Source organism: Elgaria multicarinata, chromosome 8, assembly GCF_023053635.1.
Source record: "Elgaria multicarinata webbii isolate HBS135686 ecotype San Diego chromosome 8, rElgMul1.1.pri, whole genome shotgun sequence".
Lineage (NCBI taxonomy): Eukaryota > Metazoa > Chordata > Lepidosauria > Squamata > Anguidae > Elgaria > Elgaria multicarinata.
Genome location: NC_086178.1, coordinates 109,266,206 through 109,369,087, shown reverse-complemented (window position 1 = coordinate 109,369,087; position 102,882 = coordinate 109,266,206). Strand labels below are relative to the sequence as shown.

The 102,882-nt window shown below is 42.7% G+C and overlaps 1 protein-coding gene across 1 annotated transcript; it reads right to left on the bottom strand.

The window, feature by feature from the left end:
- Window positions 1-24,533: 24,533 nt before the first annotated feature.
- On the bottom strand, window positions 24,534-100,339 carry POLR3A (RNA polymerase III subunit A). The gene is made up of 31 exons (XM_063133173.1): window positions 100,252-100,339; window positions 97,913-98,048; window positions 95,424-95,561; window positions 93,945-94,116; window positions 92,298-92,452; window positions 91,265-91,504; window positions 90,783-90,945; window positions 89,023-89,159; window positions 88,107-88,210; window positions 86,657-86,798; window positions 78,225-78,365; window positions 77,759-77,828; window positions 76,621-76,748; window positions 73,829-73,967; window positions 68,076-68,240; window positions 66,634-66,806; window positions 64,756-64,867; window positions 63,647-63,765; window positions 61,089-61,226; window positions 59,783-59,953; window positions 59,282-59,395; window positions 52,212-52,298; window positions 50,851-50,933; window positions 43,385-43,555; window positions 41,021-41,114; window positions 40,805-40,897; window positions 38,373-38,537; window positions 36,033-36,197; window positions 35,428-35,559; window positions 27,220-27,352; window positions 24,534-26,324 (listed from the first exon to the last, which is right to left on the bottom strand). The coding sequence occupies exons 1-31, from the start codon at window positions 100,293-100,295 to the stop codon at window positions 26,176-26,178; spliced, it is 4,173 nt and encodes a 1,390-aa protein (XP_062989243.1). The 5' UTR covers window positions 100,296-100,339; the 3' UTR covers window positions 24,534-26,175.
- Between the last annotated feature and the right edge of the window lie 2,543 nt (window positions 100,340-102,882).

The window sequence follows — 102,882 nt, the reverse complement described above, 5'->3', positions numbered from 1 at the left end:
CACGGAATAACGGGCTGAAGTTAAAGGAAGCCAGATTCCAGCTGGACATCAGGAAAAACTTCCTGACTGTTAGAGTAGTACGACAATGGGATCAGTTACCTAGAGAAGTTGTGGGCTCTCCCACACTAGAGGCCTTCAAGAGGCAGCTGGACAACCCCTCTGTCAGGGATGCTTTAGGGTGTATTCCTGCACTGAGCAGGGGGTTGGACTCAATGGCCTTGTAGGCCCCTTCCAACTCCGCTATTCTATGATTCTATGATCTTCTCCACTTTATCCTCACAACAACAATCCTGTGAGGTGATTTGGGCTGAGAGTCTGTGAGCTTCGTCACACCAGCTCACACCACACATACTGTGCAATCACTGCGAATTGCATGCAAAGGACTCAGAAGTTTTCCACCTTATAATCTTCTTTGATTGTGAAGTGCTCCCATGCATCCTGCCTTAATTGTGGAATAAAGCCAAAAGATTTGCCGTATTTAGCCCCTACTTTTTGAGCGTGTCTTCCGAGCCGTCGCTGGGGTGCAGGAGCAAGATTTTAAAGAAATGCTTACATCTGCGTAAATTTTAAAGATAAGGAATTCAAAATTGGCACAGTAATAGATATTAGGGAGAACTTTAAGCATACCAAATTTGAATTGGATTGGGTCATCCGTTGATTTTTTAATGATTTTTTACATTTCCCCCCTTAAACTCACTTCCTGGTATGCAAAGGATCACTGTCGCCTGGTAGCAAAACCAACAACATCCGCAAAAGCTTAGCGCTATGAGGATAATCCAAGGGAATCAGGTATGTGGGATTAAGCTTTGTGATGGTTCCAAAGTCACCCAGTGGGTTTCCATGGCCAAGTGGGGCTAGAACCCGGATCTCCTGACTCCCAGTCCAACGCTTTAGCCACTACACCACACCCAATACCTGTCCTTAACTTGGTGCACCTTTTTAAACTTTTATCCTGGTTGTGCTTTTTATACTGTATTTTGTATTTGTGCTTTTAACCTGTTGGTTGTTTTATTATGGTTTTAATTTTTGTGAACTGCCCATAGAGCTTCGGCTATTGGGCGGTATAAAAATGTAATAAATAAATAAATACCTTGAGTTAAACTCTGCTATTATTATTATTATATTTATTTGTATCCCGCCTTTTGCCCAATGCTGGGCCTCAAGGCGGCCTTACAAAGTTTAAAACATACATTGGGGGGGGGGAACAAAACCATAAACGTTTAAAATACACAACAAAATTATAAGACATTAACATAGATGGAGGGCCAGATTATTCTCCAAAGGCCTGCTGGAACAAAAACGTTTTAGCCTGCTTCCGAAAACCCATCAAGGAGGGAGCCAGCCTAGCTTCCCCAGGAAGAGAGTTCCGGAGCACCGGAGCAGCCACCGAGGAGGCCCTCTCCCATGTTCCCACCAAGTGCACCTGTGAAGATGGTGGGACTGAAAGAAGTGCTTCTCCGGAAGATCTTAAAGCACGGGCAGGCTCATAAAGGAGAAAATAGTATTAGTGCCACCCAAAGGTGGGGTAAGTAATACTTACCATTTATATAGTGCTTTCAAATGTTCAAAGCATCTCACATACCTTATTTTGTATTATCAGGTCAGTATTATCCCCATTTTACCAATGAAGGGTTGAGGCTGAAAGAGAGTGGTTTGTCTAAGGCAGCCTTCCCCCACAATGTGCCCTCCATATGTTTTGGACTGCAATTCCCATTATCCCTGATCAATGGCCATGGTGGCTGGGTTAATGGTAGTCCAAACAAGCACATGTATCGAATGTCTCTTTCTGGCAACACAGCAATACTCCAGTCCTATGCATGCTTAATCAAGGCCAGTTGGTGCTATATGGGCTTAATGGTGTTCAGGTCTCCATTGTCTATTGGCCGATGAAGTGATTTAATTAACACTGTAAGAACCCTTACGGGAAGGGTGATTCTGCACTCAAGTCCTGCTCGTTGGTTTCCCATGGCAACAGGTTGGCCATTGCGTGAACAGAATGCTGCTCTGCTCTACATGGACCCTTGGTCTGATCCAGCATCAGGGCTCTTCTTATGTTCTTCACCCTGCTGAAACACATCAAAAGTAAATCTGTCTTAGCATCCTGTTTCCAACAGTGGCTGATCCAAATGCTTCCAGGAAGCCAGCATAAAACCCAACAACCCTTCTCGGTTGTCCCCTAGAAACAGTTACGTTGCCACTGAACCAGGTTCCAGTTATCTATCATGGCTAATGTCTGTTGATAGATCTATCCCCCGTCTCTAATCCAAATCCCCTTTAAAGCAAGCTAAGCCAATGGCCATAACCACATCTTGGGACAGAGATCTCTGTAAGTTAATTATACTACATTGTGTGGAGAAATACATTCTTTTTTAAAAAAACATACACCATTACAATTAAAAGAAAAACAACATACTACATAAATGTTGAATTACATTAATATCATATCTATATAACATAATCATACTTAACATATAAGTGCACCCCCCACCTCGGGATCTCATTCCTGATTCCAAAATCTCATACTTTCTTCTGCTGGTGGTTTCCCACTTCCCTTAGAAAACACAAATATTAGGAATTGTTTCCAGATTCCTTCAAAATCATTCGTTTTTGCTATACCTCTCCTCACTTTAATATTACATGTCAATTTGTCATTAATAGCTATATCCCATACTTCTTTATACCATTCTTCAGTACAATAATCCCCTTGAATCTTCCAGTTCCTAGCTACAATCAGCCATGCTACAGTCAGCAAATTCGTTATCAATTCCTTACATTTTTACATTTTAAGTCCAAATAGTGACAGTAATGCAACTCTTGGTGTTCGTTCTATCTTCATTCCCACAATTTCTTCAATCTCCAAGAACACCATCTTCCACAATTTTTGTACATATTTGCATTCCCACCACATATGTAAATACGTTCCTTTCCCCCCACAACCTCTCCAACAATTTGCTGAATGTTGATTATTTATCTTGTTTAATCTAACCGGGGTTAGGTACCACCTCCATATAATTTTATAATAATTCTCTTTTATTCTCACTGACATATTTCTCAACACTCTTTGTCTCCATAATCCATCCCAACTCTGTTGTCCTATCTGTACCTTCAAATCTGTCTCCCAAACCACTTTCCCTGAACTATCCATCAACCCTTTCTCAAGCAATATTCTATATATTTCGCTCATTAATCCTTTTGTCACTATATTTTTTCCTTTATCAGTTTCTTTTTTGACGAACTTCGACAACTCTCTACAATCTCCATTTTCTCTTACCCAATTTTTAGTCCATTGTTCTAGTTGCCAATAATTTAACCAAGTTAATTTTTTCTTTTAAGACCTCTTCCAAGTCCTCTCTTGTATTCATCCCTCTTAACCATTCCCTTAATTTCATTTTATTTTTATTAAAACTTTACTTAATCTACTCTTTAAGTCCTCAGGGAAATTCTTTAACATTATTACCAGTGATAAAGGGGAGCCGCTCGAAAGCAACTCCCTTTTATATTTACTCCAAATTTCCCAGTGAAACTTCAAGAGCGGATTACCTATACTTTCACCCCATTTTTTTCCTCCTTCCCTAAAAAATACATTTTCCAACTTCACCTCTATATTACTTGTAGTTTTATCCTCCATCCAATTTAAATCTCCTACTCCTATAATTGCTTCCACAATATGTCTTAACCTATTAGCTACATACATAGGTTAATATTTGGGAGACCCAATCCTCCCTTTTTTTGGCTTAAATACCATTTATTCTTATTTACCCTCGCTTTCTTATCCCCATTACAATAATTATTTATGATATTTTGCCAACTTTTTAACTCTAATTCTGAAATTTTTATTGGTAGCATCCTAAACACAAAATTGATCTTTGCTAAAATCTTCATTTTTATTAATGCTATTCTTCCAAACCATGATAAATTTAATCTTTTATATTTTTCCATTTTTACTAAACTCTCCTTTTTAAAAACTATTTAAATTCTCCTTCTCTAAACTCTCTAATTTTTTTGTAATTCTAATTCCCAAATATCTAATCTGTTCTTTAACTCTCATTTCTATTCCCTTTCCTTCCCACTCCTCTTCCTTTTTAGTATAATTAAATAACATTATCTCTGATTTGGACCAATTTATTCTTAACCCAGTAATTTCCTCAAACTCTCTCAATTGCCGTTTAATTCTTTCCATCTTTCTTATTGGATTTTTAATAGTTAGCAAAGTATAATCCACAAACATATTCAATTTTATTTTTTTAATACCACCTATTCCTTCTATCTCCCCATCATCTCTTATTACGTTTGCCAATAATTCCATAACCATTACAAACAGGACAGGCGAGAGTGGACATCCTTGTCTTGTCCTTCTGGCTAGTCGTATCTTATCCATAACTCCATCATTCACTACCACTACGGCTGTATTTTGAGAGTATAACTGTTCTATTATAGCTTTAAATTTATTTCCAAATCCCATTTTATTTAAAACCATCTTTAATGCCTGCCAGCTCACACAATCGAAAGCCTTAAAAATATCCAATGCCAAAATTCCCGCTTTAGTCTTAGACTTTTTTATCACCTGTATTACATTTAAAACTCTTCCCACTAAATTATACATTTGTCTACCTGCTACAAATCCACATTGGTCTTCCCCTATATATTCAGCTATAAATTTATTTAACCGTTTTGCTAAAATAGTTGAGAAAATTTTAGCATCTTGATTTATTAACGAGATAGGTCTATATGAATCAGGGACAGTCAAATCCTTATCTGGTTTTGGAATTAAAATTATCAATGAATGTTCCCATGATTCTGGTATCCTCTCTCCTTCCAATATGGCATTATATAACTTCAATAATTTTGGTACTAAAAACGTTTTAAAACTTTATAATATTCCGGTCCTAAACCATCTACCCCAGGTGATTTACCCACTTTCAAATTCTCAATAACCTCTTCAGTTTCTCTTTGAGATATTATCCTCTCCATTAGCTCTTTATATTCTATTTCCATTCCCTTCTTTATATACTTTTCTATATAAACTTCCATCTTCTTTTTTTGAGTATCCTTTTCCTTATATAATTCTTGATAAAATTCTTGAAAATTTTTTATTTGACCCTTCATTATATGACAATAATTCCCTTGTTTATGTTTCAATATTCCTATCCCATTCCTAGCTTTTTCCTTTTGTGTGAGTCTAGCTAGCAATCTAGAATTTTTATTACTATTTTCAAAGTACTCTCTTTTCATATAAATTAATTTTTTCTGAACTTCCTCTAAATTTATATTCTCTAATTCTTTTTTCTTTGCTTGTATTTCTATTAATTTATGTTTATTTTTAAATTGCCAATAATCTTTCTCCAAATTCCTAATCTCTTCCTCTAACTTTTCCTGCAATGCCACTTGTTGCCTCTTTAAATTACACATTTCTCTAATACAAATCCCTCTTGTTACCGCCTTCATGGTATCCCAAACAACTGCCCTTGCCGTTCCTCCCTTTTCATTAATTTCCCAAGTCTCTGACAATTCCCTTTGCATTTTTTCTACCGCTTTATTATGTTTCAATATCTTTGTATTCATTTTCCACCTAAACGCTTCTCTATAATCCTTCCTAACTGTAAATTCTAAACTTAGCAATGCGTGATCTGTTACTTTAATTACCCCCAATTCCATTTTACAAACCTTAGTTGCAAACTCTTTTGAAACAAAAATGTGATCTATCCTGGAATACGTATGATAAACTGGAGAATAATATGAAAAACCAGGGTCCGCCCCCCTAAGTAAATGCCAACAGTCCACAAAATCTTTTTCTTTTACCAATTTATTCAATATAGTAATATTATTTCTCTTTTCAGCACTAGTGGGGTTTGACCTATCCAATCTATTATCCATAACCATATTAAAATCTCCAGCTAAAATAACATATCCCTCCTTAAATTCTTCTATTTCTTTAAATAATTCTTTATAAAACTCTCTATGTCTCTCATTAGGGGCATAAACATTAACCAACGTATACTCTTTACCTTCAGTTTGACCCTTTATCATAAGATATCTGCCATTGCTATCCTTTTTTATATTATCTAAAATAAATCCACTTCTTTTTGAAATCAATACAGCCACTCCATTTTTTTTGAAGTCCCCAATGACTTTTCATAGTAGACTGACCATTTCATACGTATTTCATTTACCCCATCCCTTACTTGGTGCGTTTCTTGCAGGAAAATACTATCAGATCCTTCTCTATTTAGCATTTGTTCAATTCTCCTCCTTTTCATGACTGCCCCCAGACCTTTAACATTAAGCGTTGATATCTTTATTTTCTTATCCATATTCAGCCTTTTGATAATCCTTCTGATCCCTTGTGCTCTGCAAATCAAATTCACATACATAAAAACATAAAACCCCTTCAAACCCCTCCCTCCCACCCAACCATAACTCTCCCCCCCACCCTCCCACCCACCTCTTTCCCCTCTAAATCCCCGTAAGTCTATCACTCCGGCCATAATCTTACCCTTGTGGGAGGAGAGACAGCCCACAGCCCTGAACCAGTAAGCCCTCTATTTTAAAAACAAACAAACTTCTATACTATTATCTCATTATCAATTTATCAAAAGTATCACATCCTGGATGCTCCAGCTTCACTTTCTCCCCCACCTACTTTTTTTGGACTTGCGCCATCATGCAACCCCAGACTCTTCAACAACTCCTTGCCCTGATCCAAAGAGGTTACTCTGTATTGCTTCCCACCATGCGTAAACCTTAGAAAAACAGGGTAACCCCAGGAATACATTATTACATTCTTCCTTAATATTTCAGTTATTGGTTTGATGCTGCATCTCCAGTTAAGTGTTTGCTGACAAAGATTGTTGTAAATTTGCACTGAAGTGCCTTGAAATTGTATCAGAGCCAAAAACCTCAATTTCTTCATAACTTGCTCTTTTTTATAATAGTTGCCAAATTTCATCAGGATATCTCTTGTTGCACCTCTGAATTTTAATCCTCCCACCCTGTGAACTCTGTCCACTTTACAATCCTTTATTTCCAAATCAGGCATCATTTCTTTAAACCAACGCAAAATTACTTTTCTCAAATCCTCTCCTGATATTTCAACAAAAAAATTAATCCGAAGCGTAGATCGTCGATTCTGGTCTTCTAATTGGATCAATCTTTTCTAATGGGCATCAAACTCCAAGTTACTTTTTTTTTTTTTTTGAGAAATACATTCTTTTCCTGTCCTGAATCTTTTGCCAATCAACTTCATTGGATGCCTCCAGATTCTAGAATAAAGTGTATGAGGAAGGGGGGGAAGGAATTACGTATATCTACTTTCTCCGTACCATCCATAATTGTATAGCAAAGACATCTCTCCTTGCAACTTAATCATGCTCTTTTCTTATTGAACTCAGTGGATCTTTTGCAATAAATATGGATTAATATATCTGTCATTTCTTTTCCATTTCTGAACTTACATTAAATCAGAAGCTATATTTGAAATCTGAAGGTTGTAAATTATAAATTATTAAAAGATTGGGTGAGTAAGGATCAAACTAGACTAGATGTGACAGCAAGAGCAGTCAATGGCACCATTAGGCATGGACTTTGGGGCAGAGAGTTGTGGCACTGCAGCCTGTGCCCTCACCCCCAAATGACACCAGAGTGAGCAGCAAATGATGGGGGCGGCAGCTGCAGTGCATTGGGAGCGAGAGTGGTGTCGGGAGGGCAGCTGCAGGAGGAGGGAGAAGAGCAAAGCAGTTAGGGGGTCAGGAAGTGGGGTAGCCAGGGCAGTGTAGAGGGTCCAGGGCATCGTGGAGGAGACCTGGCCCAGGGCCCCCTCAAACCTGGCAGCTGTTCCATGTGGTTAAACATGGAACCACACTGGTCACATAGAAGAAGGGCTCAGGGGTCTGATTTTGACAGCAAATGGGTACATGGGTAATTCAAAGTGCTGGTTATGACCTATAAAGCCCTATATGGCTCGGGTCCAAGTTATCTGAAAGACCATATTCTCCTTTATGAGCCTGCCCGTGCTTTGAAATCTTCTGGAGAAGCCCTTCTTTCAGTTCTACCATCTTCACAGGCGCGCTTGGTGGGAACATGGGAGAGGGCCTTCTCGGTGGCTGCTCCAGTGCTTTGGAACTCTCTTCCTGGGGAAGCTAGGGTGGCTCCCTCCTTGATGAAGCAGGCAAAAACTTGTTTGTACCAGCAGGCCTTTGGGGAATAATCTGGTCCTCCGTCTATGTTAAGGACTTGTAAAATTGTCATGTATTTTAAACGTTTAATGTTTTAACATTGTAATTTTTAAAAAAATTGTACATTTCTTTTCCTAGGTTTAAAATGTATATGTTTAAAATTTTGTAAGGCCGCCTTGAGGCCCAGTATTGGGCAAAAGGCGGGATACAAATAAATAGTATAAATAATAATAATAATAATAATAATAATAATAATAATAATAGGGTGAGGGGGGGTACTGAACCCTCCTTTCACTTTCCACCATACAGTTCCTTCCCCCAAGTGCTTTCCTCTCAGTTGAAGTCATTTCTGGTGTCAGAGCTCAGCTATAGAGAAAAGAGACAAGAAAAGTGAAGTGGGAAAACTCCAAAATAATCTGAGGGGGTGTCTTGACAGTGGCGGTGTTTTGGGGTTGTTGGTTTTTAAACGTTTCTAACTGTGAAGCTGCATAAGGTGCGGAGAGAGGTGCGGAGACGGGCAGCCATCTCCCCACTGTCCTGGTGTGCCGGTGCGCCATTTGCATTTGTATTTTTTACTCTTTATATATGCAAAGTCCCACAAGGTCTGTGGAGGCGGTCCAGCAGCCATTCAGCAGTACCCTCTTCCCCCGGCCCGCCCAGTGACCAATCACGGTTCGCCATGGGTGGGGGGACATGCCTCCAGTGGAAAGCTGGAGGACGGTGACAGACGGGAGATGCGGTTCTGCGCGTCCCTGGCATGAAAAAGGCCTCTGGAAGTTCCCGACTTTTTAAAACTGGAGCTTCGGGGCTTTGCCTCTGGATGGCTTTGCGATGGCGGCTGCATCATATAGAGGACCAGCCACCACTGTGGATCCACCCCAGGGCAAACCCCTCATCAAGACAGGCTGGTCTGAACTCTACTTGCTCAGACCAGGTAATATGCCCTAAACTCAGAGCAGAGAGTACTTTCTGACTTGCAGGGCCGTCTCCAGGCCTGATGAAGCCCTCAACACAATAGCCTCTGGTGGTGCCCCTCTTACATTGGTGGGTTTACCTAGCAGCAAGAGTGGGAAACAACCAGCCCCTATTTTAATTTCCCCACAATTCCCTAATGTAACATAACTTCAGGGTATTGTAGGTCTGCAGCTTGCAGGCACAGGGCAATCTGTGCCACTGGGACCCTGGCACCTGACTGTGGATGCTAGATGCTGAGAACCTGCTCTGGTTTATTGTTGGTAGGCATAACCTACCTTTTTAATTTTTGAAGAGGCCGTTTTTAAAAATTATTTTCCATGGGGCACAGGGCTCTCTGGAAGTCCGCCCCCTTCCCTGTCCAGCCCATGGTGACCAATCAAGGGGCGCCATGGGCTGTGACAAGCCTCCGGGTTAAGTGCCCAACTTTTTTTCAGCTGAGTTTCTGGGGTTTGCCCCGGGATGGCTTCGCAATGGCGGCTGCAAAGCCACCCTGGGGCAAACACTTCATGTAGACAAGCCCATGGTCTTGACACCTGAAAGCCTGCTTCATGCAAGGCAGAGCTACATACTGAAAGTGATGGCATTGTCACCTTGGCCAGGTTGGCTGGGACTGATGAGAGTTGTATTCCAAAACATCTGGAAGGCGATAAGTTGGGAAAGGCTGTTATAAAATTTGACAGCCCCATAATCGTATTTCCCCCTCTGTGACATGTGGAGCAATTTATCTTCCATTGAGATGGCACATTACGTTACACTGTGCATTTTCCTGTCTCTGCTTCCAGCATCATTGGCTAAAGCTGACAGGGAGGGGAAATGACCACTGCAATTATGTCACAGCCATGGGCCATGTTTTAATACATGGTAATAGAGGAGAGAGGGATATTGACACAAGTCTGCCATTTTCAGTGGCAGCCTCAGATTTATTGTAACATACAGCTTTACCTTAGTTTTAAAAGATAAATGACAGAAAGTTCGTATGTCACTTATTTATTTATTACATGTGTATCCCGGCTTTTTTCTCCAAGGAACTAAAGGCGGCGTACGTTATCCTTTTCCTCTCCATGTTATCCTCACAACAACAACCCTGTGAGGTAGGTTGGGCTGAGAGTCTGTGACTGGCCCAAAGTCACCCAGTGAGATTCATGGCCAAGTGGGGATTAGAACCCGGATCTCCCAACTCCCAGTCTAACCACTACACCACACTGGCTCTTATGTATAAATCATTGACATTTGCTGGAAACTCTATGCCATTCTTGCTTCTAAGTAGTGTAATTTAATTTCATTATTTAACCTGCTAATCCTACTTGTATTACATATTCATTATAGCATGGGTTCTCAACAAGGGGGGAATTCCACCCCCGGAGGGGAATTTTAGGATTCCAGGGGGGGAATTCAGACCACTATTCAGCAAAGTATGATGTCCTGTAGATTGTGTTAGGGTGACCACATGACCGGATTTGCCTGGATTTGTCCGGGGTTTTGATGACAAATCTGGGAGGGGGGGGAATCCGGATTTTCTTTCAAAGAACAGCTCTAATGGGAATTTTAAAAAATGCTTATAACTCCGTCATTTTTTAAGATAAAGACATGAAACTTGGCACAATGGTAGCTCTTATGAAGGGATTTAGTCATACCAAATTTGAAACAGATCCATTCATCCATTGATTTTTTAAGATTTTTTTAAAAAATTGAGGTTTTAAAATTATTATTTTTAAATTTTCATTTTTAAAGATCAAGAGATGAAACTTTGTACCATGATATGATTTAGGTAGAGCTTTAGCCACACCAAATTTGAAACAGATCTGTTCATCCATTGATTTTTTAGGAATTTTTTTAAAAAATGAGGTTTTAAAATTATTTTTAAAATCGTCATTTTTAAAGATAAAGAGCTGAAAGTTGGCACCATGATAGCTTTTAGGTAGAGCTTTAGCTGTACCAAATTTGAAACAGATCTGGGGTCAGTAGCAAACCCTGTTAACAACAACAGCAGCTTGCAATGAGTGAAGATACAGTCAGAAAAGATATTTGAGGGAAGGGGAGAATGTAACACAGAGAGTATAGCAAAAGCTTCAAAGTACAGCAAAACCTACAAAAGTAGGAGTGAGTGAAGTTAATTTCAGATACATTGAATCTCTCACTTGTTCTTTATTTCAGTGATTTTAACTTTAAGATGTTATGTAGAACAGATTTGTCTTAAATGTGTGCTGTAAAATCAGACATGTGACCAAGGCTATGTTCGGGTGGGCACACCCCCTTGGTACTGGACACGCCCCCTTGGGGGCGACCATGTTGTCCTCCTTTTTGGTTTCCAAAACATGGTCACCCTAGATTGTGCCTTCCTACACATGTTATTAAAAACGTCCCAGACAAGCGTCATGTTGTCTGCAAAAGCCAAGCCTTTGCTCTCTTTTCCCTCCCTCCCTTGCAATCCCAGAAGTTTCAAGCTTCCCATTTAAAGGGGCAATGCAAAGTATGGGAGCTGAGAATGTAAAAGGGCAATGCTTTGCATTGCCCCTTTAAATGGGACTAATATAGAAAAAAATAAAAGATTTTACATATTATATGCATATTATTTGGAATGCACCTTTTGAGTTATACTATCTTGGGCAGGGGGAATTATATTCTGAACAATGGTGAAAGGGGGGAATGGAGCAAAAAAGGTTGAGAACCACTGCATTACAGAGATAGACATCATTATTTCCAAAGAATTATCATAACTCATCAGTGGTATTTCTTTGTTATCAGCAATAGTAGTTTGAACAAACACCTAAAAAATATTTGGCAGTGCTGAACTGCAAACATCAGGTGGAATCAACTGCAGCCGACTTGCTGCTGCTGTTGCACAAATTATCCTGGAGCTTTGTAATATGACGTTCTCCTTTCTTAGGGTGACCATATGGAAAGGAGGACTGTGCTCCTGTATCTTTAACAGTTGTATTGAAAGGAAATTTCAGCAGGTGTCATTTGTATATATGGGGAACCTGATGAAATTTCCTCTTCATCACAACAGTTAAAGCTGCAGGTGCCCTGCCCCCTTTTAAATCTGGTCACTTTAGTGTAGCTCCTGCAGCTTTAACTGTTGTGATGAAGACGAAGTTTCACCAGGTTCTATATATATACAAATGACACCTGCTGAAATTCCCTTTTCTATGAAACTGTTAAAGATACAGGAGACCTGTCCTCCTTTTCATATGGTCACCTTACCTTTCTACCCTGGTCTCCTTTAAAATTCCTAACATTAGCTTGCACACCTTCCTAGGTCACAAATCCTTGGCATACTAACGCTGCACGCATAGAGTATATAACCCAATTCAGATGAGTCACCAGCCGCATGGAATGCCAGGCTACAAAGGTAAGTGTTGATTATACACCTGGCATCGTGCTTAACTCAGATCTCAGAATGTTTATTTATTATTAATTATTTACTGCATTATTTATCCCACTTTTCAAGAGGGAGTCTCTCCGTTGCAACGGGAAACCCTACCTTTCCAGGAACTGACCCTGGGCCATTACCCCAAACTGGTCACAACTTGAGGTAATAGGGATGGACATAGTGAAGGCCACAAATGCTTCCATGCCACTCTGTGAAACCCAGCGCAATCAGGGGTAGGTATCTTGTCCGGGGCTCCAAAATAACCTAGCAGCCCAGGGCTGGAAAGGCTGGGCAGAGAACCCTACTTAAACACATGCCTGACCATTGAATTATCTCCCCATCCTGCAAATGACATTTGAATGACTACCAAATAGGGTGACCATATGGAAAAGAGGACAGGGCTCCTATATCTTTAACAGTTGCATAGACAAGGGAATTTCAGCAGGGGTCATTTGTATATTTGGAGAACCTGATGAAATTCCCTCTTCATCACAACAGTTAAAGCTGCAGGAGCTATACTAGAGTGACCAGATTTAAAAGAGGGCAGGGCACCTGCAGCTTTAACTGTTGTGATGTAGAGGAAATTTCACCAGGTTCCCCATATATACAAATGACACCTGCTGAAATTTCCTTTTCAATGCATCCTGTTAAAGATACAGGAGCCCTGTCCTCCTTTTCATATGGTCACCCTACTACCACACACACTATGCACTCTCATCCTGTTCCACTTGCATTAGCTGACAGAAGTATGACTAGAAACAGTTCCCTTTTTTAGCTCTTCTTCTGGAAAATAACTTTGGGTGTGTGTGGAGGAAATAAAGGAGTTTCAAGGTTGTAATTCTGAAATCATTCCAGATAGATAGGGAGATGGTAACATTTTCAGTACATAGATAGTTCAAACACAGAAAACTTTTCTCATGTCGCACCATGCACAATGTATCATATCACTGTTTTCTTCTTTTGATCGCCTAGATCAGCGTTCCCCAACCTGGTGTCCTTCAGATGTTCTGGACTACAACCCCTAGGATTTCTGGCCATTGGTGGGGCAGATAGGAGTTGAAGTCCTGTCTGGAAGTCACCAAGTTGGGGAAGTCTGACTTCAAACCAGAGCACTCATTACAGCTGCTGTCATGATGCTTTCAAAACACAGTATTCCTTCAGACGTAACACTGAGAATACAGGCATGTAGGCAACCCACTGGCAGGTCAATCTGGTTCCCCTGTCTAACCCAAGGACTTCTCTTATTATTGGTGAAGTGCAAGCCCCCTGAGAAACTTTGCTAGTCTTACTGAAACTTTCCTGACTCTGCTGAAAATACCTCAAATATTTCTTCTGAAGAGAGCTTTCAATATTCACTTTTAACTTTGCTTTAAGTGACATTTTGAGAATAACATAAATAAATAAAATAATAATGTATGGAGTACTTTCCGTGTTCAAAGCATTTCACAAGTATTATCCCGATAATCCTGTACTACATTTTCCTTACATTTTTATTACTATCCCTATATTAATTATCGCCAACTGAGACAGAAAAGTCAGTGAATTGTAGGGAAGACACACACAGCTGTAAAATCTGGACCTGCATCCTTCTGGACCACAGCTCATTCTTAGCCATGGCGCTACACTAGGTCCTAATCTACACCTACAGCCCTTTCGCAACCAAGGAGAAATCATAGAATCGTAGAACAGTAGAGTTGGAAGGGGCCTAAAAGGCCATCGAGTCCAACCCCCTGCTCAATGCAGGAATCCACTCTACAGCATCCCTGGCAGATGGTTGTCCAGCTGCCTCTTGAAGGCCTCTAGTGTGGGAGAGCCCACAACCTCCCTAGGTAACTGGTTCCATTGTCGTACTGCTCTAACAGTCAGGAATAATTGCGATGGTTCCCAGCTTCTGTGATTGGCGCTCAAGGGACACACGCCCCTGAAGTTTCCCGCAAGTTAAGGAGAGACGTTGCGGGAGAATGTGTGCCCCATGACGGTGGTTCCGAATGCGTATCGACAGAAGTGGGTGGGCCTATGCAGATGGGTACAGGGCATGGATTTTTTTTAATAACTCCTGAGAGATGCGCACCAGTGCAGACACACAGCAACACAAGGGGAGATAGGTATTATGTCGAAAATGCGCTGCTGCGCAGATATATTTGGGTTTTTCTTATAAAAAAAACTGGCAATGAAACTTGCCAATGCCCATGTACATGCCCCTGACAGCTGATTGGCTGTTCGTTGAGCCAGGAGCTCACGCAGAACAGCAACAGCTTCGCGAGGGGGTGGGGGTGGGCGCACCAGCCGCGGACTTTGGGATTGTAGTGAGAGAGCCAAAAACAAAAAAAAACACATGGCAAAAGCAGTCAGCGATATTCCTGGATAACTGAGGGGTCGACTTGAGATCACAGTGGTATCAGCTGTGCATCATGTGGCCTGTTAGGGATGACTTCGATATTATCCTGGAATAAATGGCTGGTGTAGACACGGCCTAGCACTTTTATCCTTTTATCTGCTTGCAATGGATGGAAAGGTAAGATATTAAAAGAAGAGCACTTGGGGTGAATATTCAAAATCATTTAATATGTATTAGGCAATCACAATGGCAGGGCAAGCGAGAAACGCCCTCCCCCAATCACCTGTCCTCAGCATCAGGGAACCAAGCATTTGCCTCTGCGCATATCTAGAGGGCATGCTGCTGACGATGGCGTTTGGGAGGTGTGTAAGATCTTATGCTTCCTATTTTACTCTGAATGTATTTTCTGTCTTGAACTCACAGGGTAAATAAGCTAAACCTGCTTCACCTATCACAGCAATTCCTGGATTGTTTAACCAAGGAATTGGTGGGGCAAAAGTAAGCATGCTGGCTCCTGCGTGCTGGTCGCTTTCACTTTCAATCAGCTGTAATGAACAAGCCAGGAGCATTCTGTTTCGAGAAGCCTTCCTCAACTGACTAGCCACTGTTTTTCTGGTTTCTTTATTTTTAAATTGAACAATTTTAACTTGCTTTTAAAATATTTTCCCCTTTTACTGTTTATACCTATGTTCACCGCTCTGGAATCTGTGTGAGATAATTGAGTGGTATATACATATTGTAAATATAATAATAATAATAATAATAATAATAATAATAATAATAATAATAATAATAATATAATCCCATTCCTGGGTCATTGTGACTTCTGGATCCAGAACTATGGCTTGTTTAAGGGTTAAACAGCCCTGAATTAACCCAACAATTCCCCATGGTTTTGTTACTGAGTTAACTCTGGATTATTTAACCCCAGACTATTTTACCGCTAAACAATCCAGACTTCGAGGTTTGGATGTCATCATAACCCAGGAATGGGGTGTCCTTTACAACTGATTGAAAACAGAAATGATGAGCACGCAGTAGGCAGGACACTCGTTTGGCCACAATTAACTATGGATTAAACAAGCCATAGTTAGCTATTACATGCCAACCAGTCAATAAAATAGGAAAGAAAGAATGCATAATTAAGACATAATTTGGTGAGCATAGAATGCTACCCTTGAAGCCAGTCACTACCCGGTCACTACGTTCAACATCTAAGGTCCTCCTCCGGGTGCCTACTCCGAGAGAGGCTCGGAGTGTGGCAAAGAGGGACAGGGCCTTTTCGGTGGTGGCCCCCAGACTATGGAATGATCTCCCTGACAAGGCTCGCCTGGCACCAACGCTGCTATCTTTCCAGCGCCGGGTTAAGACTTTCCTCTTTACCCAGGCATATGGCGACACATCTTAATCACCCACATGTTTAGTTTTTTAACGGGTTTTAATGCTTTATGTGTGTATGTTCTGTGTTTTAGAATTTTAAATTTTGTATACTCGTTTTTATCTTAATTTTAGAATTTCTGTAAACTGCCCAGAGAGCCCTGGCTATGGGAGTGGTATATAAGTGCAATAACATAAATAAATAAATAAGCCCCCATCCGCCTATCATAGGTGCAGCTTGTCTGATGGCTTCTGAATGAGTGGGTTGGTGCTTTGGGAAAGAGAGGTTTAGAAGCCCTGCTAATGCACAGAATTCACTGTCCACCCTCTGGATTGTGTTGTGCAGGTGTGTCTGTGGTGCTTTCCCTGGACCAACATAATTTAGGCAGTAAGCTCCTTCCGAAAGGGACCTGTCATTTTTGCCTGTGTGACTCTGCAGAACACCATTTTAATTGTTATAAAACGTAAACAAACACATATTTTACAAGTTTAGGACAGCCGATATGCAAATAAATCAGAGCAGGGATGGGTGAATGGGTGGTATATTCACTCTTCTTCCAGTGCCCCTTTGGCACATAGCAGAATGCCAGCGTGCTTAAGTGACAGTCATCTATCAAAGCAAGACCGTAATTCCAATGTGCATATATAAATATTGCAGGAACTGTTGGCAGTCAACACATGCAACGCCTTTGGGTCAATATATTAATTTGAAGCAAGGCCCCCATCTTTAAGAGTCATGCTAATGTATTCAAAATTATCTACGAGCAGCTGTGCCTGCAATATAAATCATTGCTGCTCTCAAAAGTTATGTAAAAATCTTTCTGCATTTACATACGGTTCACATCTTTATCATGTCCAGTCTCTATAGCTTAGAGTGATTTAAAATATGTTCAAAACCAAACAATATAAAGTGAAACATAATAAACAAGAGAATTCTGGTTGCAAAGTCCCAGCAAACAGCACCCCAATATTAGTTACATAGGATTGCTGAGCTGCCATTATTTTATTGCAGTAAACTAGGGTGACCCTATGAAAAGGAGGACAGGGCTCCTGTATCTTTAACAGTTGTATTGAAAAGGGAATTTCAGCAGGTGTCCTTTGTATATATGGGGAACGTGGGGAAATTCCCTCTTCATCACACCAGTTAAAGCTGCCCTCTTTTAAATCTGGTCACTCTAGTATAGCTCCTGCACCTTTAACTGTTGTGATGAAGAGGGGATTTCACCAGGTTCTCCATATATACAAATGACACCTGCTGAAATTCCCTTTTCTATGCAACTGTTAAAGATACAGGAGCCCTGTCCTCCTTTTCATAGGGTCACCCTAAGTAAACCTCAGAGTCGGTCTAACAAGTATTTCTTCGTATCGCCCCTCCACCCACACATTCGACGCCATGTCTGTCCTGCCCCAAACATCCAGGTCATGAATGACACCACAATACATGTATCCGTCTTCTCTGCCTAGTTTTGCCAGTAGAGTGTATGCAGTATTATGATATGGAGGAGGAAGACGTTGTGAGAAGAACAGGTCTGCTCCTATCTTGTCACACATAAGCATAAGCTCACTTCCCCAGCACAGTAGGTCGTTTCCAGCCAGAAGTCACTCAAGTCTAAAGTCATAGCTGTGATGGCAATCAAATTCCAGCTCACAATACAGGAAGAATCTGCTTCCTTGAGTGGTTCAATTGCCCTGAAGGGAAAGAGTTCAGCGTGAACCTGCATGGCTGAATTAAAGTCAGCCAGTGGCACAATATGGTTGATGTAGCTCTGCTCTGGGGAAGTGTTGTCTCTACCAGTGACAGCCACTGTGGGGCCAGAGGGTGGAGAAGTTCTTTGTGAGTAATAAGGCTGGCGGGGCAGGCGCTATATATAACAGGGATGGGCTTTAGATAGAAATATCACATCAAGAATGGATTATACAAGCAGGAGCAGGAGAGGCAGGACCAAAAAGCATCACTAAGGAGTAAGGCAGAGGACCAAAAGGTTTGTGCACTGATGCACCAGAAAATTAAGGGATGTAGAAGGGATACACAATTTCAGCCATATGTCTCAATATAGAATAGAACCAATTCATTTCAAGCCCAACTGAGCAGCTGGTTTAAAACAGCATTTGTGTTAGGCCTCAGTGCCTTCACAAAAGCAAAGCACCAATATTGTTTTGCTGAAACACTGGCAGTGAATTGGTGTTTGATCAGAGGAAGTATGGGTAGGAACCAGTCAGGGCTGGTGTCAAAGTTAGGCATGGTTGGGCACCTGCCTACGGACTGTACCCCAGCAGGGACCCATTGACAAGAGCCCACTGGACTTGCTCCTCTCCACTGCTGGAACCTGCCTTTCGCTCTGGCCCAGACAACAGTGGTGGTGGGAAGGAGGAGCAGTAGATACCACCATGACACCTCACCCTGTGGAAGTGAGAGGTCTACGGCTGGAATTGCCAGCCCACTGCCACCACTTGGAAGTATTTCTCTTCCGTTACCTTGTACCCTCAAGTATACCAGGGCAACTATGCTGCTACTGTATAAATTGCCAGCTCCAGTTCACGTGGGTATTGACCTCCATTAAGTCACACGCAACAACTAACAGTGTTACATCTCTCATGTAGCTGCTGTGAAGACACTGGGCCAGGAATCTCTTTCAAAGTGCTGGTATTAACATTCAAAGCCCTAAATGGTTTTGGGCCAGGTTATTTGGAGGAACGCCTCCTCCCATATGTGCCTGCCTGGACCTTAAGATCATCCACAGGGGTCCTTCTCCATGAGCTCCTGCCAAAGGAAGTGAGGCAGGTGGCTACTAGGAGGAGGGCCTTCTCTGCTGTGGCACCCCGGCTGTGGAACGAGCTCCCCAGAGAGGTCCGCCTGGCGTCTACACTGTACTCCTTTCGTCGCCAGCTGAAGACCTTTTTATTCTCTCAGTATTTTAACAGTTAATTTTAACTTAAATTTAAATTTTACTGTTCTAATTCTGTATTTTAATCTTATCTCAATTTCTGCTGCGTGTTTTTATCCTGGTTGTGCTTTTTATACTGTATTTTGTATTTGTGTTTTTAGACTATTGGTTGATTTATTATGGTTTTAATTTTTGTGAACTGCCCAGAGAGCTTTGGCTATTGGGTGGTATAAAAATGTAATAAATAATAAAAAAATAATAATAAAAATAAACCCCAAACCAGGCAACATCCGGCAGCACCAAGTCAAAATGTAGGGACATGACAAAAGTAGAAATGAAAATTCATTTCAAAATCATTTAGTTTTCTATTATTTTTATTTATAGACATTATTAAGAACCAGGGGTCTTAATTTCTAGAAAGAGAGTTCATTTTCTGCACTACTTTATCTCTCTGTGTGGGGAATGGGGACCCAGTCAAGTGCGGGCAGCTATTCTAAGAAAAGCCTGACGGGAAGAACCTTTGAATTGTTCATACAGGGTGCAATCACATCAGATGATGACTTACCACTGAATATGTGAACTAATTCTCTCGAAAAACATTGCATTTGAGGTAAAGCTAATGTTCAAGTTTGGATGATGATCCCATGTTGACTCATTCAGACATGCATGACACCATTTGGATGTTTTAATAATGTATACTATGTTTTTAATCAATTTTATGTATTTATTCTTATGGTTGTTCCCCGCCTTGACCCAAATGGAGAGGTGGGTAAGAAATAAATTTATTTATTTATTTATTTATTTATTTATTTGACATTGCCGCAATCAAATGGGTGCTTTTATGGGTGGTCCGGTCCTTAGATGCCTAGAAAAGGATCAGAGTATTTCCGTGTGATCTAGGGGCATTTTATGCTTTGCCCAATACATCCACAAACTCTAGAAGAAGCTCCACTGAATGGACGGGAGCCAGCATCACCGAGGGGAGGGTGTGACAGTGACACGCAGGCTGGCCATAACAAATGCCCGTTTAATGAGCAAAAACCCCAACAGCGCATGAAGGCCCTCACGAAACAGGCAGTATTGGTTGGCTAACAATGCAACTTGTGCCACAAAAGATGTGGTCTTGGGTTTGCTGAATTGATTTTCCATTAGTTGGCCATTAGACAACCCATACAAGTGGTAGTCTCAAGTGGCCTCAATGTAATGAGGCAGCATAATGAAGGGAATGTGTTTAAGGTTTACTAATGCCCCCTAATGGAGACGTCCTACTTTCAGCTTCCATTAAGACAGTATTAGCATTGCTTTCATTTGGACATTTCCCAGCAAACAAAGGCTAAACATACTCAAACATGAAGCATGCAAGATGACATTTTGTGGTGGAGGTGGGGGCGGTGGCAGTGGGGAGTGGAAAGCGACTGCCTCCTGTTCAAGCAGAAGCTGAACAACCTCGGAGGCAGCCACACAAACTCATTCTAACATTTGTGTCATAAGTGGCAAATACAAAACAGTTGCTGACCGGAGCCGGGGCTAACTCAGACAACTGGTAGATAGATGCTCCCTGTAGGTAGAGGCTCCCTGGGCCAGCCAGTGCTCAAAACTTGGGGACAATTCAGTTGCAGAGTGCGCTGAAATCTTTACCTCCTTCCCACCCCTCAGCTATTGTGCAGCACCATACTTAGGAAAGCCATTCCTACTTCTGTGAAGATGTGGGATGCGATAGAGTCTAGGAATCCTTCCGACCCCCACACTTAAGACTGTTTTATTGAAAGTAACAAGTGAGATAGTAGCATAGCAAGCGAGTGAAGAGCTAGGAAGCCAGCTCCCAGGCGTGAAGTCGCTGAGTGCCCTTCGACAACTCCCTCGTCTCAACACTCCCCCGCTCCCCAATTAATGTAATTATAATGGCTTGTCTCACAAGGTTGTTGGAAGGATTACCAAGATAACCTATGTGAATTACTTCGAAAGCTTATTATCTATGTACCTTTCTTTTTTTTTTAAAAAAAAGAATTATTTATTATAATGCCTGATTTGATCTTTTCCCGAGATCATATAATTGGGATAACAATATCGATCTGTCAGTAACTTAATTCTTTTAAAGTGGATTTAAAGAGCGTTTTAATTGGCTCAGGGTGCAATTCTATGCATGTTTAGATAGAAAAATGTCCAACAACATTGGCTGACTGGGGAATGCTGGGCATTTTAGGACTTTTTTCTGTCTAAACACTAATAGGATTGTACCCTTAATTAACCATAAACCTAGTGACATGATGAAAAGTTCAGGGCAGTATCCAATAGGACACTTTTATTAAGAAAAATGACATTGCACTAGCTGGGAAACCCATCACATCAACAAATGCTATTGACATTGCAGCAGAAGCTGTTTACACTAGCGCAGTATAATTTACATTCATGGTAGCTAGCGTTGCATTGGATACGGTACATAATATATTCAGACAATAATTACAGAGTTGCTGAGTTTACTTTTAAGTAGTTTTGTTTTTAATGATTTTATGAGCAAGCCAAGTTCTACATAATAAATTTTATGTTCCTAAAGAAACAAGTGACTTTATATCAATAAAGACTGCTAAAAAAAGTATTGTATGTTGTCCTATTTCCCCCCAGATTCCCGTTTTCTGCCTGTAAAAGACACAAGCCATTTTTTCAACATTTCTGGAAGTTTTACTCTTCTTCTCTGAAATCACTTTATGGGCTACATTGTGGGGGAGGAGATAGGGTGATGGGAATGGAGTGTAAGCTGGTGGATCAGGCAATCAGCATGTGTTCTTCCTTCTGGTCTTCTCTCAACTTTGGGTTTCTGGGGTGCCCTAGCATCCTCTCACCCACATAGCAGCTGATATTGGTTAGTGACAGGTGTTTAAAAGAAGACTTAGTCTTGGACAAGAAGACTGAGATCTGGCTGGCGAAAGCAGTAGGTCCTGCTTTGGCCTAACTAATCTTAACAGTTTACTCAGTCCTACTGAGTTCACTGGGATTTATTTCCCTTGTGCGTTTGGAACCACAGCCTAATATGTTGAAGTTTACAAGCTATTTGGAAAATGTGGCAGAAGGCCAAGACATAAGTAGTATCCAATATTGCCTGAGTGCAAGTGCTAATGCTTGCACAATGTAAGTAGCTAGGGTGACCATACCACCCAGAGAAGTCTGGAGACCTCCGGGGAAATAAGGCCCACCGGAGCAACCGGAGCTGAGGGCCAACTTATTGGCAAAACTGGGGTGCCCAGCCTGGAGGTTGTGGTAGGCCTTCATTTCCTCAGTGGCCTGGCCTTCTATCTCAGTAAACAGGAAATCTCGCGAGACTTCCCAGGCTCAGCCGAGATCTCACGCAATTCAGAAAGCACGCCAAAGAGATCCTGATTGGGCTGGTGCTGGCTGATCTGAGCAGAAGCAGCAGCCAACGTGGACGGCAGCAAGGGGAACCGAAGGCAGCAGGAGAAGCAGCAGTGGGCGGCAGAGAGAGGTAGACGTTGGACAATGACGATGACCTGGCAGGACCAGGACCAGTGGAAGGAGCGGTGGAGGTAGACTGGCTGGGTGGCCAACAAGCAGCAGCAGCAGACTGGGTGGCGGCTGAAGCAAAGGCAAGGAGGAAGAAAAAGATGACGACGAGCAGCGCACAAGAAGTGGAGGTGGACCAGGCAGCAGGAGGTGGGACTTGCTCAATGGGAGTCCTACCGCTGAGATTCACAGGAAGTAAAGTCTGGCTGAGCCAGTCCGCATTTCACTGTGCCGTGATCGAGCCAGCTGAGAGTTAGCTCAGTCGTTGCCATTGACAACAGGCCCAGAGCTGCACCCTCCTTCCCTCCAGTTCCCAATGGTACCTAGCAACTGATGCAGCCAGCCCCAGGCGCTCTCCCTTCCAGCCCAGGATGGCAAGCCAATTCCAGATGATAGCTGCCAAAGCCCAATCAGTCTTCCCTCCCACCCAAGACATGCTGGGAATTGTAGGCATAAGCTTAAGTCCCTGAATAACATGTTAATCTTTGAACACTGTCTGAGGTGTGGTGGGAGACAACTGGAGAGCGGGCCTTCTTAGTTGTGGCACCCTGCTTATGGATTTCTCTTTCCCAGACAGGCTGGCCCAGTGACTACATTAATGGCTTTCCAGTGCTAAATTAATTTTTATTTTATTTTCCAAGGCCTTTTAACTTGATGAGATTTTTTTATACTGCATTTTTTCTCTGTCATAACTAAACCACAACATTCCAAGACAGATGCAGGAATTACTCAATAAAGTTTGATTTTTATGTAAAAGCCTGACTATACCATTGAAACGAAAAGTGCATGGAGGAATGACTGATAGCTGAGGCCAGAATGCAATGGTGGGCAGGGTGAGTGACAGTTAGAGAAAGTCAGGTAAAAGGAGAACTAAGAGAGTTAATGAGAGATCAAGAAAGTGGGGGCTGAGTTAGGACTGATAGTGACGTGGTTTGCACATACTGACCTGCTTTATTTTAAATCATCCACTCTATAGGCCAGTATTACACCTCCCAGCATGCCTTTGGCGGCCCCCGGGTGCCCATGTCCTGAGAGGTGTTCCCTCCTCTTATTGCTGCTGCTGCTTGATAGAGCAGCAAGGAGTAGCATCACCAAGGAGGGGAGGTAAGCGGCTGTCAGTGGACGTGACCAGCTCCGACAAAGTCCTGCTGGGATTGTCTTGGCCTGCGCTTCTTGTCCACCAGGTGCTCCATCAGGAACCTGTACTGAAGGGGCCGGGCACTTGGCCCCCTTCATTGGGCCTGTTTCTGGGCATGAACAGAGTGCCTTCCTTTCCTCCCTTCAGGGTGAAGGCTGTGTATGCATTTTCCCCAGATTCTGAGAAAACAGCAATATCAGGATGGGGTATCTTTGAGCATGTTCAGAGTTCGGCCTCTCAAAGTCATGTTGTCATATCTAGTTATGATTTTAAAACCACACACGGCAGGTGGATGCAGCCCATTTATGTGTGTTGTTTTCTTTTATGTGGAATTGGGTTGTCTGCTCGAGACCGACCTTAGGAGTCTGGGTTGTGAAAGGCATGTTGCTGTCACCTGCCCATTCACTCACAATGTCCACCAAAGCTCGGTAAATCTGGCTTCCCGCCCAAGGCATCATGGGAGTTCTAGCCATAAACCTAGCGGTTTTTTTAAATTAAATTCTTTAAAAATTACTTAAAACCCCCAAAATATGTGTTTTTAGATTTTTCTGGTACATTGTATAGCCAGACCTGCCAGCTTGCCAAATTCCAAGTTTCTAACTCATCTGGAAGTGAGTAAACATTTCTGGACATACATCCCCCACACATACTTTCGGCTTTATGGGAAGAGATTTATTAAGGATATTTACAGCAGTTTTAAATGGAGACTTACATCAGTAAAAGAACCCAAACATGCATCTTGGGGGAAAAAAGTCTTTATTCACATCTACAGTATAAAGAAAGCAAGTTTTCCCCATGCTATATAACACTTGTCTTAAATTTTAGAAGAGGAAAAATAAATACCCTTATTTTTGGATTCAGGAACTACCTTGTATAACATATCCACAAAATTGAGAAGATGAAAAAAGAATCTCCAAACTGCCAGACGGGAAGCAGAAACTGCAGCAACCATACTGCCCCTTACCCCAGTCTTCCCATGGCCACCCCAAAACAGATTAGCATCTAACACGTTTACAAAATAAGTCATTTACACCCACAAATTCGTGCTTTGTGCCTTAATTTTGACGATGATTCACAAGCTTCAGGTTTGCCTGGAATCATAACAGCCCAGCACAGCTTTTCTATCAGTTTGTTAAACTATAACAGCAGATGTTTGGTAGTGCACATTTAGATCTGCATTGCATTCTGGTCTAACTTCTGGTTTACTTCAGTCTGGTTTGAGCTAGTTGTCTTTGGGTCATTGTAAGCCGCCACTTGCACAAGTCAGTCGCTTAAACAGGGCTTTGCCATTTGCTCACTGTTAACAAGATTGGAGTGTGTTAATTAGTATCTGGATGCTTGGAACTTGCCTGATGAGATCATTCTCTGAAACTTTTTGTAATAAATAAAATCAGCACTGCCCATGATCCACTAGTGCAGAGGTGGGCAACACACAATCTGTGGGCTGCACGTGGCCCCCGCTGTGGCCCTCACCACCTTCCTGCTGTCCCCCCCCCAATATATATATATATATATATATATATCAATGGTTTACCACCACAGCCCAGTAAATAGGTCACCACTGAAGCTCGGTGGCAAATCACCAATATCATTTGCCGCTGCCACCCAGAATTCTGCAGGACAGTGGAAGCGTGCTGTGGTGATGCAAACACGGCCCTTGCCCTCCCAAAAATGTCCACCCCTACTCTAGTGGTAGCTACTGAGAAATCTTTGTTGTGATGAATGGCAATTTTTTATGCTCCAAAAAGCTAATTAGAGTTCTCTTCTCAAGTTACCACCATTAAGGGCCAATTTGGTTTTTCAGTGTGCTTTAAAAAAAAATCACTCTGATGGATTTATGTTGAACTGGGTTATATGAGGTAGCACCATGAGAAAATCAATTCTTGGATCACCATGTTTTAGGAAAGCTGAGCAAAAAAAATGCTGAGACACATTTAACACAAAAAAGTAACGTGTTACATAAAGCAGCAGTAGGCTATCCCCTTTCTGTCCTACATTGATCAGATCACAAATTACTTTGAATGCTCTGACAGATGTTTGTCGCAGCTGCTAGAGGCATGAAGTAAATGTTCCTATCGCTATAGCTGGAGCTTCCGTCACAAATCCAAGTAACTACGTTAAGTCCATTCCCTTTCATAGGGATTTGAGGTTCCACAATCCATGTTACAGCTTTTCAGTGTAGCAGAGGAAATTCTTGATTTTTAAAACAAATGCCACCAGTTGAATTTCACTCTGCACAAAAGATAAAACGCCTGCATCAGTGGCGGATCAGTTGTGCACACCAGGAGCTCTCACATATATCCAGCTTCCAAACCCTCTTTAGAGAGGCATATAGGACATATACTCCATTTAAAACAAACCAAATGCCCCACATCTGCTTGCTGTTTAGCGGTATCCAGATGCTACGTAGTGAGGGAAATATGGAAATCAGGGTTATCAAAAATTAAGGGCCTTCTTGGGGGGCTTGCTTCTTTATCCGCTTTATGCAACAGCTTGAAAAGTCCAGTCCCAATGTTCATTGGAATACCCATAATGATACACTCAGAAACACCTAGAGAAGGTCAAGAAAAAATAATTATAAAAGTTCCGTTTCCCACATTTTCTTCAGTGTTGTCCTAAACATGCAGAGGCCCTAGCTGTTCGATGGACTACCTAGAAGAAATTGTAGAGACCGACCTAAAGCATCTGCAAGCCCACTATGACAGTGTGCGTGGGTGGGGCGGGTGGGGATCTTTATGCTTTCATCCCAATTACAGAACATTATTCTGGTAGAGTTTCAACAAAACCCAGTCCAAAGAAGGGTTCTGAAAGTGCTATTGAAAACTGGGGGTTAGACTCGACGCCCTTATAGGACCCTTCCAACTCTACTATTCTATGATTCTATGAAGCTGCCCTGTTCTCTCTACTGGTTCATCCAGCCCAATATTGTCTCCTCTGTCTGGCAGTGGCTCTCCAAAGTCTCTGGTGAGGGTTTCCCCCAGCCCTGATCCCAGAGATCCTTTTGACTGGGGGATGCAATGTGTTGACTGCAACTGGATTCATGCAAACCATGTATTTCACCTCTGAGCTGAAGCTCCTTTCTGAGGCTGGAGGCAACTAAAACAATACTATATTTAAAAACTTCAACAATTTCATAAAAACCACTATCAAGCAAATTACAACACTATAGCATAGATATAATATTAATCAGCATCTAGTTTTTTTTTTTAATTTAAAGCCTTGTTACTGTACTTTTTAAAAAAGCTCGGGCTGTGTACCTCTTCCAGGGAGACCATTTTGTATTTTGGGACAACAGCAAATAAAGGTCTTGTTCCATTTTTCTTAATCCATCCTGGGATTTCTACTGAATTTACATGTGCGACATACAACTGTGATTCATTTATAGAGCTGTGCTTAGTGACAAATGCACATCTTGAGTCAGCTACAAGCAAACCCAGGATACTTACCACACACTGAATCCTTCTGCCCAAAGTAGGCAGCATCAAAGAGGTGGTCTGCTGTCTTTTCAAATGAAGCAAGCATCAATACACTCTCCTTCATTTTTGCAAGGCCAAACCTAGTAATCCCCAGAACTTCACCCTAGTCCGAAAAACCAAAGACAGTGAGAAAGCTAAGGCTAATAATAGCTCAAATTTCCCCAGAGAATGGACAGAGGGGTGTTTGGTAAGACATACAGGGTAGGTATCCAACTGTGCCCCAGCACTGGTGCTAATGAAGTTGTGCTTAATGTAAATCAGGGCTTGCTCAATGCAAGTAGTGCTTGCTAGGACAAAAGCATCAATTTGGCACTAAATGTCAGTATAATGCGTAATGTTACGGAGATGGAAAAGCCCCATGGCCAGGGCCAGCATCTGCCCCATATAGGTAAATGCAGGTTGCTTACCTGTAACTGTAGTTCTTCGAGTGGTCATCTATGCATTCACACATATGGGCTTTGCGCCTGCGCAGAGACCAGACCGGAACCTACTATAGCTGAGTGGAACGTTTTTGGCGGGCACCCCTCCCCCCACGCTACCGCGCATGTCCATGGGGTTCCCGCCCTTACCTCAGTTTACAGGAGTCCGACATTGTGCCCCCATAAACATGAGTGTAAATAAAGTAAAGTACATTCCACAATAAAACAGTGTCATTTATAAGTCTCACACCACCAAGTGGGGATGGTGGGTGGGTTGTGTGAATGCATAGATGACCACTCGAAGAACTACAGTTACAGGTAAGCAACCTGCATTTCTTCTTCGTGGTCTCTATGCATCACACATATGGGCGAGTAGCAAGCTGACATACCTTTGGAGGTGGGTTGGTGCATCATCTGAAGATCTCTGAAAGCACTGTCCTCCCAAATGAGCAGTCCTGCCTCGCACGGGTGTCCAAACTGTAGTGCTTGACAAACGTGGATGGAGTGGACCACGTTGCGGCTCTACAGACTTCTGCCAGTGGGACACCTCTGGTGAAGGCCACCGATGTTGAGACAGCTCTGGTGGAATGAGCTGTCACCGGTTTCACTAACTCTAATTTAGAGATAGAGTAGGCCAATTCAATTGTCTCCACTATCCAACGTGACAGTCGTTGGCAGGAGACAGGAAGTCCCTTAGAAGGCTCCCCATAACAAATAAACAATTGTTTTGTCTTTCTAAAATTGTCCGTTCTGTCTTTGTAAAAAGCAAGAGCCCTTCTTACATCGAGAGTATGCAAGGAAGACTCAAGAGGTGTAGTTGGGTTAGGAAAGAAAGCAGGTAAAGTAATGTGCTGGGACAGATGAAAAGTTGACACTACCTTAGGTAGGAAGGCTGGGTCTGTGCGTAGCACAACCTTGTCCTTATGAAAAATAGTGTACGGGACATCTATCCTAAGAGCTTTAAGCTCACTTGCACGTCTTGCCGATGTGATGGCTACTAAAAAGACAGTCTTTAAAGTAAGCAGCCTAAGGTCTGTCGACGCCATGGGCTCAAAGGGCTTGCGTGTCAGTGCTTGCAGCACAACTGACAGGCTCCATGGCGGCACGATACTTTTCACAGTCGGTATCGTGTTCTTCAGACCTCTTAGAAATTTCTTCGTTGTTGGATGGGTAAAAGGTGTAAACCCATCTATACCTTGGTGAAAAGATGTAATCGCAGCAAGGTGAACCCTGATGGATGCGAGCTTAAGTCCCTGCTGGAAAAGTGTCAATAAATAATTGAGGATGAAAGATAAGTGGCAAGATTCTGGTGTTTGATCTTGTTCTGAAGCAAAGTCCTGAAATCTTTGCCACTTTGCTGCATAAGTTTTCCTTGTGGAAGGCTTTAGTGCTGCCAATATAATGTGGTCCACAGTCAAAGTTCTGGTACCGAAGGAGGAGTAGTTGCTATCCTCCATGCAGTCATCTTGAGGGTCGACAGATCTGCGTGTCGAACCTTGCCCCGGTGTCGAGACAGTAGCTTCGGTGTCGACGGGAGCCTGATGTAATCCCCTCTCGATAACCGAAGGGCGTGAGAGAACCACGTCTGTCGAGGCCACCACGGTGTGATCAGGATGCAATTGGAGTTGTCCATCTGGATCTTGGCTATCACTCTTGTCAATAGTGGAAAGGGAGGAAACATGTACAGGAGGTTTCCTCTCCAAGTCCTGGTGAAAGCGTCTCCTAGAGAGCGCTTTCCTTTTCCTGCTCTGCTGCAAAACTTGGTACAGACTGCGTTGTCCTCGGTAGCGAAGACATCGACAGCAGGGCGGCCCCAGTACCGAAAAAGACTTTCTCGAACTTCGACATCGAGCTCCCACTCGTGGTCGACATGGAAGGACCTGCTGAGAGAGTCCGCAATGATGTTCTCCTTGCCGGCTACATGGATTGCAGTCAGGTAAGTCCTTCTCTTTATGCACCAGTTCCATATCCTGAGTGCAGAACGGTTCAGGGGGTGAGATCTTGTTCCACCCTGCCTGTTGATGTAAGCCACTACGGTAGTATTGTCCGTCGCGATCAAGACATTCTGGCCCTCGATCAACTGTGCAAATGCTTTTATCGCATTTTCTACTGCCAGGAGTTCGAGGTGATTGATGTGCTGTTCTCTCTGTGATCGAGGCCAACGACCTTGAGCGGTAAGGGAGTTGCAATGGGCTCCCCATCCTTCTAAAGATGCATCCGTTGTGATCGTTACCGAAGGCGCCTGTTGTTGAAACGGAACGCCTTCGAGAAGAGTCGACATCGAGAACCACCATTTCAGCGATGCCCTCACTTGCTTCGGTATCGAAAGGTAAGTTCGTCGAGCATTGTGCCTGAGATCGAAAGTCCTCAGAAACCAGGCCTGCAATACCCTCATTCTGAGTCTTGAAAACCTGATGACTGCCGTAGTAGCTGCCATCAGACCCAACAATCTTTGAACTGTCCATGCCGAAACTTTTCGGCGGCTCTCGGTATCGATGGCTAACTGCTGCAAGGTGTTTGCCCTGGTTGAAGGTAAGTATGCTCTCCCGTCCTGAGAGGATAGGGTTACCCCTATGAAGTCCAATCTCTGCTGTGGAGTCAAAACGGACTTTTCGCGGTTGACCCACAGTCCTAACGAGTCCAAGAGGTTGAGGGTGGTTCGTATGTCCGACTGGAGTGTATTTCTGTTGTCTGCTACGAGGAGCCAATCGTCCAGGTATGGGTAAATGTAAATGCCTTTCTGCCTTAGGTGGGCGCATACCACCGCCATAACCTTCGTGAAGACCCTTGGCGCCGTGGCCAATCCGAACGGAAGAACGGTGAACTGGTACTGGGACGCACCGATCGAAAACCGAAGGTAAGCTTGATGCGACTTCCTGATGGAAATGTGGAAGTACGCATCCTTCAGATCCACCACTGCGAACCAAACTCCTTTCTGTAGAAGCTGCAGAATTGAAGTAACCGTTGTCATACGGAACTTCCTCGGGGTGATGAACTTGTTCAGTTGTCTTAAGTCCATGATCGGTCGAAGACCTCCATCTTTCTTCGGGACCGTGAAGTAACGAGAGAAAAATCCCTGATTGAGTTCCTCTGCAGGTACGGGAGAGATGGCTCCCTTCGATAGTAAGGTCTGTACCTCGAGCAGCAGAGGAGGGGATGGAGCCGTTACTTTCACGCCGGAAAAAGGAGGGAGGGCATCGAGCTCGATAGCATAGCCCGAGTTGATGATAGTGAGCACCCAGGAGTCTGTTGTAATTGACTCCCATTGATGGTACTGGGGTGCTAAGCGGTTCGCAAAAGGGAGTGGATCTGGAGCTAAGGAGTCAAACCCGCTGTTTCTTGCTGAAGTCGGGTTGCCTCTTGTCTTGTTGGTATCTGCCCTGGTAAGGCCTCTTCCTCTGCAGCTGTTGTTGCTGCTGCCGAGGTTGAGGCTGGTATTGGGGCCGATGCTGTTGCTGTTGCATCGGAGGTCTCCATTTCCTCGAACGGTATTGAGGCTGAGAGGGAAGAGTAAACCCCATCTTCTTGGCTGTTGTTCTAGCCTTGTAGATGGAGTCCAGCGTCTCATCAGTCTTACTGTTAAATAGACCTTCCCCATCAAAAGGCATATTTTCTATCCTGGACTTAGTCTCATTAGTTAAATTTGAAGATCTGAGCCAGGCGTGTCTTCTTAACGATATGGCCCCCATCATTGATTTTGAATGACAGTCCACCTGATGTCGAGCAGTGGACAATTGTTGTCGAGCGATTCCAGTAGCTTCATTCTGAAGAACTCTTGCTACCTCTCTTTTATCCTCTGGGAGGTGATCACACAAGTTACCTATCTTTTCCCAAAGGAAAAGTTGATAACGGGCCATAGTCGCCTCATATGCTGATGCTCTGATACCTAAGGAGGATGAAGAGTAGACTCTTCTACCAGTAATGTCCAGCTTTCTGCCTTCTCTGTCAACCGGAGCAGAATGTGCTTTCTGGGACTGGCCCTGTGCTGACTCAACTACTATTGAGTTCGGCTTAGGGTGCTGAACTAAAAATTGTGCACCGTCCTCTTGGACTTTATACAGAGTTTCCAGGCGTTTCGATGTTGCCTGGGTCGACGTCGGCGTCTTCCAAGTTAACTGCGCTGCCTGCTTTAGCGCGTGCGGGAGAGGGATCGCTATCCTCTGGTTCGTGGTAGTCTGGAACACATCGTAGATACGATCTACTACAGCCTCATTAGCTTCCTGGGTCTCTATTCCCAATGCTCTGGACATTCGCAGGATATGGTCCGAGAACCTAACCATGTCGTCTGAGGGGGAGGAAGGGTCTCTATCTTGGACCTCATCCTCCGGTGACGGAAAAGAAGGAGCGGCCGACACACCCGATTCCGAGTCCGAAGGATAATGTTCCTCGGGTGACGATACGGTGATTAATCGTAAATCATCCGTTGATACCGCAGGAATCGCCACAGTCGACGCCGACGGTTGTTGTCGAGGTGTCGATACCGATGATCTTTGAGGCGCTGGTGATGGAGGCAAAGGAAAACGACACACCCTAGTTGTAGGCGGGGGAAGAGCATAGTAATCCTCCCGCGGATACTGTTGTTCCTGAAAATACCTTTGGGGGCGGTATCCCTCCCATTGGTATTCGTCACCCCTCGCCTGAGGATCAGAGTAGCGAGAGGCTGCCTCCCAATCACGGCGTGGTGTTAGCCTTGGAGATGGCAACAATGGAAGTTCTCGCGGTCGAGGGGGCTGGTGAGAAGACGCTGCCGACATCGAATCCCTCAGTTCGCCCTCTGAAAGGCTAGGCGGACGAGTCGGTACCGCTGGTAACGAATGTGGCCTCGATACCGAGGGTGGTCTCGACGTCGAGGCGGCAGATACCGAGGGCGGTTTCGATACCGAGGCAGTGGGAGCAGCGGGTGGAGTGGATTGACTCCTAACCGGCTCTACTGGAGGAGGCGATGCTAAGGAGGTTCTCTCCGCATCCCTCTTTCTCTTCTTTTTCTTCTTCTTCTCAGTCTCAGAAGAAGGAATTGGAGTTCTGGCTTTTTTAGAGTCCTTTTTAGCCTTTGAACTCAAGAAAGACCGACCAGGCGTGAGGGGTATCTCAGCCCTATGAGCTCTGGTCTGCACTTCAGTGCTTTGGTCTGATGATTTGACCGGTGCGGTCTTAGTAAGTGCCGTCTTATGAGTCACGGACTTATGAGCCGCAGTCTTCTCCATTGTCGGGGCCTCCGCGGCCTTGAGAGCCTTCTCCCAAAGAACCGAGCGGAGTCGGTCTGCTCGATGTTTCCTGGTCTGTTTTGTAAAGGCCATACAATGATGGCAGGTCTCGACAACGTGCCCTTCACCTAAGCACAATATGCAAAGGGAGTGTCCGTCCGATGGAGGGAGCTTAGCCCCGCACTTTACGCACTTTCTAAACGGTGCTTTTAGTGCCATACAGGCCTCAAGCGACGAAGTCGCTGAGGAAAAACTAAACTACAAAAAACTATTTTTTTTTTATATAGGATAGATAAAGGAGAAGAAACGCCGAAGCGAGAAAAAGAAAACAAGAAAGAAGAGAAAGAATTAGAGTAAAGAAGATATTTTTAAGACACAAACGCTAAGAGGTTGGTTCTATGGTCTATGCACGATGGCGGACGACAAAGAACTGAGGTAAGGGCGGGAACCCCATGGACATGCGCGGTAGCGTGGGGGGAGGGGTTCCCGCCAAAAACGTTCCACTCAGCTATAGTAGGTTCCGGTCTGGTCTCTGCGCAGGCGCAAAGCCCATATGTGTGATGCATAGAGACCACGAAGAAGAACGACAGAACTCAGTCAGATTGTGCTACAGCCCCTGCCTCCAAGTTGTTCCCTAGAGGAGATTGCTGCCTGCAGTATCATATGTATTTGTGTCTGCATTTGTTTCTGCTGCACTGGTGGGAGGCTGAGGAAGAGGAGGACCTGTATTCTGAGAATTATCTCCTCCACTGGCATGACGTGGCCCTGTTTCGTGGCAAGCAAGGCCAATGCAATTGCACCTCACCACTAAGTTGTTAATTCACCTTAAGAAATCAGGGTGCAGGAATCCCCCTTCAGTGACCAGGGTGACCGGAAGACTGGGCCACACTGATCACTTGCTACCAAAAGTGCATGTAGGGGCCGAAAATGTGGATTCTTGCAACATCTGGAGAGGGCATGCCACCTATACATTCCTGCATTGAGCAGGGGGTTGGATTCAATGGCCTTTAGGCCCCTTCCAACTCTACTATTCTATAGTTCTATGACCATGATTTATCCTTCTTCACTGAGACATGCACACATGGAGCCAGCGTCCCTTTTCTCATTCCCTAGGTCATGGCCAGCAAGTGGCATTGTGCACTGAGCGCCAGCTTCCTTTTCCCAGGCTGTGGGCTAAAGCAGGGGCAGGGAAATGTAGCTGCGACTCAGTTCGGACAACACGTTAGTCAACACAGTGTGAAAACTCCACCCAACGGTTGAGTTTTTAGGGGGTACTCCACACACAGGTTCTACATCCACCGCTGTGTGATTGTGGGCTACCGTGGAGTTGAGTAAAATCCATCCAGAAGATTGACAGTTCCTCCGCCCTCTCTCCTCCCCCAGTCCTCCCGATGGTATCCCATCAGCCACTGATACAATAAACCAATCCCAGCGGCTCTCCTAGAGTGGCACTCCCTCCTTTCTGCTGCTCTTGCCAGAGAATTCTGTAGCCAGTGGGAAAAATCAACTCCACACAACAGAAAACGCCACGGAGCCTGCCACACAACATGCAACACAATGGTTGTGCAGGAACTCTCCTCTGCACAGCATGGATATTCTGTGTGGAGTGTTTTTTTTAAAAAACTCCACTGCTGTATGGAGTTTACCCACCAGACAACAGGTTTCTCAACAGTGGTGTAATAACTCCACCATGGAGTTCTAAAACCACAGTTGACTAATGTATTGTCCAAACTGAGCCTGTGTCTTGCTTCAGTTGGCATTGGTTGATCCCTCCCAACCTATTAGGTGAAGGGAAGGTGGATCTGCCAGAGCAGCAGCTGACAGACTGGCCTTCCCATACTGTCACGGCTTTTGGGTGGGAGGGAGCCAGGGAGGAAGATGGGTACAACTGCCAGGAATGGGGAGGGTGGGAAGACATCTTTAGAGGGGAAGAACAAAAAAGGAAAAGAGGAAAAAACCAGCTAGCTAATGGAATACTCCTAAGTAAGGGCTCAGAAAGCAGAGCCCAAACAACTGGGAGCCCCCTCCCACTCTCTCCAGAAAGGGCATCATGTTTCTTTTTTGTCCCTGCCTTGTACTGGAAGAACTAATGCTTGCTGCCTGCCCCTCTGTCCTGCCGTATGAAGAATTGCTAGTGCCTGGTGTTTTCACGTGCACTGCAAATGTGACTGCGATGGACACAAGCATGCAACTCAGTGGGTGATCTGGTGACCTACAGGAGCCTGACACGGCCTCAGTTGATTTTTCAACGCATCATCATACAGGTTAGCTTTGGTTGTGCTCAAACAGCAGCCTGAACAAGAGTTCATTCCCCGGTGTGTGAACCAGGGCAGGGCTTCAACCCTGCCTGTTGAGCTCAAACCTTAATTCAGGCTTGAGAGAAACGTATCAATGCAGTAACTGGGCTCCCATTTGTACATGCCTGCCTATGAAAGAGGTAAGCAAAGAGGCCCTGATGAAACGTGTTAATATTCTCTTCATTTGCATTTGGGAGGGGAGAAGGCAGGCGTGGTGGTGGTAAACCAATGCAATAGTGAAAAGAAGACTCAACAAACCTTGTATGTCATCAGGTCAGACAGCAACATCACATGCCTCCGGTCAATGCTCATACCATGGTTTACCATAGTATACTGTATCTCGTTGATAATGGTGGTTCGAGCAGCCTCAATGCCTAAAGTCTTCTCAACCTGGAAGATTAGGATATGGTGGCTTCATGAAGCGGCAAAATATTTATTCTCCTTGTGCCTGGCCCTAGGGATTTCTCTAAGCAACTCTTTTTCCCTACATCCCAATCATCATCAAACCTTTTTGCTTAAAAATGGGCTTGGCTCATACAGGATCGCCACCCTCCTCTTAAACACAAGTTTCATATTTCTTCTTCTTGATGGTGATGATGATCACCATACTTAGAATTTATAGAGCACTTCCTAAATGTTCAGAGTGCTTCACTATATTACCTTATTATAATCCTTACAACAACCATTAAGTATTATTATCCATATGTTGGAATTGCAGATGGGAGGGGGGTGAGGCTGAGAAAGTGGGGCTTGCTTTAGGGCCTGTAGCAAGTTTATGGCAGAACCACGGAGTTCCACGTGTTTAGCTCCGAACCGCTCTGCTACACCAGCTCACCATCCCACCCCACCCTCTGAATGGTTACCTCATAAGTGTTGTTAGAAGTAGTCCTTGTTCCTTTGACTCCATGTGTGGCCATGACAGCTCGCAGGTTGTCACCTTCTACCAGCAATTTGTACTTCTCCTTCCCACTCTGCTCATCAATATGAATGACCGCACGAGACACTTCTGGGATACCTTGCACAACCACCTTCCCGTTTGAAAGAAAAAAAAGATGTGCTTAAAAAAAAAGAAACTATGACAAATGCTTCTTGAGAGAGAGTAAAATGATTACTTGCGGTATACAAAAAACCTCTCCTTTTGTTCCCCCCCCCCCCCTCTTTCTTGTAAGCTTGGGAGCCCTGTGGATATTAAGAAGACTTTATTTTAAAGATCTGTCTGAAGACAATCAGCCAAAATAGTCAAGGAAAAAGAGGACCATAAAGTTATGGATCACACTCGGTAAGATTAGAAGTTGATTCCTAACCAGGATGGACTTTATGACAGACTATTTTGATTACAATGTTCCATGCCCTAGTAATCTCCTAGTTGTCTTATTGTAATGCATTGTAAGTGGGGTTGCACTTGAAGATAACCCAGAAACTTCAATTACTTCAGAAGTCAGTGGCTAGAATTCTGATTGACTTACCCAGGTGGAGTCGTATTATATACCCTAATACTTAATTAGATTGCCTGCCTGTTTGCCTCCAAGCCCAGTAGAAGGCACTGGTGCCTTTAAAGCTCTAAAGGAGATGGGGTGCCCCATACCATATGGAGTGCCTCCTCCAGGCAAGGGCCTTCTTCAACAACTGTCACTTGGTGCAATATGTTATGTTATGTATATATAAAGCAGAGGGCCTGTTCTGGGGCAGCACCCTGGCTTCAGAAAACCCTCCCTAAGGAAGTTTGACTGGCACTAATGCTATGGGTTTTCTTTCAGCACTAGATCAAGGCTTTTTTATTTGCCCAGGCATTTAAAGTTGGTTTTATTGCCTTTGTTCTGCTTGGTAGTTTTATGATATTGTTACCGTTCAATCTTATTGTTATACAAAGGTTGATACATTTCACTGTTATTATACCCTATTTTTATTTTTCGATGCCACTCAGGAATCTGTTGGGATTAAAGAGCTGGTTGTAGATTTTTTTAAAAAAAAAAACACCCCGAAATAAATAATTTTCACCTTGGTATGTATTTTTTGTATGCTGAAGAATACACAGTGGGAACAGATGAGTCACACAGATGGTTTATGTGAATACGTAAGGTGTCAATTCAAACCCAATTGAAGGCAGTGGTGCTTACCTTCAAAGTCCTAACAGGCTTGGGGCCCAGATACTTTAAGGAGCGCCTTCTTCAACAGCATCCTGCCCAAGCATTAAAATTTAAGATGTGGCCCTTCTTCAACTAAGACTTTCTTCCCTTTTCCTCCTTGTGCCCTCTGCTTTCTCTGTTCACCCTTTTCAAATGTCGCCTTTCCTACACAACCCCTTTCTCTCCTCTCCTTCCCCTACTTTCCCCCAAGCTCTCATTTCTCAAGCTTCTCTTTGTTGCTCAGCTTCTTTGTGACATCATCATTGATCAGCCAATTAATGGCAAAGGCTACAATGCTGTCACAAAAGCGCTGAGCACACTGGGTTAGTTCAAGGTGCAAGAGGCAGCTGGACAACCATCTGTCAGGTATGCTTTAGGGTGGATTCCTGCACTGAGCAGGGGGTTGGACTCCATGGCCTTATAGGCCCCTTCCAACTCTACTATTCTATGATTCTATGAAGATCTAGTCATACTTAGGATAGACCCATTAAAATCAATAGAATTTAAGTTAGTTATGATGATCTTAAGTCCCATTGATTTCAAAGGTCTACTCTAAGTATACCTAAGTCTGGATCCAACCCATTGTTTTTAAGAGTTGCCACACACACACACACACACACAAATCTCCTAAACCAAAATTCAAGCAAATTTGTGCATTCATCCTCAGGAGAAATATTTAAGAAATTAAAGGAAACCAAATGGAGTTTCAACGACTAGCATTTATCTAGAGGATTTAGTACCTCCTTAGTTATAACAGATCATGGTATAAAATACTGCAAGTCAATAAGAGGATAGCACCCTCTTCTGTAAATATACACATAATATTCCCAACAAGATTCCCAACATGTTTCGGATCACAAGGAGTTCTTCAGGTAAAAAACCCGAAACCAAAACAAGCCAAAGAAAAAGGAAGCATAAGAAATTAAATGGCAGGATTTTTACAAGAGGTATTTTTTTTTAGGAATACAGCTTCTTCTTTTAACACAACAGATACTATGAACACTGGGCTTTGCTGCAAGTATCTGAGCAGTTCTATTTACTGTCAAGTAACACTCATTGAAGGCAAAGAATCCTTACCTTCGGTAGTTCTTCCTTCAGAGACTGCAAGACATAGTACATTGAGCTCTTGCTGTTCTCCCGGGGAGTAACACACACAACAGCCTCACCATGGACAGCCACATCCCCAGGCTTCACTCTCAGCTTTGAGACGCAAATAGAATACCGCACTGTCTCTGCATTAACCTGTGGCAGAAAAATAGCACTTTGTTATTTGCATAATTCTTTCGACGCTACGTTCAGTTCTGAAGGCAGACAATTTCTATTCTACAAGGTATCCAAAATACCAGTTCGGCTCTAAACCTGGGGTGGGCAACTTGCAGCCCTTCAGATATTTTGACCTATAGTTCCCATCTGCCCTAGCTAGTGAGGGATCATGGGAGTTCCAGGCCAAAACATCTGGAGGACCACAAGTTGCTCATCCCTGCTCTAAACCCCTTTTTCCCCTTCAAAGCCCTTCATGTAAGTCCGTAAGACTGAAACCTGTTAGAAAATGATTTTCAGCCCGAAAAGCACATCTTTCTTCCCAAGCCCTCACTGCCTCATTCACACTCCTTATTCAGTGACAACTTCACCATTCAGCTGTGAGTCAGGCATGAAGCCTTGCTTCTCTCCCTTTCGCCTCCCAAATAAATTTTGTTGTAAAATCATGCAACTTTTCCTTTGCCGGCATTACAAAAATACAGCCCTTCTTCTGCGTCCCTTCAGCAAAGATTTGGTCATCCCTTGCTGTTGACTACTCTGGTCTTATTACCTCACTTTTATCCACTCACATCCATCCAGCACTCTGCTGCCCAAATTATTCACCGTCTTTTTGTTCTGCCCACTCTTTAAAGCCCTTCACCGGCTTCCTGTCCACTCTCAGATCCTTCATAAGCTTCTTGTCCTTACCTTCAAAGCCCCTCCTAAGGAGGGAAACCCCTGATCTCTCTGGACTTGTATAACATATGCTTCTGTTTTCCTATGACTCCATTTCCCCATCATCATCATCACCACCAGATGAAAACTACACTCCACTACGGGAAGGAGGTAAAACTGCATTATGTTTTGCATCTGCTCACTTCTCCCAGTTGCCTGATTTAGCTGGAAAAATGTAGTGGGAAGAGAAATATACCGAAAGAATGGGGGAAGAGAGAAGAGCAGAAGCCATCTTGCAGCAGCTGCAGCAGAGATGGATGGGGTGAGGATCCTAAAGGAATCAACACTGATATATCAACTGAGTTTGAGAGAACCTTAGTTTTACAAGGCCTAAAAAGAGATCACTGCAAATCACTCCAGTAATTGCTTGCTCACGAGAACATCAGAATTTTGTACCATTCGTAATGTTTGCATAGCAGCTCCAAGTCAAGATTAGATGGTTTATGTGAATACGTAAGGTATCAATTCAAACCCAATTGAAGACCGTGGTGCTTACCTTCAAAGTCCTAACAGGCTTGGGGCCCAGATACTTTAAGGAGCGCCTTCTCCCACAACATCCTGTCCAAGCATTAACATTTAAGATGCGGCCCTTCTTCAACTACCTCTTTCCTCCCTTTTCCTCCTTGGGCCCCCTGCTTTCTCTGTTCACCCTTTTCAAAAGTCACCTTTCCTAAACAACCCCTTTCTCTCCTCTCCTCTCTCTACTTCCCCCAGCCCAAGCTCTCATTTCTCAAGCTTCCCTTTGTTGCTCAGCTTCTTTGTGACATCATCACTGATCAGCCAATTAATGGCAAAGGCTACAATGCTGTCATAGAAGCGCTGAGCACACTGGGTTAGATCAAGATCTAGTCATACTTAGAATAGACCCATTAAAATCAATAGACTTTAGTTATGATGAACTTAAGACCCATTGACTGAATCCAAGCCACTGTAATTAAGAGTTGCCACAAAAAAATAAAAATCACCTAAAGCAAAATTCAAGCAAATTTGCACATTCATCCTCAGGAGAAATATTTAAGAATTTTGTTGTTGTTTTTATTCGTTCAGTCGCTTCTGACTCTTCGTGACTTCATGGACCAGCCCACACCAGAGCTTTCTGTCAGCCGTTGCCACCCCTAGCTCCCCCAGGGTCAAGTCTGTCACCTCCAGAATATCATCCATCCATCTTGCCCTTGGTCGGCCCCCCTTCCTTTTGCCTTCCACTTTCCCTAGCATCAGCATCTTCTCCAGGGTGTCCTGTCTTCTCATTATGTGGCCAAAGTACTTCAGTTTTGCCTTTAATGCCATTCCCTCAAGTGAGCAGTCTGGCTTTATTTCTTGGAGTATGGACTGGTTTGATCTTCTTGCAGTCCAAGGCACTCTCAGAATTTTCCTCTAACACCTCATTTCAAAAGCATCTGACTAGCATTTATCTAGAGGATTTAGTACATCCTTAGTTATAACAGAACTAACTACAGGATAACCATTTGGTGAATTCAGAGTAGACGTGATCGCACTCTTTGGGCAAAAAGGAAATGGAAAACGGACACACTCACCTCCAGCCTCAGCAGTCTAATCCGTTCTAATGAAAGCTTGACAAGAATAAAGCAATCATCTGGAAGGAAAACTTCTTCAATATACTCTGAAATCTGCAGGTCACAAAACCCAGATAAAGAAATGTGAGAATGGCCATAATGGGATACATATTACAGCAATGACACAGAACAGAATTTGAAATATTGTGTATCAAACAATAGTAAGGCACGGTCTACCTCTCCTAGTAGTGTCTTCTCTATTCTTCCTTTAACCAAGCGGGCAAAGTCTGGATCATCATCCATGTCAAGGTGTGCTGTGATGATCGGTGTACTACACATAAGCAGCAAAGGCACAGGTGTGAAATGTTGAGCAGCTCACTGTCTTTATATGCACATCATTAAATAATATCTATAGTCTATACAGCACCTAAGAATGGTAGAAAACAACAACATATGCTGCCCGCATGCTTAAAATCTAAAAAGCACATATAAATTGCATGTCTGTAATTATGTGCTCTGGGATTAAGCAGCAGGGTACTTAAAATCACCAGTTTTCAGTAAGAAGAATCTGAAACCAATCACAGAGTTTAAGAGATACTCTCAGTCTTGTCTGAAGCTGGAAGGACGTAACACAAACTCTTTTTTAAAGGTCGCAGTAAAAGATATTATAACAGATTGTATAGTTTGTTCCACCCAGTTCCAGAAGTAGACCATACATGAGAGTAAACAACCAGATTAAGGAAAATACAGTCATACAGTGCCAGGCAAATGTACCTACAATGCTTTTACAGTGTAATCCTATGCATGTTTACTCAGAAGTTACTAAATTCAATGGGGCTTACTTCCAAGTAAGTGTATAGGATTACACCCTTGACCTTTTGGATCTGCTATTCATGCTATTCTCTGCTCAGCACAATGGCTTTTTGGAGCAGGGTAACAGTAATAAACACAAATTAAGGTTACTCTTTCAAATTGAAAAACTTGATTCTGCTCACATTTTCACCAACCAACTTTGGGGTCTATTAATTTTAATAGAATCAGCTACTGAATCAACCCTTATTATTATTATTATTATTATTATTATTATTATTATTATTATTAATTTTAATATATACATTTGGGCATTCATAAATTATACATCAAAAGTTTCATATCCAGAATCCAAACGAAACACAACGGCTTGGAACAGTCATCAACTAGGGTATTGCTAGAGTTTGACTACAGGAGTTCATCGCAAACAAATCAAAGTTTTTACATCGTTCATTGGCATCTAATAGCAGATCTTTAAATAAGAGCAACGAAAAAATTGAGAATTCCTTTCAAAATTAATAACAGAAACGCCGCAATAGTGTTCAACATCAATAGATTTTACAATTAACAAAGGTATAATGTGGTGCTGACCACAGAGGTTATAGGGAGCTTCCCCCTTTGGTCAAGCTATAACAAGGAGAAAGTTATATCTATTGATGTCTAAATTGTATCTGTCTCTCATATAGACAATGAAAGGGTGCCAAGCATTGGAAAAACAAGCAGTTTTTAGACTTCCGTCTCTTAGATGAGCGTATTCGGTTAGCTTGGTCATTTCTGCTACCCACTTTTCTCTTCTTTTGCCATCTTAGACTGACATGGTAAATGGCACACAGTGACTTAAGTCTTTGCACTTTTATCTGGCTTAGGAGACATGACTTCTACTTATTAAAAAGAGAGCGAGACTGGGTTCAGACAATCGCGGTGAGGGAAGCCACCATCGTTGCTGCTCCTCACATGGGCTGCATGTGCGACCGCCATTTGTATTTTCCCCTGCAAGTCCGAACCCGGTGCACAGTGCCAGGGAAAGGGCGCTGCACCCACCCTAAAACCTACGGCATGTAGTAGAGGTAGTAGGGTGGCTATGGTTCCTCCTGCTGCACTGTGCGGTGGGTTCAGACAACACGCCAACCTGCGGTGCAGTGAGGAAGGCTGTGCTCACAGCGGGGAGCAGCTGCAATGGTTGCCCTCCCTTGCTGTGATTGTTTGAACTCACCTAGAGCATCCTGACACCCTTTGCAATCCAATTCACCATTCTTTGGTAATAGATCTAGGGCTCATGTACACCTAAGGGTGTAGAGGGAGGGAGGATCGCGGACTTACCTGCTTCCGCTATCCTCCCCCAGCATCTAGACGGCAGCGCGATGTCCCAGAAGGAAAGAGGGACGTCACGACCACCATCTTTTAATTAATTTATTTTTAACTAAGAGGAGCCGGCTGTACAATTGGGCTCCAGCTCCTGAAAGATAAAAACAAAACAACCCCCCAACCCCTTGAACTGTTCCCCACCCCCACCCCCGATGGGCATGGACTGCCCCCGTGCAACTCTGTGCCCATTTTAAGAGCCCCGCTACTTGTGGGGAGGAAGGGGGAAGCCGGGAGCGGGCACCGCACCACCTGTGGTCCTCGGTGTGGTCTTGGACCACGGGCAAAATCAGGATCACTGAGGTCTCGGTTATTCCAGGAAAATGAAGGGGTTGTCCCTGCTTGCCCCCCCCCCCCCGATCCCCTGTGCGTCATGACAATCTAGGGACGATCAAAAGTATGGTGTAGACATGCCCCTAGTTACAGTACCTGATTGCTTTGGAGGCATTGATGATCTCTTTGATCCTCGGCACTCCTAGTGTGATGTTCATTGAGGCAACACCAGCAAAATGGAAAGTTTTCAGAGTCATCTGTGTGCCAGGCTCACCAATGCTCTGAGCACACAGAGCGCCCACTGCAGAGCCAGGCTCCATCTGTGCCCTAAGATGTAAACCAAGGAGACCCTTGTTTTTATTCATTTCACATCTACAAGTCCACTCAGGCCATCATGGCTGAGCTGTAACAGAACACAGCTCTCTAAGGACCAAGATTCACAATTGCTCTACTGAATAAAAAACAAAACGACTCAGTGCTGCACTATGCAAGCATTATTCGTTTGAGGCTATCATAAAAAATGCTTATTAAAAATTATAGCTGGGGCTATGTATACTTGGAATAAAAGTCAAAATTGTGCACCAAGAGCAGCTGAATTTCAAAGCCTGTTTACATTGATTCTGCAAAAAAAGCATATGCATAGCTTTTCTTATTTCGCATGATCTAATATATAATGTTTATCATTTGGATTAATTTCTTATGCTTCATCTAGACCAGCCTTCCTCAACCTGGGGCGCTCCAGAGGTGTTGGACTACAACTCCCAGAATGCCCCAGCAGCTGATCTAGACCTAATGAAGGACAGGTAGCTGTGTGGGGCCAAAAAGCTCCATCCCTCAACTGCTGGAAATCTTTGGCCAACTTTTTTTATTCTGAGAATATACCTTCAACAACACAATTTCAAGGATATATTACGTAACGGCCAGAAACTTAAATTTAATAAATCAAAGTTGAGATAGTCAGGAAATAGAAGTCTGTTTTTCCACCTGTGCTCCTACAGAACCAGCACGCCCTCCCATGCATCCGCCTGAAACCATTTCCTCACCAGCCTCAGTGGCTAGCACCTCACAGGACCTGCCCCCCCCACCCCACCCCAATTCTATTTCGCAGGAAAGCTTATTCATGTAGCAAGGCTCAATTAAAACAGGCTTATAAAGATTATCATCCATTAACAACAACTTTTCGGTAAAAGTAACTGATAAGGTGTGTAACTATCAAAATGGGAACAGGGAACATTGTCGGCTAATATATTTATTATTTATTTATTACATTTAGATACCGCCCCATAGCTGAAGCTCTCTGGGCAGTTTACAAAAGTTAAAAACAGTAAACATTAAAAAAAAAGTATACAAAATTTTAAACCATCAAAAACATAAGAACAATAGTATAAAAACAACAGTATCCATTTAAAAACAATAGTTCTGGGGTCCGTTAAAATACAAACTTAGCGTTGTTTAATGCTGTTAAATGCCTGGGAGAAGAGAAAAAAATTCCTGGGTGCTGCTGTTTGAATGAAGATTACAGAATCATTTGCTTGTTCTGACTGTTGCTGGATTTAGGATGAAATGGCCAAAGGCTTAAAAGAAATATAATGATGGCTTTATACACGTACTCGTTTTAGCTTTGTTTTCTCTGAATAACATCTTCCTTTTTTCACGTGATGCATTTCATACTGTATATTGCGAATCCTGTTGTGTCAGATGGATCCAGTTGCTCACAGGAGAAGAATCCATGCAGAGGATTCCAATGTGCGCAACAAATTTTTGTTTTCTACTTCTGCATACGCTGGCAGTACAAGGGGGGCACTGCTGATTATTGAACTTATATCCCACCTTTTCTATTCAAATGAAAAAAATAAAAGAGACTAACCCAAGAAATATAGAATACAAATGAGTCAAAGCAGGCCCATCATCCCCTTCTCTCTCTCCTGCAGCGTGGCTTGCTCCTTCTGCTAAGCCAGTGGTTCCCAAAGTGGGTGGTATTGCCCCCTTGGGGTGGGTGGGATTGCATAGGGGGGCATAAAGAGGCAAGGGGGTGGCAGGGGGGCGCTAAGAGGCAAAGGGGCGGCAAGGGGGCGCTCAAGGTGGTCTTTTCCGAGAAACACCTCTCCAGAAGGTCTTAAGACCCAGGGACATTTTTATGGGAGAAGGTAGTTTGGTCCCAAGCCATATAGAGGAAGAATCCACACATGTATTAATACCGTTTAAGAAGAGTCCTTTTAACGGTGAATTGAAATGTTTCAAAAGCACCAAAACGCCAATGAAGACACGTACCCTGCTTGGTGTGCCCCGCTATCTTGCACTATGGAGAGTGGTTCAGAAGCTCCTGGTTGCATTTCCAACATCATATTTGGTGGAATGTGGTTTTAGTGTGGTCTGCCTACTTCTCTCCAAGCAAAGAAATCGACTCCAGATTACTAAACGTGGTGATTTAAGACTCATGTTAAGTGACTTTAAACCAGACACTGGGAAACTGGTATCACTTCATCAAGCCCATCCATCACATTAATGGAACGGAAACTGCCTTGGTCGCCCTGTGGGATGACCTCTGCCGGGAGAGAGACAGGGGGAGTGCGACCCTGTTGGTTCTCTTGGACCTCTCAGCGGCCTTCGATACCATCGACCATGGTATCCTTCTGGATAGGTTGTCTGGATAGGTTGTAATGATGAGGTTATGGATATAAATGGGAATGGTATATCAGGGTCTCCCTTATAATTGCTCTATACTGAAATGCTTTCAAAGGCTTTCCAGACATGGTGGAATCATTTCAGCCTTTAATAAAAAATAAACCAACAATTTAACAAACTGCAACAAAACAAAGAAAGTGCATGCTGGAAGTACCCAGGCTATAAGTCAAATGATACACAGAGGTGCCTCTTATAACATGGACGGGTTAATTTGGCAGGTGGGATTCAGCTGGTGCTCCTGCCAAGGGCACTGGACCAACATCAATACAAATACCAAAATAAACATGATACTCATCGTCACCGACTTTTTCTTATGCACAGGCTAAGTGATCTCAGCCAAGGAGGTCAGTATTAAAAAAAATATTTTAAATACCATTTATTAAACATCCACGTATAGCACACAGGGTAAAGCTAGGCCTCCAAGATGCACAGAGTCATAGCAACAATTTGCTTAGCAAGAGACCTTATGCAACAAAGAAAGTAGCAGAGCAGAGGACAGCTGTCACCCTTAGTTAAATCCCAGGGAAAGAATCCTACGGCATATTATGGAGCTTCTCTACATAAAAGCAAATCAACTCAGAGCAGAAACAGCCTCAAGACTAGTACTGTCCTCTTCAGTAATAATAATAAAAAAGCCTCAGCATTCCAAAAATCAATGCCAGAACCAGGATAAAGTCTGGGCAGAAATTAAGGCAAATTCTCAATCATCAATGCTGAAACAGAAAATTTTCAATGAACCCCCACCCCCCTAGACCTCTTCCACATAAGGGTTGCAGAGGGATACTGCCTTCCTCCTTCAAAAGTCATGTTTGGGGTGATTTTACATACAAGTATTAACTCACCCCAAATTGTATTTTTAAATATTACCAGCAGCAGCCTTGGCAGATGCTGCTGCAAATGCTGAAAATGAGCGTTAAGATGTTTCTTAATGCTAAAGAAGAATCAACATGGCTTCCGCAAAGGCCCTGTCTCACTAATCTATTAGAATTCTTTGAGAGTGTCAACAAACATGTAGACAGGGGTGATCCGGTGGACATTGTTTACTTGGACTTCCAAAAGGCTTTTGATAAAGTCCCCCACCAAAGACTCCTGAATAAAGTTAGTAGTCATGGAATAAGAAGCGAGGTCCTCTTACGGATCAGTAACTGGTTAAAGAACAGAAAGCAGAGTAGGAATAAATGATCAATTCTCTCGATGGAAGGAAGTAAATAGTGGGGTCCCACAGGGATCGGTATTGGGACCAATTCTTTTCAACTTGTTCATAAATGATCTGGAATTAGGAGTGAGCAGTGAAGTGGCCAAGTTTGTGACAACACCAAATTATTTAAGGGATTGTGAAGAGCTCCAAAGGGATCTCTCCAAGCTGGGAGAGTGGGCATCCAAATGGCAGATGAGGTTCAATGTAAGCAAGTGTAAGGTGATGCACGTTGGGGGAAAACACCCCAACTTCAAGTATAACCTAATGGGATCTGAGCTGGCGGTGACCAAACAAGAAAGATCTTGGGATTGTGGTGGACAGCTCAATGAAAATGTGTGCGGCTGCTGTAAAGAAGCCAAATTGAGAATAAAACGGTCAGTATCAGACTGCCCTTATACAAATCTATGGTGCCACAACGCTTAGAATACTTTGTATAGTTCTGGTCACCACACCTAAGAAAAGATTTTGTAGAGGTGGGAAAAGTGCAGGAAAGGGCAACTAAAATGATTAAGGGGCTGGAGCATCTCCCCTATGAGGGAAGGTTACAACAGCTGGGATTGTTTAGCTTGGAAAAAAGGAGACTAAGGGGAGACATGATAGAGGTGTACAAAATTATGCATGGTGTCAAGAATGCGGAGAGGGAGAGATTTTTCTCCCTCTCTCAAAATACTAGAACCTGGGGCCATCCCATGAAGCTGATTGGTGGGAGATCCAGGAAAAATAAAAGGAAGTACTTCTTCACACAGTGCATAGTTAAATTATGGAACTCACTACCACAAGATGTAGAGATGGCCACCAATTTGGATGGCTTTAAAAGGGGGTTGGATAAATTCCTGGAGGCGAAGGCTATCCATGGCTACTAGCCCAGATGGTTGTGTGCTATCTCCAGTATTCGAGGCAGGAAGCCTGTGTGCACCAGTTGCTGGGGAACATGGGTGGGAGGGTGCTGCTGCACCATGTCCTGCTCGTTCATCCTTGGCCACAGTGTGAACAGAGTGCTGGACTAGACGGACCCTTGGTCTGATCCAGTGTGGCACTTCTTATGTTCTTAATGTTCTATAGGTAGACTCTCTAAACAAGCAAGTAGGGTTTTGTTCCTGATCTCATTGGGGAGCAAACAGGACATGAAACTCTGAACTCTAATATAGCTGCCAAGTATTGGTGGTGGATATGTGAGCTGTTTTTATTATGTCTATGTTCTCGCTCCAGGGAGCTCAAGCAATTCGATATAAGTAGGCATTTCCCAGGTGGTCTCCCATCAAGACACTGACCAGATCCAGACTGCTTAGTTTCAGCAGTGACTGCTGCCTCAAGCAGCTCAAAAACACCATCCCTTTTCCACAGCTACTGTTTCTATACTGCTTGCATTTTTCTATGATTTGAGTGCTGCTACTCTTTACCGCTGATATTTCTGTGGGCTAAAAGATGGAATAAAAATTTAAGAAAACCACAGACAGTCAATTTCAACCTGTAACAAGTGAGAGGGGTAGTATTACTATTAGAATGTAACAGTGCAATACTATGGGGCGGTATATAAATGTAATAATAATAAATAATAATATATAAAAGACATACAATACACATGATGTAGCAAAAAACTCTTATGTAAACTGCATGTATACACTGGCTTCCAATTGTGCACTGGGTCTTAAATAAAGAGATCTTCAAATTATATTCCATTTCATTACTTCATCAGAACCACCTAAGGCCATTTTTCTCATGGAAGGCCGCTGAAAATAACCCTCCAGGCACTTGAGTGTCTCTTCTAAAGACTTGTTATCTGATGGAAATCATCCATAATGTCTTAGGTATAAAAATTTAAAACATAAAATGAATGGAAAGAACATGAAGCTTTTTTAAAAAGAGTATTCCTATTCTACTTCTCATACTAAGATATCTAAATCAGCAGTCCCCAACCTTTTTGGGACCGGATTCATGGGAGACAATTTTTCCATGGACCGGGGGGGGGGGGGGGGGGGGCAGCCGGCTCAGACCAAGCTGCCTGCTGGCTGCTGCCTACCAGCACCAGGTCTGCTGGTGAGAATGCGGCCCGGTTCCTAATAGGCCCTGATGGGTACCCCTGATCTAAATGACTTGATAGGCTCCCTGTCTGGAGTGTTAGCATCTTGTGTTGAGCCAATGCGACCGATAGGGGATGCTGTTGGTATACTGCCCATCCCACAGACCTGAGATCTCCCTACCAGAACTGGCAGAGCTGGTCTGGCATGTGATGCTGAGGTCCTCCAGACTGCTGGTTCCTTGCTTGAGGTGGCTCAGGATTTCATGGCTTCCATGACAACCATGGGACAGTCCCAACATGTCATCGGCCTGACACATGTTGTAGGGCACACACTAACTTTTTTTTCCCAGTGGGCCACAGAGCTAGTGATCTGAAGGTGGGGGATTTTGACTCTATGTCATGATCAGATCACCTCCTGTTGAGGTTTAGACTTATGGGAGCTTTCACCTTCTGCAAGGGTGGGGTCCCTATTAAGATGATCTGCCCCCAGCAAGGGAAAGGGGCCCCTGATTCTAGAATGCTCTCCCCAGTGAGGTCTGCGTGGCACCAAAATTGCCATCACTTTGGCACCAAATTAAGACTTTCCTCTACTCCCAGGCATTTGATGGTACCTGATGGGGCTTCTTATTGGGTATTTTTTTAAAAACACACACACACACACACACCACACCACCACCAGGTCCTGGTAGTCCTTTTTGTTAATTGTTTTTAACGGTTTAAAACAGTTTTACATTTTAGTATGTTAAAGTTTCCATATTATGTTTTATCATGTTTTGAGCCACACAGAGAGCTTTGGCTGTTGGGCAGAACAGAAATGTAACAAATGAATAAATGAGAAACAAAAAGCCTCACAGTACTTCCACTTCATAGCCTATTATTACTAGTTGGCTTTCCATCGTTGAAGAACCTGAGCCACAGCCTAATTTACAAATTATACATCTTTTGTTTTATCCATTCATTCTAATTTGGATACTTTGGAGTTTAATACGACCTACTAGAACAGCCTTCCTCAACCTGGGGCGCTCCAGATGTGTTGGACTACAACTCCCAGAATGCCCCAGCAGGCTGGGGCATTCTGGGAGATGCAGTCCAACACATCTGGAGCGCCCCAGGTTGAGGAAGGCTGTACTAAAAGGTAATAAGCACTTCAAGAGACAAAAGAATTCACATCCTTACACTGTAATGCAAAGTTTAATACTTACTGTTAAATCTAATTGAAGCATCCAAAAATTAAAAGATTCAAGAACTGTGCTGTTACCCATTACCCTTAGATCCACTAGTATTACAAAAAAAAATCTGTGGGGCTTGAATTTATAATTTACTTTGTTACAGCAGCTAAAATGTGCGCTTTTGGCCTATACAAATATTGCATGTACAAAAGATTACTGGATTTTAAGGTTTAGGGAACGGCAATTATGCAAGAAATTAAACTATGTACAAGGGTAGATAAACAACTTCATGATATACATTTGAGAGAAATTATTGTCATGAATGTAAATACAATGCAAAGACATTTCTATTTTTCTTTTTTATTTAATATTGTGACAAACAGTTGGGAGAAAAAAATAAACTTTGGTTCCAAGTTACTTTCAGCTTCCAACTTTAATTCCTGCCTGGGAAAAACAACTGTTTTCTACCACTTTGTCACCTAGTTATATATCAGACTTGACTGAATCAAATCAAAGTAGGTTCATTCTTACTTAAAGAAAAACTTCATACCTCATATACTTCTCTCTACAGATCTCTAGAAACTTCTCCAGCTGGGTTGGAGTAATCCGGTCCAATTGATATAAAACATACGGCTAAAACGATAAAGACCCAGAACTATTAGGAATTTATTCAACAATTATCACTGCTCTGCTCTATGTATGTGTGTGCAGTGCACACACGTCTGGACGTGTGTGTGTGTGTGCAAAGCTCCCAAACCACCACCCAACAGCATATGCTGCCCTCAGGGATGAAAATGTTGCCCATCCCTTTCCTAAATGTCTGCTCCTCTAGTCTAAGACAGAATTCTTTAAACAAATTGAATGTTGACACAAATTTAAGTTCCATTAAGACATGTACATTTACAATGGTCATAACTTGTTGAGGTCAAAGAAAGGCCTTGAGACCAGGTTGGATGCCTTTCCTGGTGTGGTGCAAATTACGCAGCGCTATAGTGTTGTCTATTATATCCGGTCCATTTACCTCTGCTTTCCAGAGGCAGTCACAGTTTTCTGGTACCTGATGGCCCTGGAAAATCACTGTACCCATTTTAAGTTTTGGGAAGATGTCAGGGATGCCTTTAAATTTTTGTGTGTGTTCAGCTTTTGCGAAGTCTTCAGCTTTCAGTTAACTCCCCCAGATTTCTAAAAGTTAAAATCACTGAAGGATTGAACTCTAATGCATACACATATATTATACAAGTTCAGAGTGCCACATGCATGTAGTATAAGCATCTGCACAGTAAAAAAAAAAGTGAGAGACACAGATCAGCGCCACTTCTCTAATAACCAAGACAGTAATTGAATAATGTCCTATTTGGGCATTCAAAAATCTCTTACCTGAGCATACAAGTGGCGAAATCACATGCATTATGGAGCGCCTCCCTCCCCACACCATCGATGTGTACAGCACAACCTTCTGCAGGGAGGAGGCTTCCCCCTCTGCTGATGTTCACGCTGTATACTCAAGACAGCGGGTGAAGTGTACGCAACGCACATCAGATCGGGGCAGGGACTATGTGGTGCAGCCCCAGTTTCTGCTTGTGCGGGAGATTCTTTTGAATACCCGAATAGGGCTTATGTTCAAGCTGCAACTGTTCCAAAGTACAACCAGATCTACTGGAAGTTTAAAGATTCTTAATTTAAAAAACAAAACTGTTGTGTTCTATTTCAAATCATTCTGTTTCAGAAATCAGTGTAGGATAGGTTGCTACAGCAGCCTGTAATGTAAGCACGGTGGGGGTAGGAAGCCCTTTGACAATGAACTTTGAAGTGAGAGTAAGGATTTGTTACAAGTGAACAGAAAGAAAACCCCTATTTTCATCTGCTACAGGCAGGGTATGCAATCACTGCAGAACCTATGAAATAGATTACCTCTGTTGTGCCATTGTCATTAATGCCATACTTGTCCCTGGTTTTCTTGATCTTTTCAGACATATTTTTGATGAATTTTTTAATTTCCTGCAACAAAGAACACATGTTTTAGAGCCGTGCCTCATGTTCAGACACCATTAGCTTACACATCTGGTAGTAAAAAAAGTAAAAAGGTTCTCTCAAAGAATGCACTTCATGTTACAATAGCCAACTTCATATGGCTTTTGGAAAGAAGTTCAAATGCAAACTTGAAAGAACTACCTGCCAAGGAGAAGTAAAATGACTACAGCTGTTCTCTCCACTAGCCTCTTGGGAAGTTCTCTGCCTTTATATACACCTCGCAAAGTTTTTTCTTTGGGTGTGTGTGTGAAAGGGGGATTCTGGAATTCTTCTCATATGCTATCTCTAACATTCTGAGATCCAAGAGCCTGCATTAATAGAATGAAATGAGCAGGTGCAGAACAGTCAGTGGAGCTAGTGGGGTGGGGGAAATCTGGGGTGTGTGTGAATCTTCCAATCAAATACAACTTGTGAGCCATTCAAGAAAATTGCTTGCGAGTATATTCAGGACAGATTTTAAAAAAAGTACTTCTTCACACAACATATATTTAATATGTGCAATTCTTTGCCACAAAGTGGTGATGCCCACTAGCTTAGATGGTTTTGAAAAGGGTCCTTCAATGCCCAATAGCTACAATGGCTATATACAACTTCAAGGTTCTCAAGCAGCAGGCCACGGAAATCTGTTCCTGGGAGCAACACCATAGGACTACCACCTGCAAGCCCTCCTTGAAGCATCCAATTGGCCACAATGGGAAGCAGGACGCTAGACGAGATGGACCTTTGGCCTGTGGCTCATATGTTTTTATAGCCAATTTGGGTTATGATATAGGTTCTTTTTGAGGAGGCCATATCTAGCACAACTATCCTTATGACTATTTTTGCCTTAGTTATACAAAAATGGGCACTCAAACACTTAACCCCCTCCCTGCCAAAAGCTAAGCGTTTTTGAAACCAATGCAGTAGTGAACTCCACTACTAACAACAATTTAATACCAAATTGTAGGTATTACATTCGGTATTACATTTTTCAGACTAAACGGATGGAAATCCTGTGCTGAATCAAGGGGCTGGTCTGCATGACATGGACACCCCACCATGTAGAAGGCACAGCAGGTGGTGGCGTGTCAGCCATGGTGGATCCCGGCGTATCCACTGCTGCCAGCGCCCTTTTCCACAACTCAGCCCGCAATTTATCCGTCTGGTGCCTTCTCGTCTGTCTAGAGAAGGCTTGGCAATTTGGGCACATCTCCACCTTTTGTGCCCCCCTGAGGCAAAGGACACAAAAACTATGCCTGTCTGAGGGGAGCAGCTTGGTCCCGCAATGGACACATTTTTTGAAGGGTGCTCTGAGGGCCATACAAATTAGGTTGAAAAAAGGGGTAGCAAGAAAATGAATATATATATATACATTTTTTAAATTTATTTTTTTAGTGAATGAGAGACGAAAAGTTGGAGAAAAAGGTGAAGAGTACTGTCAAGAAAGAGGAAAAGAAAAGTCTTTAGCTACAGATTCTATTGAAGAGAAGTTCCCGATGAGGCAGTCGCAATGATGGCTGAAGGAGAACTGAGGGTTTGGGCGGGAACCCTCCAACGCATGTGCAGTACAGAGGGGGAGGGTTCCCGCCTAAAAACGTTTTTAGCTATGGAAAATTCCCAAGGCCGGGTTTCGCGCAGGCGCAGAGCCCGTGTGTGATGCACAGAGACCACGATGAAGAAAGACAGGTTGCTTACCTGTAACTGTAGTTCTTCGAGTGGTCATCTGTGCAGTCACACATATGGGCTCTGCGCCTGCGCAGGGCCAGCTCCAGAAACTTCTCTAGCTGAAAACGTTTTAGGCGGGAACCCCTCCCCCACCGTCCACTGAGCATGCTCAGGGGTTCCCGCCTAATCCCCTCAGTTCCTGAAACCGCCTAAACAGTCTCACTGAGGAGAACCACCAGGTGATCAAAAAATAATGACACCATAGTGGGGACGGTGGGAGGGTTGTGTGGCTGCACAGATGACCACTCGAAGAACTACAGTTATAAGTAAGCAACCTGTCTTTCTTCTTCGTGGTCTCTGTGCATCACACATATGGGTGATTAACAAGCTGACTTACCAGAGGTGGGTGGTGTCAGGTGATAGATGAGTCTCACAGAATTGCCGATATTTTGATATTTTGAATATCCAACATCCACCCACCCCGCTCAGGGGTTGTTGTCATCATGCAAACCTGGTGAGCATGGGTTATGCAATGCTTAAAAAACCCTTACATAACCCTAGAACAAATCATGGGTTATGCGAAGGGTGTTTAACCTCCACATAACACACATATGCTGGGTTCACAAACACAACAACCCCGAAGGAGGGAATGGAACATGGTGCCTGTGGGTGCAATGGTTGCCATGTCATCAAAACCAGGTCAGTGTCAAAGGAATGGGCAATAAAATGTCTACTTATTTTAATCTAATGAACAACTGAAGAGCATTACATCGCTCCAACAAACAGAAGATCAAGTTTAAATTAGTTCCTAAAAGGCGACAGATACAAACAAAACTCACTACGACTTGCACAATAACCCTGGTTAATATCCAGGCACTCCAACCCCCACTAAAATCTGGGCCCAAAAGCTTGTAATGCATAAACAACCGCTGGAGATTTTTTAAGGGTGATCCATAATACAGTCAATATGCACTCATGTCATGTTTAATCCCCATATGAGACTCCTGTTATTTGAATTGCCAAAAAGCAGTTAGATAGGTAACAGCAATCCAAAAACACCACTCGAGACATAAAATTTTAAAGGAGTTTGGGGGAGGGGGACTCACGCAATTAGGTTTTGGATTGGAGTTGGAGAAAAAAACTTCATTATTTACTTCCATTTAACATTCGCACAAAAGCTAGCAACACTGGCAAAGCATCTGTGTTTTTTGCAGGGGAGTGCCAAAGAGAATGTGCAGAGCAGGACTTTTGTAGCTGGTGGCTGCTATTTATCTTAACCCTAATTTGTATGCTTAATGAGGCTAGTGCTCACTTTGTAGCAAAGAGGAGCAGATGTCTGGTTTCTATGATCTCTTTCGCCTCTGCAGCTTGTAGGGCGGGGAGAGGAGAGACACATGCCAAAGGGAAATTGCCCTCTGGAGAAATGATGAAGAGTACAAATCTCCACATCTGGGATAGCTTCTTCCTTGGACCACCTCCTCTAAGCCAGTGGTTCTTAACCTTTTCGGTGTCACACCTCCCTTGTGAAAAATCTTATGACCCACGTCTCCCATGTGTTAACGGCTCAAAATTTAGGCTTAGGCAGGACAAGTTTGCATTTTTTAGTTCTGTCTCTGGACTAAAAAAATGCATATTCAATGAAATGAACACAAACGCAAGCAATGAACAGTTTTGTGGAAATAAAACCTGTATTTAAAGAAAGTATTTCTAATAGCTACACACATAAAAGGATAATTTCAAAATAACTTCAATGTGATCGCTGTTGCTGTTTGTGCTTAGCAAGAGTAGTTATTCGAGGGACACTCTGGCATCCAACCAATTTCTAGCTTTGTTTTTTATGCTGACAAGAGTTGAAAATCCAGATTCACACAGATAGGTGGTTGGAAATGGAATTAATGATGAAATAGCTTTCTTTGCCAGAACAGGATTTGCAGCCATTTGAGAGCACCAAAATTTATCAAGATTTTGATTGAAGACATTTTGCTTGACCAAGGCTTTGCTCTGCAACTCAATAAGGCCATCTTTTTGCATATCAGCATCATCCATAGAGTCCAAATTAAATGTGAAAGGATTTCAAACCCACAATAGCTTCGGCTATTGGGCGGTATAGAAATGCAAATTTATTTATTTATTTACTTTTTGCAATAAACCGGAAAAAGTGACTTAGAACAAAACAGTCCTTACCTTGAAAGATTGATAGTTCTTCGCGACCGCTAACGCATGTGTAGCAGGTAATGATAACTACGATAACGCACGTGGTATACAAAAGAGCTACAATGTAGCTCCAGTTATCCGGAGATGTGGACTGAGGTGTCATCAATATGTGGATGATACCCAGCTCTACCTTTCCTTTTCATCAAACCCAGGTGAGGCAGTGACTGTTCTGAACCAGTGCCTGGGCACGGTAATGGACTGGATGAGGGCTAACAAACTGAGACTCAATCCAGACAAGACGGAGGTACTGTTAGCGGGTGGTTCATCTGTCCGGCGAGGTGATGTTTGCCCTGTCCTGGACGGCGTTGCACTCTCCCTAAAGGATCGGGTCCATAGTTTGGGGGTGCTCTTGGATCCAGAACTGTCACTTGAGGCACAGGTGAACTCAGTGGCAAAGAGCACCTTTTATCAGCTTAGGTTGATATACCAACTACGCCCTTATCTGGACAGAGATAGCCTAGCTACAGTTATCCATGCTCTGATAACCTCTCGCTTGGATTACTGCAATGCGTTATACGTGGGGCTGCCTTTGAAAACGGTCCGGAAGCTTCAGCTGGTACAAAACAGGGCAGCCCGTTTACTAACAGGGACTGGCTGGCGAGTTCACATTACGCCAGTCCTTTCCCAGCTTCATTGACTGCCAGTCCAGGTCCGGGCCCGATTCAAAGTGCTGGTATTGACATTTAAAGCCCTAAACGGTTTGGGGCCAGGTTATCTGAAGGAACGCCTCCTCCCATATGTACCTACCCGGACCTTAAGATCATCCACAGGGGCCCTTCTCCGTGAGCCCCTGCCAAAGGAAGTGAGGCAGGTGGCTACCAGGAGGAGGGTTTTCTCCGCTGTGGCACCCCGGTTGTGGAACGAGCTCCCCAGAGAGGTCCGCCTGGCGCCTACACTGTACTGCTTTCGTCGCCAGCTGAAGACCTTTTTATTCTCTCAGTATTTTAACACTTAATTTTAACTTAAATTTAAATTTTACTGTTTTAATTCTGTATTTTAATCTTATAATCAACTTTGCTGTGTGGTTTTATCCTGGTTGTGCTTTTTATACGGTATTTCGTAATTGTGTTTTTAACCTGTTGGATGTTTTTTGTGGTTTTAATTTTTGTGAACCGCCCAGAGAGCTTCGGCTATTGGGCGGTATAAAAATGCAATAAATAAATAAATAAATAAATAAATAAATGTAGCTCCCAAGATTAGTAGAAAGAAATCAGGTTGGTCCAAGCTGCGCTGCTATGTATTTGTAAAAGAAACAATTTATAGTTGAGAGGCTACTCACACCTCCCCTGGAGTCAGTCCAAACCTCCCCTGGGGAGGCATACCCCACCGGTTAAGAACCCCGGCTCTAAGCCCAAAAGCTCTCCATCCAAAGAGGCTAGCATCTGTTGTGATCATACTGTATGGTCTCAGAACAGCATGCCCACTGACTCTGGATAGTACTGAAATGCAATACTGGAAGGTCACCTGGAATTTCTGTAGTGGCTGAGTACAGGACCTGAACTAAGCTACCAAGAGTCTAGAATCATCAGGAGCTAGAAACATCATCATCTTTCCTGTCAAGTCATGTGACCCCATAAGGTATCTATGAACACTCCTAGGCAACTGATTCATTGTTGCACGATAAGGGAACTTTCCCCAGTTGATCACAAAGCCATGTTCCTCCATAGCACTGGGCAGTAGCACAGGACATTTGACAGGGCCTTTGGGGCATAAGTTAAACTGAAAAGGTGTGTCCTGTACAGGTAGTGCCTACTGCTGTAGGCAAATGTGACAAATCTCTGGTGGTTGGCCACAACAGGTATCTGTAGGTGGGCCTTTGACAAGTCTATGGAGGTCACAATCAATTGGGAGATGGCTCTAGAATGATTTCAGGATTTCCATATTGAAATGCCTGTTTCACAGATATGTATTCAGCCTTTTAAAATTCAGAATAGCCCCAATATCCCTGGCAAAGTTGAGTCATGTTTGATCACCCTGAGATCCAGCAGGTATGGATGGCCATCCCATTAGCTATTCCAGATGCTGTGGTTTTGTGGATTCTATTAACCAGTTTGGGCAATTCAGTCAACTTCTGGGCATACCCTAAAATTACAATTTTCAGCAACCATCAACTGTTCTAGATGATGGTTAGGTTTCATGAAGTACTGATGATGTTCTTTAATCTGTGATCAGAATAGGGCTGAACTGGCATAAAAGACCCCAAAGCTAGAGCTGGTCTGGTAAATCAGGGAACTCTTCCTCCTGGTCAGGAGCTAATCCCAGTCTTTTGACCAGGAGGAGGTGCCATCCAATATTTTGAGACTGCCTTCCAGATATGGGAAGAGAACTGGAACTTGGAATGCAGTATTTAGCCTTTACAAGATGTTATCCACTAGGCCAGCCTTCCTCAACCTGGGGCACTCCAGATGTGTTGGACTACAACTCCCAGAATGCCCCAGCCAGCTGGGAGATGCAGTCCAACACATCTGGAGCGCCCCAGGTTGAGGAAGGCTGCACTAGGCGAACTGAGTGCCAGCACCAATGAACACCTCGACCAGGGCTTAAAAAGTCTTACAAGGAGGGTTCAGCTCCAGCAGACCACCATTTTAAAGGTCTATACACACACACACACACACACACACACACACACACTACAATTACCTCATTATATGTTGCAAAACCTGTTTCAGTTAAGGCCTTCAAAATAAATAGGAAATACAGATTTATTTTTTACTGTTATTAAAATAAACCCAAAGAACAAAGGACCCATAGGAACATAGCACAATATCCTTACTTCTCTGCTATTGAGCATCAACAATATGCTAGCTATAGAACACCAAAGTGACGGAGTGCTGGGTTATCTTTAAAAGACTGTGCTGCTTTGGAAGTAAGTTTATGAACCTCATTAGTATCAAACGGGCATATATAAACAACTCCTCAGAAGCCAGTGCATGGAGATTGAGGTGAGTGATCTCTACTTTAACTCAAAATCTGTCTGTTGAATGACTGATATGGTGCAAATCAAATATAAAATAGGAAGGTTTGCTGAAAAAGAGTTCCTTTTATAAGGGAACAATGGTGGTGTGAAAAAGGAATATAAGTAAAAGCATCACCTGTAGGAAGCTGTCCTGACAGCAAAGGAATTCATTCTTCTTCATGATGGATTCAGCAGTTAACACCAATTCATTTTTACTAAGTGCTGGCTCACTTCGGCTAGGATACACTGCCTTAAGCAACAAAGTAGTATACAGGTAAATTACATGGGCATTTTACATTTAATTTCTTCAGACAATTCAATACGCTTTCAAATGGATGTAGCTCACATGTCTTTTACAAATTCTACTATTAAAAGCAAAAATAGTTTACACAGTTCCTTCTAAGTTCTCAAGCACAGCCTTTAGAAATATTACAGAATCTTTGGGAGCACTGTTACAGAACAGATGTTAGATCAAGCTTTGCAAGATTAAGAATTCAGTAGCACATTTAATCTACAGATACTAGAATAATGAGTGGAAGAGCCAGTCATTAAAATCCAAGGTCAGGATTTCCTTCAAGCCTCTTATATAGCATATTGAAGACTATACCAATTTGAAGAGATACCCTATACTACTTACCCTGATGTTATCCAGGACACGCTTGAACTCCAGGGGTTCATCTTTCCCTTCCATGGCTGCGGGATCTAAACCATCCCCTCCATAAATGAACTGTATAATGTCACCAGTAGAACTCCTGACAGTCAAGTCATATTGTGAGCACAGATCTTCAAGTGACTTCACCAGTCGTCTCTGGGAAAATTGGCGGTGGTGGGAAAATAGCCTCTTTAGGACATATATATTAATGCAGCTTACACAGGTTTATAAAACATGGATGATGGCCAATTCACACATTACTTGCCAGATACAGGATGACCCTCATGAGTAATTCCTACAATGGGATATCTAAGGAAATGTTTATTTGGTTGTGCAGTTGTACTGTGAGAACCCATACGTGTCTGGAAATAACATCATGCATTTGATCTGCAGTGTAATAAAATAAATGGGAACCATTTCAAGATACTACATTGAAATATAATTACAAAGGTCTCCCTCTATTTGAATGTCTCAAGTGAACATTTTAAACACTTAACCAATATTGCAGACTTAAAGCCATCAAGGAGCATTTTGCTGTGTTTCTACCTGGCTTGAATAAATGTACACTTAAATCTCTATCAAGGCCTCAATACATTTTTAATTAGCTTATTTGAGAAATGCACCACATCCCATATTTATAAACACTAACAATGTCTAGAAGGGGTTAAAGTGGAAAAGAGATAGATTTCAAAGTACAATGGCTGAAAAAAAATCATCTGGAGCAATTAGCCATTTTGGCTCTTTTCCCAGGTGACTTTTAGTTGATGACACTGGAATTCCCTCATATGAAGCAGCTTCATGCAGGCCTGAAAATAGCTACTTGTCTGACTGGCTTTAAATGACAAAGAATCAATTCCAGAAAACCAAGCAGAACGCTTCCGTAAAATGGAAGAATCAAGTTCAGTCTCCTTCTTTCAGGCCACAAACATGCCACATACATCTAACACAGGTGAATATGGCCTAACAGTAGTATAAACATCTGCAGTTTTTTCAAGGGTGCTCCTTCATGCTAAAAAGTGCTGTTAAGATGTAAATGGAAGACCCACCATCTTTCCTTCCACCATAATATGGGTCTAGAAATATAGGGAATTTCCCCTCAGTGTTTCTACCCTTTCTTCACTCTCAGAACTGAAACTGGAGGAAGACTGAGAATACTAACTGTGAAGAGTATGTTAGTTATTTTCTTGATATAGACTAGATAAGGGAATCTTCAATTTCATGGAGAATAACTGATCATAGCAGTTTGCTACACTAGGTTTGTCTTTTCTCAAAGGCAAGCATCCCCAGTTACCTGCATGTATCCAGTTTCAGCTGTTTTTACAGCTGTATCAACGAGACCTTCACGACCAGCCATTGTGTGGAAGAAAAATTCAGTGGGCGTCAAGCCAGAATAGAAACTGTTTGCAACAAAACCTTTAGCTGCTGGTAGCTGCAAGAGGGGGAAAAAAGACTTTGTCACACTTCTAGAATGTGCATTCACAGGCAGTGTGGCCTAGTGAAGAGAGAGCATGGCTAGGAGCCCCAGGTTCAAATCTCCAGTCATGAAGCTCACTGGGCAACCATGGGCTAGCCACTATCTCTTAGCCTAACCTACCTCACAGGCTTGTTGTGAGGGTAAAATGGGAAGGGGGAAACCACGTACACCGCCTTGAACTCCTTGGAGGAAAGCTAGAATATGAAAGTAATCAAAACACCGGTTGCACACATGGTAAGTAAGTGAACCAGTATCTTTGCCAGAGTGACTTTGCCTTATGAATTCTTCTGGCAGGGCCACATAAAACAATCAGCTACACAAAGCAAAATGTGAGAACACCTGTCCTACTAATATCAGGGAGGAAGAGAAGCAACAGAGTGATGGCTTTTTTGTACACAACGAAAGGGCCCATAGTAAAATAATAATAATAATAATAATAATAATAATAATAATAATAATAATAATAATAATACCACCGTATATTTATTTCTTACCCGCCTCTCCCTTTGGATTGAGGCGGGGAACAACATTAGAACAGGAATCAATACATCTTAAAAATTCTTGATTTAACATTGATCTGGATAGGCCTGCCAGAAAAGGCTAGTCTTTAAAGCTGCCTTAAAATCACCCAGAGAATTAATTTTACGAATCTCCTCCAGCAGGCCATTCCACAATCTGGGGCGACAGAAGAAAAGGTCCTCTGGGAAACTGATGTCAGCCTAGTTTTAGCTGACTGAAGTAAGTTCATCCCAGAGGACCTGAGTGTGCGGGGTGGACTATATGGGAGAAGGCGATCCCGCAGGTAACCTGGACCCAAACCATTTAGGGCTTTAAAGGTAATGACCAACACTTTGTACTTTGCCCGGAAACTAATTGGCAGCCAGTGGAGTGACTTTAATGTTGGGGTAATATGCTCACCCCTAGATGTACTGGTGACCCACCTGGCTGCCATATTTTGAACTAGTTGAAGTTTCCGAACTAGGTACAATGGTAGCCCTATGTAGTTATCAATATGACTCAGAAGATTTCCTACTGGGTAACAGCTGAGCTTATCACAGGGGCTGTTTGCCAAAGCAGCAATCCAGTGTGATTGCTATTCTTTTCCATTCTCCATGACCACTGGCCTACTTCCAATATTTAAGTCCTGTACCTATTCGTTTCACCCTTACCCCAAACTCACTCCATCCTCCACTCCCTGTTATTATTATTATTTATTTATATAGCGCCATCAATGTACATGGTGCTGTACAGAGTGGGTTCTAGAGACGCCCAATGCTTTGTGCAATACCAAAGCTCCTCTAACTCCCAGGGGATGAGATATTTAAGTGCAGTGGGCCAAAGAGAGAAAGAATGTGTTGTATTTGATGCCTGCCAGCTAGTGGGCAGGGAGGGACTGGCATACAGAAGCAGGATGCCTCTGCATACCAGTTGCTGGGCAGCATGAACTGGAGGGTGCTATTGTGTTGATCTTCTGCTTGTGGCCTTACCAAAGGCATTTGGTTGGTCACTGTGCAAACAGAAAGCTGGTCTGGTTCAGCAGTGCTCTGCTTATTTTATTTATATTTATTTATTTATTACATTTATATACCGCCCCATAGCCGAAGCTCTCTGGGCGGTTTATAAAAGTTAAAAATAGTGAACATTAAAAACTATACAAAATTTAAAACCATCAAAAGCATAAAAACAACAATATCCATTTAAAACAACAGTTCTAGGGTCCGTTAAAAACAAGCAAACTCCGCATATGTTGTTAAATGCTGTTTAATGCCTGGGAGAAAAGAAGTCTTGACCTGGTGCCGAAAAGATAACAATGTTGGTGCCAGGTGAGCCTCATTGGGGAGATCATTCCACAGTCGGGGGGCCATCACCAAAAAGGCCCTCTCCCTTGTTGCCGTCCTCCGAGCTTCCCTCGGAGTAGGCACTCGGAGGAGGACTTTAGATGTTGAGCGCAGTGTATGGGTAGGTTCATGGCAGGAGAGGTGTTCTGTCAGGTATTGTGGTCCCAAGCTGTTCTTATGAGAATAAAAGACCACGAAATGGGCATCCTTCCCATCAGAACTGTCATGTACTTATTGAATAAGGCTCCTAAGTGCTATATATTGTGGTCTAAAATAACTCGCTCAGCTTCTGCACTCAAATTAATAGCAGTCATTAACATGTATAACATTTCCTGCCTGTTCACATTCAGATGTTTTAGTCCTTACAGCAACCCTATAGAGTAGGCCAGTAGCATGATCTTCACTTTGCAGATGGTGGATTTCAACCACTCGGTCCTAGCTACCAGAAAATTCATCTTCATCTCATTTCACATTCAAACCCACATCCTCCCATGTCTTAATGTCGCTTAACCTCTGTTTAAATGCAACACTCTTTACCTTGGAATGCTTCTCAAAATGAGGCAAGGATCGGTTCTCAAAGCCATCAGGCACTCGCGACCCACTGATAGCCTGCTGTCCTACACAAGCAATCATCTGGGATATGTTAATGAAGGAGCCTGCAAGGAAAACAACAAGACCCCCCACACACAGACACACACAGACACACAGAGAAAAGGGTAAGCAGCATTCTTGTCTCATGGCTCAATGCAACACGTCGTCACAGAGGTTTTTCCTTTTCTCCCTAACTCTGTTTGCAAAGTTTCAAAAGAAACTGTCTTGCTATTTATGTGATGTTGGGCTTGCATTTATTACGAATCTGTGCAAAACTTTTAGAATCTCTTACCAGGTCAAACAGAAAATGTGACAAAATCTCCAAAATGGAATTCTTAGCAGATTAGATTGTATATGGGAAATATTTAATTTGGATTCACCCTTATATGGAAAGACCTGAGAGACCTTTTGTGGAAAGGGCAAAAGCAGACGAAACGCCCACTCCATATACACAAAAGTGTCCACTGAATTAGCGTCCACTCTATACGGCGTTGTATGGGAGCAAACTGAACAGCACGCAACGTAATGGTTGGATTCACACATCACACTAACCCATGGTGGGGGGCAAGCTACTCTGGTTATGTGGTTATGCAAACAACCTACTCTGCTCCCGTCAGTCGATCAGGCGAACAAGCTACACAGTGTAGGCTATCTGATGCCCACCCTGTTCCTCCTCTTGCTGTAATCCTCCCACACAGCTGGGGAGTTATCCCAGCTTCCTTTGCAGTGGGAATAGGGATTGACTGAGAGGAGCAGAACAGCAGCAGTGTTTCTGGTTGCTCTGCTGAGCAGCTTTATAGGCGATCCCCATAACTAATGCTGCATGAGACAACAGAAAAACATCCCACAGACAAACCGCCAACCCATCATAGGTTGTGTGAACCCGGTGCTATGTATAAGGCACAGCAATGCCATTCATCGAATAAGGTGGGGAAGGGAGTCTGTTCAGCAGACGTATTCTTAATAGAACAGTTTTGTTAATTTATATTGTCTTTAATGGCAACAGAGATGGAAAGATTTGATGACAATTGTTTCTGAAGTGCTAATCATCTTACCTTTTGAACCACAAAGAGCCATAATGAGGGGGCTGTTGCTCTTGTCTAATTCTCTAAGGCAGGCACTACCAGCATGGTCTCTGATCACAGACAGCTCTTTCAGAATCAGCGCCTAGGAGGAGAGACTAACAATTAATAAGTGATCATGACAAGAACTCACCTATGCAGTATTACGTAGGGCTGTCTTTGAAGACGGTTCGGAAGCTGCAGCTCGTGCAAAATGCAGTGGCCAGATTGATTTCGGGAACCAGAAGGTTTGACCATATAACACCTGCTCTGGTCCGCTTGCACTGGCTGCCTGTATGTTTCCGAGCCCAATTCAAGGTGCTGGTTTTGACCTATAAAGCCTTACACGGCTTGGGACCACAATATCTGACGGAACGCCTCTCCCGACGTGAATATACCCGGTCACTACGTTCAGCATCTAAGGTCCTCCTCCGGGTGCCTACTGCGAGAGAGGCTCGGAGTGTGGCAACGAGGGATAGGGCCTTTTCAATGGTGGCCCCCAGACTATGGAATGATCTCCCTGACGAGGCTCGCCTGGCACCAACGCTGCTATCTTTCCGGCGCCAGGTTAAGACTTTCCTCTTTGCCCAGGCATATGGCAGCACATCCTAATTACCAACATGTTTAGTTTTTAATCGGTTTTTAATGCTTTATGTGTGTATGTTCTGTGTTTTAGAGTTTTAAATTTTGTATACTTGTTTTTACCTCAATTTTAGAATTTCTGTAAACCGCCCAGAGAGCCCTGGCTATGGGAGTGGTATATAAGTGTAATAAATAAATTCTCCTCTCTCATCTCACACTATTGCCCCGCTCGTGCTCTTCGCTCCTCTGATGCCATGTTTCTCGCCTGCCCAAGGGTCTCTACTTCCCTTGCCCGGCTTCGTCCATTTTCTTCTGCTGCCCCTTATGCCTGGAACACTCTTCCAGAACATTTGAGAACTACAAGTTCAACCGCAGCTTTTAAAGCTCAGCTAAAAACTTTTCTTTTTCCTAAAGCTTTTAAAACTTGATTTTGTTCTGACTTTATACTGTTAGTTTTACCCTACCCAGTGCCTGTTTACCCTACCCTGTGCCTGTTTGCATTCTCTTCCCCTCCTTATTGTTTTATTATGGTTTTATTAGAATGTAAGCCTATGCGGCAGGGTCTTGCTATTTACTGTTTTACTCTGTACAGCACCATGTACATTGATGGTGCTATATAAATAAATAAATAATAATAATAATAATAATATTCATCTCAAAGCTTTCATTGCATCCTATACATTCTGATCACAAAGGATATGTGGCTAAAATGACAGTGCTCTTAGGAAAGAAATTCATACGTACATTCTTTGGAATATAATGAAGTTCACCATATAATGGAGGCATGATTAGTTCCCAGTTCAAAAGAACTTCTGTGCTTGCTGTGGTGGTATGACCTGACCTGATCAGGAGCTGCCTCCTTTTCTCTCCTCCAATCACCGTCAAGAGAAACAAACACTCTCAGGGTACAGGGAATCCCACATTCAATTAATTAAATGATAGCAGCATTCATTTCTCTGCAGTGAGCAAAACAGGTGAGGTGGAGGGAAAACAAGGGTGCATAAACCCGAAGACAACTCCCAATCTTTCCCTGGGCATAGTCCTTAGCAGGGGTGTGGGGAGAATATTAACCGAAGAGCTCCAGACTGCAAAGAAAGACCACATTTCAAATAGCCCCATCACAGGACATCAGTTTGCTGAATGAAAACCTCAATTGCGGTGCTTCACTCCTTGCTGGTTTGAGGGCCTATCCAAAGGTCAAGCAGTCAATAGTGCAGAACTTGGCCTCTGAGCTATAGTCTCATTGCTCAGAATCATTAAGCATCCTCCATTAGATGGTACACAACACACCTCTAGTGTCTCTTCTGCTGTACAGCCAGGTTGCTGCTGCAGCTTGCCAGTCTTCAGAGCTTCAATATATTCGTCGCATTTCTTATAGCCAGCATTCAGAAGTTCATATTTTGCCTTCAACAGACCCTGTCCAGGAGTTACATCGCCAATTCCAATTGAAAACCCACGATTAGCTAAATGAAAGACCAAATGCACATATCAGCTCTTTAGGTGCTACGCAGAGAGACTTATCTGAGATTATCATCACACTGATAAGAATTTAAACCATGGCTGCAAAAGTAGAAATAATGATTCTTTTTTATAGCTAGCAAAATTAGCTTAAATGTGTTTTTAGTAGATGGCCTCACTGGTTGGCTGGTGCTGGATTTTGGCACTGTATGTTCTCTTCAGGCCTTTTTCAAAAATACATTTTTATTTAGCCATTGGGCAGGATCCAGATATTTTCCCAGAAGGAAGCTCTGTTATTACTAGGACACTGCTTTTTACCTGCATTCAAACTAGATTATCTTGTCACTAGGAAATGGTGATTCTTTCCCTTTGCGGGTGTGCCCATTACTATTGTTGTATAGAATGTGGTTATGTTACAGGCATCGATTGGCCAGTGCTTGTGATATTGCTACATACAAATAACAACTACCTTACCTGTTCAGTGCCTGTGTAGCTATGAATTCTGGCTGTGTTTTAATTTTTCTTTTAGAATGTTTTATGTCCTCTGCCACTGTATACTCCTCAGTGTGCACAGAGGGGATCTGCAACAAGGTTACATCCTGTCAAGGGTTAGGGCCCTGCCAACCCAGAAGAGGGAGGTGTATTAGGTCTGGATCTGACCAGGATGAGGGAGTTATGGGAGCAGCTCAGTCCAGATTGGAATAATAGAGTGGAGTAATTTATATTTCCACTCACAGAAACAGCAAGGCAGCCCACTTTGCCAGGCAACTGGAGACCACAGGGAAGGAACGCAGAGCCTAGTTCGAACTCGAGGGCCTGCACTAATGCATAAGAGCTTGGAATGGTAATACCGTATTTCTTCGATTCTAAGACACACTTTTTTCCCCATATAAACATCTCTAAAAACGGGGTGCGTCTTAGAATCGCGGGTGTGATTATTATTCTTAGAATCAAAGCTTTTTTTCTGTTGTTGGTACTAAAATTAGTGTGCGTCTTACAATCGATGGCGTCTTACAATCGAAGAAATACGGTAATACATCTGCAGTGGAGGCTTGTGGTTCTGAGGTCAGTGGAGCGGTGAAACCGCTCCAGATTTCAGACAGAATTCTAAAGGAGCTATCCAAGGTCCGGAACACCTTGTACAGCTTCTCTGGAGGTTTGACTGGTTCTGGCTGAAACCCAGAGTAGATTCACTGCCATACTGACATTGGAGCAACCAGGCTCTACTCTATACCCATAACATTACTATAGAGTATTTTTTTCAAGGTACTTACAGAGGTAGACAGGAGCAAGCCTGGCTAGTCGTGACATAGCATCCGCTGCTTCTACTTGACCCCAGTCTCGCAGCAAAATGTAGAAGATATTATTCTTTGATCCGGACCCTAAAGTCCCTTTGTCCATGCTGCCAGACATCAGCTCACTATTGTGGATGGTAACATCTGAAACATAGACCTGTTAAGTTGGCCACCTAGGCATCCCAAGCAACACTGGTTTTATCCACACACCATTTGCTTTTTCTCCTGCAAGGCCTAGTTCTCACTGAGGGAGGGTTGGGTGGGTAAGCCTGTATCGGGCTGCACCTCTTCAGACTGCAGGTGGGATGATGCAAGGTGGAAAGCTCCTCCACACAACCTCACCACTTCCCATATCTAAACTGAAAAATACGTTAGGGATGGGTTAGGAGAGGACCCTGGACATGCTAGCTTTTATGGGAAGGGTTTTTGGATGAACATTTCATTTTATGAGCCCCCACTTACATTCTAAAGTGGTACAGCCTAGACCCATGCTTACAACTAGGGCTGTGCACCCCCCCCCCCATCCACCTCGGAGGCCGGCTTGGAGCCCCTGAAGCAGCCCCGGTTCAGCTCGGGGGTGCTTCGGGGGTTGCCCGACCTGCCTCGGCGCCAAAGCCGAGGCGAGATTCAGGCCTTCCGAGGTGACTCGGACTTTTCTGGGTGCTGGCTGCGCAGCTGGCATCTAGAAAAGGCTCCCTTTCCCCACTTACTTGCTGCCACCGCCCTTGCATTTGGCAGCTTCCGCTGCCGCATATGACTGGAAGTAGGCCACTGCGGCCTACTTCCAGTCATATGTGGCAGTGGAAGCTACCAGACGCAAGGATGGCGGCGGCATAGGCAGCAGGTAAGGGACCACTAGGGCTGCTCTGAAGCGCACCAAAGCTTCACAGCCAATTGGGTGCCTTGGGCTTTGCCTGAACCGCTTCAGAACCGAGCCGAGCTGAATCAACCCACCTTGGCTTGGATTCGGGGCTTCGGCCCGAGGCGCTGCACAGCCCTACTTACAATCACACTGAAAATTAGGCCTAAGAAATTGCAAGAATATGCAACAGATACAATGAAGAGGCCTCCTCCATCTCATTGCCCATCTATCAAAGAGATCCATTTTGTGTAAACTCATGCAAGTGCTTTAAAACTAATATTACATAGAAGGCAGCCACTGATGGAGATGCTTGAACATGGAAATCCTCAACTTTTCCAGACTCACAACCCCCTTTAGTCTTAACTTGCATCGTAACACCCACTTCCTAATATATTTATTTTTAACTAATTTTTCTCCTCTTCCTTTTTTCTCCTCTTAATAAAACATCTTGAACACAGATAATGGTAGTAGCGTTACTTGTGCAAACCACCGCTTGGCGCCTACACTGTACTGCTTTCGTCGCCAGCTGAAGACCTTTTTATTCACTCAGTATTTTAACACTTAATTTTAACTTAAATTTAAATTTTACTGTTTTAACTCTGTATTTTAATCCTATATCAACTTTGCTGTGTGGTTTTATCCTGGTTGCGCTTTTTATACTGTATTTCGTAATTGTGTTTTAAACTGTTGGGTGTTTTACTGTGGTTTTAATTTTTGTGAACCGCCCAGAGAGCTTCGGCTATTGGGCGGTATAAAAATGTAATAAATAAATAAATAAATAAATAAATAAATAAATAAAAGTCAGGGTATGTCCCAATTGTGGGTCTGGGCCTACAAGCTGGAAGGCCAATGCTCTGATATACCCAGAAACAAATTATCTGATGCAGAAACCATTAAAACTCCAACATGTTAACAACACATTTCATTTTTTGTGACCATTTAAGGTCACCAGAGCATATCCCCAGCAGTAAGTTTTCAATCATAGTCAAAGAACATGGGAGCTTTTAACAGCCAAATCTAATTACAACAATAAATACAGAGAATAAAACAAGGAGAGAGACATGGAAAGTCAAGTCCTCGGTTTTACGCTATTTAAAGCTACAACACTCAAGCAAGAAGAGAGCCGTCTTCTTACTCTGCCATGTCAAGGACTGCAAAACTAAATTTGACTTTGCTAATTTAATAGACAAGCAAGGCAGGGCTGTCTCTCTGCTGAAGATGCACCTGTAAGACGGATGCACTTTTTAGCCTGGGGTCTACAGCATCCTTCACAGGAATTTCTGCTTCAGCAATAAATAACATTGTGCTGCAGGTGTCCCCACCTTACTTGGGAACATCTGCTTTTGGGCAGTAAGATGTCTTCCAACTTGAACTTTAGACATATTTTGTGCAAGAAGAAGCAAACCAAGAATCTCCTCGAGGACAACATGCCGAAAGGAGGCAAATGTTTGTTTAAATCTAGTTAACTTCTCAGTTAAACTCCACTCTTCTTCAAAAATAATTTAGGGACTGTTTAACAGCTTGATTTGAACCCAAACAGTTTCTCATGATTAGTTTAGCTACAGAAACAAAAACTACACAAGTAGGATTGCCTGAATTTTGTCTGACAGTCAGCTGCTAACTAATAAAGGAGCCGTCAGAACTATTTGGAGTTGCCAAACAGTTACAATTCTTATTATAACTGACAGCTTGCAAGTAATTTATTTTCTAATTCAAGAAGCTGTTAGGCAGGCCAGCTGTTCTAGAGGTTCTAGAGGTAGGGTTGCCATATTCTGAATCTACAAAATCATAGAATCATAGAATAGTAGAGTTGGAAGGGGCCTAAAAGGCCATCGAGTCCAACCCCCTGCTCAATGCAGGAATCCACCCTGCAGCATACTTGACAGATGGTTGCCCAGGTGCCTCTTGAATGCCTCTAGTGTGGGAGAGCCCACAACCTCCCTAGGTAACTGATTCCATTGTTGTACTGCTCTAACAGTCAGGAAGTTTTTCCTGATGTCCAGCCAGAATCTGGCTTCCTGAAACTTCAGCCCGTTATTCCCTGTCCTGCACTCTGGGATGATCGAGAAGAGATCCTGGCCCTCCTCTGTGTGACAACCTTTTAAGTATTTGAAGGTCTATATGTAAAGGTCTAGGGAAAGAAAGAAAGCTATCTAAGCTTTAGTTCTCTAACACTGCAATCCTATGTGTGTCTACTCAGAAACAAATCCTATTAAGTTAAATAGGACTTTTCCCCAGGTAAGTATGCATAGGATTGCAGCCTAAAGTACTTAAGCACCTGCTAATAAATAATAGGCAGAGAGCAGTTTAAGCAAACAAACAGAAAAAATGACACTAAATTACATTTCTCCACTAGTTCTCAAATGCTAGAGGAGACTTCAATATGGAGATACACTCCACTGAGCAGGCTCGAGGCACTATTTCGGAGGTTGGAATTTCTCTGGTCAGCTTTCTTGCTGAGGGGTGTGGAAAGAGAGGCTGGGCTCTGGTACAGTACAGGATGGTAAGTGTAGGCTGGTATTTGTCAAACTTTTAAATAAAAACATTATCTTTTGACAAATACCAGCCTACACTTATCATCCTGTACAGCACCAGAGCCCAGCTCCTCTTTCCACACCCGTTCATGGCGCTCTTTCTCCTTTTTTCCTTCAGCTTTCTTGCTGAACCATCTGTGCAGCTGATGAAATGTCCTCGCAAAATCAGAACCTCAAAACTATTTTACTACACCTGCCTGTAGAGAGCTTTAGGTCACTGTACTTAGTGACCCATCAGTTCACCGTAGCCTTTCATACTGTGTTGCATACACAGAATGTACCAAATGTTATCCCGAAAAAACTCTGGCTTTTGCAAGCAGTTTGCTTTCCCCCTCCTTGTTCCACCTAGCTTTTACAATGAACATTTTCCATACACTATCTAGGTTTGCCTACCTTCCTCTTTTCCATCCACCTTTCCCAAGAAGCCTGTGGCTTCACCCCTTAGCTCTGATTTTGAACTGAAACAAAAGCAGAAGTATGTAGCCATCCTCCCCTTTCTTGCTTCCCTTTCTGTCAAAATTTAGATTGTAAACTCCTTGGGTCAAGGACCTATCTTTTTGGTTGACCTTTCTTTAAAAGGAAAGCTCAGAACACGCCTGTGGCATCAGACGAAAGGTCTCTCTGGCCCAGTATCCTATCTCCAACAGTGGCTTCCAGCTGGAAAGCTCACAGGGAAGCATGAAGGCATCAGCCTTCCCTAGCGTCTGGTACTCAGAAGAATCCCATTTTGAACATGTACGTTCCATTTGGCCATCATGGTCAATGCCCACTGATAAACCTATCCCCCGTGAATGTTGCTGGTCTGCTTTTAAAGCCATCTAAGCCAACGGCCATCGTCGTATCTTGCAGCAGTAAATTCCATAAGTTAATTACATGTTATGTATACTAACATGCTTTCTTTGGCCTAACCTAATCCTCAAAAAAGCAAGGGATCTGGCCTGACCCCTTATGGCTAAAACAGTGAACTGGAAAGAGGTGGGAAACCTTCTAATTATTCCACTATCAATAATTTGGTATAAGTGAGTGAAATGCTTAAGAAGTCTTTAATATACTATGTGATTTTGAAATGGCGTGGAGCTATTTTATTTTCCGCTAGCAGCCTGTGTAACAACATACAGATTAATCACAAGTAGTGCCAGACCTGTTGCATAAAATAGCTCCGTGCCATTTCAGAACCACCTCATTAGATGAAACATGAGGGCATGTATATAAAAGCCACCAGTTTATCAAAAGAACTTGAATGCAGTAAGCTCCCATTTAGCCTATTTTTAAAAAAGAAGCAACAGAGTAGTGGCTAAGATGATTTCAAAATATCTTTCTGTATTGTATAAGTATGTAAATTCCATTATACCACTGAGGAAGACCCAAATTAGGTTGAAACGCGTTTGGTTTGGTTTAAAAGCTTTTATTTGAGGGTATATAAATATTACACAGTTAGGATTTATTTGAGGTATACAGATAATTTTTGCTACATAGTATATTAAAGACTTCTTAAGCATTTCACTCACTTGTACCAATTTATTTATTTATTTATTTATTACATTTTTATACCGCCCACTAGCTGAAGCTCTCTGGACGGTTCACAAAAATAAAACTACCAACAGGTTAAAAACACAAATACAAAATACCGTATAAAAAGCACAACCAGGATAAAAACACGCAGCAAAATTGATATAAGATTAAAATATAGAGTTAAAACAGCAAAATTTAAATTTAAGTTAAAATTAAGTGTTAAAATACTGAGAGAATAAAAAGGTCTTCAGCTGGCGATGAAAAGAGTACAGTGTAGGCGCCAGGCGGACCTCTCTGGGGAGCTCGTTCCACAACCGGGTTGCCACAGCGGAGAAAGCCCTCCTCCTGGTAGCCACCTGCCTCACTTCCTTTGGCAGGGGCTCACGGAGAAGGGCCCCTGTAGATGATCTTAAGGTCCGGGTAGGTACATATGGGAGGAGGCGTTCCTTCAGATAACCTGGCCCCAAACCGTTTAGGGCTTTGAATGTCAATACGAGCACTTTGAATTGGGCCCGGACCTGGACTGGCAGCCAATGAAGTTGTAAAAGGACTGGCGTAATGTGATCTCGCCGGCAAGTGATAGTGGAACGATTAGAAGCTTTCCCACCCCTTTCTTTCCAGTTCACTATCCTAATCCTCAATCTGTCTGGAATAAAGCAATCATTCTAAAAGGTTCTTTAAAGATGCACTGCAGTTTTATAATAGCTACCTCAGCAGCATGATTCTTCAATAAAACCCACCAGCAATCGGTGTGCTAGAAGTTACTGTTGCCAGGACATGTTTGTGCGTTTCTAAGCACAGGTCGAACAGACACCTCTACTTACAGGAGTCGTTGCTGCACAAGTCTTCTCCCTTGCCACAGTATTGCTTGCCCTTGGTTCGGAGATTGGCCTTGACAGGACAACTGTCACTGGGCTTTAGAATGATACTGAAGACCTGCTTTCCTGTCCACAGAGTTACAGGCTGGAAGAGGACAAGGAGAAAGGATTAGGGACATAAGCAAAATGGTTTGTACTAAAGCTAGAGAACCGGAACATACAGTACTGGGTTATACTCCAGGGAAGGGATGGGTGATCCTTTAGTTGAGGCTATATGTTGAGACAGGCCATGCAGATGTGTTAACTCTACGAAATAGAAGGGGGGAGGGGGAAAGCTCTGTTTCTTTGTAATTGGTTTATAACTACATCCATAAAATATTATATTTCATGGTGAAGCCCTTACAGTTTTCCTTTCAGCAATAAAAAATAAGAGACAACGAAAGTGGAGTGCACTCAGCTGAAATAATCAGAAATTTCTATCTGGATATGCTTCAGATATGATAGCAGTTATGGGGGTTTTCTGGGAAAAAAATCCAATGCAAATTAGGTTAATTAGCATAGGGTCGTTCGCACGAGAAAATTTCCAGTTTGATTTGGAAAATGCAGGGATGGCAACTTCTGTCCCTCCAGATGTTTTGGCCTACAACTTTCATCATCACTCAGCACTGGCTGTGCTGACTAGAGCTGATGGAAGCTGTATGCCAGACATCTGGAGGGTCACAAGTTACTCATCACACCCCTAGAGAAATCTAATTTAGTACACAACAAAGCTAAAGAAGTACCCCATGTTAATATTTTGTCCTAATAAACTACAAGTATTCAGCCTGAAATATTTGAGAGAAGTAATTAAAATACAGTTAATGTGATTTAAATGTTTTATTATGTAGAATTTTGTATTGGAATAGTTGTAAAATAAATAAATAAAAACAGTCTATATATATATAAAACACTTAGGTATGTTTCTGTAAAGGCTTCAGCTGATACAGGTTGCTAAGCAACAGTAACGTGTAACGTCAGCTGATACAGGTTGCTAAGCCCCTCGCCCGACTCCTCCGAGTTTTCCAAGGTAATCCTACCCCCCTTTCTACCTCCTCGCTCCCCCCCCCACACACAAAGGGGGCAACGTCACGGTCCGGACCATGAGCGAGGCACAGCCAGGGCCCTTGATGGCCAGGTGGGAGGCCGCTTGTCTGCTGGGCCTAATCTCATGCAAGCTGGGTGGGCGGCCTGACAGGAACCCCAGGGAGAGGGTCCAGATCATGAGCAAGGCACAGCCAGGTCCCCTAGTGGTTGGGTGGGAGGCCGCTCGCCTGCTGCGAGCCCCGGCCCTGGCTTAATCTCATGCGAGCTGGGCGGGTGGCCCAAGGCTGACAGGAATCCCAGGGAGAGGGGACACCTGCTCCCCCTCCCCCCGACCTTCCTGCCCCCCAGGTCTGCCAGACGGCACTGTATCGGCGGCCTCCAAACAGTCTGTGTCCTCGTGATGATATTTAATTAATAAACTTTAAGATATGCTACAATGGCATATGTTACAGCTAGTAGCATATACTTCCCTTACATTGGTTTCCCCCCCTGAAATATAAACATTGGGCTCATCTACACCAAGCAGGATATTCCACTATGAAAGCAGTATATAAAAGGCAGGAGCCACACTACTGCTTTATAGTGATATTGAAGTGCACTGCAGGATCTACACTACTCATTTATAGTGGTGCTGAAGTGCACTGACAATTGTTGGGGCCCATGACACATCTACACCAAGCAGGATGTAACACTATGAAAGTGGTATGAAAGTGGTGTATGGTACATGTCAATGGGCCCCGACAGTTGTCAGTGCACTTCAGCACCACTATAAATGATTAGTGTAGATCCTGCAGTGCACTTCAATATCGCTATAAAGCAGTAGTGTGGCTCTTACCTTTTATATACCGCTTTCATACCACTTTCATAGTGGAATATCTGCTTGGTGTAGATGAACCCAATGTTACCAAAAACATCTGACATGCTATGGTTGGGTTCACAGGCTAACTCACCATAGATAAAGTAACCTTTACTGCAGACCATGGTTTCTCAATGTTGCTTATTTGGGAGAAATAAGCCACGGGGAGGGGGGGGGGGAGGGGTTGTTCCAGAAAATAAACTATCATGGGTTAGAATACGGTGTGAACCCAATTTAATTAATTGTAGCAACCCAAAAAACTGTGCATGATATGCTGACAATCACTCCTCCATTTCAACAGAATTCAACTCTCTTCCACCAAGGTTGTTGGGACACCTTCACTGTCATTATTTATTAGTTCCATTTCAATGACATACACACATACACATTCTCACATACGTTCTAGGATAATCACCTGAAAAGCATTAATTAGAACTTTGCAACTGTCAAGCTTGCCTAATATATTGTATTTGCCATCGGCATACATCCATTTTTACTTATGAAACAAACTTTTCGGGGGGGGGGGGAGGGAATAAAGCATTGGAAATTTTTCCACCCTACATCACTAAATGATGGGGCTTTAATAATCATCTCTGAGGCCAAAAATTGTGTATTTAAGTTTGGAGTATTTACTGCAGTACAAGGGAGTCAAGCCATCAAAACAGGTATGTTCAACTGTCCTCAAATTAGAGAATTTGCTATCCTCCAATACGCTATCCTGTTGCAAAGCTTTCCTTTTGATACATTATACAACAGCTTCAGTAAGTTCTATTCTGCTCCATGTCCATACAGAAGGAAAAAACAAGTTACTAGTGACTATACTCAAGCACTCTCTCAGTCTCCCTGTCACACCTCATACCTTCAGAATTGCTGGAGGTGGAAGACGAACTTTAATTTTTTCATCCTTGCCAACCAGGATAGATGCAATAATCTGACAAGTTTTAGCTCGGTCAAAAAAAGTGTCTTTCAGTGTGAGGAGATAGGCACCTAAACAAAACGAATCACACATGTAAAAGAAGAGGAACTGAATAATGCGTATTATACTGACCACATTTTAATACAACGGTACAACACAAAACAGATATATAAGATGCATACACATACACACACACACACACACACAAACACACACACGTATCTTATATATCTGTTAACAAAAGCCAGTTATTTGCATGAAAAGCTGCCATTTAAAAGCTAAAAAGGAGGGGAACCACCATTAGAAAAGAAACTATGAAGTAAGTATTTCCCCATGTTTGGGGCATGTTCCTCCTAGAGACTACAAAGCTACGAATAAGTACTTAACAGAAGTGAACATTTTTAGGGCCAGGTCTTCAATATAGACATTCCAATGTTGATGCAGTTCTGCAGTCCATATAGCACTCATCTTAGGCATGCACTGATCCCATCACTGTCTGTACGGAAGACTTGACAACCCTGGCTTACCCTATAGGAGAACTGCTACTCTGTTGTAGAAGATCCTCATCTATGACACTATGATATTTTCTAGTCTTAAGAGGAATAGCTCAAAGAGGTTGCAGTCCACATATGATCTACCACGCCCAGAAATGTTTAAGAGACCTTTGAAAGAATCTGTTCCTTCCTTCCTCTCTCTCTATCTGTCTGACTTGCTGGAGGAGACTTGTCAACTTAACAGTCTTTTAGCATTTAAGAAAGCTATAAAGACTGATCTCTTCCGGCAGGCCTATCCAGTGGAATTTTAGGATGTTTTCAGGATGTTTTAATCATGTATACTATGTTTTTAATTCAGTTTTACGTACCGTATTTCTTTGATTCTAAGATGCCCTTTTTTCCCAAATAAACGTCTCTAAAAATGGGGTGCATCTTAGAATCGATGGTGTCTTAGAATCGAAGAAATACGGTATTTTATACTTGTTGTTCCCCACCTCGATACAGACAGAGAGGCGGTTAAGTATTATTATTATTATTATTACTATTATTATCCTCACTCACACAGCAAAATGACTTCAAATACAGACCTGTAAGGAAATCCTGAATAGCAGCAATAAGAGGCTCTCCATTTCTTGGTGTTACTAAGTTTGCTTTGGTCTAGAAAAAGGAAAATATTTTGTAGTCATTCATTAAACTAGCCAATTCCATATCATGTCCCATAGTTATCATTGGCAGTTAATTGCTGTATTTCCATTGCAAATAATCAAACTGTAAGACCAGGGTTCTGCTCTTTTGATTTACATACCATATTTATAACAAAAGCAATTCTCGACTACGTAGAACATGAGGACCTACTCGCACACTTCCTCTTGTTATCGTAGCCTCCTTCTCTTTTCTCAAAGGTGAATGCATTATGGAAGACCGTAGCAAAATACAGACCCAGCTTTGTGCTGCAAGGTGCAATTCTTGAAGATTATAACCAGCAATGGAAACTAAGCAAGAGTCATCAATTTGCCTCATCTCAACAAGCAATGGGAGAAGTGTTTTGCTCACCCCCATTAGAACAAGCGCTTCTGCTTTGGCTTCTTCAGTTTGAGGAAGATGAAGATTCATCTCATCGCCATCAAAATCAGCATTGTATGGTGTACAAACACATTCATTAAATCGGAAAGTCCGGTGGGGTTTTACTCTAGCCTGAAAAGCATTATCAAGAAAAGAAAGAGAACAAAATATTCAAGGATTTCAGTTTATGTCAACAGTATTCTTGGAAATACTCGTTTTTGCTTTAAAACCGTTGTTTTTTTAAAAAAAGGTTGTTCTTTGTATCAAATGGCAATCTTATTTCATTGTTTCCAGACACTGCTAGAGGCGTAAGATGACATATTATTAGCATTTAAAATTCTGTAGCCCCAGAAGCCAGAACTTTATCCAGCAGCTAGACAAGAGAGACATGATCCTGTTAGGATGTCTGGGCTCATATATATTGCAATGTGTTTGTTACAGGGAAAGTCTAGTAAAGAGTTAGTGCATGCATTATCTCAATAATTTAAAGCACAGGCTGGATCTACTCACGCGGCAGAATGAGGTGGAAGACTATAGTGTACCACTTAAGAATATAAGAAGAGCCATGCATAGTGATATGGGTTACGCTCCACCCCCACACCTCTGTGCTTGTTTTATACATGCAGGTTTTTGGCGGGGTTAAACATGAGAAACATTTAAACAATTGATTTCCCTCTCCTTCAGAGTCTGGAACAATACAATCGATTCTCTTCAATCTGCTGCAAATGTGCCTGAGTAAAACTGGATCAACATGTCAGAATTTTAATTTTTTTTTCACATTAACATCGGCTTGGGTCTTACATTTTTGCTCCATCTATGGAAGGTCAATTGAATGGAAGGACCTCTTCCCTGAGTGGAACTCTTCTTCTTGAATGGAGCAAAAACCTAGGATCAAAGCCAGTGTCCTTGCCAAAACTGACTTGGGTATTCTTCTATTTAGACTTGGCTGGGTCAACGGTAGTCATATTCGTAGAGTGGCGTAGCATCAAAATCGTGCACATTGTGATAGAAGTGTGAAATATGGTGTAGTGGTATTTATTACCATGTAGACTAAAATTAGATATAGGGGCATCTCAGGAAATCATCCTAATGGCTGCCATCTTGGAAAATGGCACCCAAAATTCAGTTTTCGCACAATAAGGACAGGTTGCTTACCTGTAACTGTGGTTCTTCGAGTGGTCATCTGTGCAGTCACACATATGGGCTCTGCGCCTGTGCGAAGCCCCGCTTCGGGAATCTTCTATAGCTAAGAGGCATTTTGGGCGGGAACCCCTCCCCCTCTACTGCGCATATGCAGAGGGGTTCCCGCCCAGATTCCCTCAGTTCTTCTGAGACCAGTAGGCCTCATCTGAGGAATTTAGATACTTTTAGGTGTATCTGAAAAAACTAGTTGATAAAGCATTAGTAATACTTAATGGACACCAAGAGGGGAGTATGGTGGGTGGGTTGTGTGACTGCACAGATGACCACTCGAAGAACCACAGTTACAGGTAAGCAACCTGTCCTTCTTCTTCGTGGTCTCTGTGCATCACACATATGGGCGATTAGCAAGCTTTTACTCACCGGAGGAGGGTTGGTGTCCTTAGGTGAATACAGATGATAATACTGCCCTGCCAAAGGAGCAGTCGGATCTCGACCTGACATCCAGTTTGTAGTGTGACACAAACGTCATTGGTCGAGCCCATGTTGCTGCCTTGCATATTTCTGGGATGGTGATGCCACGATGGAAGGCAGATGATGTGGAAACAGCTCTGGTGGAGTGCCCCTTGATCGATATTAGGGGGTTCCAATTTTTGTAGCTGATAGGCTAGCGTAATGCACTGGACCAGCCAGGAGGAGAGTCTCTGAGATGATACAGGCTGGCCTCTTTTGCTTTCTCCATGACAAACGAATAAACGTTGTGACTTTCAAAATGGAGCAGTGCAATCTTTATAAAAGGCTAAAGCTCTCCTCACATCAAGTGAGTGAAGAGTTCTTTCCAATGCAGTGGAAGGAGATGGAAAGAAAGCTGGTAAGACAATGTCCTGGTTGACATGGAACGCAGACACCACCTTAGGAAGAAATTGGATGTCAGGACGGAGTACCACCTTGTCATAGTGAAAAACAAGGTATGGTTCATCTATTCTCAGAGCACATAGTTCACTTGCTTGCCTTGCAGATGTTATTGCTACTAAGAATACAACTTTTAATGTAAGAAGGCGTAAATCAGTGGTCGCTAATAGCTCAAAAGGTGTCCTTGACAGCGCATGGAGTACTACTGACAAGCTCCAGGAAGGAGAAAAGGTTCTTACTGGTGGGTTTAAGTTAGATAAGCCCCTTAAAAACCGTTTAACTGTTGGGTGTGAAAACACCTTAAAACCATCAATGCAATCATGGAAAAAAGAGACTGCTGCTAAGTATACTTTTAACGAAGAAACTTTCAGACCCTTGTCGACTAAAAACAATAAAAATGACAGGATCTGATTAACTAAACAACTTTTAGGAAGAAAACCGTTTTTGAAAGCGAATGAATTGAATGCAGCCCACTTCCTGTTATAATTCAGCCTTGTGGAAGGTTTCAGTGCTGCATCCAAAATCGTTTGGATCTTGGCTGTCAAGTTAATGTTCGATATTGAGGAATTAGCCTCCATGCTGTCATGTGGAGCGTGTGTAGGTCCGGATGATGTATCTGACCTTGGTGCTGGGAGAGAAGATCCTTTCTCATGGGCAGCTCCCAGAATAGACCCCCCGACCTGTTCAGGAGCGTCGCGAACCAATTCTGCCTGGGCCACCAGGGTGTCAGAATTATGCAATTCGCATTGTCTTGGACAATCTTGGCTAGTATCCTCGTTATGAGAGGAAATGGCGGGAACATGTATAGGAAGGAATGGCTCCATTTTTAAAGAAACGCATCCCCTAGTGATCGTCTTCCTATTCCTGCTCTGCTGCAGAAGAAATCGCAAACTGTGTTGTCTTCCGTTGCAAACAGGTCTATTTGTGGTTTCCCCCAGGTCTGAAAAATCTGGTCGATGATCGTGGGATGAATACTCCATTCGTGTACAACCGACGCATGCCTGCTGAGGGTGTCTGCTAGCTGGTTGTCCAGCCCTGCTATATGGACCGCCGTCAGGGATCTACGACATCGAGTGCACCACTCCCAGATGTGTATGGTAAGTTTTATCAGTGGTGGGGATTTGGTTCCCCCCTGTTTGTTGAGGTAGAACACAACTGTTGTGTTGTCTGAGGTTACTTGTATATGTTGGTTAACTATCCTTGTCTCAAATGCCTTGAGGGCTTTTTGGACGGCTAGTAGTTCGAGATAGTTTATGTGTTTTTTTTCTTTTCCTTTGACGTCCACGATCCTTGTACTCTTAAGGAATTGAGATGGGCTCCCCAACCGTCAAGTGAGGCATCCGTTGTGATTGCTATGGTTGGAGTGGAGGGTTGGAATGGTACTCCCTTTGTCAAGTTGTGGTGGTTTTCCCACCATTTCAAAGATTTGACCACATTTGGTGGTAAGGTTAAAATGGTTTTCCTGGCGTTTTGCAAAGGATTGAATTGTCTGTTGAACCACATTTGTAAGATTCTCATTTTGAGTCTTGCTAGGGGCACCACCATGGTGGTTGATGCCATTAGTCCTAACAGTCTTTGTACTGTGTGAGCTTTGTACTGTGTGTAACTCGTTGTTTTCTCACTTGAATTGTCAGGGTTCTTATGGTAGTTGCTCTGTCTACAGGTAAGTATGCTTTTGAAGCGTCTGAGTTTAAGATTGCTCCTATGTACTTTATCGTTCTGGTTGGGGAGAGAACGGACTTTTCTGCATTTATTAAGAGACCTAATTGGTTTAAGAGGTCTCGAACATAGAGGATATGTTGTCGAAGGATTTGCTTCGATTCTGCTACCACCAGCCAGTCGTCTATATAAGGGTGAATTTGTATGCCTTGCTTTCTGAGATGGGAGCAGACTGTTGCAACACACTTTGTGAATACCCTCGGAGCTGTTGAAAGGCCGAAGGGCAACACTCGGTGTTGGAAAGCTCGATCGCCGATGATGAAACGGAGAAATCGTTGGCTGTCGGGGTGGATGGCTATATGGAAGTAAGCATCCTTTAGATCGATGGAGGCGAACCAAGACTGCTTTGTGAGTAGTGGTAGTATATTGGGGAGGGAGACCATTCGAAATTTTCTTGGTGTGATGTAGTAGTTTACGTCCCTTAGATCTAAAATGGGACGAATTCCTCCGTCGCTCTTTGGAACGGTGAAATACCGAGAGTAAAACCCCCGGTGTAGATGTTGCTTTGGTACTGGCCGTATTGCTCCCTTTCTTATTAGCGAGTAAACCTCTTGTTGTAGCGGCACTGATGGTGATGTTCGTTTTAGACGTCCTGTCGGTGGTAGGGAATCAAATTCTATTTTGTATCCCCCTTCGACTATCGAGAGAACCCATTTGTCTGTTGTTATTTGGGTCCATGTCTCTATCGATGCTGATAGACAATTGCCGAAGGGGGGACTTGTGTTGGTGGTGGGTATCAAGTCAAAGACGCCGGTTTTGTTGGTAGTCCTACCTCCGACGTTGAAATTTCAGCTTTGATGTCGGAAATTGCCTCCTTCCTTGTTGTATTGGTGGTAGCTGTCTTTGTTGTTGTTTGTCTGCTTGGTATCGTGGTGCGTTATTTCCAGGTCTATACCACTTTCTTGGCTTGTAGTATTGACTCTGTTGCATCGCTCCAATCCCCATTTTTCTGGCAGTTGTTCTTGCCTTCTGCACCGTATCCATTGCCTCATCGGTCGTGGAATTGAAGAGGCAAGATCCGTCGAAAAGCAGGCTTTCTATGCGTGTCCTGGCTTCTTGCGAAAGGCCTGCTGATCTTAACCAGGCATGCCTACGTAATGCCACCGCTCCCACCATGGTCTTAGCTCCGCAATCTGATTGATGCTTTGCGGTTGCGATCTGTTGGCATGCCATGCGTGTGGCTTCAGCGTGAAAAATCCTTGCGAGGTCTCTCTGATCATCTCCTAGATGTTCGCACAGGGACATCATCTTTTCCCAGAGGAAGAGCTGATACCTTGACATCGTAGCCTGATAGTTGGCTATTTTTAGACTTAGAGATGACGTGGAATAAAATCTTCGTCCCATCAGGTCTAAACGTCTACCTTCTCTGTCGACTGGTGCTGTGTGCACCCTTTGTGAACGTCCCTGGGCAGACTCGACAATTATCGAGTTCGGTTGGGGATGCGTAAATAAAAATTCCGCATCCTTCTCAAATACTCTATACATGTTATCAAGTCTCTTCGATGAAGGCTGAAGAGTCGCAGGGTCTTTCCAGTGCTCTTTCACAGATTTTGCTAGTGTTGGAAGAAAGGGGATGGCTACCGGTGTTGTAGCCTCTGTATAAATGGCCTCAAACACTGGGTCTGTTAATTTTTCCAATTCCTGTCTTGTTTCAATCCCAAGGGATTGTGCCATTCTTTGCATGATATCAGCAAAATGCCCCAATCCTTCCGATGGTGAAACAGCTCCTTGTGCCTCGACTATTGAGTCAGGTGATGGTAAAGACGGAGCTGCGGAAGTTATTGATATTGAATCGGAGCAGTAATCCTCCACAGATTGTGTAGAAGAGGGGATTTGTATTGTCTGAATTTCAATTTGTTGATTTTGATGGATCGTTATGTCCGTAGGGCGCGATGGTCGTCCTATGTTTTCTTCTTGCGTAGTCGTTTGGTTTGCAAAGGCATGTTCTGTCGGTTCAGGTGCTGGCACCGTTGCTGACGGTCAACGTCGAGTTGGTGATCGCCAATACCGGTCGTCTAACTCACGCCAGTCTGCACAATGGTATGTGTGTCTAAGTGGTAATGACCATTGGGACTCTCTTTCCCAATCTCTCATAGGGGATCTAGAGCGATGTCGTCTTTGGTAATAAGAGTCGGATTCACGATATCGAGAATCACCGGAACGGACCGACTCTGGGGATCGATGGCGGCTCGATGTTCGATCTCGGTAATCAGGTCTACGGTGATCTGAGGTAGGCAAGTTGATCGATGGTGGAGCCACGACTTGGGATGTCGATAATGGAAGTAGGTCCCTGCTTCGGACAGAGGATGTGTCCCTGATCTGTCCCTCCGATAACGAAGTAGTCGTTATAGGGTCAATTGTCGAAGCCGATTGGGTAACTACCCACTGGGCTGTTGACGGTGGTGCTAATGTGAGCGTCTCTTTCGACGTCGACGGTCTCCCCTCGATATCGTGTCTGTGAGGCACTTTGGATTTTTTCTTGTGTTTCGGTTTGTCTGAGGACTTAGGCGTCTTCGCCTTTTTGGACAGTTTTTTGGCTACCGAGGTAGCTAAGGAACGCCCTGGGGTAGCAGGGGTGTCCTGTTGGGGCCGGTCCGCTCGACTTGTTGTCGGCAGGATGGGAGCTGGAGGCACGAATGGCTCTTCTTGTGCCATGGCAGGTTTCTCTACTGCCTTGAGTACCCTTTCCCACAGCTCAGCCCTTAGTTTGTCCGCTCTGTGGCGTCTCGTCAGCTTAGAAAAAACTTGACAATGGGGACAAACTTCTACTTTGTGCCCCTCTCCCAAACAGATTACACAAAAATTGTGTCCATCCGACGGAGGTAGTTTCGTGCCGCAATGGGCACACTTTTTAAACGGGGCCTTGGGGCCCATGCGGACCAGATAAAAGAAGAAAGTTTGAGGTAAAGTTTAGAGGATTAACAAGATAATATATAAGAATATATATATATATATATATATATATATATATATTAGGGGGAAAACAGCGGAAAGAAGAGGATAAAGGAGAATAAGAGAAAAACGAAGGTAAGTCTTAGCTATATTTTATGTTTTAGACGGAAGCGTTCTCGACGAGGCTGTCAGTTAGACGGTCGAAGAAGAACTGAGGGAATCTGGGCGGGAACCCCTCTGCATATGCGCAGTAGAGGGGGAGGGGTTCCCGCCCAAAATGCCTCTTAGCTATAGAAGATTCCCGAAGCGGGGCTTCGCGTAGGTGCAGAGCCCATATGTGTGATTCACAGAGACCACGAAGAAGAACGGTTATTTGTAATCTCACAGAAAAAGTGTCTCAGTACAAAATTAAAGAGCATAAAATTTGTTACAAAAAACTCATTCTCAATCTTTTCATAGGAGCAACGCTTGTTGAGATATTAAGGTTTTATTCATGCCTATTCATCTGAGAAGTCAACAAGATGCACTGTTTCACCCTCACTTCAATCTTGCACTTTGTGTTGCAAGCCTAAAACTTTGCAAGGTCATATTGTACACCTTTTTCAATAAGAATATGTATTGAGGCATCAACTGCAGGGGTTGGGGGAGTTAGTGAAAATAATGCTAAATTTCTATAAGACGCTGATTTATTCTTTCTGGATCAGGGTTTCGGATCATTATAGAAATCTGTTTACTGAATAACAAATGTATTAAATTATCTTGTAACACACACACACACACACACACAATTGCATTGTTTTTTAAAAAGCAGAGCTTAAAAACTTTTGCTTTTAGTGAATTTAGTTTTTATCATTTAATCTTGACCATATTCTCCATCACACTGACACATCACAGTACATGGTAGTCTAGCACTACTGCATTTACATCTGTTATTAGTGTCACATTTTGTTTTTACAGCCGCAAGAAAACAACTCGAGGCAGGCTTTTGAAGCAGGAGGAAGTGTAGTGTGCGGAAACTGAATTTCGGGTGCCATTTTCCAAGATGGCAGCCATTACGATGATTTCCTGAGATGCCCCTATATCGAATATTAATCTACATGGTAATAAATACCACCATATCAAATTTCACACTTGTATCACAATGTGCACGATTTGGCCAGAAATTGTCATTAAGCCATTCTACTATGTTACACAGATGAAAGTATAGAACAGGGGTAGGCCATGTGGTGCCTATGGGCACCAATGCGCACATTTCTTGGCACCCGCCAAAGTGCTCTACCATTTTCTTACTGGCAGCTGTGATTGCTGTGATATAGGTTTCCGTTGGTGCTGAAAACTGTGACTTCACAGGAGTTTTGTTTAGTGTGTTGGGGCTCAGACTCCACCCCTGCAGTGCACCCAGACTTTTGGACAGGTTACATCATGTCCTTTGCCATGCAACCATTTTGCGGTGGTGCCCAGGAGAGTTTCTCAAATTGCCAATGTGCCTATGGCCCCAAAAGGTTGCCTACTCTTGCTGTAGAATCTATGAAATAGTTATCCAAATAGGGCAGGATAGCATGCAATATGCACTGTTTGGAATCTGTAAGTGTTGCAAGGACAAACACACAAATCATGTTTGAAGCTCATTTGCCCATTTGAATTAACGTGCAATGAGTTTTCACTTTCTGCTTCTCACGTGCAAGAAGAACACTCTTGCATAGATGTCTTAAGCATGAATGAATAAATAAATAGGCTCCAAGGAAAGTTACTGTGCTTACTATATGAGCCATGATGCTGAGCTTGTGCAGAGAAGGTTGTCGGTTGAACAGGACTATATCGCCATCAATGAGGTGCCTCTCTACAATGTCTCCATATTTCAGCTCCTGAGCCATCTTCTCACGGTTTCCATATTTCAAAAACCTGGTTGGGAATTGGGGAAGAGAAAGAAAACCTATAACAGGATTGACAGGCAATCATTTCTCAGAGGAAATGACTGCCTGTCAATTTCAACAAAGAGCCTACTCATTTAATATAAGAACACTCTGATAGGACTACTAAACTTTATCACTGATTCTCTGGCTGAATGAAGTCATAACTGAAACATTTTCCATACCATTTTACAACATGGAAGGCAGCTTTTAAAGTTGTAGATCTTTGTCTTAATCCAGGTGGTGGGAACAGATTGTGAAAATGGGTGTTGTATTTGCAATTTCTTACCCCAATCAAACTGCAGGGGGCATGCATGTATTATTATTATTATTATTATTATTATTATTATTATTATTATTATTATTTTATTTATATAGCACCATCAGTGTACATGTACAACCAACTTGAAAAACTCTCCCAGTAATTTATTAGGGTTAAGTTGATTAAGACGTCTTGTATATGAATAAAACACATTTTGAAGGGAAAAGCATATTTACCTTGTCGTTAGATCAGCGTCCCCCAATTTGGTGCCCTTCAGATGTTTTGGACTAAAACACTCATCAGTCGTAAGCTGGATGGGCAATGGTTAAGAATGATGGGAGCTGTAGTCCAAAACAACTGAAGGACACTAGTTTAGGCAAGACCATTTTAGATGCTGCCTGCTTCAACACATATAGGCTCTGTCTCAGAAGAGGTCTCTTGTGTGACCAGGGCGAATGCCTCATAAAACAGCACTGCCCAGTTGCAGATTTTCCAAATCATTATATTAAAAATGATGAATTTAAAAACGTTGCCCAGTTAATCAGGGGTGCTTCTTTAATTGATCAAAACATTTTAATCAGCTCATCCAATCAATAAAAGGTTGCAGGCTTAGTGATTATGCTTAGCAACTATTCAGGGGGAAAGTGGGGGGTTGGGATTAGCCTTCGTCCAACACAAGCTTGCCCAAAAGCTGATCAGCTCAATTACTATTTTTGAAGAGGGCCCTACAACACACACTGGTCCAGCAGTTGGATCAGAACCCTAGTTTCTAACGTTCTGCTCACTAGATATAGTTGTTGTTGTTTATTCATTCAGTCGCTTCCGACATTTCGTGATCGCTCCCCAAATGTACTAAAAATGAATTCTCTATAAGGAATTAATTTGGTAAAGCTACATAAACAAGACTATCTTAAACTAGAATTTGGAACATTAAACTTTGTGGAAGAAGCGTTCCAGATAGCCTCTAGATATGTTCAAAGCAAGAATAAAAAGTGCAAGGTCAAGTAGAAAGAGGCCATTTCAGATACAAGGACACACCTTTTCATTTGTGTGTGCCTCTGCTGAATGAAGTTGGCTCCAGGATGAACCTCTGGACCATTCCGAACGAGTTTCCTCATAAAGTCAATGTTAGCTTTGTTCACCTGTAACAGGAATGCTCCAGTTAAAAGCAAAACTCTCCCAATGCCACAATTGTTGTACCAGGCTGGCCCAAGGATTTGTGCTACCGCCGCTGAAACAACCTTGCATGGCCCCTTCCCCTTTGCATATTATATACCAGAAACTGAAAGAACACATTCTGGACTATGTATGCATTTGTGGACATGCCAAGTAGCTGATCACTTTAAACATTTGATGGGGTCAAATGTACATGTACACCTTATGTACATGGTTTTCCAATTGTCTCAGTAATTCCAATAGAAGCAGAATTGATCCCCCAAAGCCATAAGACAAGAAACAGATTTTTCACTAAATTAAAGAAACCTCCCCGCCACCCTCCGAAACAACTGGAACATGGAGTTGTGGAAGACTGGCACTAGAGTTTTATGTTTTTCCCCCCAGTACTGCCATGGTGCATTTGCCCCATCTGTTGATGGAAGGTTAATTGAAAAATTCAATATTATTACAAAAAGTTACAAGAACAGTAAAACACAGAAGAGAAAAATGGTCTCAGCCTCATTTTAGGTTTTATACACTGTATGGGATTGTTGCACCCCTCCCTACCAAACCTTTATGCACAATGAGATCAGGAGCAAGTCAGACATTTATATCACCTTCCCATAGCCCACCATAGGTATGAACCAAGAAAATGTTTAGTTCCCACATGGTTTCTCCCTGATTTCGGCCAAGCATGAGTTTTGCTCTCGATGGCAGTGTACGTAGAGGTTCTGGGACTACTATAGCAAGGGATCGCACCATCCAGGCGACATTACAAGATTTCATTCTCTTTAATTACCTTCTCAGGAAATGTTAGTATTTTTGCAACATGAACAGGTACAGCCACTTCATCGATTCGCAAGTTTGGGTCAGGTGAGATAACCGTTCTGCCTGAGAAGTCCACTCGCTTTCCAGACAAGTTTCCTCTAAACCGACCTTTTAAAAAAAACAGGAGGGAGGGAAAAATCCCCCCAAAGTTCACATCAGTCAGGTAAAAACTGGCTGATTTTTCAAAAAGAAAATATGAAAGGAAGAGGTTGGAATTATTGTTATTTATATAAGCACTGTCCAAATACACAACCCTTTACAGAGTAATAAACAAAACATGATCCTACTCCAAGGAGGTTATAATCTGAACATCTGCAGTTGCACCAACATTGTGGAGCCCCTTGCCCAACGAAGTGAGGGTGGTTCCCTCTCGTCTTTCATTGACTGGTTAATCTCTATTCCAGCAGGATTTTGCCAACATTTTATTTAAAGCTATGTTGTATCTGTGGTGTCTGCTTTCATGTTTTACTTTGCTTTAATAACTGCTGCATTTGTAGTAATTGTTGTAAGCTGCTCAGAGTGGTGCAAGGGCACTAGATGAGCTGGGCAGAGAATTCTATAATTAAAACAAACTTAATAACGGAGAAGGAAGAAGCAATGGGGAAGGTGGAGGGAAGGTTAGTAGAAGAATATGCATTCAGTTCCATTGCACATATTTAAGCTTAGTTTCTGTGCGGGGTGATAAAAAAAAGGGTTAAGTTAAATGCTTCATGGAGAAGATGGGTTTTGAGGAAGTATTTCATAGAAGAGAAAGATGTCATCCCACCGGGTTCCAGGCATTAGGGACAACGAAGACGGAGTGATGTAAATAAGCAGGAGGCTTTCAGATGTTAGAAGAGTGAATGTCAAGGGCAAGGACTCAGTGGTATAGAAGGGCAGATGAATAGTGTGGGGGAATCCATGGAGGACTTTGGGTACAATGCTTCACAGCTTTCATATTTTAAAGAAGGTGTGGGCAATTTCAGGAGGCTCAGAGGCCATTCCCCTCCCCACCCAACCCCCTGGGCTGTAGTCTCCCAAAAAAGGAATAATAATAAATTAAATGGGACAAAAAATGGCATTCAGAGCACTAGGAAGTGCCAAAAAGGTCAACGTGTTTGCAAGCTAAATTTGACCGCTTTAGGGCTCTGAAGCAGCCATGGAGCCCTAAAAGGTCAAATCTAGCTTGAAAACAAGTTAACCAACCTTTTCAGCACCCTGCAGTGCTCAAGATGCCATGTCTTTCATGAAAAGTTTTGTGAAAACTTTTTGTGGGGTGAGGGGCAGTGGAAGCTGCATGTTGCCCACCTCTAGTTTAAAATATAGCAGACTAAATTTTGCTTAACTGCTTTGTCAATTGCATCAAGAGATGGTTAAAATTCACTAGCAAGTATTATTTATTTTATAGCATTTCTATCCTGCTCTTTAGCCGAAAAAGCTCTCAAGGCAGGTTACAAAACTATTTTTTAAGACAGTCCCTGCCCACAGGCTTACAATCTAAAAAAAATGTGCACTAATATATTAATGAAGAATAGCCCATTCCTAATACTAGGATGAAGACAGCCAATACAAGAGAGTCTGCTTGGCAACCCAAATAAACAATAAAAAAAGCTAGAAATCCCATCAAACAGTCAGAGCAACTGTACTATTCAGAGCAGCCAATCATGGGCTAAACCATTGTGACAGACTAAGGTAACTTCATACATGCAATGTGATAGGTAATGAAAGCATAGACCATGTGGAAACACCTACCTTGCTTTCCCTTCAGCCTTTGAACAAAGCCTCTTGTCCACTTCTTGGGCGCCATGTTGAGAGGAATGCCAGAGAGTTCACTGTTAATGTACAGAGCACACTGCAACTGCAGGAAGTCCCAGTCCTCCATTATCATCTGAGTTTTCGCCCCTGAGATTCTATGCTGAAAGCAAATTCAATGAACTAAATTTCAGCACGTGCAAATCCACCTTTTTAGCAAACATTCAGCAAGTTTGACAAGAGCATGGTGTTGTCCCTATAGGAATCAGGAATCAAACTGCTTTCGAAATATCTTAACTTGTAAACGAGCAAAGAACAAATATAACTAGCGTAGCAACCATTTTGGAGCAAGATGTAGCCATTTTTATATGAATTCAAATTAACAGCATCCCTATTTAGGTATGCTTTTGAAAAATACCAATAAAAAGCTGAGCATGAACAGTTCCTATTATAACTATACGTAAAGCGAAAGAGTAGCTCACCTTTTTGATCACATCATTGAGGAAAATTATTTCTGTCAGCTTCATGGTTAGATCATCCTCATTGGTGCCAGATTTTAAGTCGCTCACCACTGAGGGCCTGATGCACAATGGGGGAACCAATAGCCGTGTCAGGATCAAATCGGACGGCTTGCCCGATTCCGGGTTCATCAAAAGCAGAGGGATATCTTCTGCAGGAATTCTTTTTAAGATATTCAAAACCACTAAGGGATTCAAGTTTTCCTATTCAAATTCAAAAGATTACAATCACATTAACATTGTAAAGCAGGAAAAAAAAACCTTCCTTTTTTTTTGCTATACCACAATACATGCTCCCACCAATTGGTTTATCAGGTAGCTTTAAAGCAACAAGGAAGATATTATGCCAGCATTTCAGGGACACAAATGTTTAGGATCACAATATAAGCAACCCTAAATGTGTACCTGTGGTCACCCATCAGACAATACAGAATTTATGGGCTAAAGCGTATTAAAATGCTGATGTTGGCACTTCTCAAACCCCTCTGTAAAGAAGGCAAACTCCATGTTAGGCATTATAAGAAAAGGAATTGAGAATAAAATGGCCAGTATCCTACTGGCCTTATACAAATCTATGGTGTGACCATACTTAGAATACTGTGTACAGTTCTGGTCACCACACCTAAAAAAGGATATTATAGAGTTGGAAAAATGTGCAGAAAAGGGCAACTAAAATGATGAAGGGGCTGGAGCATCTCCCCTATGAGGGAAGGTTACATCAACTAGGACTGTTTAGCTTGGAAAAAGGAGGCTAAGGGGAGACATGATAGAGGTGTACAAAATTATGCATGGTATGAAGAATGTGCATAGGGAGACATTTTTCTCCCTCTCTCAAAATACTAGAACCTAGGCTTTTATCCTCTGATATTTCAGCATAATTCAATGTTCTATACAAAGAAATCCTTAGTTGATACAATCTAACAAAAAACAACAACAACCCATTTATAAAGGAAGAGAAAATTCAACCAATATAAGCCTGTACAGGTTTATCATTCACCTGGGCTTTCCCCAGTAGGGGTTCAATCTCTTTATTATGTTCTATAGCAGTGTCAAAGGACTGTATGAAGTGAGACACAACAGGATCTACAATCTTTTTAGTGGTCTTGTATTTCTCATGGATTATCTTTAGTAAGCCACACTTCTTTACAGTACCTATAAGAAGATAAACATAGAATCAAATTTATGTTGGTCAGACTCATTGTTTAGCAAACAGAACAACAACAACAACAACAACAACAAAAGACACCAGTATTAAAGAGCAATGCAGGAAAGACACCAATAAAAACATGCACCAGAAATGAAAGTACTGCAGCTTATACTGTTGCTAAGGCTAAGAATATTCAGTTCAAATGTGTTTGTTTTTCCTCGCATAACAGAATATCGATCATAAAACAGAACCAAGAAGTCACAATAACTGTAATATTCATTTTAATAATAATAATAATGTAAGCGCAACATAGCAATTTCCATAAAAAACCCACATGACATCGTACAATCAAGTATCAGTAATATGCAATTTTAAGTTAGGGCCTCTCCCCATTGTAGTCTCTCACATTGGAATCAAAATAATTTGGGGGCCATTTTGCTACAGCCAAAACAAAACTGACCAGTTTTTGTATTATCCCCTTATTTTAAGCAGGCAAAAATGTGATCTTACCCTAGTGTAAAATTCCTATTGCCCTTTTAGTATTTGGAGCGTTCATTATAATCTAAAGCTCTCATTGTCCTCACAAGCACTCTATAGTTATTCCTGTTTTTCTAGTTTCTTAAAAGTATAGGTTACAATCTATTAACTACACATGGAACTATTAGATTAAGATCCAATTTAAGAACCAGCATGGCATATTGGTTAGCACATTGGACTTAAACTAGGGAGACCCAGGTTTAAATCCACACTCATCCACAAAGCTTATACTGAGTCAGTCACTATCTCTCAGTGTAACCGAAGTCATGGGGTTGTTAGGACGATCAAAGGGGTAGGGGGGAAATAAAGCAAGCTGTATTGAGCTGCTTGGAGGAAGAATGGGATAAATACTGGATAAGCAATTTGTAAGACAGGGACCATATCCAAACAAGACAAGTATTTGTAGACAGAGGTCATGACAGCTAAGTCCAAACAACACAATACATTTTATAGTATTTCTTCAAAGGACACTTACCACTCTGAGCCTCGTGTGGCGCAGAGTGGTAAGCGGCAGTTACTGCAGCTGAAACTCTCCCCATGGCCTGAGTTCAATCCTAGCGGAAGCTGGTTCTCAGACAACCGGCTCAGGTCGACTCAGCCTTCCATTTTTCCGAGGTCGGTAAAATGAGTACCCGGCTAGCTGGGGGAAAGGGAACTGCGACTGGGGAAGGCAATGGCAACCCACCCCGCTACAAAGTCTGCCTAGAAAATGTCAGCGAAAGCAGGCGTCCCTCTAGGAGTCAGCAATGACTCAAGTGCTTGCACGAGAGGTCCTTTCCTTTTTTCCTTCAAAGGACACAGTTAGGCTGTTTGCAGGAAAGAAGTACACCGATTGAAACTGATGTGCTTTATTCAGAGCTGGACTTGTGATGGAGTGCAGTTGGCAAAACATACAAGGTTCAATTAACTGGCCTAAAATGTTCCAGACTTTAGGTACAAATGGCAATTTCCAACACTCACCGTTAAAAGCCCCACAATATGGGCAAGTGTTCTTTTTCCTGCACTTTTCAGAGACCTTTTTTTTCAAGCCCCGTTTCTGGAGATAGGTTAAGCCAGGTCTCTTCAGATAATCCAAAAACTGTTTCTGTTCTTCACAGGTCAGCATGATACGGCAACATGTCTTACAAATCATCTTAAAGAGAAGCATAAAAATTTTAAAATCACAATTCATTGTTGACGAACACACCTTGGAGAATGGCACAGTTTTTTTAATACACAACAAACAATGCCACTCAAGGGAGTCGCTTACACCAATCTGTGAAAAGCAATAAATCTAAGAGAATGGCAGAAGCTTCCAAACAAAATATACATCGAAATGCCTATGAATGTTCCCAGAAATCTGAAATACATTATTAGAAATATTAAACATCAGAGTCACAACTTCAAGTTTTGAAAAATACCATTAAGATGAAATAGTATAGTATTGTTTTTGCACAAACAGTATATTGCCTTCTATACCAAATACTGTAATATGCTGCTTTCTATGCGGTATATTACTACGGAACCTGAGTATATAAGTATTTATTCAGAAGTAAGTTCCACTGGGTTCAATGAGATTTTCAGACAGGTGGGTGCAGCACTTTACAGTAATGCTTACAACAGTCCTGTAACGTAAGCTCAGTATTCTCCTCCACATCTTTCAGATGTCAACAGGAAGACGTGCTACGGCTGAGAGAGCTTGCCCTGGTAAACTAGGAAATTTAGAGCTGAGGAGAAATTTGAACCAGGGCCTCTCTCTGAGCCATTATATTATATAATCCTCTCCTTTACTAAACTTTCTTCTTTAGTGGAAATTGTGAACTTCAGTGAAATGGTTCACACATCATAATGCACCTTGAAGGGGAAAAAAAGGTTGTCATGAACAAAACAAAACAATCCCCATGGCAAATGGTAGCAGCTAAACAACCCACAGACCTTCCGTCTGATCTGATTAGCATTAACTGTTATCTGCAGACCAGGAACTCTGGCTTGTCTCTCCCACAACCAGCCAAAGAAAGAACCCATGGTTTCTTGTTGGGTTATTTCTCTGACTTGTCAGGGAAAAAGCAAGCCACAGTTCCTGGTCCACACATAATGCTAACCAAATCATGGACAGAAGGTCAGTGGGCTTTGCCGCTTCCACTTTCAGCAAGAGTGACCAGGGTCATGCACAATAACACACAGTTTTAAAAAAAGTATGAGGTTGTGATGTGCAAAATGATCCAATGTATCAAAACCAACCCAAATCCTTCATAGAACAAAGCAAACAATAGTGTCTCAAAAGAAAAATGACTTCTCTAGACTGTTAGCTCAATTGGATATTATTAGGAATCAGCTCTCTTGTCCAGGTCATTACACACCGTACTTGGCCATGTGTCTTATCTCAGGCATCACCTGGATATTGACCCATTACTAGAACACCCCAACCCCTGTCATCCTTGATATTAACTGTAATTTTACCTGTAAAATGCCTATCACAGCTTTGAAGTACCCCACATGGAAACAAGGCAACTCCAGGTCAATGTAGCCATAATGCCCCAAACACTCTGCCAGATTCTTCCCACAAGTTTCACATGGACGGTCCTTTTCACTTGTACCCTTGGGAGTAGAGATATGTAAATCAATCAAAAGGGAGGAAAGAGGTGAAAGTTTGTCAAGCTGCTTTTCTATATGTTTCAATTAGCACCCACTGCTCGTAACACGTAGGACTAAAAATAATAATCTCAGGCATGGGAACTATATGTCTCCCTTTGTGTAGGCTGCAGGTTTTCAATAAAATACTGATAATCTCAGAATTCAGTGTAACCCTCATGGAAGCATCCTTCAGTTTAAAAACATGATGGCAAACTTACTAAGTAACACAGAGGCAAGCAATAACCCACACCCACCCCGAAATCTATGTTGCACTGCAGTTGGGTCAGTGAAGCCTCCAACACCAACTGGTTGAACTGGTCAAATGGCATGGAATATTCATGAATGTTCATTCTCATGAATCAAAGCCGTCAGGCACTAAGAACTTCAACAATGCCAAAAGAAAGCCCAACTCAGAGCAGGATGAAGAGAACCTCCCTAGTTGCTACACACTTCCAAAGTGCGGTGACAACCTCTCCAGAATTCAGTGTAACAGCAATCATAATCTTCATTCCTTTTCCCAGAAGAAGGCTAGGACTCAGCTCATCATGTTTGCTGGAGGGTGATGGAACACTATCCAGGAATAGTGGGACTGGTCAAATCTGCTACTGCCACTTTATTAACTGCCTTCTGTATAGATTCTATGTATTTCAACCTTTCTGTCCACAACAAACAACAAATTCTAAGTTCTGTCAAGACACCCCTCTACACACACGTTTTCAACCAGAAAACAAGGGTGTGAGCTAAGTATAATACATTTCAGTAAAAGAACTGTAGACTGTAGCCATGGCTAGACTAGGCCTATATCCCGGGATCGTCCCTGTGCATCCAAATGACACACAGGGGATGCCGGGAGTAGAGATGTAAAATTTCCGGAAATTTTGAAGCCATGGAAAAAACGGAAATTTTCGGAAAAATTGAAATAATGCAATATTAGCACTTTTTACAGATTGAAAGTCACTTTGTTACTTTAGTAACATAAAATGTAATTATGTCCAAGCTGGTTTGGCATAAAATTATTACATTTGGTATATTAAAAGTACAGTGCATTCAAACAATTATTACAAATTTAATTTACTATTTTACTTTTTTTGGTAATAAATGGCGCTACAAGCTCCTGAACTGTTAGGAACCTCTTTGGTTCTGCCAGTTTATGAGAAGCAGGCAAAAAAACCAATTTAAAACAACAACAAAAGAAACCACCAACATTAGCAACAAAGAAAATTATTTATGTTTCCGTTAGTCCTCCAGTGTCAAGACATAAAGCCCCCATTCCCATAAAAAGAACTGAGAAAAAAGGGGGAACCAAGATTCAATGAATATGCATGAAATTTACTTAGACTCATTTTCTGACCTATAGCTATCACTATTAGTTTCAGTCTCTGCTTCCATGGCAGTGCCCCCTAGAGGCAGAAATGCATCTTACTCTTGCATTTGAGAGTTGTAGTCTCAGTTTGCAAACTAGGACTTGCTTGTCCTTGCACAGACATTGTAATAATCTGTTACTGTACAGTTTTTAGAAATCATTTGGAGAAGTAAATATCTGAACACCTTGTCTTAAACATTTTATTCATCATGCTAAAATAAAACATCCCGTAATCCGTTTTTTTCTTTATTTTTTTCAATTTTTCGGAAAAAAACCAAAAGAGGCTTCGGAAAAAACTGTTCCCCCCCCCCCCCCGAATTTTTCCGGTCCTTCACATCTCTACCTGGGAGCAGGCAGGGATGACCCCTCCATTTGCTTGGGATAACCCTTAGGTCTAGCTAAGGCCTTTGAGATAATGAACCCAAGATTTCCTTTAGCACGGAATTCTAGACCCTCAAGTACATCTTTCACCAAGACACATTTTGCATATGAGAGAGAACTGACGTGATCAGAAATACAGTGGGTGTATAAGGAGAGTCCATTCCTTTGCACACATGAAAATACAAAACTGTTTTAAGGCACAATCCTATGCACCTTTAGACAAAGCACGTCTTACAATTCCCAGTATCCCCCAGCCAGAATAGCTGGCTGAGGAATGCTGGGAGTTGTAGCACATTTTTCTGTTCAAAAATACATCGGAAAACATCTTTATTCTACCAAGATGTTGCTACATCTAGACCAGGATTGTCTGCTCTGACGGGTTTTTCCAAGCCCTGTTAACCAAGACCCTTTTTAATTTCAGATGCTGGGATTGAATAGCAGTTTTGTAGTTGAGCACATACTGGATTTTGATTTAACATGAACTGGGTTGTTCTGGAACTCTCTAGATACTTATTCCTTGGCTTTTATTCTGACTCATATCAGGATAGGATCAAGAAGAGAAAGATCTTACCATTCGATGGTCCAGTACGCCATAAAGCAGAGGAGAGTGATTGTTATCTTGCGTGTACAGATTTTTACTAACCACCTGGATGTGAGCCTGTTGCCGCATCTCTTCTGGAGATTTCATCCCAAAGCAGATGTGGCTTCTAGAACAGAAAACAAACACCACAGAATATTGCAAACAGGGTGTCTTGATGACTATTTTGAAGTCTCAGCTGATAGTGGCTTGGCTCTGACAGGTAAGAGACTCCAAAAAGTCAGCATGACAAGCTTCTGTACTTATACCTTGTAGCCTTCTTGGCATAACTCAGAATACTGACCCTAACATAAAAAGCCACAAATGGCCTGGACTGAACAGAATATCTACACATCCCATTGCAGCATTTAATACAGGTCAAGAGTTCCCACTTGTTTTATTTATTTATTTAGCTATTTTTCAAAGATCAAGACTAGGCTAAGCTAAAAATGGATTAGAACACACATACACTTTTCTTAGTATTTTATATGCCTTCTCTTCCTGGACATAAATAAGTCCTTTTATACACAAGCAACAAGAATACTTGAGTTATACACCACCTTAGCTTGATCCTGCACTGTTCCCCTCTACAAACTATCCATCAGAATGTAGAATGAGGCAAGAAGCAGGTAAAAAAAACAACCTCTCCCACTGGGATATAACATTGAGCTGGAGGAGGGGACAGTCTACTTAAAGTTACGTTGTGGATAAAGCAGAACATTTCTTGAGATTATTTTCTATCTTTTATCACATATGATTATGCCTCAGAAGGTTCTATGTCAGTGAACAGTGGATAACATTTTGCCATCAAATAATATTCTAATTTTTTCCAAGTAGCTAGTGATATGAAAAAACTTATGAAACACAGGCACAGGTGATAGAAATGGGAATGGCAGTGTAGTGCTGATACCTACTACCACCTACTTTCCACTATTAACAGTGAAATCCTATACATCTCTACTCAAAAGTAAATGCTGCTGCGTTCAGTGGGACTTACTCCCAAGAAAGTGTACACGGGATTACAATTCTCCTATGTTATGGGTGTGATTCAGCCATGTACAGTAAAATCCCATGTATGCTTACTCTAGGATAAGTGCCACTATGTTCAATGGTTCTTATTCCCTAGTAGGTGGGTTTTTTTTAGGATTGTAGCCTTAAAAGTCCCATTGATTTCAATGGAAGAAAGCACCAACAAACCAATATTTTCAGTTGGTATTTCTTTTGTTTTAGTAATTTTCATTTTAAGACACACTGAAGGCATAGGCAGAAAGCCTATATATAATTTTAGCGTGCATGCACACACACACACATATATTTGAAAAATGTGGATACGGGGCGTCCATGCAAAATACTACCCAAAAGTACAGTGCTTAATTTTGGCTGGACTCTATTCGGCCCTGGTTAGGCCTCATTTTGAGTATTGCGTCCAGTTCTGGGCACCACACTTCAAGAATGATGCAGATAGGCTGGAGCGTGTTCAGAGGAGGGCAACGAGGATGATCAGGAGTCTGGAAACAAAGCCCTATGAGGAGAGACTGAAAGAACTGTGCATGTTCAGCCTGGAGAAGAGAAGATTGAGGGGAGACATGATAGCACTCTTCAAATACCTGAAAGGTTGTCACACAGAGGAGGGCCAGGATCTCTTCTCGATCCTCCCAGAGTGCAGGACACGGAATAATGGGCTCAAGTTAAAGGAAGCCAGATTCCAGCTGGACATCAGGAAAAACTTCCTGACTGTTAGAGCAGTACGACAATGGAACCAGTTGCCTAGGGAGGTTGTGGGCTCTCCCACACTAGAGGCCTTCAAGAGGCAGCTGGACAACCCTCTGTCAGGGATGCTTTAGGGTGGATTCCTGCATTGGGCAGGGGGTTGGACTTGCAGGCCCCTTCTAACTCTGCTATTCTATGATTCTAGGTGCTTCATCTTTTCTCAGCCTCCCTGGGAGATTTTCACTGCCTACTTGACACTTGAACCCCAAACTCTGGATGACTTTCTCCACAGCCACCGTTCTTCCTTCAAGCATTCAAGCTGGACAACCCTCTGTCAGGGATGCTTTGAGGTGGATTCCAGGGGGTTGGACTCGATGGCCTTAGAGGCCCCTTCCAACTCTGCTAGTCTATGATTCTGCCTCATAATGCAATGGTCATTTTTGCTCTTCGGCCTCTCGAAATGGTATCCCGAAGTGCTTGATCAGGTCTGCTTAGGCTTGCAGCGCTTTCACCCCTTAAAGGACCCCCCTCTCCCTGCCAGTCACTTCCCAAGCCCCGCCCCTTCCCGAGCCCCCCCCCCAGACTCCTCCAGCCCCACAAGTCGTCCCCCCCCCCCCGCTTACATCTTCTTGGCCACATCCGTCTCGCGGAACTGCTCCTTCACCATGGCGACGGGTAACCTCCGTCAGTCAAAGGCGAGGGAGGAAAGAGGGCGGCGGCGGCTCCCCACGTTCACGCGTCAGCCGGAGCTTGCAGGGACCGAACCTCGCGCCTCAGCGGAGCCGGCGCCGGCCGCCACAGCCCAGCCACCTGTGACGTATAAGCACAAGGGACGCCCACTTGGCAGCGACCGTCGCTCTCCGTTTGCGTCATCGGGAGGGCGGGAGGGAGGTAGAGAAGGAAGCGCTGGTGACCATAGAGAAAAAGTGGGAAAACGACCATAGATGTAATAATAGTAATAATGATGATGATAATAATGATGATAATGATACTGATGCTAATAATGATAATAATGATGATAATGATGATGATGATGATAATGATGATGATGATAATGACAATTATTATTATTTATTTATATAGCACCAACAATGTACTTGGTGCTGTTACAAAATATACAAATAAAACAGCGATACCCTGCCTAGAGGCTTACAGTCTAAAATCACATTAAAACATATGAAGGGGGGAAGGAGGTCACAAAGCAGAAATAAGAGAATAATCATAGTAATAAGAACAGTAAATCAAGCTAAAATACCAAAAGCTATTGAAAACAAATGAGTTTTCAAACGCGTTTTAAAATCTACAATGGAACTCGTGGTACGTAGTTGCTCTGGAAGAGCATTCCAAGCGGGAGAGCAACATAACATAATAATGATAATGATAAGATGATAATAATATAATGATGATAATAATGATAATAATGATGATGATGGTGATAATGATAATAATAATAATATATTTAGCTGTCCCCCTGACTTTCTTCAGGCGGGGTACAACACAAATGCAGACACCATAAAAAACATATAATTGATTAAAACAAATACATTATTAAAAGCAGCACATTTTTTAAAAAGGCATCTTTTAAGCTTCTTCTCTAATACCTTTGCTTGCTATCCTATGTACGGTGACCCTATGAAAAGGAGGACAAGGGCTCCTGTATCTTTTAACAGTTGTATTAAAAAGGGAATTTCAGCAGGTGTCATTTGTATATATACGGAGAACCTGGTGAAATTTCCTCTTCATCACAGCAGTTAAAGCTGCAGGGGCCCTGCCGTCTTTTAAATCTGGTCACTCTAGTATAGCTCCTGCACCTTTAACTGTTGTGATGAAGAAGGAATTTCACAAGGTTCCCCATATATACAAATGACCCTTGCTGAAATTCCCCTTTCTATGCAACTGTTACTCCAGCAAAGGAGATTGTTACCTTGTCGTGGTGCTGGAGCTTGAGCACCTCAAGGATGCCATGAGCTAAATCGTGAAGGGACACCCAAGATGGGAAGGTCATGGTAGAGAGGTCAGACTAAATATAATCCCTGGGGAAGGTAATGGCAACCCACCCCAGTATTCTTGCCATGAAAACTAAATGGATCAGTACAACCAGAGATATGTCGGTATACCATGCGGCCGACGGTGCTGGTGGTGAACAACGAATCCGACGTTCTAAAGATCAACACACCATAGGAACCTGGAATGTAAGATCTATGAGCCAGGGCAAATTGGATGTGGTTATTGGTGAGATGTCAAGATTAAATATAGATATATTGGGTGTCAGTGAACTGAAATGGACTGGAAAGGGCCACTTCACATCAGATCACCACCAGATCTACTACTGTGGACAAGAGGATCACAGAAGAAATGGAGTAGCCTTCATAATTAATAATAAAGTGGCTAAAGCAGTGCTTGGATACAATCCAAAAAATGATAGAATGATCTCAGTTCGAATTCAGGGTAAGCTATTTAACATCACAGTGATCCAAATATATGCCCCAACCACAGATGCTGAAGAAGCAGAAGTAGATCAGTTCTATGAGGATCTGCAGCACCTACTGGATAATACACAAAAAAGAGATGTTATTTTGGTTACAGGAGACTGGAACGCCAAGGTGGGTAGTCAAATGACACCTGGAATTACAGGTAAGCATGGTCTAGGAGAACAAAATGAAGCGGGACATAGGCTGATAGAATTTTGCCAGGACAACTCACTGTGCATAACAAACATTCTCTTCCAACAACCTAAAAGACGGCTTTAGACATGGACTTCACCAGATGGCCGACACCGAAATCAGATTGACTATATCCTTTGCAGCCAAAGGTGGCGGACATCTATACAGACAGTAAAAACAAGACCTGGAGCTGACTGTAGTTCAGATCACGAACTTCTTATTGCACAATTTAGAATCAAACTAAAGAGAATAGGGAAGACCCACAGATCAGTTAGATATGAGCTCACTAATATTCCTAATGAATATGCAGTGGAAGTGAAGAATAGATTTAAGGGACTAGATTTAGTAGATAGGGTCCCGGAAGAACTATGGACAGAAGTTCGCAACATTGTCCAAGAGGTGGCAACAAAAAACGTCCCAAAGAAAAAGAAAACCAAGAAGGCAAGATAGCTGTCTGCTGAGACACTGGAAGTAGCCCAAGAAAGAAGGAAAGCAAAAGGCAACAGTGATTGCCAGATGTACAAGCTGGGTTTAGAAAAGGCAGAGGAACGAGAGACCAAATTGCCAATATCCGCTGGATAATGGAGAAAG

Coding starts and splice junctions, on each gene's coding strand:
- POLR3A (XM_063133173.1), bottom strand. CDS start 100,295: ATGGTGAAGGAGCAGTTCCGCGAGACGGATGTGGCCAAGAAGAT. Junction 89,160..90,782: donor AAGGCTGAAGGGAAAGCAAG/GTAGGTGTTTCC, acceptor TTTTTTTAAAAG/GTCGGTTTAGAGGAAACTTG. Junction 88,211..89,022: donor TACTAACATTTCCTGAGAAG/GTAATTAAAGAG, acceptor TTCCTGTTACAG/GTGAACAAAGCTAACATTGA.